The sequence below is a fragment of the Nycticebus coucang genome, chromosome 21, assembly GCF_027406575.1.
Source record: "Nycticebus coucang isolate mNycCou1 chromosome 21, mNycCou1.pri, whole genome shotgun sequence".
Taxonomy (NCBI): Eukaryota; Metazoa; Chordata; class Mammalia; order Primates; family Lorisidae; genus Nycticebus; species Nycticebus coucang.
Window position 1 is genome coordinate 16558153 of NC_069800.1, and position 144179 is coordinate 16702331.

Consider the following 144179-nt stretch of genomic DNA (forward strand, 5'->3'; position numbering starts at 1 on the left):
ATATTCTCTAGAATGGCTTTCATTCCTCTGGGACATTCTTCTTCCCCCTCACGGATGCCTATAACTCATATGTTTGAACACTTCATAGAGTCCCATAATTCTATCAATGAACGTTCTGCTTTGTCTCCTTTTCTGCCTATTTAACTATCTGAGTTATCTGTTATTTTTTGGTGGTTTTGTAAAATAATGTGGCACGGAATTTATAACCACATATCCTAAAAATCTGAGCAAATTTAGATGAAAAATGACATTTCTGGGTCATTTTAGAAAAAATCCGGCATTATTATTGTGTATATATATTTTTTAATTTAGACAGAGTCTCACTCTTTTCCCCTGGGTAGAGTGCTGTTGTGTCACATAACTCATAGCAATCTCAAACTCTGGGGCTTAAGTGATCCTCCTGCCTCAGCCTCCCAAGTAGGTGGGAATTCAGGCTCTGGGCACAATGCTCAGTAAGGATTTCTCTCTTTTATTTTTTTTTCTGGTTTTTAGTAGAAATGGGATCTCACTCTTGCTCAGGCTGGTCTCTGGTCTTGAACTCCTAAGCACAAGCATTCCACCCACCTCAGCCTTCCAGAGTGCTAGGATTACAGGTGTGAGCCACCTTGCCCAGCTGCATAATAATAATAATTATTATTGTTATTATTATTATTATTTTTGAAACAGAGTGTCACTATTTCACCCTGGGTAGAGTGCCATGGTGTCACAGGTCACAGCACTTCAAACTCTTGGGCTTAAATGATTCTCTTGCCTCAGCTTCCCAAGTATCTGAGACTACAGGCACCTGCCACAATGCCCGACTATTTTTTGGTTGTAGTTGTCATTGTTTGGCAGGCCCAGGCTGGATTGGGACCTCCCAGCTCTGGTGTATGTGGCTGGCAGCCTAGCCACTGCGCTATAGGTGCCAAGCCCATAATTATTATTAAAAGCCCCTAAACTTAGTCAATTTGGGTGAAAAATCCTTTTTTCAATTTTAATTTGGAAGGAAAATATGGTAATACATCCAGAAAATCCTATGTATCATGCAGATTTTGGTGAAAAATGCCTTTTTGGACCATTTTAGAAGAAAATTCTGTTATTTGGTTTATGTTAAAAATAAAAATACTCCACTGATTATTTGACCACTGTAGCTCTATAGTAAATTTTAAAATTGGGAAGTGTAAGTTTCCTAACTTTCCTCTTCTAAAACTTAGCAAACTAGACATAATGTTTTCAGACTGCTTCATAATCTTGGAGATTCTCCCATATAAAGTATGTAATACCGTTTCTCATTCTTTGTCATGGTAGCATGTTTTTGTATTTGTGCATGACTTTTATTTAATCAGTCTTTTTACTTTGCTAAAATTTGAAATAACTGCTGCACTGAAGAATTTATACAAATAATTTTGCACATGAATATGTATAGCTATTGAATAAATTCCATTAAGTCAGACTATGGGCTCAAAAGAAATATGAATTTTTAATTTTGGTAGGTATTAGCAAGTCATCCACCACAAGACTTGTGCCAATTTATATTCCCAAGATTAATATATAATGTGCCTGCTTTCAGAATACACAATACTGTTTTCAAATTTTATAGTTTTTGCTAATCTGACAGATGCAAATGATATGTTTGTGGTTTTCATTTGTATCTTTACTGATGTTAAGGATGTTTTCAAATGCAAAAGGCTTTATATATCGTGATCTGTCTGTTCTTATATTTTGAGTATTTTCTGCTGCATGTTGATTTTTAAAACTTTGTTTCTAGAGGTATTATGCAGATAGGAAAGAGAGTGTGTCCCACAACTTCCAACGATTTGGCTAAAGGTATTACAGAATTTATTTTATTTTAAACAAATTTGACATTTTTCATTATGACTTTGAGATTTTCAGCCATAATTAGGAAGTCAGTTATAAGGTTATAAATGCGTTCCAACTATCTATTGTTGCATAATAGGCAATGCTAAACTTCAGGGCTTAAAACATTATTAACATCATCCCTTGCAATTCTACATGTTGACTGAGCTCAGCTGAGTGGCTCTCACTTGAGGTCCTGTATATGGTCACAGAAATCAGGGAGGATTTCAGCATGTGAAGGCCTGGCAAGACATATATGGCGGCTGGCTCATGGGACTGAAGCTGATGTTTACTGTTGGCTAGTTCAGCTGTGGCTGGTGACCAGAGAGTTGCCACGAGGTGTCTCCACATGTGGCTTGGAAGTTTTCACAGTTTGGCAGCAGTGTTTGAAGAGTAGTAGAAGCTGATTCTTAGGAATCAGTTTCAGAAGTACCATGGGTATCATTTCTGTCACCCTCTCTTGATCAAGTCATTAAAGCCAGCCCAGATCCTTGGGGAGGGTAACGAGACCCCATCATGATAGACACAAGGGGCGGGGGGAACTGATGGTTTCCATCTTTGTGATTCTGCACAAAGCCTCTGAACACCAAACTATGGAGCCATCCCACATGAAACAGATATTCTTTTTTTTTTATTAAGTCTTTTGTACATAGATCATAAATACATTTATGCCCATTTCAGTGTGTTTATTATTTGTACAAATTGGAGTGCTTACGTCATACTAATCAGCATAGCTTTCATCTCATTTACCCAATTATAGCATTAGGACATTTGTGTTCTACACATGATAGAACCAACTTGTACTTGCAATGTGCTCCATAGTTGTGGTCCTCCTACTGTCCCCTACTATCCTTCTCACCCCCTCCTCTCCCTTACCCTCTCCTTCCCTCCTTCATCATAGGCTAAAGTTGTGCTTCATTTTTCATATGCAAGTGTGAGTTATTATAAATTGGTTTCACGTGAGTACATTGGATACTTTTTTCCCCATTCCTGAGATACTTTACTAAGAAGAATATTTTCCAGCTCCATCTGTGTAAACATAAAGGAGGTAAAGTCTCCATTTTTTTTTTACTGCTGCATAATATTCCATGGTATACAAATACCACAATTTATTAATCCATTCATGGGTCTATGGGCACTTGGGCTTCTTCCATGACTTGGCAATTATGAATTGAGCTGCAATGAACAATCTGGTGCAAACATCTTTATTGCCAAATGATTTTTGATCCTTTGGATCTACACCTAGAAGAGGAATTTGCAGGATCAAATGGCAGGTCTACATTTAGATCCCCGAGTGTTCTCCAGACTTCCTTCCAAAAGGAACGTACTGGCTTGCATTCCCACCAGCAGTGCAGAAGTGTTCCCTTTTCTCCACATCCATGCCAACATATGTTGTTTTGGGATTTTGTGATGTGTGCTACTCTTTACTGGAGTTAGATGATATCTCAGAGTAGTTTTGGTTTGCATTTCTCTGATGATTAAAGATGATGAGCATTTTTTTCATGTGCCTGTAGGCTATGTGCCTGTCTGTCTTCTTCAGAGAAGCTTCTATTCATGTCTCTTGCTCACAATGAAATTGGATCACTTGTTTGTTGCTTAGTAATAAGTTTGAGTTCTCTGTGGATTCTGGTTATTAGACCTTTGTCGGTAGTATAATTTTCAAAAATCCTCTCCCATTCTGAGGGCTGTCTATTTGCTTTACTTAGTGTGTTCTTGGCAGCGCAGAAGCTTTTTAATTTGATCACATTCCAGTAATGTACTTTTGATGTTGCTTCAATTGCCCGGCGTGTCTTCCTCATGAAGTATTCTCCCAGGCCAATTTTCTCAAACGTTTCCCCTGCACTCTCTCTAAGAATATTTATAGTTTCATGTGTTAAGTTTAAGTCCTTTAACCAGTGAGAGTCAATTTTTTTAGAGGAGAAAAGTGTGGGTCCAGTTTCAGTCTTCTACAAGTTGCCAGCCAATTCATCCAGCACCATTTATTGAATAGGGAATCTTTTCCCCCCCCGAACAACAAAATATATATATATTTATTGTTGGGGATTCATTGAGGGTACAATAAGCCAGGTTACATTGATTGCAATTGTTAGGCAAAGTCCCTCTTGCAATCATGGCTTGCCCCATAGAGTGTGACACACACAAAAGCCCCACCCCCTCCCAATCCCTCTTTCTGCTTTTCCTCTCCCCCCATAACCTTAATTGTCATTAATTGTCCTCATATCAAAATTGAGTACATAGGATTCATGCTTCTCCATTCTTGTGATGCTTTACTAAGAATAATGTCTTCCACTTCCATCCAGGTTAATATGAAGGATGTAAAGTCTCCATTTTTTTTAATAGCTGAAAAGTATTCCATGGTATACATAGACCACAGCTTGTTAAACCATTCCTGGGTTGGTGGGCATTTAGGCTGTTTCCACATTTTGGCGATTGTAAATTGAGCTGCAATAAACAGTCTAGTACAAGTGTCCTTATGATGAAAGGATATTTTTCCTTCTGGGTAGATGCCCAGTAATGGGATTGCAGGATCAAATGGGAGGTCTAGGTTGAGTGCTTTGAGGTTTCTCCATACTTCCTTCCAGAAAGGTTGTACTAGTTTGCAGTCCCACCAGCAGTGTAAAAAAGTTCCCTTCTCTCCAAATCCACGCCAGCATCTGCAGTTTTGAGATTTTGTGATGTGGGCCATTCTCACTGGGGTTAGATGATATCTCAGGGTTGTTTTGATTTGCATTTCTCTAATATATAGAGATGATAAACATTTTTTCATGTGTTTGTTAGCCATTCGTCTGTCATATTTAGAGAAAGTTCTATTCATGTCTCTTGCCCATTGATATATGGGATTGTTGGCTTTTTTCATGTGGATTAATTTGAGTTCTCTATACATCCTGGTTATCAAGCTTTTGTCTGATTGAAAATATGCAAATATACTTTCCCATTGTGTAGGTTGTCTCTTTGCTTTGGTTATTGTCTCCTTAGCTGTACAGAAGCTTTTCAGTTTAATGAAGTCCCATTTGTTTATTTTTGTTGTTGTTGCAATTGCCATGGCAATCTTCTTCATGAAGTCTTTCCCCAGGCCAATATCTTCCAGTGTTTTTCCTATGCTTTGTTTGAGGACTTTTATTGTTTCATGCCTTAAATTTAAGTCCTTTATCCATTTTGAATCAATTTTTGTGAGTGGGGAAAGATGTGGGTCCAGTCTCAGTCTTTTACATGTAGACATCCAGTTCTCCCAACACCATTTATTGAATAGGGAGTCTTTCCCCCAAGGTAAGTTCTTGTTTGGTTTATTGAAGATTAGGTGGTTGTAAGATGTTAGTTTCATTTCCTGGTTTTCAATTTGATTCCAAGTGTCTATGTCTCTGTTTTTGTGCCAGTACCATGCTGTCTTGACCACTGTGGCTTGTAATACAGACTAAAATCTGGTATGCTGATACTCTCAGCTTTATTTTTATTACTAAGAACTGCCTTAGGTATATGGGGTTTTTTCCGGTTCCATACAAAACGCAGAATCATTTTCTCCAGATCTTGAAAGTACGATGTCTTGAAAGTACGGTATTTTGATAGGAATGGCATTGAATAGGCAGATTGCTTTGGGAAGTATAGACATTTTAACAATGTTGATTCTTCCCATCCATGAACATGGTATGTTCTTCCATTTGTTAATATCCTCTGCTATTTCCTTTCTGAGGATTTCATAATTTTCTTTACAGTGGTCCTTCATCTCCTTCGTTAGGTATATTTCTAGGTATTTCATTTTCTTTGAAACTATGGTGAAGGGAGTTGTGTCCTTAATTAGCGTCTCATCTTGACTGTTATTGGTGTATACAAAGGCTACTGAGTTGTGGACATTGATTTTATATCCTGAAACATTACTGTATTTTTTGATGACTTCTAGGAGTCTTGTGGTTGAGTCTTGGGGTTCTCTAAGTATAAGATCATGTCGTCAGCAAAGAGGGAGAGTTTGACCTCCTCTGCTCCCATCGATTCCCTTTACTTTCTTGTCTTACCTAATTGTATTGGCTAGAACTTCCAGCACCATGTTGAATAGTAAAGGTGACAGAGGACAACCTTGTCTGGTTCCAGTTCTAAGAGGAAAAGCTTTCAGTTTTACTCCATTCAGTAAAATATTAGCTGTGGGTTTGTCATAGATAGCTTCAATCAGTTTTAGAAATGTGCCACCTGGGGGAGAAGACAAGATGGCTGACTGAAGCCAGCTTTCCACAGAGGCTCCCGTCCAGAAGGAGAGTTAAAGGACAAAAATTCAGCAAGTAACCTGCTGGATTTGAACTGCACTAAGACAGAAGGTTGTAGAACACATGTCAACCCCGCTGAGGCGAGCTGCGACCACAAGGATACAAACAAAAGGTACAAAATCCATCACCAAGCAGACAGGAGTCCCCTCCCCCATGGGAACGGCTCAGAGTGCCCCACAAACAACCGGTCAGAGTTCAAAGGTCCTCCCACTACACTTTACAGGAGAGACACCCTAAAAACTGGACCTACTTCCCCTACTAGGGTGCCACAGTGTCCTCCAGCCAGATATAAAACTGTATAAACTGTATATAGTCTCTACCTAGAATTCTGAGCTCCCAGCGCTCCCCTTCGCTCACACTGGGGTCTGGAGGCCAGTCCTGGTCGGTCGGCGGAGACGGGACTGCACTGGAGTGGCAGTTCCCTCAGGCACAGTGCGACAGCTGTCTTTTGGTAACAAGACGGCCAGGCATAAAACTGTGTAGAGCACTGTGTGTTCTCTCTTTGGATTGTAGAGCACTGTGTGTTCTCTCCCAGCGCTCCCCGCACTCCCCTCTGCTGTCGTTCCAGGGTCTGGAGGCCTGTCCCCCAGGTGTCCGGACCCTTGGGCAATTGTTCGAGGGGTGTGGACAGTGCTGGGCTGCAGCCTGTCGGTGCAGACTCTGGGGTACGGGAACGGAGAGGGGACGGTTGACCAGAGGGGAGCTACACCAGAGCGCCCATTGCCTGAGCCATGGAGCAGCAGCCCTCTTTTGCTAGCAATACAGCTCACTACCGAATATTCTGAAGCCACACCCCCTGTCTCCCTGGGCAACCAGAGACTCTGAGTTTGCCTGAGCCAACTCCAACTTGCAAACCAGGGAAACTCCCAGGGCGGGCCTGACCCAGAGGTCCGCTTTACTAAACCTAAGATGCACCTGGCCCTCAGGGGATCGTCAGCCTATAGACAATACAGGAGCAAAGACAAGCTGACTTGGAGCTCAATTCAGCTTCTCTTCTGCAGGGGAACTGCAGAGTTGTTCTGTTCTGTTCTGTCAGTAACATTAATCAGGGGCGAGACTGGACCTGAGTGAAAACCCTTCAACCTTCATCAAGCGCCCGAGGTTGTCAGGCCTCACCTCCTCCTGCTGGAGAGAGCAGAGCGCAGTGGCCTGGCAGACTTCCTTGTGATTCAGGCAGGTACAAACTCTTGGAGTACCAATTCACTAGAGGCAAATGGGTCAGCCAACTGCAGGGCTATCAGTGACTGGATGTGAAGTGGTGCAAGGTGGGGAAGGAGGCAGCAACCTTCCCAGACTGATTTATTGGCTGGGTGGCTTCTCCTGACTCCACGCAGCACTGGAGCAAACCACCCCAGAGTAGTCACCAGACTCCTGTGATCCAGTTCCCAGAGACCTCTTAAACTCTCTCACCCGAGACAGGTGCAGACAGATACAAATGATTTGGACCTTTTAGAACTGACCAAATCGCCTGAGGACAAATCAGGTGGTGCCCTGGGTGCATGGTGAAGGTTTGATTTTTCTCTCCAATTGTTTGCCGGTGGGGGGGCGGGGTGACTTAATTGGTGATATTTCTCCACAGCTGAGACTTCAATCCAAAGTATCTGTTTCACTAGGGTGGAACAGAAACCAGCTGAAAACAAGACAGAACCACTTAGCCCCACCACACCAGACAGGGCCCCAGTTTCTCAGGCCATAACACTGTACAGGCCCACGATAAAGCCCCAGGGGAAAAAATCAGAGGGAGTAAAACAACCATGGGGCGAAATCAGCGGAAAAACTCTGGTAACATGAATAACCAGAATAGATCAACCCCCCCAAGGAAAGATATGGCAGATGCAATTGAAGATCCCATTCATAAACAACTGGCTGAGATGTCAGAAATCGAATTCAGAATTTGGATTGCAGACAAGATTAACAAAGTGGAATTAGGAATTCGAGGAGAAATTCAAAAGCTGTCTCAAGAATTTAACGAATTTAAAGACAAAACCACCAAAGACTTAGACACACTGAAGCAAGAATTTGTAGCCCTCAAAGATATGAAAAATACAGTAGAATCCCTCAGCAACAGAATGGAGCAAGCAGAAGAAAGGATTTCTGACATCGAAGGTAAAACCTTTGAACGCTTCCAAACTCTCACAGAGGAAGAGAAAAGGAGAGCAAAAATGGATCATTCTCTCCGAGAGCTCTGGGATAATTTGAAGAAGTTAAATATCCAAATCATAGGGGTTCCAGAAACAGATGAAGTGGCCTCACTGGGCACAGAGGCCCTTCTGCATGAAATTATGAAAGAGAATTTTCTAGACATGCCTAGAGATTCTGAAATTCAGATAGTGGACAGCTTCAGAACCCCAGCATGACTCAACCACAATAAGACATCCCCCAGGCATGTCATAATTAACTTCCCTAAAGTTAATATGAAGGAGAAAATCCTCAAAGCTGCCAGGAGAAAGAAAACCATTACCTTCAAAGGGAAGAATATTAGAATGACTGCAGATCTCTCTGCTGAAACTTTTCAAGCCAGAAGAGGGTGGTCACCAACTTTTAATCTCCTAAAACAAAATAACTTTCAAACCCGGATCTTGTATCCAGCTAAACTGAGTTTCATTTATGATGGAGAAATTAAATACTTTAATGACATTCATATGTTGAAGAAATTTGCCATAACCAAACAAGCTCTTCAGGATGTTCTCAGACCTGTCCTCCATAATGACCAACCCAATCCTATACTACAAAAGTAAACTAACTCAGAAACTTCGGATCAAACTCCAATTTCCACACTGGTGAAAGGATTAAAAATGCCCACTGGACTTTTCAAAAACTCAATACCCAAACCTTCACCACACTTATCAATATTCTCCATTAATGTGAGCGGCTTAAACTGTCCTATAAAGAGGCATAGGTTAGCTGATTGGATACAAAAACTCAGGCCAGATATTTGTTGCATACAAGATTCACATCTTAACTTAAAAGACAAATACAGACTCAGGGTGAAAGGATGGTCATCCATATCTCAGGCAAATGGTAATCAGAAAAAAGCAGGTGTTGCAATTTTATTTGCGGATACAATAGGCTCTAAACCAACAAAAGTAAGGAAGGACAAGAATGGTCACTTCATATTTGTTAAGGGTAATACTCAATATGATGAGATCTCATTATTAATATCTATGCACCCAACAAGAATGCACCTTGATTTATAAGAGAAACTCTAACAGACATGAGCAACTTGATTTCCTCCAGCTCCATAATCGTTGGAGATTTCAACACTCCTCTGGCAGTGATGGATCGATCCTCCAACATGAAGCTGAGCAAAGAAATCTTAGATTTAAACTTAACCATCCAACATTTGGATTTAGCAGACATGTACAGAACATTTCATCCCAACAAAAATGAATACACATACTTCTCATCAGCCCACGGAACTTACTCCAAAATCAATCACATCTTAGGTCACAAGTCTAACCTTAGTATATTTAAAGGAATAGAAATTATTCCATGCATGTTCTTGGACCACCATGGAATAAAACTTGAGCTGAGTAACAACAGGAATCTGCATAGTCATAAAAAACATGGAAGTTAAATAACCTTATGCTGAATGATAGCTGGGTCAGAGATGAGATTAAGAAAGAAATCGCCAATTTTTTGGAACAAAACAACAATGAAGACACGAACTATCAGAACTTCTGGGACACCGCAAAAGCAGTTCTAAGAGGGAAATTTATTTCACTACAAGCCTTCCTCAAGAGAACGGAAAGAGAGGAAGTTAACAACTTAATGGGACATCTCAAGCAACTGGAAAAGGAAGAACATTCCAACACCAAACCCAGTAGAGGAAAAGAAATAAGCAAAATGAGAGCAGAATTAAATGAAATTGAAAACAAAAGAATAATACAACAGATCAAGAAATCAAAAAGCTGGTTTTCGAAAAGGTCAATAAAATAGATAAACCTTTGGCCAACCTAATAAGGAAAAAAAGAGTAAAATCTCTAATCTCATCAATCAGAAACAACAAAGATGAAATAACAACAGACTCCTCAGAAATCAAAAAAATCCTTAATGAATATTACAAGAAACTTTATTCTCAGAAATATGAAAATCTGAAGGAAATTGACCAATACTTGGAAGCACGTCACCTTCCAAGACTTAGCCAGAATCTATTGGAAATGTTGAACAAGCCCATATCAAGTTCGGAAATAGCATCAACCATACAAAACCTCCCTAAAAAAAAGCCCGGGACCAGATGGTTTCACGTCAGAATTCTACCAAACCTTTAAAGAGGAATTAGTACCTATATTACTCAACCTGTTCCAAAAGGTAGAAAAAGAAGGAAGACTACCCAACACGTTCTATGAAGCAAACATCACCCTGATCGCCAAACCAGGAAAAGACCCAACAAGAAAAGAAAATTATAGACCGATATCAATAATGAATATAGATGCAAAAATATTCAACAAGATCCTAACAAACAGAATCCAGCAACACATGAAACAAATTATACATCATGAACAAGTCGGTTTTATCCCAGGATCTCAAGGCTGGTTCAATATCCATAAATCTATAAATGTAATCCAGCACATAAACAAATTAAAAAACAAAGACCATATGATTCTCTCAATCGATGCAGAAAAAGCTTTTGATAATATCCAGCATCCCTTCATGATCAGAACACTTAAGAAAATCGGTATAGAAGGGACATTTCTTAAACTGATAGAGGCCATCTACAGCAAACCCACAGCCAATATCATATTGAATGGAGTTAAATTGGAATCATTTCCACTCAGATGAGGAACCAGAAAAGGCTGCCCATTGTCTCCATTGCTTTTTAATATTGTAATGGAAGTCTTAGCCACTGCAATTAGGGAAGAAAAGGCAATCAAGGGTATCCATATAGGGTCAGAGGAGATCAAACTTTCACTCTTCGCAGATGATATGATAGTATATCTGGAAAACACTAGGGACTCTACTACAAAACTTTTAGAAGTGATCAAGGAATACAGCAGTGTCTCAGGTTACAAAATCAACATTCATATATTGGTAGCCTTTATATATACCAACAATAGTCAAGTTGAAAAAACAGTTAAGGACTCTATCCCATTCACAGTAGTGCCAAAGAAGATGAAATATTTAGGAAATTATCTAACAAAGGACGTGAAAGATCTCTATAAAGAGAACTATGAAACTCTAAGAAAAGAAATAGCTGAAAATATTAACAAATGGAAAAACATACCATGCTCATGGCTGGGAAGAATCAACATTTTTAAAATGTCCATACTACCCAAAGCAATATATAATTTCAGTGCAATCCCTATTAAAGCTCCACTGTCATACTTTAAAGATCCTGAAAAAACAATACTTCGTTTTATATGGAATCAGAAAAAACCTCGAATAGCCAAGACATTACTCAAAGCAGGAGGAATTACGCTACCAGACCTCAGACTATACTACAAATTGATAGTGATCAAAACAGCATGGTATTGGCACAAAAACAGAGAAGTAGATGTCTGGAACAGAATAGAGAACCAAGAGATGAATCCAGCTACTTACCGTTATTTAATCTTTGACAAGCCAATTAAAAACATTCAGTGGGGAAAAGATTCCGTATTTAACAAATGGTGCTGAGTGAACTGGGTGGCAACCTGTAGAAGACTGAAAGTGGACCCACGCCTTTCACCATTAACTAAGATAGACTCTCACTGGATCAAAGATTCGATCAAAGATTAAGACATGAAACTATAAAAATACTAAAAGAGAGTGCAGGGAAAACCCTTGAAGAAATCGGGCTGGGCGAATATTTTATGATGAGGACACCCCGGGCAATAGAAGCAGCTTCAAAAATACACTACTGGGACGTGATCAAACTAAAAAGCTTCTGCACAGCCAAGAACATAGTAAGTAAAGCAAGCAAACAGCCCTCAGAATGGGAGAAGATATTTGCAGGTTATGTCTCTGACAAAGGTTTAATAACCAGAATCCACAGAGAACTGAAACACATTAGGAAGAATAGAACAAGGGATCCCATCGCAGACTGGGCAAGGGATTTGAAGAGAAACTGCTCTGAAGAAGACAGGCATGCAGCCTTCAGACATATGAGAAAATGCTCAACATGTTTATTCATCAGAGAAATGCAAATCAAAACTACTTTTAGATACCATCTAACTCCAGTGAGACTAGCCTATATCACAAAAATCCCAAGACCAGAGATGGCGCAGATGTGGAGAAAAGGGAACACTTTTGCACTGCTGGTGGGAATGCAAATTAATACATTCCTTTTGGAAAGACATTGGAGAACACTTAGAGATCTAAAAATAGACCTGCCATTCAATCCTGTAATCCCTCTACTGGGCATATACCCAGAAGACCAAAAAACACATCATAACAAAGATATTTGTGCCAGAATGTTTTTTGCAGCTCAATTCATAATTGCTAAGTCATGGAAGAAGCCCAAGTGCCCATCGATCCATGAATGGATTAATAAATTGTGGTACATGTACACCATGGAATATTATGCAGCCTTAAAGAAAGATGGAGACTTTACCTCTTTCATGTTTACATGGATGGAGCTGGAACATATTCTTCTTAGTAAAGTATCTCGAGAATGGACGAAAATGTACCCAATGTACTCAGCCCTACTATGAAACTAATTTAGGGTTTTCACATGAAAGCTATAACCCAGTTACAACCTAAGAATAGGGGGAAGGGGGAAAGAGAGGGGAGGGAGAGGGGAGGTGGGTAGAGGGAAGGGGATTGGTGGTATTACACCAGCGGTGCATCTTACAAGGGTATATGTGAAACTTGGGAAACGGTCTTTAAAGCTAGTGAATGATGCCCCATGATGATATCAATGTACACAGCTATGATTTAATAGAAAAAAAAAAAAGAAATGTGCCACCTATGCCTATACTCTTCAGTGTTCTCATTAGAAAAGGATGCTGGATTTTATCAAATGCTTTTTCTGCATCTATTGAGAGTATCATGTGATCTTTATTTTTGTCTCTGTTAATATGGTGGATAACGTTTATGGACTTGCGTATGTTAAACCAGCCTTGCATCCCTGGGATGAAGCCTACTTGATCATGATGAATGAGTTTTTTGATGATAAGCTGTAATCTATTGGCTAGGATTTTGTTGAGAATTTTTGCATCTATATTCATGAGTAAGATTGGCCTGAAATTCTCCGTTTTGTTTGGGTCTTTTCCTGGTTTTGGTATCAGAGTGATATTTGCTTCATAGAATGTGTTGGGGAAGATTCCTTCTTCCTCAATTTTTTGGAATAATTTCTGCAGTACAGGAATAAGCTCTTCCTTGAAGGTTTGATAGAATTCTGGTGTGAAGCCATCTGGACCAGGGCATTTTTTGGTTTGAAGATTTTTTATTGTTTCTTTGATTTCAGTGCTTGAAATTGGTCTGTTCAGGAGCTCTATTTCTTCCTGGCTGAGTCTAGGGACAGGGTGTGATTCCAAATATTGATCCATTTCCTTCACATTGTCAAATTTCTGGGCATAGAGTTTCTGGTAGTATTCAGAAATGATCTCTTGTATCTCTGTGGGATCAATTGTTATTTCCCCTTTATCATTTCTGATTGAGGTTACTAGAGATCTTACTTTTCTATTTCTCATTAGTCTGGCCAATGGTTTATCTATGTTATCTATTTTTTTAAAAAAACCAACTCCTTGTTTCATTAATTTTCTGAATGATTCTTTTGTTTTCAATTTCATTGATCTCTGATTTGGTTTTGGATATTTCTTTTCTTCTACTGAGTTTAGGCTTAGATTGTTCTTCTTTTTCCAAATCCATAAGATGGCTTGTGAGATTGTTGATGTGCTCTCTTTCTGTTTTTCGAATGTAGGCATCTAAAGCGATGAATTTTCCTCTCAAAACTTCTTTTGCAGTATCCCACAGGTTTTGGTAGCTTGTGTCTTCATTGTTGTTATGCTCAAGGAAGTTAATGATTTCCTGTTTTATTTCTTCCTTCACCCATCTGTTAATCAACAGAAGATTGTTTAATTTCCATGCCTGTGTGTGGGGTCTAGCATTTTTGTTAGAGTTGAGTTCCACCTTTAGTGCCTTATGGTCTGAGAAGACACAAGGTAAAATTTCCATTCTTTTGATTCTGTTGATATTTGTTTTGTGTCCCAGGATATGATCAATTTTGGAGAATGTTCCATGGAGTGATGAGAAGAATGTATGTTCTTTATCTTTGGGATGGAGTGTTCTATATGCGTCTATCAAGCACAGTTGTTCTAGGGTCTCATTTACATCTCTTATATCTTTGTTTAATTTAGAGGATCTGTCCAGCTGTGTAAGAGAAGTGTTAAAGTCCCCTGTTATGATGGTATTATCAGATATCATATTGCTGAGACTGAGTAAGGTCTGTTTCAAGAATCTGGGAGCATTTAAATTGCATACATTAATATTTAGAATTGAAATATCTTCTTGTTGTATTTTTCCCTTGACCAATATAAAGTGACCATCTTTGTCTTTTTTGACTTTAGTTGCTTTAAATCCACATGAATCTGAAAATAAGATTGCAGCTCCTCTTGTCTTCTGAATGCCATTTGCCAGAAAAATTTTCTTCCAACCCTTGACTTGGAGCTTTAATTTGTCTTTTGAAGCCAGGTGTGTTTCTTGCAGACAGCAAATGAATGGCTTGTGTTTTTTAATCCAGTCAGCCAATCTATGTCTCTTCAGTGGGGAATTAAAGCCATTAACATTTACTGAGATAATTGATAAGTGTGGTAGTATTCTATTCATCTTATTTTGTGAAAGTCCATTGCTTAGTTTTATCTTTTGCATCAGTGTGGAGGTTAGGTTCTGTTCTTTGATTTCTGAGTTCTTACTTTGCTGCTGATCCATTGTGGTGGTCCGTGTGCAGAACAGGTTGAAGTATTTCCTATAGAGCTGGTCTTGTTGTGGCGAATTTCCTCAATGTTTGTATATCCGTAAATGATTTGATTTCTCCATCAATTTTGAAGCTTAGCTTAGCAGGGTACAGAATTCTAGGCTGGAAATTGTTCTGTTTAAGTAGATTAAAGGTAGATGACCATTGTCTTCTTGCTTGGAAAGTTTCATTAGAGAAGTCTGCGGTCACTCTGATGGATTTCCCCTGTAGGTCAACTGGCTCTTACTCCTGGCAGCTTGCAGAATCTTTTCTTTTGTCTTGACTTTGGACAGGTTCATCACAATGTGTCTTGGAGAAGCTAGGTTAGAGTTGAGGCAACCTGGGGTCCGATATCCCTCTGAAAGCAGTGTGTCAGAATCTTTGGTGATATTTGGGAAATTTTCTTTTATAATATTCTCTAGTATGGCTTCCATTCCTCTGGGGCATCCTTCTTCCCCTTCTGGAATTCCTATAACTCGTATGTTGGAACGCTTCATAAAGTCCCATAATTCTGACAGTGAACGTTCTGCTTTCTCTCTCTTCTTTTCTGCCTCTTTTACTATCTGAGTTATCTCAAGAACTTTGTCTTCTACCTCTGAAATTCTTTCTTCTGCATGGTCTAACCTGTTGCTGATACTTTCCATTGCATCTTTAAGTTCCCTAATTGACTGTTTCAGTTCCTTCAGCTCTGCTATATCCTTTCTATATTCTTCAGATTGTTCATCTCTTATTTGACTCTGTTTTTGGATTTCCTTTTGGTTATTTTCCACTTTATTAGCAGTTTCCTTCATTGTTTCCATCATTTCTTGCATTGTTTTCATCATGTGTATTCTAAATTCCCTTTCTGACATTCCTAAAATTTCTTTACAGGTGGAATCCTCTGCAGTAGCTACCTCATGATTCCTTGGCGGGGTTGTTCTGGACTGGTTCTTCATGTTGCCTGGAGTTTTCTGCTGATTCTTCCTCATGAGTGATTTCTTTTATCTGTTTCCTTGCCCTAATTTTCCTTTCACTTCCTCTTGCTCTGTAAGTTCTTGTGCTGGTTTTCCACTGTTTTAGTCCTCCTCTTGGGTTCCAGAAGACTCTCGCTGACTATTTGTATCCTCACAGGGATGATGATAGGCAGATCCCACCAGCCAGAGATGCCTGGAGTCCTATCTCCCCGGACTCATGGTGCTGAGATGCAAGGAAGCTGTTACTCAACTGCCATCTTGCTCTTGCTCCCCAATTTATATTTTTAATAGGCTTATCGAAAATCAAATGATGATAAGTGTCTGGGTTCACCTCTTGGTCTTCAATTCTGTTCCATACATTTACCTCTCTATTTTTGTGCCAGTACCATGCTGTTTTGATCACGATTTATTTATTTATTTATTTATTTTTTTGTAGAGACAGAGTCTTACTTTGCTGCCCGTAGAGTGTCATGACATAATACAGCTCACAGCAACCTCCAGCTTTTGGGCTTACGCGATTCTCTTGCCTCAGCCTCCCGAGCAACTGGGACTACAGGCGCCTGCCACAATGCCCAGCTATTTTTTGGTTGCAGTTTGGCCGATTCCAGGTTTGAACCTGCTACCCTCGGTATATGGGGCTGGCACCCTACTCACTGAGCCACAGGCGCCACCCTGATCACAATTGATTTATAATATGATCTGAAGTTGGGAAGTGTGATTCCTCCCAATTTGTTTTTATTTCTGAGTAATGTCTTGGCTATTTGAGGTTTTTTTCTGTTTCCATATACAACGAAGTACTAATATTTCCAGGTATTTAAAATATGAGAGAGGTGCTTTTATAGGGATCGCGTTAAATCCATAAATTGCTTTAGGTAGTATAGACATTTTAACAATGTTGATTCTTCCCAGCCATGAGTATATTTTTCCATTTGTTAACATCTTCAGCTATTTCTTTTCTCAGAGTTTCATAGTTCTCTTTATAGAGATCTTTCACATCCTTAGGTAGATGCACTCCCAGATATTTCATCTTCTTCTTCTTTTTTTTTTTGCTTTCTAGTAATTTTATTTTATTAAAACATCCTCCCATTTTTAAGACACCATTTTGTTCTTTCCAAATGGCCCTGCAAAGCTGTAATGCCTACCCAAAGATTTAGACCCTTTGTGAGGCTATTTACATCCATCTCTCCCCCAAAATGTTTCCATCCTAACTAAATTCAGTCTGTGTTTATAGTCTTGGAAAATTTCATGGGGGGTGGCAATGCCAGGCAGAATAATTCCTTGGCCTTTGCTCAAAAGGCACTATCCCAGGGAATCAAAGAAGAGAGGCATTCCTAGATCTAGGGGGGGGTCTTTGTGTAGTCAGTGGGAGCATAGGTTCCAGGGCCTATGAGACTGGAAGTTCCTCAGAGAAGAGAAATTGGGGCTTGTGGAGGAGAGGAGTAGAGCCAAGCTTATTGGTGAGCTCAGGATTCTTCATCCATCACATCTAGAATATTGCCGAAAAGAATTTTGAAAGTGGGATGTTCATCTGCTTTCTCATGCCAACAACTGTACATGATGGTGTACACCCTCTCTGAAGCCAGATGAGACCTGTAAAGTCATAGGCCTTTTGTAATGTGTTCAGCGGTCTCACTGTTAGTAAATCTTTCATATGGCATCTTCCCTAGGGAGTAAATTTCCCACATCAAAACCCCAAAGCCCAAATGTCAGATTTGCTGCTGAACTTGCTATACACACAGACTTCTGGTGGAGACCACCAGACTGGAAACTTGGAGCCTACTGAACTTGTGTATTCATCATCCAGGACATATCTGGACAGGCCAAAGTCAGATACTTTAACAACTCCTTGATCATTTACCAGTTTCGAGCTGCCAGGTCTCGGTGAAGGAACTGCTTTGACTCCAGGTATTCCATGGCTTCGCAGACATCCTTGCACATCTCTAGCATTTGCTGAGTCTGGAAGTGGTGGCGCATCTCGCTCAGGTAGTTCAGGAGGCAGCCATTGGCCATGTACTCAGTGATGATGAAGATGGGGCGCTGTTTGGTGCAGACACCATACAACTGCACCAGCTTCTCATAGGAAAGATTCATCATGACTTTGGCTTCTTCAATGAACTCATCTTCAGACATAGAGCCTTCTCTGATCATCTTGATAGCCACATCATACTGGCCTCTCCATTTCCCATACTTCACTACTCCAAATTGTCCAGTTCCCAGCTCCTTCAAGAAGGTCAGGTCCTTTGGATCAATTTCCCATGATCCATAGCCCAGGCCAGCAGTGGAAGGTGCATTCTTGTTTTGTTGAGACACTGGATATTTGAGCCTGGATATGAGTCCTGCAGAGTTGTGCTGATGGTAGTTAATGAGCTCCAGGATGGTGCTGAAAAGGTGCTTCTTAGCCAGGTAATACTGGCTCTGAGGTGTAGAACACACAACATAATGGTGGATCACCCCTTGAGGGTCCCCTGTAGATTTAGCAAATACAGACACTGTGTATTTCCCGGCTTTGCTGGAGTCTCTGACAATGAAACCTCCTTCTTTCCCCTCTTGCTTTAGCAGTTGCTCAGCTTGCCTCTGAGTCATATGCTTGGAATACCACTCATACATTTCTATGGAGTCTTCTGCTTCAGTGACATAGTTACTAGGGATGTAGCCTTCCTGCCCGTTTTTATCTCAGGCTCGCCATCATGGTAAGTTGCTTTCCTCCAGGATAAAATATTCATCACCCTTCTGCAGCTGTAGGTCATTTGCATTCATTGGCATGTAATCATAAAGGGCTACAACCTTTTTCAGCTCACTTGTGGACACTGGTCCTGCCTCTGGCTCAGGCAGCAGTGGCTTTTTCAAGATCTGGTCCTCCTCAGGGGTTGGGGGAAGAGGCTTTTTTGTCTTCCGGTGAGAACTCCCAGGTTTTAAGCTTCCATTCCTGTTCTCCAAAACTTGGCAGCCCATGGCATTTTTGGCTGTCTGAGAGCAGCAGAGGTACTGCCCATCAATCCAGAAGCAAGGGTGATATTTCTGTACCAGATCACTGTTGTAGCGGATTACATTTTTGAGCTGGTGAATCCAACGTTTCCTCAGTTCTTCAGTTGGAGAGAAGACATAAAGGGGGCCTTCATCATATAAGGGATAAGGAACCTTTCAATGATTGAAATCTGCTCCATTTCACTGGACTCCTTACCCCTTCTCGGAATCTGTCTTTCAGGGGGAGGATTTTTTTCAGGAACCACTGTTTCAATGCAGGTGATCTTCTCCACATCTGTTGAACCCTTCTTATTGCCTTTTCTCCCACGATCAAAGTCATACTCATAGTAGGAAAGTTTGCTCATAGTCAAAAGAAAAAGGCGCTTCTTGAAGTTTAGAGGTGATGTTTTCTTTTTCTGCTGAGATCGTTTCAGAAAGATGCTCTCCAGTATCACCGTAGCCATAGTTTCTTTCAGTAGCTCACTGTGTGCTCAGTCCTGACTTAATACAGGTTGCTTCCCAGATGCATTGAGATGCCAGGACTTGGAAGGTGGGACTCGATCTCAGCAGACACTGGCCCTGGAGACATATTCTTACAGTCCAGAGAGCAGATATTTCATCTTCTTTGACACTATTGTAAAGGGAATAGAATCTTTGATTGTTTTTTTCCCCTTGACTATTGTTGGTGTATATAAAGGCTACAGATTTATGAGTGTTAATTTTGTATCCTGAGACATTACTATATTCCTTGATCACTTCTAGGAGTTTTGTAGTGTTGATTCCTTGGGGTTTTCCTGATATATAATCATATCATCTGTGAAGAGTGACAATTTGATCTCCTCTGGTCCTATTTGGATCCCCTTGATTGCCTTCTCCTGCCTGATTGCAGTGGGTAAGATTTACAATGTTACATTGTACATGTTACATGTTACAATGTAACTTACAATGTTACATTACAATGTTAAAAAGCAATGGAAACAGTGGGCATCCTTGCCTGGTCCCTGATCTGAGTGGAAATGATTTTAATTTTATTCCATTCACTATGATATTGGCTGTGGGTTTGCTGTAGATGGCCTCTATCAGTTTAAGAAATGTTCCTTCTATGCCTATTTTCTTAAGCGTTCTGATCAGGAAAGGATGCTGGATATTGTCAAAAGCTTTTTCTTCATCAGTTGAGAGAATCATATGGTCTTTGTTTTTTAATTTGTTTTTGTGATATATTTATGGATTTACGTATATTGAGCAATCCTTGGGACCCTGGGATGAAACCCACCTGGTCATCGTGTATAATTTGTTTGATGTGTTGTTTTGGATTCTGTTTGCTAGGATCTTATATTTTTCAGCCTGCCTCCCTGCCCATGGGAAATAAGACGCTTTTCTATCATTTCTATTTCTGGTGTTTCTATTACAAATGTCATGGGTTTCCTTTGCCTCTTACTGAAGTTTGTTCCATTAGGAAAAAATCACACCCACAAAGCTGTTCAGGACAAGCCTTTCTCTGATTTGGGTTCAGTGTCAAGGTGCTATGGGATGGTACCATTAAAATTCAGAAACCACTTTGTGTATTGTCCCAGGACCCACACAATTTAATCCTTTTGAAGTCTTAAAATAAAAGGCTCTTACCCTTGAGATGATCTTCACTTCAAGAGCCACTTATTTTGAGCAAAACTACTTTGCCACGGAACACAACATGGGAGGTATGATTGAGAAATGCGATTAGCCCTGCTGGAGAACTACTGAGGGTGTGTGGTGAAGGATCTTTAGCTAGTTACTGGACGGATGACTGGCAAAGGAATAGGTCCTGGGATAGTGCCAAGGAGCATGAATCAAAGTCCTAAACCCTGGAATTGTCAGACTGATTTGGGAGTGTGGTTTCAAAAGTCTTATCCCTATTATTGGAAGGCTGAGAAAGACACATTGTTAAAGATTATCATATAGAATCATGTGTCACTTAATAACAGGAATCTGTTCTAAGAAACTATTAGATGATTTCATTGTTGTGTGAACATCATAGAATGCACTTACCCAAACCTAGATGGTGTAGCCTGTGACTCACCTAGGATATATGGCATAGCCTAGTGCTCCTAGGTTACAAACCTGTATAGCATGTGACTACCCTGACTACTGTAGGCAACTGTAACACAATAATATTTGTGTATCTAAACATTGAACAGGTATAGTAAAATACAATATAAAAGATGAAAAATAATACAACTGTATAGGGTACTTTCCATGCACAGGGCTTTCAGGACTGGAAATTGCCCTGAGTGAGTCGCTGAGTGAACGTGAAGGCCTACGACATTACTGGTAACTACTGTAGATTTTATAAAGAATGCACATCTAGGTTATGTTAAATTTATAATTTTTTCTTCAATAAAAGATTAAACTTAGCTTAATATAACTTTTTTACTTTATATTTTTCACTTTTTGACTCTTTGGTAATAACATTTAGCTTAAGACACATATTTTGTGCAACCGTACAAAAATATTTTCTCATATCCTTATCTTATAAACCCGTTTCTAATTTTAATTTTTTTCAAAATAAATGCAAAATTTAATGAAAAAAATGAGTACAGAGTGAATGGAAAGGAACAAAAACAGTCAATGAATGAAGGAGTAAATGAGTTAACAAGTGAAGCAGTTTTAGAAAAGCATGTTAATAGACTAGTCAGGCATACTTCCTTCAGGCCTTATCCAGTAATATGAGCCCCTCTTAAAAGGTGGTCCACACATAGACATACACAAACACATATGCAGTCAGTCTGCATATTACAAACCATCAAGATCAAGTAACCCATAACTAGGGAGATCATGTATTCCACTCTGCTTTGGACAATTCTGGTTTATGTCTGTTGGCCTGGAGTAATTACTAACAGCATCCCCTTTCTCAAAAGTCCCAGTTTGGACAATAAATTACATAGTGATTCTTCTACCCCAAACCAACATGGTTTATGAAAGACATAATAAATGCCAACATGATCCTATATGATAGCCCTAAGTATGCAAACAGATGATAACAAGAAAAAAAAAAGGGATAAATTAGATCCTGTGACAGGGTCATATTCCATGAGGGGTATCTTGTTAAAATAACGTTAAGTTTTAAGGTCCCTTTGTGCACCGAGGATTAATTTGGTCTCAGCTAAAGATGATGAAATTCCAGACACAAACACCAGAGGGAGAGGAGCAGTGAGGCTTGCTAGAGCTGATGGGACCTGTGGAGGCAACTCAGACTCCCCAAAATCCAAGTCTGTCACGTTTCCCTAGAGATGCAGTAAATCTTGGGCCCACAGGCAAGCAACCAGCCACAATTATGCCCTTCCAGTATGCCCTGGATGGGGTCCATATCCTGTCCACTTCAGAGTCCCTAGGTTGGCCTATGAACCAGAACTTGTCATTTCCTATATAACCAGGGTCACCAGGCCACATCTTTAGAAAAATGTTAGCTGAGAAGCTATCTTAAAGGTCACACTTTGATCCAACCAAATAAACTTTCGGACATAATTACCCTGCAGACAGGCTCCTCGTGGTCAACATTTGTCTTTTTTTTTTTTAAATTTTTATTGTTGGGGATTCATTGAGGGTACAATAAGCCAGGTTACACTGATTGCAATTATTAGGTAAAGTCCCTCTTGCAGGTCAACATTTGTCTTAATGTGCTGATTTACCTTTTGAGATTTACCTTTTTACCCACATCGAAGCACCAGTTTTCAGTTACAGCCAGAGGTGGATTTATTACAAATCTAATGAAGCTTGATCTTCGGGGCCCCTTCCAAAGCCCTGTACCTAATTTTATTTTCATATTCTTTTTATTAAAGAAGTTTTCCTTAATAGGTCAAGCTTCCAGTCCCATAAAATCTGGATCATCTCCTGCTTATGGCGTAACAGTTGGAAAATGTTCTTTTTTTTTTGCAGTTTTTGGCTCGGGCTGAGCTTGAACCCACAACCTCTGGCATATGGGACCAGCGCCCTACTCCTTTGAGCCACAGGCGCCACGCAACAGTTGGAAAATTTTCACTGTGAACATCACTAGAACCCACTCCACTCCTGGCATGTGAAGGCCTTCCCATGTGAAGGCTGCCTCTTTTTGGCTGTGCCTCAGTGGACACAGACAACTCAGCCTTCCACCTCAGCATGAGTGGAACAAGATCTCAGAAGGGCAGCAGGAAGCCAGGGCTTCCTGGAAATCAATAAAGCAGGCCAGGAAGAAAGGGGGAAATGGTGATGGGAGAGAAGATAGCAGGCACAGAGAGCAAATACTGATTCAACAGTAAGTTATCACAACCTCCCAAAGCTTCCAGCCAGGCGGTGCACTAGTCTGGGAGCTGCTTGAGGGGAGTGCTGTGCGTTCTTCCAAGCAGCATGGGTGCCCAGCGCAGTGCGCCATCAACATTAAAGGATGTCCTTCCTTTCGTCTATTCATTTTTATCTTCCATTTTACCAGGCCATATTCTCAAACTTGATACTCTTAGTGGCTTGTAAACTAATAGGTGCATAGGACAATCAGTGTCACTGGTACTTTCTTAAAATATTCCCCTTTGGAGTACAGCTGAAGGGGAAAAGCTCCTTGTCTGCTAGTTTTTTCTTAAATTGTCTATACATATCAGACACCTTCCTTTCTTCACCCTGTGCTTCAGACTCAGGAAAGAAAAAACACCGACCTTGAGGTAACAGCCTTTTTCCCACTGAGCACTCTTTGCATATGGAATATTCAGGATTGGGTTTGGGAGGGGGAACTTAATTGGAGTTAAACACTTAACACACACATGGACTCGGTCCCTGTTTACAGGTAGCTCCTCTGGGACACAGAGACAATGGCTTTGGGCTGCTGTTCCATTTACATTCACAGTAAAAACACTGGACATGGTTTTGTTTATGTCCCACATTCATCCATAAATTCCAAACACTGTCATTACAGGAAGTTTATTACTCACCTCTCCCTATATATTATAGGGGTACTTTTATACAAAAGAAAGGTTTAGAGATATTTTTAGTTTTTAAAAACCAGGGAATCTGTGTTACTTATTAAAATAATGGGAGAAGATATTATTTGTCTTTTATGCTGGTGCCAAAATAAGAATTTAGAGGTGTTTTAAAGTTATTATTAAAATTAGGCTCCAGGTTAGAAAATTAAAATGAAGGGGAATAGTGTGAATTTTGTAGCATGTATACCAGACCACACGGCTGCACCTAGGGCAGCAAGGGAGTTGCCATCTTGACGCTGAACAATTAGGCCTAGCAGAAATGATCTCTGAAAGTAGAGTCTAATTTTAATTTTTTTTTTTGTTTGTTTTGTGATTTTTGGCCGGGGCTGGGTTTGAACCCGCCACCTCCGGCATATGGGACCGGCGCCCTACTCCTTGAGCCACAGGCGCCGCCCTAATTTTTAAAAAACTTATTAGAATTTTTGTAAAAAGCTAAGACACAAGCACATATTTAACCTAGGCCTACACAGGGTCAGGATAATCAATATCACTGTCTGCCTCTTCTACATGTTGTCTCACTGGAAGGTCTATAGCAGGCATCCTCAAACTTTTTAAACAGGGGGCCAATTCACTGTCCCTCAGACTGTTGGAGGGCCGGACTATAGTTAAAAAACAAACAAACTATGAACAAATTCCTATGCACATTGCACATATCTTATTTTGAAGTAAAAAAACAAAACAGGAACAAATACAATCACACAGCCTCATGTGGCCCACGGGCCGCAGTTTGAGGACCCCTGGTCTATAGTCTCATTAAGTGATAGGAATTTTTCAGCCTATTATAATCTTACAGGACCACTGTGGTATATACATGGTCTGTGGTTGACCTGAACATTGTTACGCAGTATGTGATTGTAGTTACTGGTGTAGCTGGGGTGGTTGGGTATTATCCATATCCTTGGTGGTCTGATATGGGCAATAACTGAGACCCAAGCCTCTGTTTGGTCATAGCTGAGCCAAGACTGGGTGCTGAGGATGATATACTGGTAAGAGGGCCCCAAGATGGAGGACGAGGGACTAAAGCCTGAGAAAAACAACACAGTGAGTCGGGGGATGATTCTACAAAGGCAACAATACAGACGTTGAGAGCTTCAAGGAGAGAAGTGGGAAAGAGCTGTCACAGTGCCAAGGGAAGAAGGTAGCTGCAGATGAAACTGGACTAAAGGAAGCTGTTTTCTGGAAGATTCCCTCCCCTCCTGAAATCTCTGTGTATAGTTACTAGATTCTCTCCTCAAAGGACCAGACTTTCCAATAAATATACAAATGATTTGGTTCTTACGTTTTCTAAGGAATGGAGTTCTGGTGGAGCAGTGGACTTAAAAGTTCAAGGTATCTCTATCACTCTTCACTCCCTATCTTTACAGGGGAAGGAATGAGGTACACAGCCAAAGTTACAGGTTTGTAAGGAAACTAAGTTTATTTTAGAACAAAAGGCCACAAAACATGAAGACTTAGCATGAAGAAAGTAAACTAAGTCAAATGTCCTCTGACCACTTATGGAATGCATTTTCTATTCCACTTCATGAAAGCATAAAAATTCTGACTGTTGGTCCTTGCCATCATATTTCCTTTTTTTTTTTTTTTTTCTTTGAGACAGAGTCTCACTTTCTTGCCCCTGGTAGAGTGCTGTGGTGCCATAACTCACAGCAACCTCAAACTGTTGGGCTCAAGCGATTCTCTTGCCTCAGCCTCTCAAGTAGCTGAGACTACAGGCACCCACCACCACGCCTGGCTACTTTCTTTCTTTCTTTTATTTTTTTTAAGAGATGGGGTCTCGCTTTGGCTCAGGCTGGTCTTGAACTCCTGAGCTCAGGCAATCCACCCACCTCAGCCTTCCAGAGAGCTAGCATTATAGACGTGAGCCACTGTGCCTGGCACAGTCACTTTTAAAAAGAGTATAAAGGGTCAGGAGATTGTCCCAAACAGGTGTCAGGGTTGGGCTGAAGTGCCTGTCTGTGGTGGCCAGACTTCATCTTCCTGTGCCTGTTGGGATGAGACTTTTGGTGAACACCTTGCCCACATGTCTTGCACACGCACGACTTCTCCCCCTTGTGTGTCACCTCATGTAAGGTGAGGTGTGACTTCTGGACAAAGCCTTGGCCACACTCCCCCCACACACAAGACTTCTCTTCTGAGTGTACCCGCTTATGTGTGATTAAAGCTGATTTATTGCTGAAGCCCAGGCCACACTGCCTGCACACAAATGGCTTCTCCCTCAAGTGTCTCCTCTTGTGCCTGATGAGGCCTGCCTGGTGGCTAAAGCCTCGCTCACACTCCCGGCACACATACGGCTTTTCCCCTGAGTGTGTCCGCTGGTGTGCGATGAGGTTTGACTTCTGGCTGAAGCCTCGCCCACACTCCTCACACACCATGGGCTTCTCCCCTGAATGTGTCCTCTGGTGTCTGATAAAATTGGACTGCTGGCTGAAGCCTCGCCCACAATCCTTGCACACAATGGGCTTCTTCCCTGAGTGTATGTTCTGGTGTCTGTTGAGGTGTGACTTTAGACTAAAGCTTCGCCCACACACTCCACACACATACGGCTTCTCCCCGGTGTGTGTCCGCCTGTGAGAGATGAGGGTGGAGTTCTGGCTGAAGCGGTGCCCACACACTCCGCACACGTAGGGCTTCTCCTTTGAGTGTGTCCTCTGGTGGTTGACAAGGGTCGTCCTCTGCCTAAAGCATCGTCCACACTCCTTGCAGGCATAGGGCTTCTCCCCTGAGTGTGTCCTCTGGTGGCAGATGAGATTTGACCTGTCGCTGAACCCCAGGCCACAGTCACTGCACACAATGGTCTTTTCCTCCAAGTGTGTCCTCTGGTGTCTAACGACAGCTGACTTCTGGCTAAAGCCTTTGCCACACTCCCGGCACACATAAGGCTTCTCCCCTGAGTGTGTCCGCTGGTGTATGATGAGGTTCGACTTCTGACTGAAGCCTCGCCCGCACTCACTGCACATGTACGGCTTTTCGCCCGAGTGTGTCCGCTCATGTATGATGAGTGTTGATTTCCGGTTAAAACCTCGTCCACACTCCCCGCACACAATAGGTTTCTCCTCTGAGTGTGCCTTCTGGTGCCTGGCCAGGCTTTTCTTGAGACTGAAGCCCTTTGCACATACCCCACACACATACGGCTTCTCCCCTGAGTGTATCCGCTGGTGACTGAGCAGGTTTGTCATCTTGCTAAAGCTCAGTCCACACTCTCCACAGTTGACTGCTCCAAATCCCAAGACTTCTATCCTCTTCAACAGTTGGTCTGTTTCCTCAGGGTTCCCCATCTGGGTTGGGCTGGCCTCTAGCTCCACTCCTCTGATGTCATTCTGAGAGCCGACTGGCTGCTGGTGGGGTGGCCTGGAGAAAGCTCCCGGAGTCCTTTTCTTTGTCCTTCCAAACAAAGGCTTGGCACGTTCTCTCTCCTGACTGTCGGCTTTTTCATTCCAGGAACTTCCATCAGAGGCTCCTTGCTGTTTCTCCTGGTCTCCTGGGCAAGATTCTTCCGGCTGGGCGTGACTTTCTGCACACAAGCATGCAAAGATCCAGGGGGGATGATTACACGGCACATGCTGTGTGGGGTATTTCTGACTGGACAAATCTGGAGGGCAGAGACGACCAAGGTGGAGCTCTGGCTTTGGTTTTGCTGTAGAGAGAAAAGTCTGAGTCAGAACTGAGACCTCAGTGGGGCAACCAGAGCAATTCTGCCTTGTCTGATGGGGATTTCCATCTCCCGTTCTTCAAAACGTCTGCAACTTAAGTGCTACCCAACCAAGACTTCCTTTACATGGCCTGTTTCAGTGATTTTCAACCAGTGCCGTGAGAGGCTCTTTGATGCACCACAAAAAGTTTTAAAGATTATTAATTAAATTATTTTCAAAAGTTCAATGCACACTAAGTGTGTGGGTATATGTGTGTGTGTGTATATATATATTTTTATTTATTCTCTCTCTTTTTTTTTGAGACACAGTCTCACTATGTCGCTCTGGGTAGAGTGCCATGGCGTCATTGCTCACAGCAACCTCAAATTCAAGTGATTCTCCTGCCTCAGCCTCCTGAGCAGCTGGGACTATAAGCGCCCACCACAATGCCCAGCTATTTTTTTTAGAGACGAGGTCTTGTTCACTCAGGCTGGTCTTGAACCTGTGAGCTCAGACAATCCACTCGCCTCAGTCTCCCAAGTGCTGGGATTACAGGCATGAGCCATCTCGCTTGGCTATTCTTTTTTTTGATCAGCATAATTTACGTGTGCAGCAGAAGTTTAACTATAGATTCAAGTGTGCCATGGGATAAAAAAATGTTGGAAAACACTGCTCTATTACAATCTAGAAAACCTACTCCTGAGACTTCCTTTATGCATCAAAGTGTAAAAACACCACAGGTGTTTCAGGTATGAATGGGGCAAACACGGAACTGCTCCTCCTCTGTTATGATCACCTCACTCATCACTGCCCACGCTAATAACAACCATGCCCACAGATATTGCTTTTTCAGTAGCTGAGTGCTATCTAATCACCAGACCTGTGTGGAAATGTCCTTGTGTTTTTCTTACTTCCCTGTAAGCACAAAGGGAAAGGCTGAGAGAGCAGTCGAAGCCCCGTGCAGGAAGCAGCGTGAGGGCAGGCACAGCAAATGTGCGGCACAGCTGCCCAGGAGTCATGAACAAGCTTGTTAGAGGATCACTTTTGCCAGAATTTCTTCAAGACTTTCAGCGGTGGATAACACACATAATCTACACCACTACTGACTTTAGAGATGCTCCTTCCTCATGTCCCTGACCAATCTAAGTCCTGGTAATTTCCATAATTAGTGTAAATAAAAATTTCCTCAGAAATCGGTGTGAAAGAAGAATTTTCTACTTATAGAGGCTCTTGTGTAGGAAACGTCAATGCTGGTTGTAAGGTTTCATCAAAACTGGTTCCAGTCAGCTGAAAGCAATCCACGACCAAGTGATCTGAGAAACCAGGCGTGGGTCTCATGAGAGTTAACTGAACACTCTTTTCTCAGCCAATGAACAATTAGGCTTTTTAAACTTGTGTACGTATCTACATTCCAGTATTATTCCATCCTATCGAGAATGGTACTTTGGGATCCTAATTATATTAATAACTAACATAGCTACCCCTCCCTAACACTTAAAACTCTGACCCTGCCTACTAAGTGAATCCTTCCCTTCTGTGTTTTACTCACTGACCAATTTTCTTTTTCCAGTACTCTGAAAGCCTGTACTTCAGGCTTTGATGACAGTCTAGGGAGCCACAAATCTACCCTGATGCCCACCTCTGCTCAGCCCCAGTGCGATGGGGCTCCTGCTGAGCAAGTGCACTTTCCCGAGACCCTTCCTACTCATAGGACGGGGTGATGAGTTGTCCCTCTAGCCGGGGTGTCCAACCTGTAGCCTGCAGACTGCATGCAGATTGAGGACTGCTTTGCTTATCTGTGGTGTCAGATACCATGAAAACTATGCATGAAACTTTTCTTTTGCTCATTAGCTTTTGTTAGTGTTTGTGTGTCTTACTGTGTGGCTCAAAACAATGCTTTTTCCAATGTGGTGAAGAAAAGCCAAAAGGTTGGATACTCTTGAGTCTAGACCAGTGGTTCTCAACCTTCCTAATGCCATGGTCCTTTAATATAGTTCCTGTGGGTCATGACCCACAGCTTGAGAACCACTGGTCTAGACTGTTCCACAACAGTGACTGAATGCTGACTGCTTTCACTGAGCTCTCACTAAGTTAATTTTGTTTAATCTAGGTCATTTGAGATCCACAACTCAAAACTGGTTTTGTATTTCTGTTTCTGGCCAGCAACTTCCTTGAGATTATGGTAACTCTGGAGTTTGGTGAATTTTTAGATTTGATTTGTTGGCTGTTTTTTACTCTTACATATGATGGAAAAGGGAAGCACTTGGTGATAATGCCTGTTTCCTTTATGCACATTAGGCCACAGAGACTTGGGTAAGTAGGTCTTTTAGCAGAAGGAACTCCTGTGTCTGCTCTGGGTTAAGCATGGTGACTGATTTTTGACACCAGAAATTCTCTCACCCACTCTGGGAACTAAGGCTTCTGATGAGACTTCTTATAGCCTTCACTTCTGTGTGTATATATATAAAGTGTCAGGCTTTTGTTTAGAATAACTATAATTCACTATAGGCTCCTTCAGAGACATTTTAAATTTATGCTTTTATCAGACTCCTCAGTCAAGTTAAATAACAGGGAGAGTTTACTTTTATTATTATTTTTTTTTATTTATTTTATTTATTTTTATTTTTTTTGTAGAGACAGAGTCTCACTTTATGGCCCTCAGTAAAGTGCCGTGGCATCACAGCTCACAGCAACCTCCAACTCCTGGGCTTAAGTGATTCTCTTGCCTCAGCCTCCCGAGTAGCTGGGACTACAGGCACCCGCCACAACGCCCGGCTATTACAGGGAGAGTTTACAATTCTTAAAGATTATGGTAACTCTTGTTACTCTTTAAAGAAACTAAGTAATTAATTTTTAATGATAAATAGAAATTGTATGCCTTTATTATGTACATGTTTTAAAATATGTATGCATTATGATATCAGTAAGATAATTAACATATGTAGTACCTCATATCTATCATTTTTGTGGTGAGAATGCATAAAATCTACTATCTTGGCAATTTTAAAGAACATGGTATGTTGTTTTAACTATAGTCACTAGGTTGTGCAATAGATCTCTTGAACATATTTCTTCTTACTGAAATTTTGTATCCTTTGACCAGCATCTCCCTGATCATCCCAACCCTCAACTGGTAACCACCATTCTACTCTCTGTTTCCTTGAGTTTAACTATCTTAGATTCCACATGTAAGAATGAGCAGTATTTGTTTAGCGGCGAGTAGTTCATCTTACTTCAAAGTAAATATTCTCCAGATTTATCCATATTGTTGCAAAAATCCTGTTTTTTTTTTTTTGTTGTTGAGACAGAGTCTCACTTTATTGCCCTTGGTAGAGTGCTGTAGTATCACAGCTCACTGCAACCTCCAACTCCTGGGCTTAGGTAATTCTCTTGCCTCAGCCTCCTGAGTAGCTGGGATTACAGGTGCCTGCTACAATGCCCAGCTATTTTTTGTTGCAGTTTGGCTGGAACTGGGTTCGAACCCGCCACCCTCGGTATATGGGGCTGGCACCCTACCCACTGAGCCACAGGCGCCGCCTGCAAAAATCCTGCTAACTTTCATTACTGTATTATATAACTGTATTAGTATTTTTACTAATGAAGTAGCCAATACAACTCTATGGCTTTTCTTATAACTGGCCTGTTTTGAGAATTCTGATATTGCCTTTTTAAAATCCAGGTCTCAAATATAGAATAATGTGACTGTTAAGATGTATTTTACACCTAAAAATAATAGTCTTTTCCTCCATTATACCTATATTTTGGGTTTCTAAGATAGCTCCCTGGACAAGCACAAAGATTTACGCCTTAAATTCATATAGCATTCTTCAGGTTTTAAACTGTTTAATATTTTTATGAGAGTTACTATTTTTCCTTAAAACAAGGATTAAAAACAAAACATAAATCATAAAGATAAGTTTAAACTTAAAACAATTACAGGTAGACCACTTGCTATCAATATAAATTTTTCAATAATTACATACTTTTCAAGTTGAGAAAAATATGTATTTGTATAAATGTACAAAGCCCTGTGTATGTGGCATTTCCCAGACTCCTCCTGCCAATTTAGAATGAACATTCAGATCAGACTATGACCTTGTATCATCTCCCTCTCTAGCCAATATTTCTTCCATATTCTTGGCTAGATAGATCTGCTGTCCCCTAAGAGGAGGATTTTTGTGTCTCCTTCAAGGAGACAAGCAGCTTTTTCCTCTCGTATGTCAAGCACGTAAAGTTGGGCAGCTGTCCTCATTTTGTAATGTGCCTTCTACGCCGTTACCGATTATGCTTCTTTAGGGTCATTCACAGGCCTCTTGATTTCACACCCTGCCTTGAAGACCAGATAGTGTGGCAAGCATCCTCTTCACTCCAGGACCTGTCCACACTCTTGGGGTTTTCCACAGGGATGAGCCACTGGGTGACAGTCTCACTTTGTCACCCTTAGTAGAGTGCCCTGGCGTCACAGCTCACAGCAACCTCAAACTCTTGGGCTCAAGTGATTCTCTTGCCTCATCCTTTTGAGCAGCTGGGACTACAGGCGTCCGGCACAATGTCCTGCTACTTTTTAGAGACAGGGTCTCGCTTTGGCTCAGGCTGGTCACGAACTATTGAGCTCAGGCAATCCACCCTCCTCAACCTCTCAGAGTGCTAGGATTACAAGGCATGAGCCACTGCGCCTGGCCTCCAAGGACTTTTCTCCTTATAAAACAGTTCCTCATATCTTTACTTCTTTCTTCATATAATTGAGATCCAATGGACTTATATGCCAAATGATATTTTATTGAACTGTGTATTCAGTTGAGAGTCTATGGAACTACTATGATGTCCTCACAAGGACACTGTTATGGACTGAACTATGTGCCTCCTAATTCTTATGTTGAAGCTATAACCCCCAATGTGACTATATTTAGAGATGGAGTTTTTAAAGAGTTAAAGGTAAGCAAGGTCATAAGAGTGGGTTCTAATACAATGGGACTGGTGCCCTTTTAAGAAAAGGCAGAGACAGGCTGGGCATGGGAGTTCACACTTGTAATCCTAGCACTCAGGGAGGCCAAGGTGGGTGGATTGCCTGAGCTCACGGGTTTGATACCAGCCTGAGCCAGAGCGAGACCCCATCTCTAAAAAAGAGCCAGGCACTGTGGCCGGCACCTGTAGTCCCAGCTACTTGGGAGGCTGAGGCAAGAGAATTGCTTAAGTCTAAGAGTTTGAGGTTGCTGCGAGTTGTGACACCATGGCACTCTACCGAGGGTGACAAAGTAAGACTCTGTCTCAAAAAAAAAAAAAAGAAAAGAAAAGGAAGAGATGACAGGTGTGTGCTGTGAGCATAGAGAAAAGGCCATGTGAAGACACAGCAAGAAGTGTGTGTGTGTGTGTGTGTGTGTGTGTGGTCATTGTGGTAATCCCAGGAGAGATATCTCAGTGCAACCAAACCTGCTAACGCTTTGATCTTGGACTTCTAGACTCTAGCACTATAAGGAAAAAAGGCCAGGCAAGATGCCTGTAATCTCAGCACTTTGGAAGGCCAAGGTGCAAGGACTGCTTGAGGCCAGGAGTTCAAGACCAGCCTGAGTAATAGTGAGGGCAAGGTTCTACAAAGAAAAACATGAATAGCCAAAGCCTCTCTTGGTCTGGCATAAAATGGTATACCAGCTACATGCTACTGCTTAAAAAGCAAAACACCCAAATCACGTTATTTTTATTTTAAAATAAAAAGATGAACAAATAGCATACCAAAAATATAGATAAGAAAGTGGACTAAGATGATAACAATAAAGAGGAAGTTAAAGGAAAGAATATCACATGGAACAAAGGGAATTTCAACGTTAAAAACTTCATTAATGAATAAGATAAAATTGTTATGAACCTTTATGTACCTAATAACACATTACAGTGAAACATAAGGCAAAAACTTAGAAATAAATGGAAAATTTGACATAAAATACAATGACTCAGGACAGCTTTATGATTCTTTCTAGCAGATGAACAGTAAGAACATAAACAACTTGAAAAATAGGAAAAATTTATTATATGGACTATATTCCTCAATTTTAAAGCAGAATTAATTGTAAGGCTCTGTCTTCAATTTAATAAGACTGAGAGGAAATGTCTTACCCAGAAAAAGAAAATATATATTTCTCCCTTGGGCATGAAACATTTATAAAATTGTCAAAAGATTTTAATAATAAAACATACATACATATAATTCCTTAAAATTACTTATACCTCTATTATTTAAAAATAATGCAAAGTAGAACAAAAAATTCTCAGCAGTCCATTGCCCCCTGCTCCCTGCCCTTTAATTCTATCCCCATAGAGGTAATCATGAGGAATAGTAAGTAACAGCAATAGATTTCTATGTTTACGTAAACATACGACATACATTCTTTCATGTGCTTTTTTCAAATAAAAACTGAACTACGTAATACACGCTGTTCTTCAACTTTTTCATTTTACATATCCATTTAAGTATCTGAATTTTCTTGTTAAAGTAGGTAAAGAAAAAATTGCCTGTAATTAATGAACATATAGGAAATCTCATCACAAAACCAGGAAACTATAGGAGGCGGAGCAAGATGGCAGCCGAGTAACAGCTTCCTTGCATCTGGGCACCATGAGTCGGGGGAGATAGGACTCCAGGCATCTCTGGCTGGTGGGAACTGCCTATCATCACTCCTATGAGGCTACAGGGAGTCAGCGAGAGACTTCTGGACCCCAAGAGGAGGACTAAAACAGTGGAAAACCGGCAAGTGGTCGCGTGTGTTCAATCCGTCTAAACCCGCCCACAACTGTAAGTTCAGTAGCAGCGAGACTGCAAACCAGAAAGGCCTTACCTGTGAACTGTTTTGATGTCCTTGGACTTGGCACTGAGTTGAACTGCCTTGGGGAAGGCCTGAGCGGGAGTGCGGAGAACTTTGGCCGTTGTCTAGGGCCCCAGTCTGAGCCGCTGAGCCAGACGGAGCTAATAGTGTTTGGCGGTGGGTCACACAGATCCATTGTCAGTGATCTGCCCCGGCAAGCTCCGCCCTCAGGGTCGCAGAGCTAGAAACGGGTGGGAGCTGGTAACCCAGCAACCAAGTAGCCTAAGGGTGGGGTCTGAGCCGCCTTGCAGCCCTAACCCTCAGGGGCAGAGTGAGACCGGTTTTGGCACCCTGGGTAAGTGGATAGCCACTTCAGCAGTGATTCCAGCAAGAAAGCTGGGAAAGCTTCTGCTCAGCAAGTTTACAAGTTCAAAGTGCCTTTTAAGTGGGCTGAAGAGAGATTTAGGGTGTCTACCTGCTGGGGTTTGAGAAATCAGCTGCCTCCAGTCGTATCAGAACTGTGACTAACATCTCATACCCCATAAGACCACGTGTTGCCCAGACAATATTCAATAACATATACAAACTGCTTTGTTTTTGGTTGTGTATTTTTTTCTTTTTTTTTTTTTTGCTTGTTTATTTTGACGTTGTTGATGTTCTTTTGTTTTTTAATTTCAATCTTTTCCATACAGATCCCTTTTTCTTTCTCAATTTTTCTAGTTTAATTATAATTTCCCATTGCTGCCTTTTTTAATAACTACAACTTCATTTTTGCTAGTGTTTCTACCGCTATCATTTGGTTTTTCACCCCATTGTATCCCCGTAAAGTTTTCTGTTTGCTTGTTTTGGTTTGATTTATAGCATTTTTGTCTTTCCTCTCTACTTGGTGGAGGTGGGGTACTGTGTCTGATCAGGTTAGCAAAGAGCTGCTGACCTCAAGGGAACCACCCAACTGGGGCACCCCCAGAAGGTGGGGTTTTTTAAGGTTGTGTCATAGTACCCTACTGTACACCTATATTGCCCCGTCTCCCTCTTTCTGTGCCTCTCTTCTTTTTGTCAATATTCCTTATCCCCACCCCCTCTCCTTTCTCTTTCTTTTTTTTTTTTTTTTTTTTTCTTATCACTCGGTCCTCCTTTCTTTCATCCCTTTTTTGCTCTTCAATCTTCTCACCCTTCTGGTCCTGTAACCCTTAGTCCACAGGCACAAGATCTTAAAGAGCAAGAGGAAGTGAAAGGAAAATTAGGGCAAGGAAACAGATAAAAGAAATCACTCATGAGGAAGAATCAGCAGAAAACTCCAGGCAACATGAAGAACCAGTCCAGAACGACCCCGCCAAGGGACCATGAGGTAGCTACTGCAGAGGATTCCACCTATACAGAAATGTTAGGAATGACAGAAAGGGAATTTAGAATACACATGTTGAAAACAATGAAAGAAATGATGGAAACAATGAAGGAAACTGCTAATAAAGTGGAAAATAACCAAAAGGAAATCCAAAAACAGAATCAAATCAGAGATGAACGATATGAAGAATATAAAAAGGATATAGCAGAGCTGAAGGAACTGAAACAGTCAATCAGGGAACTTAAAGATGCAATGGAAAGTATCAGCAACAGGTTAGACCATGCAGAAGAAAGAATTTCAGAGGTAGAAGACAAAGTTTTTGAGATAACTCAGATAGTAAAAGAGGCAGAAAAGAAGAGAGAGAAAGCAGAACGTTCACTGTCAGAATTATGGGACTTTATGAAGCATTCCAACATACGAGTTATAGGAATTCCAGAAGGGGAAGAAGAATGCCCCAGAGGAATGGAAGCCATACTAGAGAATATTATAAAAGAAAATTTCCCAAACATCACCAAAGATTCTGACACACTGCTTTCAGAGGGATATCGGACCCCAGGTCGCCTCAACTCTAACCGAGCTTCTCCAAGACACATTGTGATGAACCTGTCCAAAGTCAAGACAAAAGAAAAGATTCTGCAAGCTGCCAGGAGTAAGTGCCAGTTGACCTACAGGGGCAAATCCATCAGAGTGACCGCAGACTTCTCTAATGAAACTTTCCAAGCAAGAAGACAATGGTCATCTACCTTTAATCTACTTAAACAGAACAATTTTCAGCCCAGAATTCTGTACCCTGCTAAGCTAAGCTTCAAAATTGATGGAGAAATCAAATCATTTATGGATATACAAACATTGAGGAAATTCGCCACAACAAGACCAGCTCTACAGGAAATACTTCAACCTGTTCTGCACACTGACCACCACAATGGATCAGCAGCAAAGTAAGAACTCAGAAATCAAAGGACAGAGCCTAACCTCCACACTGATGCAAAAGATAAAACTAAGCAATGGACTCTCACCAAATAAGACGAATAGAATACTACCACACTTATCAATTATCTCCATAAATGTTAATGGCTTGAATTCCCCACTGAAGAGACATAGATTGGCTGACTGGATTAAAAAACACAAGCCATCCATCTGCTGTCTGCAAGAAACACACCTGGCTTCAAAAGACAAATTAAAGCTCCGAGTCAAGGGATGGAAGACAATTTTTCAGGCAAATGGAATTCAGAAGAAAAGAGGAGTTGCAATCTTATTTTCAGATACATCTGGATTTAAAGCAACTAAAGTCAAAAAAGACAAAGATGGTCACTTTATATTGGTCAAGGGAAAACTACAACAAGAAGACATTTCAATTCTAAATATTTATGCACCCAATTTAAATGCTCCCAGATTCTTGAAGCAGACCTTACTCAGTCTGAGCAATATGATATCTGATAATACCATCATAACAGGGGACTTTAACACACCTCTTACAGAGTTGGACAGATCCTCTAAACAGAAATTAAACAAAGATATAAGAGATTTAAATGAGACCCTAGAACAACTATGCTTGATAGACGCATATAGAACACTCCATCCCAAAGATAAAGAATATACATTCTTCTCATCACCCCATGGAACATTCTCCAAAATTGATCATATCCTGGGACACAAAACAAATATCAACAGAATCAAAAGAATTGAAATTTTACCTTGTATCTTTTCAGACCATAAGGCACTAAAGGTGGAACTCAACTCTAAAAAAAATGCTCAACCCCACCCAAAGGCATGGAAATTAAACAATCTTCTGTTGAATAACAGATGGGTGCAGGAAGAAATAAAACAGGAAATCATTAACTTCCTTGAGCATAACAACAATGAAGACACAAGCTACCAAAACCTGTGGGATACTGCAAAAGCAGTTTTGAGAGGAAAATTCATCGCTTTAGATGCCTACATTCGAAAAACAGAAAGAGAGCACATCAACAGTCTCACAAGAGATCTTATGGAATTGGAAAAAGAAGAACAATCTAAGCCTAAACTCAGTAGAAGAAAAGAAATATCCAAAATCAAATCAGAGATCAATGAAATTGAAAACAAAAGAATCATTCAGAAAATTAATGAAACAAGGAGTTGGTTTTTTGAAAAAATAAATAAAATAGATAAACCATTGGCCAGACTTACTAGAAATAGAAAAGTAAAATCTCTAGTAACCTCAATCAGAAACGATAAAGGGGAAATAACAACTGATCCCACAGAGATACAAGAGATCATCTCTGAATACTACCAGAAACTCTATGCCCAGAAATTTGACAATGTGAAGGAAATGGATCAATATTTGGAATCACACCCTCTCCCTAGACTTAGCCAGGAAGAAATAGACCTCCTGAACAGACCAATTTCAAGCACTGAGATCAAAGAAACAATAAAAAAGCTTCCAACTAAAAAATGCCCTGGTCCAGATGGCTTCACTCCAGAATTCTATCAAACCTTCAAGGAAGAGCTTATTCCTGTACTGCAGAAATTATTCCAAAAAATTGAGGAAGAAGGAATCTTCCCCAACACATTCTATGAAGCAAACATCACCCTGATACCAAAACCAGGAAAAGACCCAAACAAAAAGGAGAATTTCAGACCAATCTCACTCATGAATATAGATGGAAAAATTCTCAACAAAATCCTAGCCAATAGATTACAGCTTATCATCAAAAAAGTCATTCATCATGATCAAGTAGGCTTCATCCCAGGGATGCAAGGCTGGTTTAACATACGCAAGTCCATAAACGTTATCCACCATATTAACAGAGGCAAAAATAAAGATCACATGATCCTCTCAATAGATGCAGAAAAAGCATTTGATAAAATCCAGCATCCTTTTCTAATTAGAACACTGAAGAGTATAGGCATAGGTGGCACATTTCTAAAACTGATTGAAGCTATCTATGACAAACCCACAGCCAATATTTTACTGAATGGAGTAAAACTGAAAGCTTTTCCTCTTAGAACTGGAACCAGACAAGGTTGTCCTCTGTCACCTTTACTAATCAACATAGTGCTGGAAGTTCTAGCCAATACAATTAGGCAAGACAAGGAAATAAAGGGAATCCAAATGGGAGCAGAGGAGGTCAAACTCTCCCTCTTTGCTGACGACATGATCTTATACTTAGAGAACCCCAAAGACTCAACCACAAGACTCCTAGAAGTCATCAAAAAATACAGTAATGTTTCAGGATATAAAATCAATGTCCACAAGTCAGTAGCCTTTGTATACACCAATAACAGTCAAGATGAGAAGCTAATTAAGGACACAACTCCCTTCACCATAGTTTCAAAGAAAATGAAATACCTAGGAATATACCTAACGAAGGAGGTGAAGGACCTCTATAAAGAAAACTATGAAATCCTCAGAAAGGAAATAGCAGAGGATATTAACAAATGGAAGAACATACCATGCTCATGGATGGGGAAAATCAACATTGTTAAAATGTCTATACTTCCCAAAGCAATCTACCTATTCAATGCCATTCCTATCAAAGTACCTACATCGTACTTTCAAGATTTGGAAAAAATGATTCTGCGTTTTGTATGGAACCAGAAAAAACCCCGTATAGCTAAGGCAGTTCTTAGTAACAAAAATAAAGCTGGGGGCATCAGCATACCAGATTTTAGTCTGTACTACAAAGCCATAGTGCTCAAGACAACATGGTACTGGCACAAAAACAGAGACATAGACACTTGGAATCGAATTGAACACCAAGGAATGAAACTAACATCTTACAACCACCTAATCTTCGATAAACCAAACAAGAACTTACCTTGGGGGAAAAACTCCCTATTCAATAAATGGTGTTGGGAGAACTGGATGTCTACATGTAAAAGACTGAAACTGGACCCACACCTTTCCCCACTCACAAAAATTGATTCAAGATGGATAAAGGACTTAAATTTAAGGCATGAAACAATAAAAATCCTCAAAGAAAGCATAGGCAAAACACTGGAAGATATTGGCCTGGGGGAAGACTTCATGAAGAGGACTGCCATGGCAATTGCAACAACAACAAAAATAAACAAATGGGACTTCATTAAACTGAAAAGCTTCTGTACAGCTAAGGAGACAATAACCAAAGCAAAGAGACAACCCACACAATGGGAAAGGATATTTGCATATTTTCAATCAGACAAAAGCTTGATAACCAGGATCTATAGAGAACTCAAATTAATCCACATGAAAAAAGCCAACAATCCCTTATATCAATGGGCAAGAGACATGAATAGAACTTTCTCTAAAGACGACAGACGAATGGCTAACAAACACATGAAAAAATGTTCATCATCTCTATATATTAGAGAAATGCAAATCAAAACAACCCTGAGATATCATCTAACCCCGGTGAGAATGGCCCACATCACAAAATCTCAAAACTGCAGATGCTGGCGTGGATGTGGAGAGAAGGGAACACTTTTACATTGCTGGTGGGACTGCAAACTAGTACAACCTTTCTGGAAGGAAGTATGGAGAAACCTCAAAGCACTCAACCTAGACCTCCCATTTGATCCTGCAATCCCATTACTGGGCATCTACCCAGAAGGAAAGAAATCCTTTTATCATAAGGACACCTGTACTAGACTGTTTATTGCAGCTCAATTTACAATCGCCAAAATGTGGAAACAGCCTAAATGCCCACCAACCCAGGAATGGATTAACAAGCTGTGGTATATGTATACCATGGAATACTATTCAGCCATTAAAAAAAATGGAGACTTTACATCCTTCGTATTAACCTGGATGGAAGTGGAAGACATTATTCTTAGTAAAGCATCACAAGAATGGAGAAGCATGAATCCTATGTACTCAATCTTGATATGAGGACAATTAATGACAATTAAGGTCATGGGGGGAAGCAGAAAGAGGGATGGAGGGAGGGGGGTGGGGCCTTAGTGTGTGTCACACTTTATGGGGGCAAGACATGATTGCAAGAGGGACTTTACCTAACAATTGTAATCAGTGTAACTGGCTTATTGTACCCTCAATGAATCCCCAACAATAAAAAAAAAAAAACCAGGAAACTATAATATAACTAAATGGAAATTACAGAACTGAAAAATATAGTATCTGATATAAAAAATTCACTGGCCAGGGCTTAACAGCATATTGGAGAGGACAGATGAAACAGTAAACTTGAAGACAGATCAAAAGAAATCATCCAATCTGAAGAACAAAGAGAAAACAAGATTTAAAAATATGAAGGCTCAATAACCTGTGGGGCTATATAAAGAGACTAATATACATATAAGTGTAGGCCCAAAAGGGGAGAGAGGAAGGGCCACATCAAAACATATGGAGGAATGTCTTTAAGGTAGTCAGAATCATGGCAAATCTGCTGAATACCATAAGCATGGAGAAAACTTTGAAAGTAGCCAGCTACTTTTAAATAAGTTGAAAGCTAAGTTATATTAAGGGTAACAAGGATGCAAATGACAGCTGCCTTTTCCACCAGAGGCAATGGTGGGCATTACCAGTGGTATAATATCTTTAAAGTACTGAAAAAATAAAACAACCAGTCTAGAATTCTATGTTCAATGAAAATATCAAGAATAAAGAAGGCGAATAAAGACACTTTCAGGAAAATACAAGAGAATGCATGCACAAGAAATGCTAAGTGAAGTCCTTAAAGCTGAAGAAAAATGATAGAAACTCAGATCTTTAGGAAAAAAATTAAGGGAAATAACATGGTAAGATTATCTGGATGAGTATAAAAGGACTATTTTTTTCTCTTAATTAAAAAACTACATACAAGTGTTTAAAACAAATACTTTAACATTGTATTAAGGAGTGTGTAATATACAAATAACACTTCACATAAATGATGTTGGGAGAAGGGACAAACTGAAACTGTGCAACTGTAATGTACTTAGTTAATGTTCTACATAAAGGGATACCCAAATTAAGTAGAATATACAAAGTTAAGGCTACATATTGTGCACCATTAGAGCAGGGGTCAGCAAACATTTTCTTGAAGATATTAATAGTAAACAGTTTAGGGGAGGCTAAGAGGCAAAATTAAGGATGTTATACAAATACTTATGTGCACATATAACCACTAAAAAACATAAAAGCTATGTTAGCTCATATTTTAGAATTCCATTTCAATTTCTTGAATAGCTTTTTAACCTTTCCTTTCCCTGTACTGGGCTTGACTTTTCTCTCTAGTTCGCTCAGTTTTTCCCCATATTCTTGCTACTCTAAGCAGCCTTGGAAGCAGGAGAACAGCTTCCCTCCCTAGCACCTCAGCAATGATCCCTCCCTCCCAAGTCTCTGAGCTGCCGATAGCCCTGAGCCCCATCTGCCCAGGGTTCTCCCACTCACCTGGACAAGTGGCTGGTAGACATTTTCTCTCCTCTCTCCAGGTCTCTTTCCCTTGCTCCAGCTGGGTAATGAGTTTTGGTTTAGAAAATGGAATTCCTGCTCACAGGAAAAGAAATCAAGGTGATTGTGAGTTACATGTCCAGGGGCCATTCAAGAATTCAGAGTGAGGAACTTCAAAGGGTGGCACAGAGACCTGAGATAGAGGGCTCTCAGCAATGGAAGGGAGGAGGGGAAAGGTAAATTCAGACAAGAGCACGCTGATTCACTCCACATTGAGTGGATGAACAGCTCTCTCATTTAAAAGGAGTTAATTAAAGAAGAGAGCCCAGGCGTGGGAGCAAAGGCCTACAAATGCAGAGTATGAGACACATACAAATTTATCCATTTTCAACTCTATGAAATCAGACCTTCACTAAGAAAAAGGGAACATGTGCCTTTGAGCGTAACACAAAAGCAAAGCCAAGACACAAAGCAAGATGGCTGCTTCAAGCATAGCCTAGAATTCTCAGCAGAAAGAAAGTCCCACACTTACCCAGTGACAGCAGGTTGCTGTAGTTCTCCAGCATCACCTCCCTGTACAGAGTTCTCTGAGCGGGGCTCAGCAGTCTCCACTCCTCCTGGCTGAAATCCACAGCAACATCCCTGAATGCCATGTGTGCCTGTAACACAAAATCCAGTCCTGCTTACCCAGAAGCCAACCTCACCCACAACTTGGAGTGAGGGACATGGAGAAGGCTGCCCTGAAGGAGGTAGGTGAGATATGTAGACCCTGCCTTTGACTGTGACCTTGGTGCCCTATGTTCCAAGATTTTTATAGCCCTGTCTCCGTCCAGCCAGCAGCATTTGTGAACCTATGCATTCAAGGTTTTGGGTGGGCTGTTTGGTATATATATGCAAAAAATAGTCCCTAAGTTTTAGGAAATTTAAATCTAGGCAGAAAAGCAAACAGCTATAAAATTTGAACAACAGTAGAGCATAAGAGACTTTCTAAATTTTAAGAATTTGAAAGATCAAATGAACTGGACCTGGTGGCACATGCCTGTATTTCCAGCTACTCAGGAGGCTGAGGTTGGAGGATCACTTGAGCTCTGGAGTTTGAGGCCAGCCTGCGCAATGTTACGATACTTCATCTTTTATTAACAAAAAAAAAAAAAAAAAAAGACCATTATTTAGTCTAAACAATCATATACATATTAGTGTCCAAGCACGTAAGTGACTGAAGTTCATATAATTCAATAATGGCCAAGACTAAACTACAGTTCAGTCCTTCTCCTAAATCCCATGGTGCCTTGACCTTCTCAGGCCCTGATGGCATGAGTGGAGAGCAGGAAAGAGTACTGGAACCACGGTGCCAGGGTGTGTGGTACCTCTGTGCCAACTACTGTCCTAGTTTTTCTCACCTGTGAAACGTGGATAGCATTTCATTAATTTTCCCGTCAAACACTGTGGGTGCTCACAGGGGAACCTCTTGGCCACTCAGTCCAAAGACTCATCTCCAGACCCTGTTCTACCCCCTCACCCAGTTTTACTCTTTTATTCTCCTCAGCACTGTTTCAAAATGGAGAACACACTGGGATAGAGATATCAGGAAACGTTTCCTAAGACAGGCCTGGCAACTTGGTCTTGAAGAATGGGAAGGAATCAAGGGAAGAAGAAAGTGCTGGGTAACTTAGAAGGAGCACGTGGGGAGCAGGGACAAGGGTGTCATGAGCAAAGGAAGAGAGAAGCCCAACAGGTAAGCAGGGAAGGCCACCTGGGAGGAAGAAAATGCACCTACTGGTAAAACACAGAATTGGTTGAGTGAAGAGGCCTATAGGTTTTAATTTATACTGGGATAAAATATACATAACAAAAAATTTACTATTTTTACCATTTGTAAGTATACATTTCAGTGACATTAAGTGCATTCACACTGCTGTGAAACCATCATCACTATGTCTTTCCAGGATTTTTTCATCATCCCACATGGAACTCTGTAACCATTAAGCAATAACTTCCCGTTCTCTTCTTCCACTACATCTTGGTAATGAACATTTTACTTTACATAGCTATATATGTAGCTATTCTATGTAGCTAAAAAAGGTCAGATCATATCATCCTTTTATGTCTGACCTCATTTATCATAATGTCTTCAAGATTCATCCACATAAAATTACACACTGTTTCCTTCCTTTTCAAGGCTAAATAATCCTTTGTGTATATATACTACATTTATTTTTTCATCTGTTGATGTATATCTGGTTTGTTTCTTGCTTCTGACTAATGTGATTAATTCTTCCATGCATGTGGGTGTATAAGTACTTGTTCCAGTCCCTACTTTTAATTCTTTTGGGTATATACCCAGAAGTAGAATTACCATATCAAATAATAATCCAATGTTCACTTTTACACTCCCACTAACATAATGGTTCTAAATTTCTCCATCTCCTCACCAACATTTATTACTTTCTGGGATTCTTTTGATAATAGCCATACTAATGGCTGTAAAGTGGCAATGCATTGTGGTCCTCATTTACATTTCCCTAATAATTAGTGATGATAAGCATCTTTTCATGTACTTGTTGGCCATTTGTATATCTTCTTTGCAAACATGATTATTCAAATTCTTAGTCCAAGTTTTAATTGGGGTGTTCTTTTTTTTTTTTTTAATATTTTTTTTTTCCTTTTTTTATTGTTGGGGATTCATTGAGGGTACAATAAGCCAGTTACACTGATTGCAATTGTTAGGTAAAGTCCCTCTTGCAATCATGTCTTGCCCCCATAAAGTGTGACACACACTAAGTCCCCACCCCCCTCCCTCCATCCCTCTTTCTACTTCCCCCCCCATAACCTTAATTGTCATTAATTGTCCTCAAATCAAGATTGAGTACATAGGATTCATGCTTCTCCATTCTTGTGATGCTTTACTAAGAATAATGTCTTCCACTTCCATCCAGGTTAATACGAAGGATGTAAAGTCTCCATTTTTTTTAATGGCTGAATAGTATTCCATGGTATACATATACCACAGCTTGTTAATCCATTCCTGGGTTGGTGGGCATTTAGGCTGTTTCCACATTTTGGCGATTGTAAATTGAGCTGCAATAAACAGTCTAGTACAAGTGTCCTTATGATAAAAGGATTTTTTTTCCTTCTGGGTAGATGCCCAGTAATGGGATTGCAGGATTAAATGGGAGGTCTAGATTGAGTGCTTTGAGGTTTCTCCATACTTCCTTCCAGAAAGGTTGTACTAGTTTGCAGTTCCAACAGCAGTGTAAAAGTGTTCCCTTCTCTCCACATCCACGCCAGCATCTGCAGTTTTGAGATTTTGTGATGTGGGCCATTCTCACTGGGGTTAGATGATATCTCAGGGTTGTTTTGATTTGCATTTCTCTAATATATAGAGATGATGAACATTTTTTCATGTGTTTGTTAGCCATTCGTCTGTCATCTTTAGAGAAAGTTCTATTCATGTCTCTTGCCCATTGATATATGGGATTGTTGGCTTTTTTTATGTGGATTAATTTGAGTTCTCTATAGATCCTAGTGATCAAGCTTTTGTCTGATTGAAAATATGCAAATATCCTTTCCCATTGTGTAGGTTGTCTCTTTGCTTTGGTTATTGTCTCCTTAGCTGTACAGAAGCTTTTCAGTTTAATGAAGTCCCATTTGTTTATTTTTGTTGTTGTTGCAATTGCCATGGCAGTCCTCTTCATGAAGTCTTTCCCCAGGCCAATATCTTCCAGTGTTTTTCCTATGCTTTCTTTGAGGATTTTTATTGTTTCATGCCTTAAGTTTAAGTTCTTTATCCATCTTGAATCAATTTTTGTGAGTGGGGAAAGGTGTGGGTCCAGTTTCAGTCTTCTATATGTAGACATCCAGTTCTCCCAACACCATTTATTGAATAGGGAGTCTTTCCCCCAAGGTATGTGCTTGTTTGGTTTATCAAAGATTAGGTGGTTGTAAGATGTTAGTTTCATTTCTTGGTGTTCAATTCGATTCCAAGTGTCTATGTCTCTGTTTTTGTGCCAGTACCATGCTGTCTTGAGCACTATGGCTTTGTAGTACAGACTAAAATCTGGTATGCTAATGCCCCCAGCTTTATTTTTGTTACTAAGAACTGCTTTAGCTATACGGGTTTTTTTCCGGTTCCATACAAAATGCAGAATAATTTTTTCCAAATCTTGAAAGTACGATGTAGGTACTTTAATAGTGGCATTGAATAGGTAGATTGCTTTGGGAAGTACAGACATTTTAACAATGTTGATTCTTCCCATCCATGAGCATAGTATGTTCTTCCATTTGTTAATATCCTCTGCTAATTCCTTTCTGAGGATTTCATAGTTTTCTTTATAGAGGTCCTTCACCTCCTTAGTTAGGTACATTCCTAGGTATTTCATTTTCTTTGAGACTATGGTGAAGGGAGTTGTGTCCTTAATTAGCTTCTCATCTTGACTGTTATTGGTGTATACAAAGGCTACTGACTTGTGGACATTGATTTTATATCCTGAAACATTACTGTATTTTTTGATGACTTCTAGGAGTCTTGTGGTTGAGTCTTTGGGGTTCTCTAAGTATAAGATCATGTCGTCAGCAAAGAGGGAGAGTTTGACCTCCTCTGCTCCCATTTGGATTCCCTTTATTTCCTTGTCTTGCCTAATTGTATTGGCTAGAACTTCCAGCACTATGTTGAATAGGAAGGGTGACAGAGGACAACCTTGTCTGGTTCCAGTTCTAAGAGGAAAAGTTTTCAGTTTCACTCCATTCAGTAAAATATTGGCTGTGGGTTTGTCATAGATAGCTTCAATCAGTTTTAGAAATGTGCCACCTATGCCTATTCTCTTCAGTGTTCTCCTTAGAAAAGGATGCTGGATTTTATCAAATGCTTTTTCTGCATCTATTGAGAGCATCATGTGATCTTTATTTTTGCCTCTGTTAATATGGTGGATAACGTTTATGGACTTGTGTATGTTAAACCAGCCTTGCATCCCTGTGATGAAGCCTACTTGATCATGATGAATGACTTTTTTGATGATAAGCTGTAATCGATTGGCTAGGATTTTGTTGAGAATTTTTGCATCTATATTCATGAGTGAGATTGGTCTGAAATTCTCCTTTTTGTTTGGGTCTTTTCCTGGTTTGGTATCAGGGTGATGTTTGCTTCATAGAATGTGTTGGGGAAGATTCCTTCTTCCTCAGTTTTTTGGAATAATTTCTGCAGTACAGGAATAAGCTCTTCCTTGAAGGTTTGATAGAATTCTGGAGTGAAGCCATCTGGACCAGGGCATTTTTTAGTTGGAAGCTTTTTTATTGTTTCTTTGATCTCAGTGCTTGAAATTGGTCTGTTCAGGAGGTCTATTTCTTCCTGGCTAAGTCTAGGGAGAGGGTGTGATTCCAAATACTGATCCATTTTCTTCACATTGTCAAATTTCTGGGCATAGAGTTTCTGGTAGTATTCAGAGATGATCTCTTGTATCTCTGTGGGATCAGTTGTTATTTCCCCTTTATCGTTTCTGATTGAGGTTACTAGAGATTTTACTTTTCTATTTCTAGTTAGTCTGGCCAATGGTTTACCTATTTTATTTATTTTTTCAAAAAACCAACTCCTTGTTTCATTAATTTTCTGAATGATTCTTTTGTTTTCAATTTCATTGATCTCTGATTTGATTTTGGATATTTCTTTTCTTCTACTGAGTTTAGGCTTAGATTGTTCTTCTTTTTCCAATTCCATATGATCTCTTGTGAGATTGTTGATGTGCTCTCTTTCTGTTTTTCGAATGTAGTCATCTAAAGCGATGAATTTTCCTCTCAAAACTGCTTTTGCAGTATCCCACAGGTTTTGGTAGCTTGTGTCTTCATTGTTGTTATGCTCAAGGAAGTTAATGATTTCCTGTTTTATTTCTTCCTGCACCCATGTGTTATTCAACAGAAGATTGTTTAATTTCCATGCCTTTGGGTGGGGTTGAGCATTTTTTTTAGAGTTGAGTTCCACCTTTAGTGCCTTATGGTCTGAAAAGATACAAGGTAAAATTTCAATTCTTTTGATTCTGTTGATATTTGTTTTGTGTCCCAGGATATGATCAATTTTGGAGAATGTTCCATGGGGTGATGAGAAGAATGTATATTCTTTATCTTTGGGGTGGAGTGTTCTATATGCGTCTATCAAGCATAGTTGTTCTAGGGTCTCATTTAAATCTCTTATATCTTTGTTTAATTTCTGTTTAGAGGATCTGTCCAGCTCTGTAAGAGGTGTGTTAAAGTCCCCTGTTATGATGGTATTATCAGATATCATATTGCTCAGACTGAGTAAGGTCTGCTTCAAGAATCTGGGAGCATTTAAATTGGGTGCATAAATATTTAGAATTGAAATGTCTTCTTGTTGTAGTTTTCCCTTGACCAATATAAAGTGACCATCTTTGTCTTTTTTGACTTTAGTTGCTTTAAATCCACATGTATCTGAAAATAAGATCGCAACTCCTGTTTTCTTCTGAATTCCATTTGCCTGAAAAATTGTCTTCCAACCCTTGACACGGAGCTTTAATTTGTCTTTTGAAGCCAGGTGTGTTTCTTGCAGACAGCAAATGGATGGCTTGTGTTTTTTAATCCAGTCAGCCAATCTATGTCTCTTCAGTGGGGAATTCAAGCCATTAACAGTTATTGAGATAATTGATAAGTGTGGTAGTATTCTATTCATCTTATTTGATGAGAGTCCATTGCTTAGTTTTATCTTTTGCATCAGTTGGAGGTTAGGTTCTGTCCTTTGATTTCTGAGTTCTTACTTTGCTGCTGATCCATTGTGGTGATCAGTGTGCAGAACAGGTTGAAGTATTTCCTGTAGAGCTGGTCTTGTTGTGGCGAATTTCCTCAATGTTTGCATATCCGTAAATGATTTCATTTCTCCGTCAATTTTGAAGCTTAGCTTAGCAGGGTACAGAATTCTGCGCTGAAAATTGTTCTGTTTAAGTAGATTAAAGGTAGATGACCATTGTCTTCTTGCTTGGAAAGTTTCATTAGAGAAGTCTGCGGTCACTCTGATGGATTTGCCCCTGTAGGTCAACTGACGCTTACTCCTGGCAGCTTGCAGAATCTTTTCTTTTGTCTTGACTTTGGACAGGTTCATCACAATGTGTCTTGGAGAAGCTCGGTTAGAGTTGAGGCGACCTGGGGTCCGATATCCCTCTGAAAGCAGTGTGTCAGAATTTTTGGTGATGTTTGGGAAATTTTCTTTTATAATATTCTCTAGTATGGCTTCCATTCCTCTGGGGCATTCTTCTTCCCCTACTGGAATTCCTATAACTTGTATGTTGGAATGCTTCATAAAGTCCCATAGTTCTGACAGTGAACGTTCTGCTTTCTCTCTCTTCTTTTCTGCCTCTTTTACTATCTGAGTTATCTCAAGAACTTTGTCTTCTACCTCTGAAATTCTTTCTTCTGCATTGTCTAACCTGTTGATGATACTTTCCATTGCATCTTTAAGTTCCCTAATTGACTGTTTCAGTTCCTTCAGGTCTGCTATATCCTTTTTATATTCTTCATATCGTTCATCTCTTATTTGATTCTTTTTTTGGTTTTCCTTTTGGTTATTTTCCACTTTATTAGCAATTTCCTTCATTGTTTCCATAATTTCTTTCATTGTTTTCAACATGTGTATTCTAAATTCCCTTTCTGTCATTCCTAACATTTCTTTACAGGTGGAATCATCTGCAGTAGCTACCTCATGGTCCCTTGGCGGGGTTGTTCTAGACTGGTTCTTCATGTTGCCTGGAGTTTTCTGCTGATTCTTCCTCATGAGTGATTTCTTTTATCTGTTTCCTTGCCCTAGTTTTCCTTTCACTTCCTCTTGCTCTTTAAGTTCTTGTGCCTGTGGACTAAGGGTTACAGGACCAGAAGGGTGAGAAGGTTGAAGAACAAAAAAGGGATGAAAGAAAGGAGGACCGAGTGATAAGAAAAAAAAGAAAAATAGAGAAAGGAGAGGTGGTGGGTATAAGGAATATTGACAAAAAGAAGAGAGGCACAGAAAGAGGGAGACAGGGCAATATAGGTGTACAGTAGGGTACTTTGACACAACCTTAAAACAACCCCACCTTCTGGGGGTGCCCAGTTGTGTGGTTCCCTTGAGGTCAGCAGCTCTTTGCTAACGTGATCAGACACAGTACCCCACCTCCACCAAGTAGAGAGGAAAGACAAAAATGCTATAGATCAAACCAAAACAAGCAAACAGAAAACTTTACGGGGATAAAATTGGGTGAAAAACCAAATAATAGTGGTAGAAGCAGTAGCAAAAATGAAGTTCTAGTTATTAAAAAAGGCAGGAATGGGAAATTATAATTGAACTAGAAAAATTGAGAAAGAAAAAGGGATCTGTATGGAAAAGATTGAAATTAAAAAACAAAAGAACATCAACAATGTCAAAACAAACAAACAAACAAAAAAACAACCAAACAAAAAAAAAGAAAAAAATACACAACCAAAAACAAAGCAGTTTGTATATGTTATTGAATATTGTCTGGGCAACACGTGGTCTTCTGGGGTATGAGATATTAATGACAGTTCTGATACGACTGGAGGCTGCTGATTTCTCAAACCCCAGGAGGTAGACACCCTAAATCTCTCTTCAGCCCACTTAAAAGGCACTTTGAACTTGTAAACTTGCTGAGCAGAAGCTTTCCCAGCTTTGTCGCTGGAATCACTGCTGAAGTGGCTATCCACTTACCCAGTGTGCCAAAACCGGTCTCACTTTGCCCCTGAGGTTTAGGGCTGCAAGGCGGCTCAGACCCCACCCTTAGGCTACTTGGTTGCTGGGTTACCAGCTCCCACCCGTTTCTAGCTCTGCGACCCTGAGGGCAGAGCTTGCCGGGGCAGATCACTGACAATGGTTCCGTGTGACCCACCGCCAAACACTATTAGCTCCGTCTGGCTCAGCGGCTCAGACTGGGGCCCTAGACAACGGCCAAAGTTCTCTGCACTCCCGCTCAGGCTCTCCGCAAGGCAGTTCAGCTGAGCGCCAAGTCCAAAGACACCAAAACAGTTCACAGGTAAGGCCTTTCTGGTTTGCAGTCTCGCTGCTACTGAACTTACAGTTGTGGGCGGGTTTAGACGGATTGAACACACGCGACCACTTGCCAGTTTTCCACTGTTTTAATCCTCCTCTTGGGGTCCAGAAGTCTCTCGCTGACTCCCTGTATCCTCGTAGGAGTGATGATAGGCAGTTCCCACCAGCCAGAGATGCCTGGAGTCCTATCTCCCCAGACTCACGGTGCCCAGATGCAAGGAAGCTGTTACTCAGCCGCCATCTTGCTCAATTGGGGTGTTCTTTTACTGTTGTGGAGTTTTTATACATTTGAATATTAATCCCTTATTAGATATATAGTTTGCAAACATATTCTCTCCCTTTGATGGAAAAAATTCAAAATATATATTTATTTAGTATCCTACAATTTAATGCCTTTCTTTTTTTTTGAGATAGCATCTCACTATGTTGCCCAGGCTAGTCTCAAATTCCTGGGCTCAAGCATTCCTCCTGCCTCAGCCTCCTGAGTAGATGGGACAAGTTATACATTTTGATGAAGTCCAATGTCTCCACTTTTAATTTTTTTTGGCCTGTGTTTTGGTGTCATTTCCAAGAAATCACCGCTAAATCTAGTGTCATGGAGATGTTGTATGTTTTCTTCCAAGTGTTTTAGAGTAGCCAAACTTAATGTTTAGGTCTTTGATACATTTTCAGTTAATTTTTGTATATAGTGCTATGTAAGGGATTAACTTCACCCTTTTACATGTAGATATACAGTTTTCCCAATAATGTTTGTTGAATATACTGGCTTTCCACATTGAATGGTGCTGATACTCTTGTCAAAAATTCACTTGACCACATATGCAAGGGTTTATTTCTGTTCTCTATTCTATTCCATTGGTCTTTATCTTTATGCCATTCACAGTTTGGATTATTGTTGCTTTGTAGTCTTTTTTTTTTTTTTGAGACAGAGTCTCACTATATTGCCTTGGGAAGAGTGCTGTGCCATCACAGCTCATAGCAACCTCCAACTCTTGGGCTTAAGCAATTCTCTTGCCTCAGCCTCCCAAGTACCTGGGACTTATAGGCACCTGCCACAACACTCGGCTATTTTTTGTTGCAGTTGTCATTGTCATATTTAGCTGGCCCGGGCTGGGTTTGAACCTGCCAGCCTCGGTGCATGTGGCTGGTGCCATAAACACTGTGTTATGGGCATCAAACCTGTAGTAAATTTTGAAATGAGGAAGTGTAAGTCCTCCAGCTTTGTTATTTTTCATGATAGTGCAGGTATTTGGAGTCCCTTAAGATTCCATTACAACTTTAAGATGAATTTTTCTATTTTTGTAATTTAAATTTCCTTCTCACTTCATTTTCTATGTATTTTATAGCCATTGTCTTTGTGGTTACCAAGGGGATTATACTTACCATCCATTAAAAAACTTCAATTTGAATTTATCAGCTTACCTTCAATATATACAAAACCTTTGTTCCTATACAGCATCATTCCATCTCCAGTTATTGCTGTCATAAAATTATATCTTTATATATTATATGGTCAAATAAAAAAAAAATTTAATAGTGTCCTAAGTCATGTAGAAAACAAAAAGTGAAGTTATAAACCAAAGTTATAATAATACTAGGTTATATTGCTACCTGTGTATTTACCTTTAATACAGACCTTCAGTTTTTCATATGACTTCTAATAACTGTCTATTGTCCTTTCATTGCATTTGAGAATATTATTTGTATCTCTTGCAGGGCAGGTGAGTGGTGATGATCTCCATCAACTTTTGATCATCTGAGAATGTCCTAATTTCTCCATCAGTACTGAAGGACAGTTTTTTCAGATATAAGATTCTTGGCTGGCAATTTTTATCACTTTGAATATATGAATGAATATACTGCCTTCCGGACTTCAAGATTTCTGGTGAAAAATCTTCTGATAATCGTTTTGAGGATCCCTTAAAGGTAATGAATTGTTTTTCTCTTGCTACTTAAAAAATTCTCCTATCTCTGGCTTTTGATGCTTAGATTATATTGTATCTCAGTGTGGGTCTCTTAAGTTTTTCCTACTTGTAGTTCGTTGAGGTTCTTGGATGTTTATAATAAAGTCTTTCATCAAATTTGAGAAATTGTTGGCCATTATTTCTTCAAATAATTTCTCGGTTCTCTTATTCTTGTCTTCTGGGAATCCCACCGCAATGCACAGTTAATCCCCTTGCTAGTATCCCGCAGGTCCCTTAGGCTCTGTTCACTTCTCTTCAGTCTTTTTCTCTGTGCTCCTCAGACTTGATCATTTCAATTGTCGTATCTTCAGGTTTGCTGACACTTCTGTCTGTTTAAATCTGCTTCTGAATGTTTCTAATGAATTTTTCATTTTAGTTATTCTACTTTTCAGGTGCAGTTTTTTTTTGTTTATTTTTAGGTTTTCTATCTCCTTATTGATATTTCTATTCTGTTCTTACACAGCAAGAGGAGGCATGTGTTCATCCTGGGACAGCCAGTGTGGATTCAGGGAACATGCACCATGCCCCTGGCTCTGCAGGACCCTAGGGCCTTTTCTACTGCTCTCCCTAAAGAAGGATGATATCTCAGAAGGTAGAAGTGGGTAAGGAGAACAGAAACGAGAGGGTGTCAGTTGGAGATCCTCCCGCTATGAGTGAGGCAGGGTCTGGTCTTTAACTCCACAAGTGGTAGAGCAGTAGCACGATGGGGAGTATAAGAAGTAAGGAAAAGACATCTCTTGAAAACAGCAAGGGAAAAGGAAAAACAAGCAAAAGTAGGAAATTCAGGGTCTTGCCAGCAAGGAAATATTACAAATAAAAATCAAGATATATACAACTTCTCGTTCCCCAGCAATCCTGTAAAGAAACAGTACCTTGCTACAGTGACAGAAGCATTTTCTGAACTAGAAAAATCTCAGTAGTCAGTCCTCCTGGCTCCCAGAGACTGAGGAGGCTGAGGCAGGAGGATCCTGTGATGCCAGGAGGTTCAAGAACACAGTCAGCTATGATTCTGCCACTGTACTTAAGCCTGGGAGACCTCATCTCCTAAAAACAAAAATAAAAATCTCAAAGACATTAGAATCAGACAGTTCTGTTTACAGAAATGCAAACATTATTCTACCAAAAAAAAAAAAAGAGACTCTAAACAATTTAGCTAAATTCCTTTAAAAAAAAGGAAGACAGAAAACAAAAGCATAACAAAACCATAACTCCAATCTAAAACATCTTCAAACAAACATTCAGAAATGTGAGATATCATCTTGAATCAGAAATTCAAAAACTTAGAAGTGGACACTAAATGAACTGAAAGAAATAAAAGAAAAAGACATATGAGAAATGAAGACTGAATTATAGGATGATGGGAAGATGGCGGACTGACGCCAGCTTTCCACAGAGGCTCCCATCCTGAAGGAGAGTTAGGGGACGAAAATTTAGCAAGTAACCTGATGGATTCGAGCAACACCAAGCGAGAAAGTTGAAGAACGCACATCAACCCGGCTGAGGAGAGCTGCGACCACAAGGAAGCAAACAAAAGGTACAAAACCCATCACCAAGCGGATGGGAGTCCCCCCTCCCCCACCTGATTGGCTTAAGGGCCCCACAAACAAAAGGGCAGAAATCAAAGGCCATCCCACTTCACGGGAGAGACCTACTACAAACTGGACCTACCTCCCTTACTCGGATGCCTAGGCGTTCTCCTGCCAGGCATAAAACTGTATAAATCTGTAAATATCGTTTGCCGGCAACTCTGAGCACCCAGCACTTCCCTCCACTCTCTCTGAGGTCTGAAAGCCTGTCCCCCAGGAGTTCGGATTCTTGGGTGACTCCTAAAGGGGAGAGGACAGTCCCCGAGCTGCGGCTGGTCAGCGCTGATTCTGGGGCATGGGAGAGAGGTGAGGACAGTCAGTGGAGGGAGACCCTCACCAGGGCGGTGCTTCCCTGAGGCGAGGTGCAGCAGCCCTCCTTGGGCAACAATACAACCAGGCATATAAATGAGTTGAACTTGCTACCAGCTACTCTGAGCTCCCTGCTGCTCTGAGCTCCTGGAGCTCCCCCCCGCCCTTGCTCTGTGGTCCAGAGACCTGAGCGCCTGCCGTGTGACCAGGCAGGGAGCTGGGTGGAGCCGAGTCTGTTTTTCGCTGCCCAGGGGTTCTGGGCTCCAGCCGCTCCCTCCACCCCACCCTCACTCTGAAGCCTGAAGGTTTGTGCTGTGACGGTACAACCGGGCGAGAGACTGGGAGGAACTGAATTCGCTCGCTGTCGACCGGGCTCCCCATGGCTCGGAGCCCCTGCTGGCTATGGGCTCCAGGCGCTCCCCCGCCCTCACTCTGTGCTCTAGAGACCTGAGCACCTGTCGTGTGGCTGGGCAGGGAACTGGGGGGAGCCGAGTCTGTTCGCTGGCTGGTGGTTTTGGGCTCCAGCCGCTCCCCCCACCCCGCCCCAACTCTGAAGCCTTAAGGCTTGAGCTGCGGGGGTACAAACCGGGCAAGAGACCGGAAGAAACTGAATTTGCTTGCTACCGACTGGGCTCCCTGCAGCTCTGAGCCCTTGCTGGCTCTGGGCTCCCAGGACTCCCCCCGCCCTCACTCTGTGGTCCGGAGACCTGAGTGCATGCCGTGTGGCCGGGCAGGGAACTGGGTGGAGCGGAGTCTGCTCGTTGCCCGGTGGTTCTGGGCTCCAGCCGCTAACCCCACCTCACCCCCACTCTGAAGCCTGAAGGCTTGAGCTGTGGCGGTACACCCGGGTGAGAGACTGGGAGGAACTCAATTTGCTCACTGTTGACCCGGCTCCCTGCGGCTCGGAGCCCCTGCTGGCTCTGAGCTCCCAGCACTCCCCCCGTGCCCTCGCTCTGTGGTCTGGAGACCTGAGCGCATGCCCTGTGGCTGGGCAAGGAACTGGGTGGAGCTGAGTCTGTTTGCTGCCCGGTGGTTCTGGGCTCCAGCCGCTCCCCCAACCCCGCCCTCACTCTGAAGCCTGGAGGCTTGGGCTGCGGCAGTGTGGTGGAGCCAAAGATTGGGAGGAATTGAGTGAGCTTGCTGCCGGCGGCTCTGAGCTCCCAGCACCCCACCTCACCCTCACTCTGGGATCTGGAGGCCTGTCCTCTGGGAGTCCAGATTCTTGAGGGATTTGTCGGGGCGTGGACAGTGCCCGAACTGCAGCTGGTCGGTCCTGACTCTGGAACACAGGAGTGAGGCTGGAGGAGACCCACATCAGAGTGGCAGTTCCCTGAGGCAGCTGAAGCCATACCCCCTGCCTCCCTGGGCAACCAGAGGAGGCCACCCCTGAGTATAGGATTTGCCTGAGGTGACTCACAGACTCCGGAAACATCCAGGGTAGGGCCGACTCAGAGAACTGAGACTTCAACCCAGAGTAAGTACTTCACTGAGGTCAAACAGAAGCCAGCTGACAATAAGTCAGAACCACTCAGCCCCACCACACCAGACAGGGCCCCAGTCTCTCAGGCTACAACACTGAACGGACCCTCAACAAAACCCTAGGGGAAAAATCAAAGGGAGTAAAACAACCATGGGGCAGAATCAGCGGAAACTCTCCGGTAACATGAATAACCAGAATAGATCAACCTCCCCAAGGAAAGAAATGGCGGATGTAATTGAAGATCCCATTCATAAACAACTGGCAGACATGTCAGAAATCGAATTCAGAATTTGGATTGCATACAAGATTGATAAAATGGAATTAGGAATCCGAGGAGAAATTCAAAAGATGTCTCAAGAATTTAATGAATTTAAAGACAAAATCACCAAAGACTTAGACACACTGAAGCAAGAATTTGCAGCCCTTAAAGATATGAAAAATACAGTAGAATCCCTCAGCAACAGAATGGACCAAGCAGAAGAAAGGATTTCTGACATCAAAGATAAAGCCTTCGAACGCTCCCAAACTCTCAAAGAGGAAGACAAATGGAGAGCAAAAATGGATCATTCTCTTAGAGAGCTCTGGGATAATTTGAAGAAGGCAAATATACGAATAATAGGAGTTCCAGAAAATGATGAAGTGGCATCGATGGGCACAGAGGCCCTTCTGCATGAAATTATGAAAGAGAATTTTCGAGACATGCCTAGAGATTCTGAAATTCAGATAGCAGATAGTTTCAGACCTCCAGCACGATTCAACCCCAATAAGTCATCCCCCAGACATATCATAATTAGCTTTACTAAAGTCAACATGAAGGAGAAAATTCTCAAGGTTATCAGGCGAAAGAAAGCCATTACCTACAAAGGTAAGAACATTAGGATGACTGCAGATCCCTCTGCTGACACTTTTCAAGCCAGAAGAGGTGGTCATCGACTTTTATCTCCTAAAGCAAAATGACTTTCTTTTTTTTTTTGTTAGCAAAATAACTTTCAACCCCGGATCTTGTACCCAGCAAAACTGAGTTTCATCTATGATGGAGAAATTAAATACTTTAACGACATTCATATGTTGAATAAATTTGCCACAACGAAACCAACTCTTCAGGATATTCTCAGACCTATCCTCCATAATGACCAACCCAATCCTCTACTACACACATGTAAAATCACTCAGAAACACCTGATCAAACTCCAACTTCTACAATGGCGAAAAGATTAAAATTGTCCACTGCACTTTTGAAAAACTCGATACCCCAAATTTCACCAAACTTATCTCCACTAATATGAATGGCTTAAACTGTCCTCTAAAGAGACATAGGTTAGCTGACTGGATACAAAAACTCAGACCAGATATCTGTTGCTTACAAGAGTCACATCTTAACTTAAAAGACAAATACAGACTCAGGGTGAAAGGATGGTCATCCATATTTCAGGCAAATGGTAACCAGAAAAAAGCAGGTGTTGCAATTTTATTTGCAGACCCAGTATGCTTTAAACCAACAAAAGTAAGGAAGGACAAAAACGGTCACTTCATATTTGTTAAGGGTAATACTCAATATGATGAGATTTCAATTATTAATATCTATGCACCCAATCAGAATGCACCTCAATTCATAAGAGAAACTCTAACAGACATGAGCAACTTGATTTCCTCCAGCTCCATAATAGTCGGAGATTTTAACACTCCTTTGGCAGTGAGGGATAGATCCTCCAACAAAAAGCTGAATAAAGAAATTTTAGATTTAAATCTAACCATCCAGCATTTAGATCTAGCAGACATCTACAGAGCATTTCACCCTAACAAAACTGAATACACATACTTCTCATCAGCCCATGGAACTTACTCCAAAATCGATCACATCTTAGGTCACAAATCTAACGTCAGTAAATTTAAAGGAATAGAAGTTATTCCATGGATCTTCTTGGACCATTATGGAATAAAACTTGAGCTGAGTAACAACAGGAATCTACATACTCATACAAAAACATGGAAGTTAAATAACCTCATGCTGAACGATAGCTGGGTCAGAGATGAGATCAAGAAGGAAATTGCCAAATTTTTGGAACAAAACAACAATGAAGACACGAACTATCAGAAACTCTGGGACACTGCAAAGGCAGTTCTAAGAGGGAAATTTATAGTGCTGCAAGCCTTCCTCAGGAGAACAGAAAGAAGGAAGTTAGCAACTTAATGGGACATCTCAAGCAACTGGAAAAGGAAGAACACTCCAACCCCAAACCCAGTAGAAGAAAAGAAATAACCAAAATCAGAGCAGAACTAAATGAAATTGAAAACAAAAGAACAATACAACAGATCAATAAATCAAAAGGCTGTTTTTTTGAAAAAGTCAACAAAATAGATAAACCGTTGGCCAACCTAATCAGGAAAAAAAGAGTAAAATCTCTAATCTCATCAATCAGAAATGATAAAGATGAAATAACAACAGACTCCTGAGAAATCCAAAAAATCCTTAATGAATATTACAAGAAACGTTACTCTCAGAAATATGAAAATCTGAAGGAAATGGACCGATCCTTGGAAGCTCGTCACCTTCCAAGACTTAACCAGAATCAAGTGGAAATGTTGAACAGGCCCATTTCAAGTTCGGAAATAACATCAACCATACAAAACCTCCCCCAAAAGAAAAATCCGGGACCAGATGGTTTCACATCAGAATTCTACCAAACCTTTAAAGAGGAATTAGTGCCTATATTACTCAAACTCTTCCAAAATGTAGAAAAAGAAGGAAGACTCCCCAACACGTTCTATGAAGCAAACATCACCCTGATCCCCAAACCAGGAAAAGACCCAACAAAAAAAGAAAATTATAGACCAATATCACTAATGAATATTGACGCAAAAATATTCAACAAGATCCTAACAAACAGAATCCAGCAACATATCAAACAAATCATACATCATGATCAAGTTCGCTTTATCCCAGGGTCTCAAGGCTGGATCAATATACGTAAATTTATAAATGTAATTCACATAACAAAGTAAAAAACAAAGATCAGATGATCCTCTCAATCGATGCAGAAAAAGCTTTTGATAACATCCAACATCCCTTCATGATCAGAACACTTAAGAAAATTGGTATAGAAGGGACATTTCTTAAACTGATAGAGGCCATCTACAGCAAACTGACAGCCATATCATATTGAGCAGAGTTAAATTGGAATCATTTCCACTCAGATCAGGAACCAGACAAGGCTGCCCATTGTCTCCATTGCTTTTTAACATTGTAATGGAATTTTAGCCACCGCAAGTAGGGAAGAAAACGCGATCAAGGGCATCCACATAGGGTCAGAAGAGATCAAACTTTCGCTCTTCACAGATGATATGATTGTATATCTGGAAAACACTAGGGACTCTACTACAAAACTCTTAGAAGTGATCAAGGAATACAGCAACGTCTCAGGTTACAAAATCAACATTCATAAATCAGTAGCCTTTATATATACCAACAATAGTCAAGCTGAAAAAACAATTAAGGACTCTATCCCATTCACAGTGGTGCCAAAGAAGATGAAATATTTGGGAGTTTATCTAATAAAGGATGTGAAAGATCTATATAAAGAGAACTATGAAACTCTAAGAAAAGAAATAGCCGAGAATGTTAACAAATGGAAAAATATACCATGCTCATGGCTGGGAAGAATCAACATTGTTAAAATGTCCATACTACCCAAAGCAATATATACCTGCAAGGCAATCCCTATTAAAGTTCCACTGTCATACTTTAAAGATATTGAAAAAATAACACTTCATTTTATATGGAATCAGAAAAAACTTCAAATAGCCAAGACATTACTCAAAAATATAAACAAAGCAGGAGGAATTACGTTACCAGACCTCAGACTATACTACAAATCAATAGTGATCAAAACAGCCTGGTATTGGCACAAAAACAGAGAAGTAGATGTCTGGAACAGAATAGAGAACCAAGAGATGAACCCAGCTACTTACCGTTATTTAATCTTTGACAAGCCAATTAAAAACATCCAGTGGGGAAAAGATTCCCTATTTAAGAAATGGTGCTGGGTGAACTTGCTGGCAACCTGTAGAAGACTGAAACTGGATCCACACCTTTCACCACTAATCAAGATAGACTCTTACTGGATTAAAGACCTAAACTTAAGAGATGAAACTGTAAAAATACTAGAAGAGAGTGCAGGGAAAACCCTTGAAGAAATTGGGTTACATGAGTTTTTTATGAGAAGGACCCCCTGGGCGATTGAAGCAGCTTCAAAAATACTCTTTTGGGACTTGATCAAACTAAAAAGCTTCTGCACAGCCAAGAACACAGTAAGTAAAGCAAGCAAACAGCCCACAGAATGGGAGAAGATATTTGCTGGTTGTATCTCTGACAAAGTTTTAATAACCAGAATCCACAGAGAACTCAAATGCATTAGCAAGAAAAGAACAAGGGATACCATCACAGGCTGGGCAAGAGAATTGAAAAGAAACTTCTCCGAAGAAGACAGGCGAGCGGCCTTCAGACATATGAAAAAAATGCTCATCATCTTTAATCATCAGAGAAATGCAAATCAAAACTACTTTGAGATATCATCTAACTCCAGTGAGACTGGCCTATATCACAAAATCTCAAGACCAGAGATGTTGGCGTGGATGTGGAGAAAAGGGAACACTTTTGCACTGCTGGTGTGAATGCAAACTAATACATTCCTTTTGGAAAGATATATGGAGAACACTTAGAGATCTAAAAATAGATCTGCCATTCAATCCTGTAATTCCTCTGCTGGGCATATACCCAGAAGACCAAAAACCACATCATAACTAAGATATTTGTACCAGAATCTTTATTGCAGCCCTATTCATAATTGCTAAGTCATGGAAAAAACCCAAGTGCCCATTGATCCACGAATGGATTAATAAATTGTGGTATATGTACACCATGGAATACTATGCAGCCTTGAAGAAAGATGGAGACTTTACCTCTTTCATGTTTACATGGATGGAGCTGGAACATATTCTTCTCAGTAAAGTGTCTGAAGAATGGAAAAATATCCAATGTATTCACCCCTACTATGAAACTAACTTAGGACCTTCACATGAAAGCTATAACCAAGTTACAACCTAAGAACAGGGGGAAGGGGGAAAGCATGGGGAGGGAGGGGGGTGGTGGGGAGGGGGAGGGAGATTGAAAGGATCACACCTGTGGTGCATCTTACAAGGTTACATGTGAGCCTTGGCAAATGTGAAATGTAAATGTCTTGGCAAAGTAACTAAGAAAATGCCAGGAGGGCTATGTCAACTAATGAGATGAAAATGTGTCAAATATTCTATGAAACAAGTGTATGGTGCCCCATGATCATATTGATGTACACAGCTATGATTTAATTAAAAAAAAAAAGAAAAACAATATGAAAAAAAAAAGACTGAATTATAACAAAGACACCTCAGAAAGAAAAATTTAAATGAAAACATGATGGGCATGTTTCCATTAATAACTGGAAAACAACTTAAGAAAATAAAAATGAAAGAAAAAAGTAGAAAGGATCAGAGAGAAAGAAAGGAAGGGAAAACTGACAAAGAAGAAATAACATTCATATAGTTAAAGTTCCTACAGGAAAAAACAAACAAACAAAAAAAACCAACTCACAACAATGGAAGAGCACTAATTTAAAAAACAGATGACCTGGAATGGCATATGACAAAAAAGTTGATTCATAACCACCAACTCCAAAACATCCTCTAGAAACACTATTAGACAACAAAAACAAAACCTCATGCGACTCTAAGCAGAAAATACCCAACAGCCATTAGATTCGTCAAAATCATCATTCAACCATTGCACAATGCTGGTGGGAATGCAAAACAGTGCAGCCACTGTTGAGTTTTGTGCAAAAAATTTAAAGTAGAATTATCATGTGATACACCAATTCCACTTCTGGCTAGACACACAAAAGTACTGAAATGAAGAAGTGAAATAACATTTGTATTAGAGTGAAATAAACAAAATATAAAAGGACAAATATCATATGATTCTGTTTATATGAGGTGCCTAGAATAGTTACATTCATAGAAAATAGAATGGTGATTGGGAGCGGTAGGGTGAAGGGAAAATGGGGAATTATTGGTTAGTGGCTATGGAATTTCAGTTTGGGAAGATGAAAAGATTGGATTTCCTAAAACTCCACCAATCTTGCATTCCTAGGTAAATTTCACTTTTCACAGTGAAATATTTTGTTATTATGGTGTTGAAGTTAGTATGCTAATATTTTATTTAGAATTCTGTACTAATTAATATTTGTAAGTGATAATTAGTCTATAATTTTCCTTTTTGAACTATCATCAAATTTAGACCCCAATGTTATACTTGCTTTATAAAAAGAATGAGGACTTTTTCCTTCATTTTTCAATGTTCTGGGGACAGTATCTGGAGCATTGGACTCTCTGTTCTGAACGTTTAATAGAATTTCATTATGATCATCTTAGGTCGATTTCTGTAAATTATATTTCTTTGGAACTTATTCCCTTCATCTAGGTCTACAGACTTACTTGTATAGAGTTCTAGAAACTGATCTTACATTACTTTTTAAAAATTGGTTTTTGGTGATTCAATAGTTATTTCCCCTTTGCTATTTCTTATTTTGAATATTTATGCTTTCTATCTTTCTTAAGTTATCTTGTATTTAGATTGTTGAGTTTTTTTTTGAGAAACTTGGATTTGATTTGTTAGATCTACCTTTTTCTTCTTCTTTCTTTTTTTTTTTTTAGAGACAGAGTCTCACTTTGTCACCCCTCAGTAGAATGCCTTGGCATCACAGCTCACAGCAACCTCCAACTCCTGGGTTTAGGTAATTCCCTTGCCTCAGCCTCCTGAGTAGCTGGGACTACAGGCGCCCGCCACAACACCCGGCTATTTTTTGTTGCAGTTTGGCTGGGGCTGGGTTTGAACCCGCCACCCTCAGTATATCAGGCCAACACCCTACCCACTGAGCCACAGGGACTGCCCAGATCTACCTTTTTCTGTTCATTAATTTTTGCTTTCATTTTTATCATTTCCTTCTTTGTGCTTTCCTTTGGATTACTTTCTATTACTAGCTCTTTGAGTTGGAAATTTAACTTATACTGATTCTTTTAAGTAAATACTTTTTAAATAAATGCTGTTTCAAATAAATTCCATACACATGTAGTGTTTTCATTATCATTATTTATTAGAAATTTATAATTTCATTTTGTGTATGACCTTTAATTCCCACCTACTGCGTATGCAACATTCAGCAAACTTTTCCCACTTTCCTTTATCCCTTTCTCTTCTTAGTGGCATTTTGACCTTATCAGGACACACAGGACTGTTTTAACTTTAAGAAATCTACTACTGTAATAGATCATATTAACACATCTAAGGATAAAAAATAAAAAACCAAAGAAAATTCAAGAATATAGGATTGATGCATTTTAAAACCTTTTTATTTTGAACTAATTTTAGACTTACAAAAGTATCAGTTCCCATATACCCTTCACCCAGTTTTCTCTAATGTTAACATCTTAGAAAACCACAGTACAATTATCAAAACCAGGAAATTAGCATTGACACAATACTATTAACTAAGCTATGAGTATAAACCTTAATTAAATTTCACCAGTTTTTCCTCTAATGTACTTTTTCTGGTCCAAGATTCAACTGAGATTTCTTTCTTTCTTTTTTTTTTTAATTATTAAATCATAGCTGTGTACATTAATGCGATCATGGGGCATCATATACTGGTTTTATACACAGTTTGACACATTTTCATCACACTGGTTGATATAGCCTTCCTGGCATTTTCTTAGTTATTGTGTTAAGACAATTATATTCTACATTTACTAAATTTCACATGTACCCTTGTAAGATGCACTGCATGTGTAATCCCACCAATCACCCTCCCTCTGAGCATCCTCCCCCCTCCCTCCCCTCCCTCTCCTCCTTCCCCATATTCTTAGGTTATAACTGGGTGATAGCTTTCATATGAAAGCCATAAATCAATTTCATAGCAGGGCTGAGTACATCGGATACTTTTTCTTCCATTCTTGAGATACTTTACTAAGAAGAATATGTTCCAGCTCCATCCATGTAAACATGAAAGAGGTAAAGTCTCCATCTTTCTTTAAGGCTGCATAATATTCCATGGTGTACATATACCACAATTTATTAATCCATTCATGGATCGATGGGCACTTGGGCTTTTTCCATGACTTAGCAATTATGAATTGGGCTGCAATAAACATTCTGGTACAAATATCTTTGTTATGATGTGATTTTTGGTCTTCTGGGTATATACCTAGTAGAGGAATTATAGGATTGAATGGCAGGTCTATTTTTAGATCTCTAAGTGTTCTCCAAACATCTTTCCAAAAGGAATGTATTAATTTGCATTCCCACCAGCAGTGCAGAAGTGTTTCCTTTCTTCACATCCATGCCAACATGTCTGGTCTTGGGATTTTGTGATATGGGCTAATCTTACTGGAGTTAGATGGTATCTGAAGGTAGTTTTGATTTGCATTTCTCTGATGATTAAAGATGATGAGCATTTTTTCATATGTCTGTAGTCCACAACTGAGGTTTATATGCTGCATTTAGTTGTCATGTAGCTTTGGTCTCCTCCAATCTGTGACAGATCCTCTGTCTATTCTTGTTTTTCATGAACTTGGTGCTTTTGATGAGTATCCTTCAATTTTGGTTTGTCTGGTATTTTTTCATGATTAGAGTGAGGTTATTTCATTTTTTGTTAGAATACCTCAAATGTTGTGACGCTGTGTCCTTTTCAGGGCAAATATCAATGAGTCATGATACTGATGTGTCTTGTTACTGGTGATGCATGTTAACCTTGATTTTGGCCACGTGGTTAAAGGTCCTGTCTGCTGGTTTTCTCCACTGTAAAGTCACTATATTTCCCTTTATAACTTATAAGTATCTTGGGAGAAATACTTTGAAATTATACAAATATCCTATTTCTCTTCACATTTCCATACACTAATTTTAGCACACATCTGTGGAGCCTGTCTGCAACAGGCATTACTGCAGTGTTTACCAAATGACAATGTTGTATTTCCCTCTTTCATTTTAAATTCATTACTTAGAATTTAAATTCTAAGCAAAAACCATTCAGTCTCCCTGCTTACTTGTATTCAGTTATGTATATCAGTATGGATTCATATCTTATCAGTTATACTATCATTGTTTATTTTGCTGTTAAAATTGTTCAAGCTTTAAATTTTGGGAGCTTCTTCACGTTGGCTTTGTTCCTGCTTTAACCACTAAATGTGACAGAGGTGACATTGTGCCAGTTATAGGCCTCAGTCTTTTTTTTTTTTTTTTTGAGACAGAGTCTCAAGCTGTCACCCTTGGTAGAGTGCTATGGAGTCATAGCTCACAGCAACCTCCAACTCTTGGCTCAAGTGATCCTCTTGCCTCAGTTTTTCTATTTTTAGTAGAGACAGGGTCTTGCTTTTTGCTCAGGCTGGTCTCGAACCCAGCAATCACCCACCTCAGATTCCCAGAGTGCTAGGTTTACAGGTGTGAGCCACCGCGCCCGGCCAAGAGACTAAGTCTTAAGAAGTCTAGACAGCTTTCACTCTTAGGATCCTCACGTTACCATGTAAGAAGTTCAACTACCCTGCTGGAGAGACCATACAAAGAGGCAGAGGCAGAGGCCCTGACATTGTATGGACACAATGAGGCCTTTCAATAGGGTGACTCCAGCCTTCCAGTCAACCCACTAAAGTGCTAAACAGGTGAGGGAACCACCTTCCACAGTCCAATCCAAATGAGTCCCCAAATGACTGCAGCAACAGTAAAATCTACAAATCACCCAGAGCAAGGACTGCCCAGCTGATGCAGGGAAACCCAAAGAACTGTTAGAGATTATAATGTGGCTGTTCTTGTAAGCCACTAAGTTTTATGGCAGGGTTTGTTGTACAGCAGTCAATAACCAGAACCCTTCCAGAGACACTGTGCCTTCTCTCGTTAGCTTTCCTGTTGACAAAACATCTTTTGTATAATCAATGTACTTATTCAGTCCAGTGACCACTTTTCTCTGTTCCATAGCAAACAAATTATCAAGGCTGACTGATTCCATCTTTTTCGATTCCTCCCTACCCTTACACCAGCTGGGGTACTAGGGTAATGGCAAGAGCCTCATAACAGTCTCTGCAGACCATTTCCCAACATTACACTCTGCCTCAGATTTACTCCCCAAAGTAGTTCTATATAAACAAATCTAGTGATTCCTTCGTTCAGCAAATATTTATCAAGTTCCTACTGCATGATAGGTACTACTGTAAACCTCAGAGATACAAAAGTGAACAAAGACAAAAACACCTCACAGGCATGGAAGTCTAGAGGAAGAAGATGGACATATGAAACCAATAAATAAGACACACAGGATATCATAAAGTGACAAGTGATGTGAAGAGAAAAAAAGAAGGGAAGGAGAAAAGTAGGCTTTGGAATTTCAATAGGGTGGTTTGAGAAGGCTTCTCTGAGGTGACTGAGTGACAGTCGGAAGGACATGGGGCAGTGAGCCAAGTGGACACCTTTGAAAAGAACATCTCTGGCAAGATGACAGCCAGGGCAAAGGCCTTGAGGTAAGTTGGGCCTGGTGCACTCAGGGAACAGACAGTTCACTGGGACTGACTGGTGTGACACGACTGAGATAGAGTGGTGCAGAGGAAATCCAAGAATGAATGTAGGGAGATCAGATCGAGTTTTGTGGGACACTGGTTTTGACTTTGGTTATGATGAGAAGCCACTAGGTTCTGAAAAAACATAGGACATGGGGCGGTGCCTGTGGCTCAGTGAGTAGGGCGCCGGCCCCATATGCCAAGGGTGGCGGGTTCAAACCCAGCCCCGGCCAAACTGCAACAAAAAAATAGCCGGGCGTTGTGGCGGGCGCCTGTAGTCCCAGCTGCTCTGGAGTCTGAGGCAAGAGAATTGCGTAAGCCCAAGAGTTAGAGGTTGCTGTGAGCCCTGTGACTCCGCGGCACTCTACCCGAGGGCGGTACAGTGAGACTCTGACTCTACAAAAAAAAAAAAAAAATAGGACATGATGTGATTTACATTTTAAAAAATCCCACCAGTTGCTGTACTGGTTATAACACCTGTGGGGGACATGGGAAGAAGCAAAGAGACCGGCCGAAGGCTATGACCAACCACATGAGATAGTGGCCTAGATCATGGTGAAAACAGCAGGGGTTGGAGAATTTTAGAGTACAGATTTGCTGTACAGATGGGATGTAAGAGCAAGAATGGAATCAAGAATGACTCCAAGGTTTGGAGCCTGAGCAATCTGAAGGAAGGAAATGCCATGTCTCTGCTCCCTTTTATTTTTATTTATTTATTTATTTATTAATATTAAATCATAGCTGTGTACATTAATGCGATCATGGGGCGCCATACACTGGTTTTATAAATAGTTTGACACATTTTCATCACACTGGTTAACATTCTGCTCCCTTTTAGAGCTAAACTCCTTAAAACAATTATCTATAATACATTGAGGCAGATCGCGTTCCCAAGTGATCAGAGTTCAATGTTGGACACATTAAGTTTGGGACAGACAAGTAGAAATGTGAAGGAGACAGTAGGAGACTCAGATGTGGAGTTGAAGGCAGAGATCTAGGCTAAGCCTCAGACAGATGGTATTTAAAGACTGGGGAGTAGACAGGGCCATGAAGGAGATAGTATAACTGAAGAAGAGTGGTCTAACAACTGAACTGGGACCTTCTGCAGTGGAAGTTTGGGAGAAATGAAGGAGTCAGCAAAGGAAAGAGAGGAGAAGCAGCCTATAAGGCAGGGGGAAAACCAGGAAGACCTGGAAACCAAAAAGCAATTATGAGAAAGGAAATGTTAAGGAGGAATAAGGAACTATGTAAAATGTTGCTGAGAATTAACTATGGGCTTTAATCACAGGGAGAACACTGTGACTTTAACAAGAATATTTTTTTGGTGAATAGATCTGAAAAGGCTTACTGAAATGATAAAAAGATGATGCAAAGATGGCAATGGATATAGCAAGTACAGATAATTCTTTCAAGGAATTAAGCTCTAAATGGGAGGAAAAAAGGCAAGGAGAAGATACAGGAAGCTGGGGCAGTGCAGGAATGGAGACAGAGGGAAGGACAAGGAACCGAGGAATAGGCACAGGTGTAACTGAGAAGACACAACAGCCAATTAAATGGGAGGTATATTCGGAAACAACCAGGATGCAAGGAAAATATAGAGGCCCAGTGTGCATCAAGTTAAACAACTGCTGATGCAGAGTGGCAATGTCAGAAGAAATAATAAGAGTGAGTGGCAGAGACAGAGAAAACCATCATGTTGTTTCCAGATATTTCTCCTTATCCTTCCTCTGATCAGGGCTGTTCCAAGTGAGGATAAAAGGTATTTTTTTTAAGCAATTGGGGAGAAGCTAGGCATGGTGGCTCACATCTGAAATCCTATTACTTTGGGAGGCCAAGGCGAGAGGATAGCTTAAGTCCAGGAGTTGGAGGCTGCAGTGAGCTATGATAATGTCACTGTACTCTAGCTCAAGCAACAGAGTGAGACCAATTATTGGAGGCAATTATTGCCCAGGCAGATTAGCACATAAAAAAGATAAAGGCTTTTCACTGTTGTATAATCAAACATTCTAGAAAACAGTGCAAAACTCTGTTCCCCACAAGTCATTGAATCTTACCAAATTTTAAAGAGGTTATGAATTTCATCACAAAAATAAAACCCCATGGGTAATTATGAGTTAATGAGCTGGGGGATGAGGAGAAAGAGAAGATAACAGTCTCTAAGTGTTTGGGGATAAAATATTTCAGTTCTGAAAATATAAAAACAATGTCTGGTATGACTAGAACAGCCTTGCTCTCACAACACTTCTGTGAAAATTCAGCCTAAAGTAAAGTAGAGATTTTTTTGGAGTTACTTAAAAAACATAAGATTTAGAAAGCAAGTTTGCAAATTAAACAATATTAATGCCTCACACTTTTGCAATTAGTGAGAACTTATGAGATTATAAATTATAGATTCAGTTACTTATTAGAATAGTCAAATGGATCCCTTCTGAATTTCCTGTTCACCCTAAGCCATGTCTTACAGAATAATTATTCCAAACTTCAGTGAAATCAAATTCCCGTATATGTAATGTTATAACAAACATTGAAGTAGATTGCAACGAATCATTATGAGCATCGGTTCTAAATATTTACTAAGTGTATTTTTTTCAATACATAAATAAATCTAATTATAATAACATTAAAAAAAGAACTAACTAAATAAAAATAAACGATTAGGGAAAATTGAATATTGGCTGGGATTTAAATGAGGCTTGTTATTCATTTTGTTGGGTATGAAAGTGAAACTGTGATTACATTAAAGCAAAGAGTCCTTATGTGTTAGGGATGACTACTGAAGTATTCTCAGATGAAATACGAAAACTACTTAGGTAGGGAAAACAGAAAGGAAGAACAGAAGATGCAAGAACAGAATGTTGACAACTTCACAGTACCTGCCAAGCCCTGGGAAGGAGCAGTCTGAACAAACACTGAGAGTAAAAAGTAGGGGCAGGGATTCTGAACAAACACTGAGAGAAGAAAAGTAGGGTGATTCTCTTGCTTGAGCCTCACTATATATATATATATATATATATATATGTAAAATATATATATATATATATATATATATGTAAAATATGGGAGCACTGGGCCTGAAAAATATTCCCTGTGAAAACTGTCACCCTTAGAACAGGCTTGTTTTCTGAACCAGCTGGGGCTCTGGTCCCCGATGGGACATTGTAGGACACAGATGTCCAAGTTGAGCAAAGGAAATCCACTCATGGCTGGGAACACAAAAGGTAAGAGGCACTCACCTGAAGCCAGGCTGTCAGGAGCCCAGGATACTCTCTTTCCCCAGCAGGCAGGCCTCTCTGGGCAGGCAGGGGCCACAGGAGGCAGAACAAGAACAAAAAAAATGTTCAGGACAGTCAATGGAAATACTCAAGCTCCAGTAGGTAGTGCTTCTTCTTCCTCAATGGCATCAGGAATGGACGTGTCACAGAAGAAAAGTAGAATAGAATAGTGGGCAGCTTCCTGAGAAGCCAGCCTGTCCTGACATGCTGTTGACACTCAGCATGAGTTGATTCTCTGTGTCTGTTATTAATAATAATGAAAGGTAATAATTACTGAGCATGTAGTACATTCTAGAGCCTATTCCAGCCACTGCATGGGTTTTACAATCCAATGAAATACCTGCTATTACCCTCATTTTACAGACCAGAAGATTGAGGCACAGTGAGGTCAGCCACTAGCTCAAGGTGATACAGCTATACAGTGAGAGAGCCTAGAGGAAATTTTGCTGTAGAAATCATGTTTTCCTTCTTTCTTTTTTTCTTTTGAGATAGAGTCTTACTATGTTGCCCTCAGTAGAGTGCTGTGACGTCACAGCTCACAGCAACCTCAAACTCTTGGACTTAAGCGATTCTCTTGCCTGAGCCTCACAAGTAGCTGGCCCGCCACAACGCCCAGCTATTTTTTGTTGCAGTTGTCATTGTTGTTTAGCTGGCCTAGGCCAGGTTAGAACCTAGCGCCGTAACCACTGTGCAACGGACGCCTAGCCAGAAACCATGCTCTTAAACAGCAAAACTGATGAATCTCTAGGGGTTCTAAGGATTTTCCTCCTGCCCACTTTGAGATGAATCAAGATTGGTCAAGAGGCGATAAGTGTTCAATCTGAGTGATGGAGATTCGGTCTATGGAGTTCTATTTCTGTCTGTTTAAAATTTCTCTGCAATAAAAAGTTTAAATGGCATTTAAAATCCCAAAGCTTGGCCACACCAGAGGCATGGGAATCTGTGATTCTTGCCATCAATGACAGTTTTGGTACCTCTGAAAAATTTGCCCAGTGGGCCCCAGTCCGATCTCCACCTCCAAGGTCTGAACTCAGGGCAACCACCCCCACTGAGACCCTAAGATCACCTAAAATGATCACCCCACACCCATTTCAACCCCTGCTTGTTTGACCAGGTCAGCCGGTCCTTCACTCCCAAAAAGCAGAGGTGTAGTTAGGCCCGAAGACAACCAGCTCCAAACCGACCAAACCCTGGGGACACAAGATCTCTGGGGCAGCCCCCACCACACCACCAAGGAAATAAATATCCGACTGCCAAAAGTACCCCACTCCCCCAAATCCGGGTACGTGTAGCATGAGCAATTCCCTCTCCCGGTACTGCGATTTCAACCAAAACCAAATCTGCCCCAAGAACCTTAGGGCAGGAAGCCCGAGCCCTAGCTTCACAACTGAGCTTCACTCAACTCTCCGGGAGACGCAAGCCCACACCCCCAAAATAAGACATCTGGGAGAACACGGCCTGAGCCATGCCAGCGCGTCCCCCCAACCCTGTCCCCGCCCTATCCCCAGTGCCCCTAGGCTCAGCCTACAGACCAGCCAGTCTTCCAGCGCAGAAAAGAGTATGACTGCAACAAGGATCTTCTGGGAGGTTCACGCACCAGCGCCACCAAAGAACAAGGGGTCACTCCAGCCACCAGCTGAGGACCTTCTCCAGGGGAGCGGCGAGACTACACTACCCCGACTTCTCCGCGCGGCGCCAGGACCACACCTCCCAGGATAAAGGGCGCCCTGACAGCCCGCAGCTCTCTGGCCTCTGACAGATTCATATCTGGGTATCAGTGCCGTGTCACCTGGAGAACGACCACTGTGGCACTTGGAGTTCCCCCTTTTTTCTTAAAACCACATGCATACAGCGCGTAGAGGCTCCGGGGAAGCTCATTGCTCTCTGACTTTCGGAACGCCTTTGCCTCCGAGACCGCAAAGACTACACTTCCCAGTAACCCCTGCGCTCACTTCCGCATCCGGTGCCGGGCCGCCCATCGGCGCGTGGAAATGATGTGCGCCGGGCGTTTTTTTCCAGGCCTCTGAGGACGGCAGGCTTCAGTGGCCTGAGGACCAAACTTCTCTACCGACTGGTCAGTGTCGGCGGCCACGGGGCTCCCCGGCTGTAGGTTTTGGGTGGAAATTTGTGTCCTGTGTTGTGTGGGCGCCGGCAGGCGTAACATCGTCCAGGACATATGGTCTTTAAACTCCAGGGCCATGGGCAAGCCCTTAGTTTACCCAAGGACTCGCATCGTGTACGAAGTAGCGCCGGATTCTGATCCTACGCGCAGCCCAAACACCCGCAGGTGCCCTGAAATCCTTTTTCGTTTAATTGAAGTCCACGAAGTAAAGGAAAAATTATCACTCATGCTCTGGGGAACGGAAGCCTCATTCCTAGATCACAGCTTAGGGCCCAGCCCGCTATCGGCCTTAATCTTTGGGTCTTTGTTCCGGGTCGTGGTTGAAAGGCTGTTCTGGTGCCATCTGGGATGCCCCAACTAGGGAGCTTGAGAGGAAGCCCCACTTCACTGTGAGAGGGCTTTTTCATCCTTTCATTTCTTATTACCTTCCTCGGATAAGCTTTAAGAATCTTCATCTTGCTCTGGAAGACCACGTGGCTGGGAGAGCTAGGGAAATTTGAGAATTTCCTAAAATTCCTTCTTAGCTCCAGGAGGACCAATCCGACCCACTTCTTGCCTGTAGGTTGCATTATTTTGTCTTGAATTCAGTTCAGCCTTGACCCAGGAGAACTGTCCAGTCTTACTTTAATTTATCCCTTCATATCCTTCTCTGCCCCACTCTTGGTAACACTGTCACTAAGAAATAGCTGTTAATACACGTGGAAGTTAAAAGGAGCAAGGCATAGTTGTCCATGTTTAAATGTCCATTGATGCTGACTCTATGGTAAGGGCATGAATGGTTGAGATCTCATGGGCCTGGTGATAAGAAACCAGGAAGACTTTGAGGATGGGGGGGGGTCACCTGAGCTGACCTTAGGAAGAAGTGCAGATAAGGGAGTTGGAGAAGTACTTGTCAGCGCTAAGAGAACAGGAAGTGAGGTCAGAATCTCACAGTCTGAGCCATTGGGTAGACTGTCATGACTACAGCCAGAGAGGAAATAGCAAATGGTTTTACAGTAGGCTGATTTTCCACTTAACATAGGCAAGGATGCAGAGTAAATTGCCCCCATGTGGCATACAAGTGTTTAGTATGGCATGCCTCTTGTTTAATATGTGAAAGACTACCCAGCATTTAATAATTAGGAGTTTCCATCCAGAAATATGGGTTGCCTGTTTTCTGCAAATGTTCATTGCTGCTTTCTCCATCTCCTCTTTCCCTCTTGGAACTTCCCATCCACTCCAGCCCACCCCATCTCATACCTCATCTGGAATATGTTGACTGTTTTCCTTCCCTTAGCTCTTAAATCCTGCCTGTCCTTGAAGACCAAATACCCAGCCAGCTCTTTTTCATGAAGCCGCCTTTGATCACTATCATATGATGACTTGTGATTCCTCTGACCCCAGCTGTAGCTGGGAGCTTTTGAAAATACAATGCCTGGATACTACCCCAAGAAACTGTGAGTTCGGAGTGGAGCCCGCATCCATTCATAACAAAGCTGCTTTCACAGTAGGAAGGGAAAGTGTCATGTAATAATACAGAGGACAGATACACATACTATTTCGAAAAATCAGAAGTTTAGTTGTTGGTTTCTTGTTATTATTACTGAACCACACATGTGGGTCAGTCATTTAACCCAGTGCTTTTCAAACGTGCATATGCCTGTGTATCACCTGGGATTTTGTAAACATGGAGATTCTGAATCATGAATGCAAATTCTGAATTAGCACGTTTGCATGGAGCCCAGGTATCAGCATTCTAATGAACATTGCGACAACGCTGATGCTGCTCGTCATCAGACTACACTGCATAGCAAGAATTAAACCCAACCAGGGGCTCAGATCCTTAATTCTATCATAAACAGCTAGACTAAGACTTCTCCAAGTTTATAAAACTCAGACTACAATTCTATATATTTTATTTTTATGTGTCATTTAATTTAAAGCACTTCAAGGTTTGAAACTTTTTTCTTCTAAACCCATAGTAGCCAGACTAAAATCTAGAGAGTAGACAAGTTATGCTGGTTGAATATGGACCAGGCACAGGGTTACAGTCAAAAACAAGGTCTAGATATTTTACCTATCATCCCCAAGACAGCATTCTTGCTCCCTCACTTTTATCATGGCAAAAAAATGGTTCACTTTGTGCCATGGGGAGGCAACAGAGTGACAGGACTGTGTTCAGTATTATGGATTCCTGTCGTATTCAGGCTGTGGATTTCATCTAAATTTGGAGGCTGTGGAATCTTTCTCAGAGGACCTGTCCAGGAAGGCAATGCTGGAGAACTACAGCAATCTGATCTCGCTGGATGATGATGGCTTCTCTGACAACCTAAAATCTGACCCACAGGGCAGGCCCGGGCTAGATTTGAATCTACCAGCTCTGGTGTATGTGGCTAGCGCGTTAGCCACTTGAGCTACAGGCACCAAGCCACTCAGAGGTCTCTTACGCCACACCACTCTTCGCTACCTGGTTTACCGTTGAGTTCTGAAATAGTATCTAGAGCCTGTAACCTACAGTCACCTTCATGTCTTTCCCTATGAGCAGAAATACCACTTTCCAGACCAAAACTCCTCACCCAACTGGAGATGTCCAGGAGGAGTCACGCCATCTGCAGGTCCTGTGCCCGTGAGGGGCACTCAGTGCAGAGGACACAGCACTCAGCAGCTCCAGAAGGGGGAGACAGTGAGGTGTGAGGAGGAAGCTGCTCTCCTGGCTTCTAGGCTGCTGTTTAGAGTGTTTGGCCCTGTGTCTTCATCTGCTCTGGCTGCCATAAGAAAGTACTATAGAATTTTAAACAATAGAAACTTTTTTCCTCCCATTTCTTGAGGCTGGAAGTTTGAAATCAGGGTACCAGCCTGGTTGGTTCTGATGAGGGTCCTCTTCCAGATGGCTGCCTTCTTGCTGTGTCCTCACATGGTGGAGAGAGAGGTGCCAAGCTTCTGAGGTGCCTCTTATAAGGACACTATTCCAAGCCATGATGAGGGGCCTATCCTTATAATCTCATCTAAACTGAATTACCTCCACAAAGCCCCATCTTCATTTACCATCACATTAGGGGTTAGGCTTCTGTATATGAAAGTTAGGGTACTGCAATTCAGTTCATAATACCTTTCCTCCCTTCCAGAATTTCATCTTTACCCAAGAGAGTGTGGGTATACCTTGTCTCCTTCACCAAGAGACTGCCCTGTTTTTCACTGGGCTTACCTTCTCTGTCTTACATAGTCTTTCTCTGTTCATGTGCTTCTTTCTGTCTGCTTGATTTCAAAGGAGCACTAACCCTATGTGCCCAAAGCTGCTCAAGAAACTGTGTGTTGAATGTTAGAGAGATCTGATCAGTACCTTTTTTCTGTCCCACCTGTGTTCTCGCATTCTGATGGAACAGGTTTGATGTAGTAAATTGACTGTGATCCTGGGCAAGTTACTTGCCTTCTCATAGTTGTTCAAGATCATGGTTTTTCCCATGTCTGAAATATAAAGAGCAAAACTTCACTAATGTGACCTGTGAGGAGATAAGACATCCCACATTCTAGATGTCGTCATGGCTTTAACCCCAGCTTAGGTTTAAAGAGTCTGTTGTATTTTTAGGGAATTAAGAGAAGAAAAAGAGAAATATTTTGTCTTTACTATTTCTAGTACTCTTTATTCCTTTCTGTAGGAATTTCCTTTCAGTATTAATTTCCTCTTGCTTTCCGAACAACTTCTTGTATTTTTTATAGTGCAAGTTTGATGACAATGAATTCTGTCTTGGTTTGTCTGGAAATGTGTTCATTTTGCCTTCATTTCTGAAGATTATTTTTATTGGGTATTGAGTTCAGTTGACAGATTTTCCTTAAGCACATTAAAAGATGCTTTCCAATTTATTTTGGCCTCTATTATTATTATTTCTTCTTTTTTTCCTTTTGTTCAAGTTGGGGTCTTCTCTGTCACTCAGGCTGGAGTGCAGTGGTGTGAGTACAATCATAGCTTACTTTTTAGTCTTGAACTCCTGAGCTCAAGTGATCCTCCTGCCCTTAGCCTATCAAGGCAGGAAGGGTCCCCTATATCTGGTTAGTTTTTTTCATTTTTATAGAGATAGGGTCTTGTTATGTTGCTCAGGCTAGCCTCCACTGTCTCTGATGGGAAGTCAGCTTCAATTTATACCACTGCTCCATGTATATAACTCTTCTTTGTCCTCTGGGTGTTCTTGGGGTTTTGCTTTGTTTTTGGTTTTCAGCAGCTTGACATTGATGTGTCTGAATAGTTTTTGTTTAGTATTTATCCAACTTGATGTTTGTTGAAATTCTATAATCTGTAAACCAATTTTTAATTTTTTTAAATTTTTATTAAATCATAGCTGTGTACATTAATGCAATCATGGGCACCAAACACTGGTTTTATAGGCCATTTGACATATTTTCATCACACTGGTTACCATAGTCTTCCTGACTTTTTCTTAATTATTGTGTTAAGACATTTATATTCTGCATTTACTAAGTTTCAATGTACCCTTGTAAGATGCACCATAGGTGTAATCTCACCAATCACCCTCCCTCTGCCAATCTTCCTCCCTCCCTCCCCTCCCTCTCCCCCTTCCCTATATTCTTAGGTTGTAACTGGGTTACAGCTTTCATATGAAAGCCATAATTAGTTTCATAGTAGGGCTGAGTACATTGGGTACTTTTTCTTCCATTCTTGAGATACTTCACTAAGAAGAATATGTTCCAGCTCCATCCAAGTAAACGTGAAAGAGGTAAAGTCTCCATTTTTCTTTAAGGCTGCATAATATTCCATAGTGTACGTATACCACAATTTATTAATCCATTCATGGATCGATGGGCACTTGGGCTTTTTCCATGACTTAGCAATTATGAAGTGGGCTGCAATAAACATTCTGGTACAAATATCTTTCTTATAATGTGATTTTTGGTCTTCTGGGTATATACCTAGTAGAGGAATTATAGGATTGAATGGCTGATCTATTTTTAGATCTCTAAGTGTTCTCCAAACATCTTTCCAAAAGGAATGTATTAATGTGCATTCCCACCAGCAGTGTTTCCTTTTCTCCACATCCACGCCAACATCTCTGGTCTTGGGATTTTGTGATGTGGGCTAATCTTACTGGAGTTACATGATATCTCAAAGTAGTTTTGATTTGCATTTCTCTGATGATTACAGATTATGATCATTTTTTCATGTCTGTAGGCCGTGTGCCTGTCTTCTTCAGAGAATTTTCTCTTCAAGTCCCTTCTCCAGCCTGCGATGGGATCACTTGTTCTTTTCTTGCTTATATATTTGAGTTCTCTGTGGATTCTGGTTATGAAACCTTTGTTGGAGACATAACCTGCAAATATCTTCTCCCATTCTCAGGGCTGTTTGCTTGCTTTACTTACTGGGTTCTTGGCTGTGCAGAAGCTTTCTTGTTTGGTCAGGTCCCAGTAGTATATTTTTGAAGCTGCTTCCATTGCCCGGGGGGTCCTCCTCATAAAATACTCGCCCGGGCCAATTTCTTCAAGGGTTTTCCCTATAGTCTCTTCTAGTATTTTTGTAGTTTCATGTCTTAAGTTTAAATCTTTAATCCAGTGAGAGTCTATCTTAGTTAATGGTGAAAGGTGTGAGTCCAGTTTCAGTCTCCTGCAGGTTGCCAGCCAGTTCACCCAGCACCATTTTTCTTATTATTTTTTATTTATTTATTTATTAAATAAATAAATAGCTGTGTACATTAGTATGATCATGGGGCACCATACACTTGGTTCATAGACCGTTTGACACATTTTCATCACACTAGTTAATGTAGATTTCCTGGCATTTTCTTAGTTATTTTGATAAGACCTTTATATTCCACATTTACTAAGATTCACATATACCCTTCTAAGAAGCACTGCAGGTGTAATCCCTTTAATCCCCCTCCCTCCCTCTCCCTCCCCCCTCCCTCCCCTCCCTTTCCCCCTTCTCCCTATTCTTAGGTTATAACTGGGTTATAGCTTTCATGTGAAGGTCCTACATTAGTTTCATAATAAGGGTGAGTACATTGGGTACTTTTTCTTCCATTCTTGAGACACTTTACTAAGAAGAATATGTTCCCGCTCCTTCCATGTAAACATGAAAGAGGTATAGTCTCCATCTTTCTTTAAGGCTGCATAATATTCCATGGTGTACATATACCACAATTTATTAATCCATTTGTGGATCGATGGGCACTTGGGCTTTTTCCATGACTTAGCAATTATGAATAGGGCTGCAATAAATATTCTGATACAAATATCTTTGTTATGGTGTGATTTTTGGTCTTCTGGGTATATGCCCAGTAGAGGGATTACAGGATTGAATGGCAGGTCTATTTTTAGATCTCTAAGTGTTCTCCATATCTCTTTCTAAAAGGAATGTATTAATTTGCATTCCCACTGGCAGTGCAAAAGTGTTCCCTTTTCTCTATGTCTGTGCCAACATCTCTGGTCTTGGGATTTTGTGATGTAGGCTAGTCTCACTGGAGTTAGATGACATCTCAAAGAAGTTTTGATTTGCATTTCTCTGATGATTAAAGATGATGAGCATTTTTTCATATGTCTGAAGGCTGTGCGCCTGTCTTCTTCAGAGAAGTTTCTCTTCAAGTCCCTTGCCCAGCCTGCGATGGGATCCCTTGTTCTTTCCTTGCTAATGCGTTTGAGTTCTCTGTGGATTCTGGTTATTAAACCTTTGTTGGAGACATAAACTGCAAGTATCTTTTCCCATTCTGAGGGCTGTTTGCTTGCTTTACTTACTGTGTTCTTGGCTGTGCAGAAGCTTTTTAGTTTGATCAAGTCCCAGTAGTGTATTTTTGAAGCAGCTTCAATTGCCCGGGGGTCCTTCTCATAAAAAACTTGCCCAACCCAATTTCTTCAAGGGTTTTCCCTGCACTCTCTTCTAGTATTTTTATAGTTTCATGTCTTAGGTTTAAATCTTTAATCCAGTGAGAGTCTATCTTGGTTAATGGTGAGAGGTGTGGATCCAGTTTCAGTCTTCTACAGATTGCCAGCCAGTTCACCCAGCACCATTTGTTAAATAGGGAATCTTTTCCCCATTGAATGTTTTTAATTGGCTTATCAAAGATTAACTAACGGTAATTAGCTGGATTCATCTCTTGGTTCTCTATTCTGTTCCAGACATCTACTTGTCTGTTTTTGTGCCAGTACCATGCTGTTTTGATCACTATCGATTTGTAGTATAGCCTGAGGTCTGGTAGCGTGATTCCTCCTGCTTTGTTTTTATTTTTGAGTAATGTCTTGGCTATTCGGAGTTTTTTCTGATTCCATATAAAACAAAGTATTGTTTCTTCAAGAACTTTAAAGTATGACAGTGGAGCTTTAATGGGGATTGCTTTGAAATTATATATTGCTTTGGGTAGTATGGACTTTTTTTTTTTTTTTTTGTTTTTTTGGCCGGGGCTGGGTTTGAACCCGCGACCTCCAGCATATGGGACCGGCGCCCTACTCCTTGAGCCACAGGTGCCGCCCGGTAGTATGGACATTTTAACAATGTTGATTCTTCCCAACCATGAGCATGGTATATTTTTCCATTTGTTAACATTCTCAGCTATCTCTTTTAGAGTTTCATAGTTCTCTTTATATAGATCTTTCACGTCCTTTGTTAGATAAACTCCAAAGTATTTCATCTTCTTTGGCACTACTGTGAATGGGATAGAGTCCTTGATTGTTTTTTCAACTTGACTATTGTTGGTATATATAAAGGCTACCAATTTATGAATGTTGATTTTGTAACCTGAGACGCTGCTGTATTCCTTGAACACTTCTAAGAGTTTTGTAGTAGAGTCCCTAGTGTTTTCCAGATATACAATCATATCATCTGTGAAGAGCGAAAGTTTGATCTCTTCTGACCCTATGTGGATGCCCTTGATCGCCTTTTCTTCCCTAATTGCGGTGGCTAAAACTTCCATTACAATGTTAAAGAGCAAAGGAGACAATGGGCAGCCTTGTCTGGTTCCTGATCTGAGTGGAAATCATTCCAATTTAACTCCATTCAATATGATATTGTACTCCATTCAATATGATATTGGCTGTGGGTTTGCTGTAGATGGCCTCTATGAGTTTAAGAAATGTCCCTTCTATACAATTTTCTTAAGTGTTCTGATCATGAAGGGATGTTGGATGTTATCAAAAGCTTTTCCTGCATCGATTGAGAGAGTCATATGATCTTTGTTTTTTACTTTGTTTATGTGCTGAATTACATTTATAGATGTATGTATATTGAACCAGCCTTGAGACCCTGGGATAAAACCAACTTGTTATGATGTATGATTTGTTTGATATGTTGCTGGATTCTGTTTGTTAGAATCTTGTTGAATATTTTTGCATCTATATTCATTAGTAATATTGGTCTATAATTTTCTTTTCTTGTTGGGTCTTTTCCTGGTTTGGGGATCAGGGTGATGTTTGCTTCATAGAACGTGTTGGGTAGTCTTCCTTCTTTTTCTACCTTTTGGAACAGGTTGAGTAATATAGGTACTAATTCCTCTTTAAAGGTTTGGTAGAATTCTGACATAAAACCATCTTGTCCCGGGCTTTTCTTTTTGGGGAGATTTTGTATGGTTGATGTTATTTCTGAACTTGATATGGGCCTGTTCAACATTTCCACTTGATTTTGGTTAAGTCTTGGAAGGTGACGTGCTTCCATGTAATGGTCAATTTCCTTCAGATGTTCATATTTCTGAGAGTAAAGTTTCTTGTAATATTCATTAAGGATTTTTTGGATTTCTGAAGAGTCTGTTGTTATTTTGTCTTTGTTATTTCTGATTGATGAGATTAGAGATTTTACTCTTTTTTTTCCTGATTAGGTTGGCCAAAGGTTTATCTATTTTGTTGACCTTTTCAAAAAACCAGCTTTTTGATTTATTGATCTGTTGTATTATTCTTTTGTTTTCAATTTCATTTAGTTCTGCTCTGATTTTGGCTATTTCTTTTCTTCTACTGTTTTTGGGGTTGGAGTGTTGTTCCATTTCCAGTCTCTTGAGATGTCCCATTAAGTTGCTTACTTCCTCTCTTTCCGTTCTCCTGAGGAAGGCTTGCAGTGCTATAAATTTCCGTCTTACAACTGCCTTTGTGTTGTCCCATAGGTTCTGATAGTTCATGTCTTCATTGTCGTTTTGTTCCAAAAATTTGGCAATTTCCTTCTTGATCTCATCTCTGACCCAGCTATCATTCAGCGTAAGGTTATTTAACTTCCATGTTTTTGTATGAGTATGCAGATTCCTGTTGTTACTCATCTCCAGTTTTATTCCATGATGGTCTGAGAAGATGCATGGAATAATTTCTTTTCCTTTAAATTTAGTGAGGTTAGTCTTGTGACCTAAGATGTGATCAATTTTGGAGTAAGTTCCATGGGCTGATGAGAAGTATGTGTATTCAGTTTTGTTGGGATGAAATGTTCTGTAGATGTCTGCTAAATGTAAATGCTGGATGGTTAAATTTGAATCTAGAATTTCTTTACTCAGCTTTTTGTTGGAGGATCGATCCATCACTGCCAAAGGAGTGTTAAAATCTCCGACTGTTATAGAGTTGGAGGAAATCAAGTTGCTCATGTCTGTTAGAGTTTCTCTTATAAATTGAGGTGCATTCTGGTTGGGTGCATAGATATTAATAATTGAAATCTCATCATATTGAGTCTTACCCTTAACAAATATGAAGTGACCGTTTTTGTTTTTCCTTAATTTTGTTGGTTTAAAACCTATTGTATCTGCAAATAAAATCGCAACACCTGCTTTTTACTTGTTACCATTTGCCTGAAATATGGATGACCATCCTTTCACTCTGAGTCTGTATTTGTCTTTTAAGTTAAGATGTGACTCTTGTATGCAACAAATATCTGGCCTGAGTTTTTTTATCCAGTCAGCTAACCTATGTCTTTTTAGAGGGCAGTTTCAGCCATTCACATTAATGGAGAGTATTTAGAAGTGTGGTGAAATTTTGGGTATTGAGTTTTTCGAAAGTCCAGTGGGCATTTTTAATCCTTTTGCCATTGTGGAAGTTGGAGTTTGATCAGAAGTTTCTGAGTGAGTTTACTTTTGTAGTAGAGGATTTGGTTGGTTATTATGGAGGATAGGTCTGAGAGTATCCTGAAGAGGTAGGTTGGTTATGGCAAATTTCTTTAGCATATGAATGTCATTAAAGTATTTAATTTCTCCATCATAAATGAAACTCAGTTTAGCTGGGTACAAGATCCGGGGTAGAAAGTTATTTTGCTTGAGGAGATTAAACGTTGATGACCAACCTCTTCTGTCTTGAAAAGTTTCAGCAGAGAGATCTGCAGTCATTCTAATGTTCTTACCTTTGAAGGTAATAGTTTTCTTTCGCCTGGCCGCTTTGAGAATTTTCTCCTTCATATTTACTTTAGTGAGGTTAATTATCATATGCCTGGGGATGTCTTATTGGGGTGAGTCGTGCAGGGGTTTTGGAGCTATTTGCTATCTGAATTTCAGGTTCTCTAGGCATGTCTGGAAAACTCTCTGTCATAATTTCATGCAGAAGTGCCTCTGTGCCCAGTGAGGCCACTTCATCTGTTTCAGGAATTCCAATGAGTCGGATATTTTACTTCTTCGAGTTATCCCAGAGTTCTCTGAGAGAATGATCCATTTTTGTTCTCCATTTCTCTACCTCTTTGAGAGTTTGGGAGCATTCAAAGGCTTTATCTTCAGTGTCGGAGATCCTTTCTTCTGCTTGGTCCATTCTGTTGCTAAGGGATTCTACTGTATTTTTCATATCTTTGACGGCTACAAATTCTTGCTTCAGTGTGTCTAAGTCTTTGGTGGTTTTGTCTTTAAATTCGTTAAATTCTTGAGACAGCTTTTGAATTTCTCCACGAATTCCTAGTTCCATTTTGTTAATCTTGCTTGCCATCCAAATTCTGAATTTGATTTCTGACATCTCAGCCAGTTGTTTGTGAATGGGATCTTCAATTACATCTGCCATATATTTCCTTGGGGGTTTGATCTATTTTGGTTATTCATGTTACGAGAGTTTTTCCGCTCATTGTGCCACATGATTGTTTTACTCCCTTTGATTTCTCCCCTGGTGTTTTGTCGAGGATCTGTACTGTGCTGTGGCCTGAGAAACTGGGGCCCTGTTTGGTGTAGAGGGGCTAAGTGGTTCTGTCTTGTTTTCAGCTTGTTTCTATTTCACCCTAGTGAAACAGTTACTCTGGGTTGAAGTCTCAGGTGTGGAGAAATACCAGCAATTAAGTCACTCCACCCACCACAGGCAACAAATGGAAAAGGAAAATCAAACCTTCCTACAAGCACACACCCAGCGCACCACCTGGATAGTCCCCAAGTGAGTGGCTCAGTTCAAAAGGTCCAAATCAGTTGTCTCAGTCAGCAGCTGCTTCGGGTGGGAGAGTTCAAGATGTCTCTGGGAACTGTATCACAGGGGTCTTGTGACTGCTGTAATATGGCTTGCTCCAGTGCTGCGTGGAGTCAGGAGGCACCACCCAGTAAATAGATCAGTCTGGGAAGATTGATGCCTCCTTCCCCACCTTGCAGCTCTGTCACACCCTGTCGCTGCTAGCCCCACAGGGCTGTGACCCAGTTGTCTGCAGTAAGCAGATACTCCAGGGGTTTGCACCTGCCTAAGTCACAGGGTAGTCTGTGTCTGCTTGTCTAGGCCGCTACTCTCTGTCTTCATCCAGCAGGGCGTGGTGTGGCCTGTCAACCTCGGGTACTTGATGGAGGCTGGAGGTGTTCACTCAGTTCCAGCCCCACCCTTAGTTTATGTTACTGGGTGAACGGAACAACCCTGTGGGAGTTTGTTTCTGACCCTGCTAGATTCCTCTGCAGAGGAGAGGCTGATTTGAGTTCCCAGAACCTGTGCCTGAGGCCCTGTCTTTAGTCCTGCGGGTTTGTATTTGCAGCACGATCAGTTGTTGGCTGTAGCCTTTTGGCCTTTTTTGTGTATAGGCTGGTGATCCCCTGAGGGCCAGGTGTGTGTTAGGCTCAGTGAAGTGGTCCTCTGGATCATCCACACCCTTGGAGTTTCCTGGCTTTGCGGGTGTGTTTTCTGGTCCCCGTGTTCCACCCAGGTCAGTGCCACCTCAGGCAAACCCTTTACTCACGGGGCCTGTGTTTCAGTCCCAGCTCTGTTTCATGGTGGTTGCCATCTGAGAAGATACTCGGCCTCATCTGGTTGCCCAGGAAGACAGGAGGAGAGGCTATGGGATATCTGGGGGTGGGCCTTGTTATTGCTGAAGATGGCTGTTGCTTTGCCCCTTGGGTCACCACCGCTCCAGTGTAATTCCCTCTTACCCGACCGTCGTCTTCTCACTCCTTTGTTAGAGAGTCAGCACTGGCCAGCTGCAGTCCAGGTCCTGTCTACACCTCTCGATGATTCACCCAAGAATCTGGACTCCTGCGAGGGCAGGTCTCCAGATCATGGAGTGAGAGTGGAGGGGAGTGTTAGGAGCTCAGAGTTGCAGGTCGTAACACCAAGCTCATTGAGACCAAATTAACAAATAAACAGATAGAAAGGTTACCAGGCACACAGGCCCATAGATACAGAGACAGACGGAAACATATAGACATACAGGTAACAGCCACGACAACAGCAATATAAGAAGAACTGCAATAAAAATAGTGATAATCGTAAAATAATTGAAAGAAAGGGGAAAAAAAAGAGAAAAAACTGCTGTTAGTAGGAATATTAAAAGAGAAGAAAGAAGAGATTAAAATTAGAAGACAGACATAAAAAATATATTTATATAAAAATTAGTAATAAAAAATTACCGAAATCTCCTCTAAGAAAATGGTGAGGAAAAAGCAGACAATAACAAAACAAACAAACAAAAAACAAGAAAACCAAAAAAAGAAAACAAAGCAAAAGAAAACAAAAAGGCACCAACTACAATTATATTCTTGCATGTAGAAATATACTATAAATATCTATATGTCTGCTGTAGGGATCAACTTTCGTAGGAATATATTCATACTGCAATATACTTTCTGGACACCAGGTGGCGCTGTGAGTGGTTCTGAGGCTTATACCTGATTTACAGTTTATACTGTTACCATGGTAACCACCTTTCATGGCCTAAGGCCATTTTGAAATTTCTGTAAAAGTTTGTCGCCTAAGAATTGTGTAACTTCGGGTGTTCTTTTCCAGACAGCACTAGCGACCGACCTTCCCATTCAGTGCAGATGTCCATGCTTCTTAAGTCTTTCCACTCTGTTCCCAGGTTCTCCTGGAAACTGGCGACTGCAATCGGCTGTAGGGGGAGTGGTGCTGAGTTCGCATGGTTGTTGGCGGGTTTGTGGTTTTATCTGCTGTAGCTGGCTCCTGGGGCTGAAGGCAAGTTTGCCGCTTTAGCAGCTAAAGCCGGGTCCGCGGCTTCAGTAGCTATAGCCGGTTCTCGTTGTTGGAGCGTTTGGGGACTTATTCTGAATTTTATGGTTCAGAGTTTCCCTTTTGGATGGGTGCCTGCCAGTTCGCTGCGCAGCCTGAACCACCAGCCCCCTCCAACACCTGGGGGAAAGGTGCCTGCCCTTTTGGGTAGTTCAAAATGTCTGTTTCCTGGGCAGGATCCCTTCCCTTCAATTGTCCAACAGTTCGTCCAGCTCCCGTGGTTTTGAGTGGCTCTCCTTTCGGATGCCTCCCTCAGTTCAGGAATAATTGTTTGTCAATTGGGTTTTGTCAGCATTTACAAGCTGCTGACCTCCGTAGGGGAGGGGCCTGCTGGCCCGCACGGCCAAGCAGGGAAGAATCTCTACAAAAGAGTCTGTGGTTTTAAATTACCCCTCATATATAGCAATCCGCCAGTTCACTGGGCGTCTCCAGCTGTCAGTCCACTTCAATAATCCACACACAGGGAAGGTCCAGACTGCCTTTCCTCTCACCTGATGGCTTGAGAGAGGTGGGCTACACGTCAGTCGTGTCCGCCATCATGCTCTGCCCGTCAGCACCATTTGTTAAATAGGGAATCTTTTCCCCACTGAATGTTTTTAATTGGCTTGTCAAAGATCAGATAATGGTAAGTAGCTGTGTTCATCTCTTGGTTCTCTATTCTGTTCCATACATCTGCCTCTCTGTTTTTATGCCAGTATCATGCTGTTTTGATCACTATTGATTTATAGTATAGTTTGAGGTCCGGTAGCATGATTCCTCCTGCTTTGTTTTTATTTCTGAGTAAGTCTTGGCTATTCGAGGTTTTTTTCCTGTTTCCATATAAAACAAAGTATTATTTTTTCAAGATCTTTAAAGTATGACAGTGGAGCTTTAATAGGGATTGCATTGGCTTGGTGCCTATGGCTCAAGCGGGTAAGGTGAAAGCCACATACACCTGATCTGGTGGGTTCGAATCCAGCCTGGGCCTGCCAAACAACAATGATGGCTCCGATAGGGATTGCATTAAAATTGCTTTGGGTAGTATGGACATTTTAACAATGTTGATTCTTCCCAGCCATGAGCATGGTATATTTTTCCATTTGTTAAGATTTTCAGCTATTTCTTTTCTTAGAGTTTCATAGTTCTCTTTATAGAGATCTTTCACATCCTTTGTTAGATAAACTCCCAAATATTTCATCTTCTTTGGCACTACTGTGAATGGAATAGAGTCCTTAACTGTTTTTTTCAGCTTGACCATTGTTTCTATATATAAAGGCTACTGATTTATGAATGTTGATTTTGTAACCTGAGATGCTGCTGTATTCCTTGATCACTTCTAAGAGTTTTTTAGTAGAATCCCTGATGTTTTCCAGATATACAATCATCTGCAAAAAGCGAAAGTTCGATCTTTTCTGACCCTATATGGATATCTTTGATTCCTTTTCTCCCCTAATTGCGATGGCTAAAACTTCTATTACAATGTTAAAGAGTAATGGAGACAATGGGTAACCTTGTCTGGTTCCTGATCTGAGTGGAAGTGATTTCGATTTAACTCCATTGAAGATGATATTGGCTGTGGGTTTGCTGTAGATGGCCTCTATCAGTTTAAGGAATGTGCCTTCTATACCAATTTTCTTACGTGTTCTGACCATGAAGGGATGCTGGATATTATCAAAAGCGTTTTTGTGCATCAATTGAGAGAATCATATGGTCTTTGTTTTTTAATTTGTTTATGTGCTAATTATACTTCTAGATTTATGTATATTGAACCTGCCTTGAGACCCTGGGATAAAACCAACTTGGTCATGATGTATAATTTGTTTGATGTGTTGCTCGATTCTGTTTGTTAGGATCATGTGGAATATTTTTGCATCTATATTCATTAGTGATATTGGTCTATAATTTTCTTTTCTTGTTGGGTCTTTTCCTGGTTTGGGGATCAGGGTGATGTTTGCTTCATAAAATGTGTTGGGTATTCTTCCTTGTTTTTCTATATTTTGGAACAGGTTGAGTAATATAGGTACTAGTTCCTCTTTAAAGGTTTGGTAGTATTCTGGCATGAAGCCATCTGGTCCCGGGCTTTTCTTGTTAGGGAGATTGTATGGTTGATACTATTTCAGAACTTGATATTGGCCTGTTCAACATTTCCACTTGATTCTGGCTAAGTTTTGGAAGGTGACGTGCTTCCAAGTATTGGTCAATATCCTTCAGATTTTCACATTTCTGAGAAAAAAGTTTCTTGTAGTATTTATTAAGGATTTTTTGAATTTCTGGGGAGTCTGTTGTCATTTCATCTTTATCATTTCTGATTGATGAAATTGAAGATTTTACTGTTTTTTTTTCCTGGTTAGGTTGGCCAAGGTTTTATGTATTTTACTGACTTTTTCAAAAAACCCAACTTTTTGATTTATTGATCTGCTGTATAATTCTGTTGTTTTCAATTTCATTTAATTCTGCTGTAATTTTCTCTATTTCTTTTCTTCTACTGCGTTTGGGGTTGGAATGTTCTTCCTTTTCCAGTTGCTTGAGATGTCCCATTAAGTTGTTAACTTCCTCTCTTTCCATTCTCTTGAAGAAGGCTTGCAGTACTATAAATTTCCGTCTGAATACTGCCTTTGTGGTATCCCGGAGGTTCTGATAACTCATGTCTTAATTATCGTTTTGTTCCATAAATTTGGCAGTTTCCTTCTTAATCTTATCTCTGACCCAGCTATCATTCAGCATAAGGTTATTTAACGTCCATGTTTTTGTATGGGTATGCAGGTTCCTGTTGTTATTGAGTTCAACTTTTATTCCATGGTGGTCCGAGAAGATGCAAGGAGTAATTTCTATTCCTTTAAATTTACTGTGGTTAGACCTGTGACCTAAAATGTGATCGATTTTGGAGTATGTTCTATGGTCTGATGAGAAGTATGTGTATTCAGTTTTGTTTGGATGAAATGTTCTGTAGATGTCTGGTAAATCCAAGTGCTGGATGGTTATGTTTAAATCTAAAATTTCTTTTCTCAGTTTGTTCTTGGAGGATCTATCCAACACTGCCAGAGGAGTGTTAAAATCTCCGACTATTATGGAGCTGGAGGAAATCAAGTTGCTCATGTCTGTTAGAGTTTCTCTTATAAATTGAGGTGCATTCTGCTTGGGTACATAAATATTAATAATTGAAATCTCATCATATGGAGTATTGCCCTTAACAAATATGAAGTGACAATTCTTATCCTTCCTTACTTTTTTTGGTTTAAAGCCTATTGTATCTGCAGATAGAATTGCAACACCTGCTTTTTTCTGTTTACCATTTGCTGAAATATGGACGACCATCTTTTCTCCCTGAGTCTATATTTATCTTTTAAGGCAAGTGTGATTCTTGTATGGAGCAAATATCTGCCCTGAGTTTTTGTATCCTGTCAGCCAACCTGTGCCTCTTTACAGGACAGTTTAAGCTGTTCACATTAATAGAAAGTATTTATAATTCTGGTAAAATTTTGGGTATCGAGTTTTTTTTTTTTTTTATTGGTGGGGATTCATTGAGGATACAATAAACCAGGTTACACTGATTGCAATTGTTAGGTAAAGTCCCTCTTGCAATCATGTCTTGCCCCCATAAAGTGTGACACACACCAAGACCCCACCCACCTCCCTCCTTCCCTCTTTCTGTCCCCCCCATAACCATAATTGTCATTAATTGTCCTCATATCAAAATTGAGTACATAGGATTCATGCTTCTCCATTCTTGTGATGCTTTACTAAGAATAATGTCTTCCACGTCCATCCAGGTTAATACGAAGGATGTAAAGTCTCCATTTTTTTTAATGGCTGAATAGTATTCCATGGTATACATATGCCACAGCTTGTTAATCCATTCCTGGGTTGGTGGGCATTTAGGCTGTTTCCACATTTTGGCGATTGTAAATTGAGCTGCAATAAACAGTCTAGTACAAGTGTCCTTATGATAAAAGGATATTTTTCCTACTGGGTAGATGCCCAGTAATGGGATTGCAGGATCAAATGGGAGGTCTAGCTTGAGTGCTTTGAGGTTTCTCCATACTTCCTTCCAGAAAGGTTGTACTAGTTTGCAGTCCCACCAGCAGTGTGAAAGTGTTCCCTTCTCTCCACATCCACGCCAGCATCTGCAGTTTTGAGATTTTGTGATGTGGGCCATTCTCACTGGGGTTAGATGATATCTCAGGGTTGTTTTGATTTGCATTTCTCTAATGTATAGAGATGATGAACATTTTTTCATGTGTTTGTTAGCCATTCGTCTGTCGTCTTTAGAGAAAGTTCTATTCATGTCTCTTGCCCATTGATATATGGGATTGTTGGCTTTTTTCATGTGGATTAATTTGAGTTCTCTATAGATCCTAGTGATCAAGCTTTTGTCTGATTGAAAATATGCAAAGATCCTTTCCCATTGTGTAGGTTGTCTCTTTGCTTTGGTTATTGTCTCCTTAGCTGTACAGAAGCTTTTCAGTTTAATGAAGTCTCATTTGTTTATTTTTGTTGTTGTTGCAATTGCCATGGCAGTCTTCTTCATGAAGTCTTTCCCCAGGCCAATATCTTCCAGTGTTTTTCCTACGCTTTCTTGCCAGGATTTTTATTGTTTCATGCCTTAAGTTTAAGTCCTTTATCCATCTTGAATCAATTTTTGTGAGTGGGGAAAGGTGTGGGTCCAGTTTCAGTCTTTTACATGTAGACATCCAGTTCTCCCAACACCATTTATTGAATAGGGAGTCTTTCCCCCAAGGTATGTTCTTCTTTGGTTTATCAAAGATTAGGTGGTTGTAAAATGTTAGTTTCATTTCTTGGTTTTCAATTTGATTCCAAGTGTCTATGTCTCTGTTTTTGTGCCAGTACCATGCTGTCTTGAGCACTATGGCTTTGTAGTACAGACTAAAATCTGCTATGCTGATGCCCCCAGCTTTATTTTTGTTACTAAGAACTGCCTTAGCTATACGGGTTTTTTTCCGGTTCCATACAAAATGCAGAATCATTTTTTCCAAATCTTGAAAGTATGATGTTGGTATTTTGATAGGAATGGCATTGAATAGGTAGATAGCTTTGGGAAGTATAGACATTTTAACAATGTTGATTCTTCCCATCCATGAGCATGGTATGTTCTTCCATTTGTTAATATCCTCTGCTATTTCCTTTCTGAGGATTTCATAGTTTTCTTTATAGAGGTCCTTCACCTCCTTCGTTAGGTATATTCCTAGATATTTCATTTTCTTTGAGACTATGGTGAAGGGAGTTGTGTCCTTAATTAGCTTCTCATCTTGACTGTTATTGGTGTACACCAAGGCTACTGACTTGTGGACATTGATTTTATATCCTGAAACATTACTGTATTTTTTGATGACTTGTAGGAGTCTTGTGGTTGAGTCTTTGGGGTTCTCTAAGTATAAGATCATGTCGTCAGCAAAGAGGGAGAGTTTGACCTCCTCTGCTCCCATTTGGATTCCCTTTATTTCCTTGTCTTGCCTAATTGTATTGGCTAGAACTTCCAGCACTATGTTGAATAGTAAAGGTGACAGAGGACAACCTTGTCTGGTTCCAGTTCTAAGAGGAAAAGCTTTGAGTTTTACTCCATTCAGTAAAATATTGGCTGTGGGTTTGTCATAGATAGCTTCAATCAGTTTTAGAAATGTGCCACCTATGCCTATACTCTTCAGTGTTCTAATTAGAAAAGGATGCTGGATTTTATCAAATGCTTTTTCTACATCTATTGAGAGGATCATGTGATCCTTATTTTTGCCTCTCTTAATATGGTGAATAACGTTTATAGACTTGCGTATGTTAAACCAGCCTTGCATCCCTGGGATGAAGCCTACTTGGTCATGATGAATGACTTTTTTGATGATAAGCTGTAATCTATTGGCTAGGATTTTGTTGAGAATTTTCGCGTCTATGTTCATGAGTGAGATTGGTCTGAAATTCTCCTTTTTGTTTGGGTCTTTTCCTGGTTTTGGTATCAGGGTGATGTTTGCTTCATAGAATGTGTTGGGGAAGATTCCTTCTTCCTCAATTGTTTGGACTAATTTCTGCAGTACAGGAATAAGCTCTTCCTTGAAGGTTTGATAGAATTCTGGAGTGAAGCCATCTGGACCAGGGCATTTTTTGGTTGGAAGCTTTTTTTTTTGTTTCTTTGATCTCAGTGCTTGAAATTGGTCTGTTCAGGAGCTCTATTTCTTCCTGGCTAAGTCTAGGGAGAGGGTGTGATTCCAAATATTGATTCATTTCTTTCACATTGTCAAATTTCTGGGCATAGCGTTTCTGGTAGCATTCAGAGATGATCTCTTGTATCTCTGTGGGATCAGTTGTTATTTCCCCTTTATCATTTCTGATTGAGGTTACTAGAGATTTTACTTTTCTATTCCTCGTTAGTCTGGCCAATGGTTTATCTATTTTATTTATTTTTTGAAAAAACCAACTCCTTGTTTCATTAATTTTCTGAATGATTCTTTTGTTTTCAATTTCATTGATCTCTGATTTGATTTTGGATATTTCTTTTCTTCTACTGAGTTTAGGCTTAGATTGTTCTTCTTTTTCCAATTCCATAAGATCTCTTGTGAGATTGTTGGTGTGCTCTCTATCTGTTTTTCGAATGTAGGCGTCTAAAGCAATGAATTTTCCTCTCAAAACTTCTTTTGCAGTATCCCACAGGTTTTGGTAGCTTGTGTCTTCATTGTTGTTGTGCTCAAGGAAGTTAATGATTTCCTGTTTTATTTCTTCCCTCACCCATCTATTATTCGACAGAAGATTGTTTAGTTTCCATGCCTTTGGGTGGAGTCGAGCATTTTTGTTAGAGTTCAGTTCCACCTTTAGTGCCTTATGGTCTGAGAAGATACAAGGTAAAATTTCAATTCTTTTGATTCTGTTGATAATTGTTTTGTGTCCCAGTATATGATCAATTTTGGAGAATGTTCCTTGGGGTGATGAGAAGAATGTATATTCTTTATCTTTGGGATGGAGTGTTCTATATGCGTCTATCAAGCACAATTGTTCTAGGGTCTCATTTAAGTCTCACATCCTTGTTTAATTTCTGTTTAGAGGATCTGTCCATCTCTGTAAGAGGAGTGTTAAGGTCCCCTGTTATTATGGTATTATCAGATATCATATTGCTCAGACTGAGTAAGGTCTGTTTCAAGAATCTGGGAGTATTTAAATTGGGTGCATAGATATTTAGAATTGAAATATCTTCTTGTTGTAGTTTTCCCTTGACCAATATAAAGTGACCATCTTTGTCTTTTTTGACTTTAGTTGCTTTCAATCCACACGTATCTGAAAATAAGATTGCAACTCCTGTTTTCTTCTGAATTCCATTTGCCTGAAAAATTGTCTTCCAACCCTTGACTCGGAGCTTTAATTTGTCTTTTGAAGCCAGGTGTGTTTCTTGCAGACAGCAAATGGGTGGCTTGTGTTTTTTAATCAAGTCAACCAATCTATGTCTCTTCAGTGGGGAATTCAAGCCATTAACATTTATTGAGATAATTGATAAGTGTGGTAGTATTCTATTCGTCTTGTTTGGTGAGAGTCCATTGGTTAGTTTTATCTTTTGCATCAGTGTGGAGGTTTGGTTCTGTCCTTTAATTTCTGAGTTCTTACTTTGCTGCTGATCCATTGTGGTTGTCAGTGTGCAGAACAGGTTGAAGTATTTCCTGTAGAGCTGGTCTTGTTGTGGCGAATTTCCTCAATGTTTGTATATCCGTAAATGATTTGATTTCTCCGTCAATTTTGAAGCTTAGCTTAGCAGGGTACAGAATTCTGGGCTGGAAATTGTTCTGTTTAAGTAGATTAAAGGTAGATGACCATTGTCTTCTTGCTTGGAAAGTTTCATTGGTGAAGTCTGCGGTCACTCTGATGGATTTGCCCCTGTAGGTCAACTGGCGCTTACTCCTGGCAGATTGCAGAATCTTTTCTTTTGTCTTGACTTTGGACAGGTTCATCACAATGTGTCTTGGAGAAGCTGGGTTAGAGTTGAGGCGACCTGGGGTCTGATAGCCCTCTGAAAGCAGTGTGTCAGAATCTTTGGTGATATTTGGGAAATTTTCTTTTATAATATTCTCTAGTATGGCTTCCATTCCTCTGGGGCATTCCTCTTCCCCTTCTGGAATTCCTATAACTCGTATGTTGGAACGCTTCATAAAGTCCCATAATTCTGACAGTGAACGTTCTGCTTTCTCTCTCTTCTTTTCTGCCTCTTTTACTATCTGAGTTATCTCAAAAACTTTGTCTTCTATCTCTGAAATTCTTTCTTCTGCATGGTCTAACCTGTTGCTGATACTTTCCATTGCATCTTTAAGTTCCCTAATTGACTGTTTCATTTCCTTCAGCTCTGCTATATCCTTTTTATATTCTTCATATCATTCATGTCTGATTTGATTCTGTTTTTGGATTTCCTTTTGGTTATTTTCCACTTTATTAGCAGTTTCCTTCATTGTTTCCATCATTTCTTTCATTGTTTTCAACATGTGTATTCTAAATTCCCTTTCTGTCATTCCTAACATTTCTGTATAGGTGGAATCCTCTGCAGTAGCTACCTCATGGTCCTGTGGCGAGGTTGTTCTGGACTGATTCTTCATGTTGCCTGGAGTTTTCTGCTGATTCTTCCTCATGGGGGATTTCTTTTATCTGTTTCCTTGCCCTAATTTTCCTTTCACTTCCTCTTGCTCTTTAAGTTCTCGTGCCTGTGGATTCGCACTTTTGGGTGGAGTTAATGCGATGAAGCTGGTATGATGGAAAAAGCTCTGATCCAGGCGAGGGAACCTCACCTTCAAGTATATTTTTAATTTATTTGAAAAGTTCTCGACCTTCCAGAGTGCTGGGATACAGGCAGGAGCCACCAAGCCCCATGTCACATTCTGTTCTCGGGTATCGAGTTTTTTGTAAGTGCAGTGGACATTTTTAATCCTTTTGCCACTGTGGAAGTTTGACTTTGTTCAGTAGTTTCTGAGTAAGTTTACTTTTGTGATAGAGGATTTAGCTGGTCATTATGGATGATATGTCTGAGAATATCCTGAAGAGCTGGTTTGGTTATCACAAATTTCATCAACATGTGGCTGTCGGTAAATTGTTTAATTTCTCCATTATTAATGAAACTCAGTTTAGCTGCATACAGGATACGGGGTTGAAAGTTATTTTGTTTTAGGAGATTTAAAGTCGATGACCACCTTCTTCTGGCTTGAAAAATTTCAGCAGAGAGATCTGTAGTCATTCTAATATTCTTCCTTTTATGGGTAATGGTTTTCTTTTATCTGGCTGCTTTCAGAATTTTATCCTTTATATTAACTTTAGTGAAGTTATTTATGATGTGCCTCGGGGATGTCTTACTCTGGTTGAGTCATGCTGGGGTTCTGAAACTGTGTGCTATCTGAATTTCAGAATCTCTTGGCATGTCTGCAAAATTCTCTTTCATAATTTCATGGAGAAGGGCCTCTGTGCCTTGCTAAGTACCTCATCACTTTCAGGGATTCCAATGAGATGGATATTCTTTGAATTATCCCAGAGCTCTCTGAGAGAATGATCCATTTTTGCTCTCTATTTCTCTTCCTCTTTGAGGGTTTGGGAGCGTTCAAAAGCTTTGTCTTCAATATCATAAATCCTTTCTTCTGCTTGCTTTACTCTGTTACTGAGGGATTCTACTGTATTTTTCAGATCTTTGAGGGCTGCAAATTCTTGCTTCAATGTGTCAAAATCTTTGGTAGTTTTGTCTTTAAATTCTTTGAATTCTTGAGACAACTTTTGGATTTCTCTTTGAATTTCTAATTCCAACTTTTGAATTGTTCCTCAAATTTCTAATTCGAAATTTTCCTCCATTCTATTAATCTAGTTTGCAATCCAAATTCTGAATTCAATTTCTGACAACTCGGCCATCTGTTTATGAATGGAATATTCAGTTACATCTGCCATATATTTCCTTGAGGGGGGGGGTTGATCTACTATTCATGTTACCAGAGTTTTTCCGCTGATTATGCCCCATGATTATTTTACACCATTTGACTTTTCCCCTGGAGCTTTGCCGAGGACCTGTACAGTGCTATGGCCTGGGGACCTGTTTGGTGTGGTGGGGCTAAGTGGCTCTTTCTTGTTTTCAGCTGGTTTCTGTGCGACCCTAGTGAAACAGTTACTCTGGGTTGAAGTCTTAGCTGTGGAGAAATATCAGCACTTATGTCACCCCGTCCCCCACAGGCAACAATTGAAAAGGAAACTCAATCCTTCCTTCAACCACACACACAGGGCACCACTTGTATAGTGTTTGCGCGATTGGCTCTGTTCAAAAGGTCTAAATCATTTGTCTCAGTCAGCACCTGTCTCAGGTGGAAGAGTTTAAAAGGTCTGGCAACTAGATCACAGGTGTCTGCTGACAACTCAGATACGACTTGCTTTGGTGTTCTGTGGGGTCAGGAGGACCCACTCAGCAAATAGATTAGTCTGGAAAGGGTGATGCACCCCTGTCACACCCCACCTTGCATCTCTGTCACACCCAGTCACTGATAACCCTGCAGGGCTGTTACCCAGTTTCCTTCAATGAGCAGATACTCCAGGGGTTTGCACCTGCCTGAATCACAAGTAAATCTCTGTCTCCTCAGCCAGGCCGGTACTCTCTGCCTCTATCTGGCAGACGGAGGTGGGGCCTGACAACCTCGGGGGCTTGATGGAGGCTGGGGGGTGGGTTGTTCATTCAGTTCCAGCCCCGCCCCTGATTGATGTTACTGACCAAACAAAACAATTTTGCGGAATTTGTTTCTGTCCCGGCTAAATTCCCGGGGTTTACGTTTCAGTCCCAGATCTGCTCCGTCAGTGGTTGCCACCTGAGAAGATGCCCGGCCTCCTCTGGTTGCCCAGAGAGACGGGGTGTGGCTTCAGAATATCCAGGGGTGAGCCCTATTGTTGCCATAAATGGCTGCTGTTTTTCGCCTTGGGGTAGTGCTGCTCCGGCCTGGTTCCCTCTCAGCCAACCATCCTCTCCTCACTCCTGTGCCACAGAATCAGCACTGGCCAGTTGCTGTCCAGGCCCTGTCCACACCCCCTTGAGAAATCACCCAAGAATCCAGACCCCTGGGGGATAGGCCACCAGACCTCAGAGTGAGAGTGGAGGGGAGTGCTGGGAGCTCAGAATTGCAGGTAGAGAATATATAAGTTTTGCACAGTTTTATGCCTGGCAGGAGAGTGCCATGGCACCCTAATAGGGGAAGTCGTTTTTAGAGGGTCTCTTCCGTGGAGTATAATGGTAGGACTTTTGAACTCTGCTTGTTTGTTTATGGGGTACTCTGAGCCATTCTCATGGGGGAGGGGACTCCTGTCTGCTTGGTGATGAATTTTGTACCTTTTGTTTGTATCCTTGGGGTCGCAGCTCACCTCAGCAGGATTGATGTGTATTCTTCAACCTTCTCTGTTGGTGTACCTCTAATTGGCCAGGTTACTTGCTAAATTTCTGTCTTTTAACTCTCCTTCTGGATAGGCGCCTCTGTGGAAAGCTGGCTTCAGTCAGCCATCTTGTCTCCTACTAAACCAATTTTTTAAATTAAATTTGGGAACTATGGCCATCCTATGTTTAAATAATTTCTTAGCCTTTTTCTCAATTTATTCTCTTTTGGAGGGTCTCTAGTTACACATGTGTTAGATCACTTGATAGTGTCTTATTGTTCACTGAGGCTCTGTCCAGTTTTCTTCAGCATGTTATTCCAGTTGCCAGATTGGTTAATTGTTGTTGACCTGTGTTCAAGTTCACTGAACCTTCCATTTGCTGTATTCAATCTTTTAAGCCCTTTTAGTGAATTTTAAAATTTTATTACTTTTTTTGTTCTATTATTTTCACTTGGTATTTATTTAAAATAATAACAATTATTAAAAAATAATTTCCACTTTTTAGCTGAGATGTCCACCTCCATCTATTCTTTCATTTTGCATATATTGTCCTTTAATTGATTTAGGATAGCTTCAGAATTGATTGCTGTGACTGCCTTTTTTCCTGACAATGGGTCACACATCCTATTTCTCTGCATGCCTAGTTAATTTAATGGTAGACATCATTGTGACATAAGAATCTAAATTCTCTTATGTTCCTCTGAAAAGTGTTTTTTGTAACTGTAGGCAGTTTAATTATTGAATTATTATTTAATTATTTTGAACTTGTTTAGGCTTCATGTTATGTTTTGTTACGGTAGATCTTTGGTAGTTGAAGGTATTTATCAGGATCCTGTAACTTGGCAAGACTCGAACCCCAAGTTCTTTGACCTATGCAGAAATTATGAGGTCTGTGTTGTGATTTTTATTAGAGCATTGCTAAGAAGAGCTTACTATATGATGTGGTCCTTATTCCTATAGCATAGCTTCTCCGGCTTCTCAGACAAATGGTTGAGATGTTAATGAGGTCTGTTTACCCTGGTTGGGCCAGAATTTTTATACCTGCTAGCCCTGCCCAATTTCATCTCATGGGCCAATGTCTAAAAATAGTTGCTTCATACTTCCTTCAGTGTTATCATTATTTATGATGAAAACAATAGTCTGTGACCAGTTACTCCATCAAGACAAGGAATTAAAGTTCATTTGGTAACTACTTTCAATCACAAAGTTCATTTTTCTGACCAATGTAGTTCTTGGAATCATCTTTACATAGACAACTAATTCATTAGAAGCAATAATCCCCTAGGTGCATATATGGAACTTTAGTTGAGTATTGGGATTGTTACCCTTTCTCTGAAACGTCAGTCTAATTAGGGTATCCAAAATATTAGCTGCAATTGTGATAAGGTTCATCCATTAAAAAAAGTTTATTTATGTTTCTGTTTGACTGACAAAAATATACTTCACTGGTTATTGATATTCAATAATCAGTTTTGAGGTAAAATAATATTAGTTCAGGGGTGAAAATTTTAAAAGGTATGTTATTGGCATTACTATTTTTAGAAATACAGCCTGAAATTTTAACTGCAAAGTATTTCTGTAGATTCTTGTGCTGATAATATAGGACATAATTCCACTCTCTACATTTAACTAGTTAATCAGCATCCTTGTGCTGTTTGAATTAATTATACTTTTAAATTGTGACTGCAGGAATATTTTGTTACATCAGCTCCTTGACATTTGAGAAATACACTTATAGAAGGTACCAAATTTACTCTGGTTTTACCCCTCCTGGCTTGATGTATTCATGTAGAAGTATGGTTGCCACACAATGTCAGCCTTGGCGAGAAGGACTCTCCCCGTGAGAACAGCTTCGTGTGGTTGTTTGGTTTAATATACCTAAACTCCTTGGCAAGATCGGAAATGGCTTAATACTCTCTCATCAATGTGTCTGAAGTGCAGATTCTCTTTTGCACCCCTCTGTCCTTCTCTCTCTCCCTCTTTTTCTCCCCATCTCTCACCCCCTTTCTCTCTGCATACATAAAAATGTATTATGGACTTTTTCCCTGAACTGTTTGAGAGCAGGTTGCATTCATCATAGACCTTCATATATGGGTGTTTCCTGAGAATAAGGACATTTTCTTACATGACCATAATACACTTACCAGGTTCAGTAAACTTAATATTGATGTAATACTTTTACATATCCTACCATTCATATTCCAGTTTGACAGTTGACCTCATAATGTGTTTTATAACCCTTTTTCCCTTCTAGCTCAGTATCCAGCCTAGAATTGGGTTTAGTTGTCATGACTTTAGTCTCCTTTAACTGGGAATATTTTTGTCAGATTTTTTTTTCTTTTGATATGAGAGTCCTTTTTAGTGGCTGAACATATCTTATTTTGTGTTTTTTTATAAAATTTCCACATGGTTGGATTCAAGGTTATGCAATCCTACTTCTACTTACGTAAATGGAGCGGCCACCTTCTCTGTGTAACATGTTTTGGTAGTGCCCCGTTTCTGCCTTGTATAGTTTTTTTTCTTTCTATCTAAGACTATGCATTCATTAATGACTTTTGCCTAAATGTGTTTTTACCCTGATGGTTACAAAGCTATGTTTTCCAACTCTAGCACTCCCTCTGTATTTTCTAGTCAGCACTAGGCATTCAGGTAGGATGCTATTTTCTTTCTTTTTTTCCCCCCATATATATATATATTTTTATTATTAAATCATAGCTGTGCACATTAATGTGATCGTGGGGCACCATACACTGGTTTTATAGACCGTTTGACACATTTTCATCACACTGGTTAACATAGCCTTCCTGGCATTTTCTTAGTTATTGTATTAAGACATTTATATTCTACATTTACTAAGTCTCACATGTACCCTTGTAAGATGAACCACAGGTATAATCCCACCAATCACCCTCCCTCTGCCCATCCTTCCCCTTCCCTCCCCTCCCTCTCCCCCTTCCCCATATTCTTAGGTTATAACTGGGTGATAGCTTTCATATGAAAGCCATAAATTAGTTTCATAGTAGGGCTGAGTACATTGGATACTTTTTCTTCCATTCTTGAGATACTTTACTAAGAAGAATATGTTCCAGCTCCATCCATGTAAACATGAAAGAGGTAAAATTTCCATCTTTCTTTAAGGCTGCATAATATTCCATAGTGTACATATACCACAATTTATTAATCCATCTGTGGATTGATGGGCACTTGGGCGTTTTCCATGACTTAGCAATTACGAATTGGGCTGCAATAAACATTCTGGTACAAATATCTTTGTTATGATGTGATTTTTGTACTTCTGGGTATATACCTAGTATAAGATGCTATTTTCAAAGAGATAGTACAGTGTTCCAGTAGCAGTGAGGGAGGGGTGTGCAAATCACAGCTGCCAGTGTTACTGGGGCTAATTGGAGGTGCAGATAGCCGTGAGAGCTTGATGGATGGGGCATGGGGCCCCCTATGGCCAGACTCGGAAGGTAGGTTGGGGCTACATGAGCTTCCTCACATGCCTGGCCGAGGTGTCTTGACTTGATCCTGCATATGCTAAGCTTATGAAATCATAATGCAAAAGTTGCCAGCTGAGAAGAGGAACCTTAAAAATTTAAATACAGTCGTTCCTTATCTGTGGAAGATACATTCCAAGACTCCCAGTGGATGCCAGAAACCTTTCATAGTACCAAACTCTATATATTGTATGCTGTGTTTTTTGCTATACCTTTAAACTTATGATGAAGCTTAATTTATAAATTAGGCCCAGTAAGAGAGTCCCCCAAATAACTAAAAATAAAATAGAAAAATGATTAATGCACCATAAAAAAAAGTTGTGTGAGGGCGGCAAAAAAGTTGTCTTTTCCGCTGGCAATTTCTGTTCAAGTGACAGGTAGGGTGTGGATAAAGTGAACCAAACAAGAAGCAGTTGAATGAGGTCTGTCTTAGAAATGGGTTGACATATACTTTGGTCTTGATCAATGAACAGCCATCATCTAGTGATTCCATTGGAATTTTGTTCCCCAGTAGTTCTGGGAGGGTTCAAGGATCCATGTCTGACGCAATCAATCTCAGGTACAGGCTACTATTTTTTAAGCTCATTTTAGAAGCCAGATAATTTGTTTTACTCACATCATATCACTGAACCCTCTGGACACCCAAATGGAGACTATTTCCTTTTTATGGATAAGATATGCATGCAGTTTAAAGTCGATGAAGAATTTTCCCAAGGTCATACAGCCAGTAAATTGCAGAACCCAAAGATGAGTGCTTTTGGATACCAAACCCTATTCTTACCACATGTAAAGTACTGACTGCATAGAGCCCACAAAAAGGAATGACTTGCATTCCCAGCCTTCGAGCAGCACACAGTCCGAGGAGGAGAAGGATGTGGCCATAAGTACTGTACAGCCATGTTAATAGACCAAAGTGCCACCTAGCTATTAGCTTTCCACTCTGCACACTTCTTGGTTAGAACTGTAGTTAAGGGCCCTTTTACAAAGCGGAACTTTAAAAGTGAAATAAGCTGGAGTAACATATTTAAAGGTAGTAAATGATTATGTCTACCTTAATTCTTTGCATACAAACTTTCTATTATGAAATTTTTCTAACAAAAGTTGGAGACTTGTACTGTTAATACCCAGATGCTCATCATAGTTAATATTTTACTTTTTTCATACTGTCGTTCCTTGTGTCCATCTACCAGTCCATCTCATCTTTTTTTTTTTTATTAAATCTTAACTGTGTACATTGATATGATCATGGGGCATCATATACTAGCTTCATAGACTGTTTGACACATTTTCATCACACTGGTTAACATAGCCTTCCTGGCATTTTCTTAGTTATTGTGCTAAGACATTTACCTTCCACTTTTACTAAGTTTCACATGTACCTTTGTAAGATGCACCGCAGGTGTAATCCCACCAATTCCCCTCCCTCTACCCACCTCCCCAATCTCATCTTTAGATGTATTTCAGAGTTGCAGATGTCAGTTCTTCCTTAAATGCTTCAGCACGTATACCATTAACTAGAGTTCAATATTTGTTCACAGTTCTTTTAATAATTTTAATTCTTTTTCTTTATTAAATTATAACTCTGTACTTTGATGCATTTATGGGGTACAGTGTGCCGGTTTGATATACAATGTGAAATGCTTACATAGAACTGATTAACACATTCATTACCTTGCTTACTTATTGTTGTGGTAAGACAATTATACTCTTTTCTTAATAGTTTTGAAATGTACCATTGCATTATGTACATTAAATGAGGTACCCCTCCCAAACCCTCTCTCCTCACAGTCTCCCCTCTTCCCTCTCCCTCTTCTTCCCTCCTACTTTCTGGACTATAGTTATGTTTTACTACTTGTATGAATGTGTACATGATTATATATTGATGTCATAATAGTATTGAGTACATTGGATACTTTTTGTGCCATCTGGAGATACTTTACTAAGAAGAGTATGTTCTAATTCCATCCAGGTAAACTTAAAGATGGGGTCTTGCTTGGGCTCAGGCTGGTCTTGAACTTGTGTGCTCAGGCAGTCCACCCACATTGACCTCCCAGAGTGCTAGGATTACACACATGAGCCATCATGCCTGATCTCTTGTAACACTTTTCTAAGAATGTGTTCCACCTCCATCCAGGCTGATACAAAAGATGTAAGTGTCCAAATTGTTTTATGGCTGAATAGTACTCCATGGTATACATATACCATAGTTATTAATTCATTCATGGATTGATGGGCGCTTGGGTTGTTTCCACATCTTGGTGATTGTAAATTGGGCTGTGATAAGTAATCTAGTGTGAGTATCCTTGTGATAAAATGATTTTTTTTCTTCTGGGTAGAAACCTAGTAGTCGGAATGGAGGGTCAAATGGAAGCTCTATTTTGAGTTCTTTGAGGATTCTCCATACTTCTTTTTATTGAGGTTGTATTAGTTCGCAATCCTTCCAATAGTGTAAAAGTGTTTCCTTCTCTCCATATCCTCGCCAGCATCTGCATCTTTGACATTTTGTGATTTGGGCTATTCTCATTGGGGTTAGGTGATATCTTGGGGTAGTTTTGATTTGCATTTCTCTGATGATTAGGAATGATGAACATTTTTTTCATTTGTTTGTTGGCCATTAATTTGCCTTCAGAAAAGTTTCTGTTCTTGTCTCTTGCCTAGTGATATAAGGGATTGTTGGCTCTTTTTATTTTACTTAATTTGAGTTCTCTATAGAGTCCAGTTAGCAACTGTTTGTCAGATTTGTAACATGCAAGTATCTTTTCCCATTCTGAAGATTGTCTATTTGTTTTTTTTTTTTTTTTTTTTTTAATTTGGCCGGGGCTGGGTTTGAACCCGCCACCTCTGGCATATGGGACCGGCGCCCTACCCGCTGAGCCACAGGCGCTGCCCGATTGTCTATTTGTTTTAATTGTTGTGTCCTTAGCTGTGAAGAAGACTTCAGCTTAATTAAGTCCCATTTGTTTACTTTTGTCATTGTCATGATTACTAAAGTCTTGTACATAAATCTTTCTCATTGACAAATGAGATTCATTGAATGTTGATTCATCAAGCATTTTCCCATACTTTCTTTTAGGATTTTTATCATTTCATGTCTTATACTTAAATCTTTCATCCCTCTTGAGTTCCTTTTTGTAAGTGGTAAAAGGTGCAGGTTCATTTTCAGTCTTTTACATGTGGTAATTTAGTTACCCCAGGAACATTTATCGAATGGGGATTATTTTCCCCAGTGTATGCTTTTGTTTGCTTTATTGAACATCAGATGATAATAAGTGACTGGTTTCATCTCTATTTTTTCTATTCTGTCCCATATGTCTATGTCTCTATTTTTGTGCCAATACCATGCTGTTTTGATCTCTGTGGAAGGGTAATATAACCTGAAATCTGGTAGAGTGATGCCTCCAGCTTTCTTTTTATTGCTAAGAATTGCCTTGGCTATGCTTTTTTTTTTTTTTTAAGTTTTAAACAAAATGAAGAACTATTCTTTTCCAGTTCTTCAAGTATGATATTAACATTTTAATGGGGATCGCATTAAATCTGTAGATTGCTTTGGGTAATGCAGACATTTTAATCATGTTGATTCTTCCCAGCCATGAGCATGGTATTTTCTTTCATTTGTTAATGTCTTCTGCTATTTCTTTTCTTAGGATTTCCTAATTCTCTTCGTAAAGATCCTTCAATATTGTAGGATTGTTAGGTATATTCCTAGGTATTTCATTTTCTTTGAAGCTACTGTAAAGGGAATTGTGCCCTTGATTTGCTTCTCAACTTGACTGTTGAGTGTATACAACGGCTATAGATTTGTGAAAATTTATTTTATACCCTGAAACATTACTGCATTTCTTTATCACTTTCAGGAGTCTTGTGGTTGAGTGTCTGGGGTTTTCTAAGTATAAGGTGATACCCTCAGCAAAGACTGAGAGTTTGACCTCCTCTGCCCCCATTTGGATGTCCCTGATATCCTTCTCTTGCCTGATTGCATTGGCTAGAACTTTGGTAACTATGTTGAATAGTTGCAGTGATAGTTGACATCCTTATCTGGTTCAAGTTCTAAGTTGAAAAGCTTTCAGTTTGTACTCTATTTAGTACAATATTGGCTGTGGGTTTGACATAGATGGCTTTAATCAGTTTAAGAAATATGCCATCTATGCCTATTTTCTTACGTGTTCTTCTTGTGAAAGGATGCTTACTTTTGTCAATGCTTCTTCTGCATCTATTGGGAGGATCATATGATCTTTGTTTTTGTTTCTATGTGCATGGATTCCAAAAGCTCGTAGATGTATGAAACTAACTTGGGGAGTTTGCTACAAAGCAGCGTATACAGAAATTCTCAAGACTGGCTCAGTATGGGAAAACCTCTAGATGATATTGGCCTGGGGAAAAAATTTATTAAAAACACTCCACTGACAGTTACAACAATAAGAACAACAAATAAATGGGACTTGAAATCAAGTTAAAAAGCTTCTGCACAGCTAAGGATGCAAGAATTAAGCAAATAGAAAACCTTCAGAATGGGAAAAGATATTTTTATGTTACAAATCTGACAAATGGTTGATAACTAGAATTTATAGAGAACTCACATTAATTAACAAAAGAAACTCAAAAAATCCTATACTGGGCAAGAAACATGAACAGAACAGTCTCTGAAAAAGACAGGTGAATGGTAAACAAACGCATGAAAAAATGCTTATCATCCCTAATCATCAGTGAAATCTAAATCAAAGAGATTTAGATTGAGATACTGTCTATCTTTAGTGAGAATAGCCCGCATCATAAAGTCCCAAAGTTGAAGATGCTATCCCCTTTGTAGAGGAAAGGAAACACTTACACACTGTTGGTGGGATTGGAAATGAACATAGCCTCTTTCATAAGAAGTATGGAAAATTCTCAAAGAATTCAAAATAGACCTTCCATTTGATCCCCAACCCCATGACTCTGTATTTACCCAGAAGAAAAAACCCATTTTATCATAAGGATATCTGCACTAGATTATTTATTGCAGCTCAATTTGCAATCACCAAGATGTGTTATCAACCCAAGTGCCCATCAGCCTCTGAGTGGATTAATAAACTGTGGTATATGTTTACCATGGAATACTATTCAGCCACAAAAGATGGAAACTTATACATTGTTTATATTAATTTGGATAGAACTGGAGAGCATTCTCTTTAGTAGAGTATCACAAGAATAGAAAAGAAAGTATCCACTGTATTCAATAATATTATGAAGCCAGTAAACGATCTAATACACACCTACACAAGAGAAGAACAAAACTTAATTCACTTGAGGGGAGGCAGGCGGGGAATTGGTGTTCCCACCTAATGAACACAATGTCACGGCATACAGCACACCTCCTGGGTGAGGGGCACAACTACAACAGGAACACTACCTAACGATGCAATCATTATAATCTGATCATGTGTACCCTTATATTAATCTGAAATAAAAGACAAGAAAATTGGCCCTGTACCTACTAAACCCACTAATCACCTAGGATGGGTTGATGCAAAGGAATCACTCAAGTATGAGGGCAGGAAGAATACTCTAGTCATTCTGTTCTACCTGTGAGACAGTACCAAGGTGAGCAAAAGTTTTGACTGTCTTAGGCGGGAGAAACATGGTGATGGGTGGGTTGAGAGGATGGGGCAAGGCCAGAATGAGAGCAAGAAAGGAGTGAAGGATTTAAAGGGTTATGAGAATAAAACCATCAACCTAGAATTCTATACCCTAGAAACTAACTTTCAAAGTGAAAGAATATGTTCTTACACACATAATGAGGTATTTCCTTGGGCATATACCTTGCCATAAATTTCAAAAGCAGCTTTTTTAGAAGGAAGAAAAATAACACAAGTCACAATATCACATCTACGTAAAGAAAGGAAGAAACAAAACAGCAAGAAGGAGTGAGTGAAAGGAAATTAAATATATATACATATATTAGATATTAATTGATCTAATGGAATAAGAATTTCAGATAATAATGGAAACACTGTTATGTATATGCTAAAATACAAATATCTTCTACATGTATTATATCCTTTTGTATGAATGAAATGAATGTAATGAATGAAGAAATTAAAGAAACTAGGATTATTTTTAAAAAATTTTAAAAATTTTTTTCTTTTGTAAAATTAGGACTGTTTTGTTATTGTAAATTACCCTCACTACCCATGAAGCACTATAAAGTTAATTAAATTTGGATGTGGAAATAGTTATTAATGTATTTATAAAACTATGGAGCCAATATACTATAAATATAAATAATAATATAAGAGGTGGAAAAATAAGTATAATATGCTATGAAAAAAGAGAATTTAATCATATGAAATGTTTAATTAAAACAACAAAATCCAAGGAGTAGGATTGTGGGGTCAAATGGGAGATCTAATTTGAGTTCTTTGAGGATTCTGCATACTTCTTTCTAAAGAGGTTGTGTTAGTTTGCCGTTCCACCAACAGTATAAAAGTGTTCCCCTCTCCACATTCATGCCAGCATCTGCAACTTTGGAATTTTGAGATGTGGGCGATCTTATTGCGGTTAGGTGATACCTCAGGGTGGTTTTGATTTGCATTTCTCCAATGAATAGGAATGATTAGCATTTTTTGATATGCTTGTCAGCCATTCGTCTGTCTTCCTCAGAGAAGGTTCTTTTCATGTCTCTTGCCCAGTGATAGATGGGATTGTTAGCACTTCCCTTGTTGATTAATTTGAGTTCTCTGTAAATCTTTGTTATCAAGCCTTTGTCAGATTTGTGATATGCAAATATCTTCCCATTCTGAAGGTTGTCTATTTGCATTTGATTGCTGTTTCCTTAGTTGTGCAGAAACTTTTCAGTTTAATTAAATCCCATTTGTTAATTTTTGTTGTTTCAATTTCTCCCCAACCTCCACCACTAGGCATGTATCTAGAAGAAAAAACTCATTTTATCATAAGGATGTATGCACTAGATTCTTTATCACAGCTCAATTTACAATTGCCAAAAGGTGGAAACAGCCTAAGTGCTCATCAATTCAGGAATGGACTAACAAACTCATGGAATACTCTTCATGTATACTCATCATAAAAAATATGATGACTTCACATTGTTTGTATTAACCTAGATGTAGTTAAAACACATTCTTCTTAGTAAAGTATGCCAAGAATGGAAAAGCAAATATTCAATGTACTCAATACTAATGTGAAGCCAGTAGATGGTCTAATTCACACCCACATAGGAGAAAAACTTATTTTAATTTAAGTTGGGGGAGGGAAAAGGAGGGAGAGGGGGAAGGGGAAGAGGAGTTAGGATACTCCCACTGAATGGACACAATGTAGGGGTGTATGGCACACCTTTTATGTGCATGACATAGCTATAAGAGGGGCTCTACCTAACACATTCAAATATTACCATTTGGTTGTTTGTACCCTCACATTACGCTAAAAGATAAATACATAAAATAAAATCCACAAAAGGACTAAAAGACAAATATAGGCAAAAAATTCCAACCAATAAAAACAGTAAAAAAGATGGTAGATATTAAGCTAACTATATCAATAATCACTCTGATGTCAATGACCAGAATGTTAACAATTAAGAAAATGAGATTGTCAGAGTAAATAAAAAACAAGACTAAATTATATGTTGTGTACAGGAAACTGGCTTTAAATAGACAAACACATATAGACTGAAAGTAAATAGGTAGAGAAATATTTACCATGTCTACACTAACAAAAAGAAAGTGAGAGAAGCTATGTTGATTGTAGACAAAGCAGACTTCAGAGAAATTAACAGGGATTAAGTGGGACATTACACTGTTGCAGGAAAATGGCGAATTAAAACTGACAGACACACCAACAATATAGAGAAAGAAACTAATTGCTGGCAAGAACTCAGGTACTTCAATGTGTAAATGCCGAGTTCCCGCGAAACAGTTTTTTTCCAAACTTTTATACATTTTTTTTTTCAGCTCAGTGTCAGCTGCAAAGTTATAGTTACAACAAAGAGTTAATGGTTATATTTCTCAAGAAACCAGGGTGCTATTATCTTTAAAGTTTGTTCTTATCTTTGGAGGAGGAGGTCTTTTACAGCTGCCTGCTGCATTCTCAGGGTCATTAATAAGTATTTAATAATAAAAAAAAGATTTATGTCTCCTTCCCCAACATCATGATAAAGGGGACAATTCTCCATGAAGATGCAACAATCCTTAATATGTAATTCTGACAAAGGCCTGATAACAAGAATCCACAGAGAGCTCAAACTAATCAAAAAGAAAAGAACAAATAACACCATTTCTATGTGGGCAAGAGACTTGAACAGAAACTTCTCTGAGGAAGAAAGGCACATGGCTTACACACACATGAAAAAATGCTTAACATCTTTAATCATCAGAGAAATGCAATCAAACCACTTTGAGATATCATCTAACTCCAGTAAGATTAGCCCACATAAGAAAATCCAAACTACAGATGTTTGCATAGATACAGAGAGAAGGGAACACTTGTACACTGCTGGTGGGAATGCAAGCTAATACGACCTTTTTGGAAATAAGTTTGGAGAATATTCAAGGAAATAAAAGTGGACCTACTGTTTGATCCTGCAATCCCCGTATTATTTACCCAGATGATCAAAAATCATTTTACAACAAAGAATTTGCACCAGAATGTTTATTGCAGCACAATTCACAATTGCTAAGACATGGAAGCAGCCCAAGTGCCCATTGACCCATAAATGGATTAACAAATTGTGGTGTATGTACACCATGGAATACTATGCAGCCACAAAAATGGAGACTTGACATCTTTTCTGTTTACCTAGGTGGAGCTGGAACATATTCTTAGTGAAGTGTCTCAAGAATGGAAGAAAAAGTATCCAATAGTACTGTGAAATCAGTGTAGAATCACCTACATTTTCATAGCACTGGTAAAACATAAGTATAGTCCAGAAAGAAAGAGGGAAGAGGAAGGAGAGGGGAGTAAAGGGTAGGGCTGGGAGAAGGGAGGGTATTTGGAAGGACCTCAACTAATGTGTATAATGCAATAATACATTTCTAAACTATTAAGAATAAAGTACGAATGTTTTTACCACAACAAATGAGTAAACAAAGAGATGGTTATGTTAATCAGTTGCTGTAAGCTTTCCACATTAATCAAATCAGCACATTGTACCTCATAAATGTGTTAATGTACACAGTTATGATTTCATAAAGAATTAAAAACAAAAACCCCAAATTCATCACACAAATACTATCATAGTGCAATTGCTGTGTAGGTGGGGACAGATTCCTGGCTCTTCTTTTTCTGCCAATATCCCAGTGACCCATCCCTGTGGCAGCTGCAGTCTGTCCTCCTGAGCACTTGTTATTTCCACTCTCAAGTCCAAGGGCCTCTGTCTGCGGTCTCCTCCCCAACACATGAATTTCCACTGAGCTGCATTTCCCATCCAGATGCACTCCTCTGCCACCCTCCCTGTTCCAGTGAAGGACACCACCCCTCGTGCAGGTGCTCCTGTAGGACTCTTGTCCTCATTCTGACTGCCCTCTTCTCTACACCCACAAGTATCAGTGAGTCTCTTGGTCTCTGCCTGCAGCAGAGATCCTGGACCTGACCCCACTTTCCATCTTCACCCTCATTACTCCCTAGTTCTAGCTGTCACCATCTTCAGCATCGCATCACCATTACACTCTCCTATGTGGTCTCTTTCTTTACATTTTAAAAAATATAACAGCCCATTTTTTAAAAAATTGAAAATAAACTCCTTACCATGCTTGACAGTCTGCTTCACCCTCTGATACCTGGTGGCCTTTCCTCCCTCAGTCTGGTCATCATTCTCCGTGCTCCATCCACTCTGGCATCAGCCTCCTCCTTACAACCAACACACCACTGCCCAGTTCAGAACTGTTGTCAGTTCTGTCCCCTCACCCTATCATGCTTTTTCCCAGGTGCCCTCCCTGGTCAAGTGTCCTGTCCTCAGCAAGGCCCTTCCTGACTCCTTAGTGAGCAAGTCTGTTCCATATCCATCACTCTCTCCCCTTCCCTGCTCATGTTTCCCTATGATACATCAGCTCCTGATGTGCTATGTCCTCTGTTTAATTTTAATGTTTAGTGTCTGTTGTTTCTCATTTATAATTTTATAATAGGGACAGTTATTCTGTTTTCCTTGCTCTTTCTACAACACAGGCACAAATTTCCTTATCAATATTGAGGAGAAGCCACTGACCTGTGATGGTCAGTCATGGCATCAGCCATGTCATTATCTCATGTGACTACCCTAGTTTGTCTTAAGTATCACTTCCTGCTAATTTCTAATAACATAATACCCAGATTGTGCTCATTATCTATTGGGGGCATCATTTATACTAATTATACTAAATTTCGGGGGCCTCAGGTTTATTATGAGGGAGAGAAACCCCTTGAGACATCTCTGAGCTCTCCCCTGGGGGTATTAGTGGATGATTGAGAAAGGGATGAGGGGCTGTGGTGTGGAAGTTTCCCCACATTTCCAGGGGCGGTTGTATCTGGGTCAGGAAATTCTCAATGCAGTGCTCTTGCAGTGAAAGAAAACAGTCTTGAGGCAATTTACCAATTTGGGGTTTTAAAGTAAATATTTAGTAATTCTCATATTGTAATATAAACACATTTTCTAATCATACCATTTAAAGTCATCCTAAAAGGGATCTGTTGTCTTCCAAGGGATCTGTTGTCTTCTTTTTTTAAATGAACACATACTGAATCATAAATGTTTCATTAACTTATTGTTAATGCAAGACTACTGAATAAACAACTCTAGGAAAGGAATAGTGCCACTGACCACTACAAGTATTTAAGTTAAAGTGCATATATTTTTGAATTTTAATAAAATATTAATACTAAAAATTATAAATCATACACTTAAAAGATTAATATAAATATACCTGCAAAAATTCTCTTGAAATAAAGTTTTAATATGAACAAAAAATTGATCTCTTAGGTATAGCATTTTCGTGGGCTAGTGAGAGAATCAGAGCATTCTATGAAGAGCAAGAAAGTCCCACATTCCCTGGCATGTCTGAGGAAGTCCCATGTTCTTTATATTTGGAGGAATGACCCCTGGCAAAGGTGGCTGTTAGGTCCTGGTGGGAAGGTGGAGGAACTGCAGCCAGGCAGGGTTCTCTCTGGATCCGCCAGCTTCAAGCACCCTCAGATGGAGTCCAGGTAGGCGACTGCAGCCTGGAAGCTCTGAAGGCCTGAGAGGTGAAGAGGCAACAGTTCTTTGTAACATCCAGGCCCACTCCTGGGCCAGACACTAGCAGGGCTTGGCTCCTGCTTCCCAGCAGGGGTGGGAAAGCCCCTCCTGATGTTTCTCATGAGCTCTTGGAGGGACTGCAGCATGTGTTGCATCTCCTTCATTTCCTCTTCTTGTTTACAGCGTGTGCATTTCTCCTTTTGTGTTTCTTGAACTAGATACATTAGTTCCTCCTTCAGCTTTGAGTTGGTGCTCTTCACCTTTCTGTAAGTGTCTGTGAGGCTGGGTATGTTTAAAGACGCAGTCTCTAGCCTGACCTTCTCTGAAGATGCTTCAGTCTCAGTACACTCCTTCCCAGCACTGTAGACCTTGTCAATGAGTAGGCATTTGTCCTTGAGTTGTGCAGCTAGTGCTTCTGCAAGCTGCTTTTCATGCCTTGCATAAAGTTGACTTCTAATAGATTGAGCAAGTCTGAGTAAAATGATGAGACCCACCAAGAAGATGATAAGAGATGGATCCAGCAGTGTCTCCCACTGGAGACTACAGAAAGTGAGTCGCAGACTCAGGTCCAGGGGCAGGAGCTCCATCACCACTGAGTCCAGCTTCCCATGGGTCAGCCCAGAGGCCAGCTCCACAGATCTACAGCCACCACAGGGCTCTGGCCAGTAGCCATGGATTCCACGGCCACAACAAACCCAGAGAACCCCTCAATATTCTACCAGGAACCCAACCAGTAACAGACAGCCAAGAGTGGTCAGTACCAGAGTTGTGGGATGAGGAGAAAAGTAAATAAAATATACTTTTTTCCACTACTTTATAGTTATTTTTCTTTACTTCTTTCTTAGTTTGTTTGTATCAATATAAAAGAAAAATGCAGTCAAATTTGCTGATCTCAACTGTGTGCATGAGAAAAGGCTTTTTGTAAGTGTCTAGAAGGCTGAGTGTATTTAAAGACTCATTCTCAGGCGGCGCCTGTGGCTCAAAGGAGTAGGGCGCAGGCCCCATATGCTGGAGGTGGTGGGTTCAAACTCAGCCCCGTCCAAAAACAGCAAAATAAATAAATAAATAAAGACTCATTCTCCAGCCTGACCTCCCATATCCTACCACCCTGTTAACATATATCTATCTTCTCCATTTATATAAGAATAACCAGATAACAGTTTAATCATCGTCCACTCACTTTGGACCCCCTGCTGTGGGTGCTACAAACATAACATTAGTTATGCCTGAGAATCCTAGATGTGAAATAAATCACAATGTGTCCCTTGATCTCTGCCTCCTTTGGTCAAAATATGTAAATTTACCTCTGTTTTGTGCAGATCCTGTGTGTACTTTGTTAATTTCTGACAAATGTGACATTGTATGAATACAACAGAAAATATTTCACTGACATTTTGATGATGTTAAGTGTGAGTCATTGTGAATCAATATATTGTGGGTATTCAAGCACGTGGTGTTCCTATGAGCAAGAGTTTTATTTCGCATGGGATTGGAAATTCTGGGCTTATGTATACTAACTATTTTAAAACAGCTTTATTGCATTATAATTTGCGTGTCCTAAGTTTCACCCATTAAATGCACCATTCATTGATTTGTAAAAAATAAGTACAGAGTTTCACATTTTAAAGATCCCTGTGACTGTATTGGCTGTTTTGACATAGCCCACTCCTCTACCCTTGAAGTACTCCCACTGTTCAGCTTCTAGCTCACCACCTTCTATGGGCTGTTTTCTTTTTGCCCTCACTTGGTGATGTTTTCTGTTTCTCCATTCCTAGTTTCTGTTTTGCTCTCAAATCTATTACTATTAGTTTTGACCTAGGAGTTAGTTCTTGGACCACTTTGCTTCATGAGAAACTCATCCCCTTGTGACCTCTGCTAGTCCCTCAGTGTTAAATTCCACCTGCACCAGCATGACCTCTGGACTTTTCCATGCCAGCCCTTTCCAGTTGCTGCATCTTCACCCCACAGCTGCCTCCACAGCACCTACGTGATTACCTCTAACACGTCCAAACCAAAATCTAGTCCCGACATGAGAACACTTTCTCCTTTATTTGTTCATTATCATAAAAGCAAATCAAACATGAGAGGGGCTCAAGCTCCAGCTCTGGGGTCTTTCTTGATTCTCCCACATTACATTCTCCATTCCACACCATCTGTAAAGCCTCCATCCCCAGCTTTTCTTTTATTATTAAATCATAACTGTGTACATTAGTACAGTCAAGGGGTACAATGTACTGGTTTTATATACAATCTGAAATATTTTCATCAAACTTTAACATGGCCTTCATAACATTTTCTTAGTTATTGTATGAAGACATTTGAATTCTGCATTTAGTAAGTTTAGTCTATTCCCATTCTAAGATGCACCGTAGGTGTGGTCCTACCAATTACCCTTCCTCAACCCCAACCTCCCCTCTCCCCTCCCTTGGCCCTTTCCCCATATTCTTATGCTATAGTTGGGTTATAGCCTTCATATGAAAGTTATAAATTAGCTTCATAGTAGGGCTGAGTACATTGGATACTTTTTCTTCCATTCTTGAGATACTTTGCTAAGAAGAATATGTTCCAGCTTCATCCATGTAAACAAGAAAGAGGTAAAGTCTCCACCTTTCTTTAAGGCTGCATAATATTCCATTGTATTCATGTACCACAATTTTTAATTCATTCGTGGGTCGATGGGCACTTGGGTTTCTTTCATGACTTTGCAATTAAGAATTGGGCTGCAGTAAACAACCTCGTACAGATGTCTTTGTTATATTGTGATTTTCGGTCTTCTCGGTATAAACCTAGTAAAGGAATTATAGGATCGAATGGCAGGTCTATTTTTCGATCTCTGAGTATTCTCCAAACATCCTTCTAAAAGGAACACATTCGTGTGTATTCCCACCAGCAGTGTAGAATTGTTCCCTTTTCTCGTCATCCACGCCAACATCTCTGGTCTTGAGATTTTGTTATGTGGGCTAATCTTACTGGAGTTAGGTGATATGTCAAAGTAGTTTTGCTTTGTATTTCTCTGATGATTAAAGATGATGAGCATTTTTTGATGTGTCTGAAGACCATGCACCTGTCTTCGTTAGAGAAGTTTCTCTTCAAGTCCTTTGCTCACCCTGAGATGGGATCACTTGTTCTTTTCTTGCTAATACATTTGAGTTCTCTGTGGATTCTGGTTATTAAACCTTTGTCGGAGGTATAGACTGCAAATATTTTCTTCCATCCTGAGGTCTGTCTGCTTGCTATACTTATGTTCTTGGCTGTGCAGAAGGTTTTTAGTTTGATCAGGTCCCAATAGTGTATTTTTGATACTGCTTTAATTGTCTGGGGAGTCCTCGTCATAAAATATTCACTCAGGCCGATTCCTTCAAGAGTTTTTCCTGCACTTCTTGTATTTTTATAGTTTCATGTCTTAAATTTAAATCTTTTTTTTTTTTTTTTTTGTACAGACAGAGTCTCACTTTATGGCCCTCGGTGGAGTGCCGTGGCCTCACACAGCTCACAGCAACCTCCAACTCCTGGGCTTAAGCGATTCTCTTGCCTCAGCCTCCCGAGTTGCTGGGACTACAGGCGCCTGCCACAACGCCCAGCTATTTTTTGGTTGCAGTTTGGCCGGGGCTGGGTTTGAACCCGCCACCCTCGGTATATGGGGCCGGTGCCTTACCGACTGAGCCACAGGCGCCGCCCAAGTTTCAATCTTTTATCCAGTGAGAGTCTATCTTAGTTATTGGTGAAAGTTGTGGTCCAGGTTCAGTCTTCTACAGGTTGCCAGCCAGTTCACCCAGCACCATTTGTTAAATAGGGAGTATGTTCCCCACTGAATGTTTTTAATTGGTTTGTCAAAGATCAAATAACCGTAAGTAGCTGGATTCATCTCTTGGTTCTCTGTTCTGTTCCAGACATCTACTTCTCTGTTTTTGTGCCAATACCATGCTGTTTGATCACTATCAATTTAGTGTACAGACTCAGATCAGGTAGCGTGTTTCCTTGTGTTTTGTTTTTATTTCTGAGTAATGTCTTGTCTGTTTGAGGTTTTTTATGATTCCATAAAACAAAGTATTATTTTTTTGATATCTTTAAAATATGACAATGGAGCTTTAATAGGAATTGCATTACAATTATATATTGCTTTTGGTAGTATAGACATTTTAACAATGTTGATTCTTCCCAGCCATGAGCATGGTATGTTTTTCCATTTGTTATTATCTTCAGCTATTTCTTTTCTTAACAGTTTCATAGTTCTCTTTATAGAGATCTTTCACATCCTTTGTTAGATAAACTCCCAAATATTTCATCTTCTTTGGGATTACTGAAAGGAATAGATTTTTTGACTGTTTTTTCGGCTTGGCTGTTGTTGGTATATATAAAAGTTACAGATTTATGGGTGTTGATTTTGTAGCCTGAGATATTGCTGTATTCCTTGATCACTTCTAAGAGTTTTGTAGTAGAATCCCTGGTGTTTTCCAGATATACAATCATATCATCTGCAAAGAGTGAAAGTTTGATCTCTTCTGACCCTATTTGAATACCCTTGATCACTTTTGCTTCCCTAATTACAATGGCTAAAACTTCTATTACAATGTTAAATAGCAATGGATGCAATGGGCAACCTTGCCTGTTTCCAGATTAAAGTGGAAATAATTTTAATTTAACTCTGTTTAATACGATATTGGCTGTGGGTTTGCTGTAGATGGCCTCTACGAGTATAAGAAATATCCCTTCTATACCAATTTTCTTAAGTGTTCTGATCAGGAAGGGATGCTGGATATTATTCAAATCTTTTTCAGCTCAGTTGAGAGAATCATACAGTCTTTTTTTTTTTTTTAGTTTGTTTATGTGCTCAATTACATTTATAGAAGTATGTATGTTGAACCAGCATTGAGACCCTGGGATAAATCCCACTTGGTCATGGTGTATAATTTTTTTTATATGTTGTTGGATTCTGTTTTTTAGGATATTATTGAATATTTTTGCATCAATATTCATTAGTGATATCGGTCTATAATTTTCCTTTCTTGTTGGGTCTTTCCCTGGTTTAGGGATCAGGTGATGTTTGCCTCATAGAATGTGTTGGGTAGTCTTTTTTTTTTTCCTCTGTTTTGGAAGAGGTTTGGTAATACAGGCACTAGTTCCTCTTTAATGGATCAATAAATTGTGGTATATGTACACCATGGAATATTATGCAGCCTTAAAGAAAGGTTTGGTAGAATTCTGACGTGAAGCCATCTGGTCCTGGGCTTTTCTTTTTAGGGAGATTTTGTACAGTTGATGCTATTTCAGAACTTGATACAGGCCTGTTCAATATTTCCACTTTGTTCTGGTTAAGTCTTGGAAGGTGGCATGCTTCCAAGTTTTGGTCAATTTCCTTCAGATATTTATGTTTCTGAGAGTAAAGTTTCTTGTAATATTCATTAAGGATTTTTTAAATTTCTGAGGGGTCTGTTGTTATTTCATCTTTACCATTTCTGATTGATGAAATTGTTTTTAAGGTTTTTATTCCTGGTTAGGGTAGCCAAAAATTTATCTATTTTATTGACTTTTTCAAAAAAACCAACTTTTTGAGTTGTTGATCTGTTGTATAATTCTTTTGTTTTCAATTTCATTTAATTCAGCTCTAATTTTATTCTGCAGGGTTTGATGTTGGAATGTTCTTCCTTCTGTAGTTGCTTGAGATGTCTCATTAAGTTGTTAACTTCCTCTCTTTCCATTTTCTTGAGGCCTGCAGTGCTGCAAATTTCCCTTTTAGGACTGCCTTTTCAGTATCCCATAGGTTCTGATAATTTGTGTCTTCATTTTTATTTTGTTCCAAAATTTTGGTAATTTCCTTCTTAATCTTGTCTGTGACCCATCTATCCTTCAGCATAAGGGTATTTAGCTTTTATGTTTTTGCATGAGTATGCAGATTCCTGTTGTTATTGAGTTCACCTTTTATTCCATGATGATCTGAGAAGATGCAAGGGATAATTTCTATCTTTGAAAATTTGCTGAGGTTAGACTTATGATCTAGGATGTGATCAATTTTAGAGTATGATCTGTGGGCTGATGAGAAGAATGTGTATTCTGATTTGTTGTTCTGTAGATGTCTGTTAAATCCAGATGTTGAATGGTTAAGTTTAAATCTAAAATTTCTTTGCTTAGCTTCTTAATGGAGGATCTATTCAACACTGCTAAAGGGGTGTAAAAATCTCCGAGTACTATGGAACTGGAGGAAATCAAGTTGCTCTTGTCTGTTAGAGTTTCTCTTATAAATTGAGGCACATTCTGGTTGGGTGCATAAATATTCATAATTGAAATCTCATCATATTGAGTATAACCTTAACAAATATGAAGTGTCCATCCTTATCCTTCCTTATTTTGCTTGGTTTAAAGCCTATTGTATATGCGAAAAGGATTGCAACACCTGCTTTTTTCTGCTTTCCATTTTCGTGGAATAAAGATGACCATCCTTTCACCTTGGGCCTAAAATTATCTTTTAAGGTAAGATGTGATTCTTGTATGCAGCAGATATCTGGCCTGAGTTTTTGTATCCAGTCAACCAACCTGTGCCTCTTTAGAGGACAATTTAAACCATTCACATTAATTGAGAATATTGATAAGCCTTTCAAAAGTACGGTGGACATCTTTAATCCTTTTGTGACTGTGGAAGTGGGAATTTGATCAAAAGTTTCTGGGTGAGTTTACTTTTGTGGTGGAGGATTATGCTTGTCATTATGGAAGATAGGTCTGAGAATATTCTGGAGCACTGGTTTAGTTATGGCAAATTTCTTCAGCATGTGGATGTCATTAAAGTATTTAATTTCTCCATCATAAATGAAACTCAGTTTAGGAGGATTCAGGATCCTGGGTTGAAAGTTATTTTTTTTCTTTTCTTTTCTTTTATTTATTTATTTATTATTTTTTTTTGTAGAGACAGAGTTTCACTGTACCGCCCTCGGTAGAGTGCCGTGGCATCACATGGCTCACAGCAACCTCTAACTCTTGGGCTTACGTGATTCTCTTGCCTCAGCCTCCCGAGTAGCTGGGACTACAGCCGCCCGCCACAGTGCCCGGCTATTTTTTTGTTGTAGTTTGGCCAGGGCTGGGTTTGAACCCGCCACCCTCGGCATATGGGGCCGGCGCCCTACTCACTGAGCCACAGGCGCCGCCCGAAAGTTATTTTTTTAGAAGTTTAAAAGATGATGACCATCCTCTTCTTGCTTGAAAGGTTTCAGAAGGGAGATCTTCAGTTATTCTAATATTCTTTCCCTTGTAGGGTATGATTTTCTTACGTCTGTGTACTTTCAGAATTTTCTCCTTCATATTAATTTCAGTGAAATTGATTATGATGAGCCTGGGGGATGTCTTATTCGGGTGAGTCATGTTAGAGTTCTGAAACTGTCTCCTATCTGAATTTCAAAATCTCTTGGCATGTGTGTAAAGTTCCCTTTCATAATCTCATGAAGAAGAGACTTTGTGCCTTGTGAAGGCACTTCGTCACTTTCAGGGATCCCTATAAGGTGAATACTGGTTTTCTTTGAACTAGCTCAGAGTTCTCTGGGAGAGTGATCACTTTTTGCCCTCCATTTCTCTTCCTCTTTGAAAGTTTGGAAGTGTCCAAACAATGCCAGAAATCTTTTCTTCTGCTTGCTCCATTCTGTTACTGAGAGATTCTACTGTATTTTTTAGATTTTTGAGGGCTGCAACTTAATGTGTCAAAATCTGTGGTCTTCTTGTCTTTGAATTCATTAAATTCTTGAGAAATCTTTTGGATTGGTGCTTGAAATTCTAATTCGATCTTATTTGCTATCCGGATTCTGAATTCGATTTCTTTCTTTCTTTTTTTTTTTTTTTATTAAATCATAGCTGTGTACATTGTTATGATCATGGGGCATCATACACTAGCTTCATATACCGTTTGACACATTTTCATCACACTGGTCAACACAGCCTTCCTGGCATTCTTCCAGTTATTGTGCCAAGACATCTACATACCTCATCTACTAAGTTTCACATATACCCTTGTAAGATGAACCGCAGTTGTATTCCCACCAATCCCATCCCTCCACCCACCACCTGCTTCCTCCCCTCCTTTTCTCCCTTCCCCTTATTCTTAGGTTGTAACTGGGTGATAGCTTTCATGTGAAAGCCCTAAATTAGTTTCATAGTAGGGCTGAGTACATTGGTTACTTTTTCTTTCATTCTTGAGATACTTTACTAAGAAGAATATGTTCCAGCTTCATCCATGTAAACATGAAAGAGGTAAAGTCTCCTTCTTTCTTTAAGGCTGCATAATATTCCATGGTGTACATATACCACAATTTATTAATCCATTCATGGATCGATGGGCACTTGGGCTTTTTCCATGACTTAGCAATTGTGAATAGGGCTGCAATGAACATTCTGGTACAAATGTCTTTGTTATGATGTGATTTTTGGTCTTCTGGGTAGATGCACAGTAGAGGAATTACAGGATTGAATGGCAGATCTATTTTTAGATCTCTGAGTGTTCTCCATATATCTTTCCAAAAGGAATGTATTAATTTGCATTCCCACCAGCAGTGCAGAAGTGTTCCCTTTTCTCCGCATCCACGCCAACATCTCTGGTCTTGGGATTTTGTGATATAAGCCAGTCTCACCAGAGTTAGATGGTATGTCAAAGAAATTTTGATTTGCATTTCTCTGATGATTAAAGATGTTGAGCATTTTTTCATATATCTGAAGGCCACGCACCTGTCTTCTTTAGAGAAATTTCTCTTCAAATCCCTTGCCCAATCTGCAATGGAATCCTTTGTTCTTTTCTTGCTAATGTGTTTGAATTCTCTATGGATTCTGGTTATTAAACCCTTTTCAGACACATAACTTGCAAATATCTTCTCCCATTCTGAGGGCTGTTTGCTTGCTTTACTTACTGTGTTCTTGGCTGTGCAGAAGACTTTTAGTTTGATTAAGTCCCAGTAGTGTATTTTTGAAGCTGCTTCAATTGCCCGGGGGGTCTTCGTCATAAAATACTCACCCAGACAGATTTTTTTCAAGGGTTTTTCTTGCACTGTCCTCTAGTATTTTTATAGTTGCATGTCTTAAGTTTAAATCTTTGATTCAGGGAGAGTCTATCTTCATTAATGGTAAAATGTGTGGGTCTAGTTTCAGTCTTCTACACGTTGCCAGCCAGTTCACCCAGCACCATTTGTTAAATAGGGAATCTTTTCCCATTGAATGTTTTTATTTGGCTTGTCAAAGATTAAATAACGGTAAGTTGCTGGATTCATGTCTTGGTTCTCTATTATGTTCCAGACATCTACTTCTGTGTTTTTTTTGCCAATACCATGCTGTTTTGATCACTATCAATTTGTAGTATAGTCTGAGGTCTGGTATCGTGATTCCTCCTGCTTTGTTTTTATTTCTGAGCTTTGTCTTGCCTATTCGAGATTTTTTCTGATTCCATATAAAATGAAGTATTGTTTTTTCCAGTTCTTTAAAGTATGACAGTGGACATTCCAGCTCAAACCCAGTAGAAGAGAAGAAATAACCAAAATTAGAGTAGAATTAAATGAAATTGAAAACAAAAGAATAATACAACTGATCAATAAATCCAAAAGGTGGTTTTTCGAAAATGTCAATAAAATAGATATACTTGTGCTCAAAATAATCAGGAAAAAAAAGAGTAAAATCTCTAATTTCATAAATCAGAAACAACAAAGATGAAATAACAACAGACTCCTCAGAAATCCAAAAAATCCTTAATGAATATTACAAGAGACTATATTCTCAGAAATATGAAAATCTGAAGGAAATTGACCGATACTTGGAAGCACGTCACCTTCCAAGACTTAGCCAGAATCAAGTGGAAATGTTGAACAGGCCCATATCAGGTTCGGAAATAGCATCAACCATACAAAACCTCCCTAAAAAGAAAAGCCCAGGACCAGATGGTTTTACATCAGAATTCTACCAAACTTTTAACGAGAAATTAGTACCTATATTACCCAACCTGTTCCAAAAGGTAGAAAAAGAAGGAAGACTAACTAACACAATCTATGAAGCATCATCCTGATCTCCAAACTAGGAAAAGACCCACCAAGAAAAGAAAATTATAGACTGATACCACTCATGAATATAGATGCAAAAATATTCAACAAGATTCTAACAAACAGAATGCAGCAATACATCAAACAAATTATACATCATGACCAAGTTGGTTTTATCCCAGGGTCTCAAGGCTGGTTCAATATACATAAATCTATAAATGTAATCCAGCACATAAACAAATTAAACAACAAAGACCATATGATTCTCTCAATTGATGCAGAAAAAGCTTTTGATAATATCCAGCATCCCTTCATGATCAGAACACTTAAGAAAATCGGTATAGAAGGGACATTTCTTAAACTGATAGAGACCATCTATAGCAAACCCACAGCCAATATCATATTGAGTGAAGTTCAATTGGAATCATTTCCACTCAGATCGGGAACGAGACAAGGCTGCCCATTGTCTCCATTGCTTTTTAACATTGTTATGGAAGTTTTAGCCACCGCAATTAGGAAAAAAAAGGCTATCAAGGGTATCCATATAGGGTCAGAAGATACCATACTTTCGCTCCTTGCAGATGATATGATTGTACATCTGGAAAACACTTGGGACTCTACTACAAAACTCTTAGAAGTGATCAAGGAATACAGCAGCATCTCAGGTTACAAAATCAACATTCATAAATCGGTAGCCTTTATATATACCAACAAAAGTGAAGTTGAAAAATAGTTAAGGAGTCTATCCCATTCACAGTAGTGTCAAAGAAGATGAAATATTTGGGAATTTATCTAACAAAGGATATGAAAGAACTTTATAAAGAGAACTATGAAACTCTAAGAAAAGAAATAGCTGAAATATTAACAAATGGAAAAACATACCATGCTCATGGCAGGAAAGAATCAACATTGTTAAAATGTCCATACTACCCAAAGCAACATATAATTTCAATGCAATCCCTATTAAAGCTCCTGTGTCATACTTAAGATCTTGAAAAAACAATACTTTGCTTTATATGCAATCAGAAAAAACCTCAGATAGCCAAGATATTACTCAGAAATAAAAACAAAGCAGGAAAAATTACACTACCAGACCTCAGACTATACTACAAATTGATAGTGATCAAAACAGCACGGTATTGACATAAAAACAGAGAAGTAGATGTCTGGAACAGAATAGAGAACTAAGACATAAATCCAGCTCCTTACCATTATTTAATCTTTGACAAGCCAATTAAAAACATTCAGTGGGAAAAAGATTCCCTATTTAACAAATGGTTCTGGGTGAACTGGCTGGCAACCTGTAGAAGACTGAAACTGGACCCACACCTTTCACCATTAACTAAGATAGACTCTCACTGGATCAAAGACTTAAACTTAAGACATAAAACTATAAAAATACTAGAGGAGAGTGCATGAAAAACCCTTGAAGAAATCGGTCTGGGCACGTATTTTATGAGGAGGACCCCCTGGGCAATTGAAGCAGCTTCAAAAATACTTGAGCAAAGTAAAAAGCTTCTGCACACCCAAGGACACAGTAAATAAAGGAAGCAAACACACCTGAGAATGGGAGAAGATATTTGCAGCTTATGTCTCCAACAAAGGTTTAATATCCAGAATCCACAGAGAACTCGAACGCATTTGGAGGAATAGAACAAGGGATCCCATTGCAGACTGGGCAAGGGATTTGAAGAGAAACTTCCCTGAAGAAGACAGGCACACGGCCTTCAGACATATGAAAAAATGCTCATCATCTTTAATCATCAGAGAAATGCAAATCAAAACTACTTTGAGATACCATCTAACTCCAGTGAGATAGCCTATATCACAAAATCCCAAGACCAGAGATGTTGGCGAGGATGTGGAGAAAAGGGAACACTTTTGCACTGCTGTGGGAATGCAAATTAATACATTCCTTTTGGAAGGAGATATGGAGAACACTTAGAGATCTAAAAATAGATCTTCAGTTACAACCTAAGAATAGGGAGAAAGGGGAAGGGGAGGGGAGGGAGGAGGGAGGGAGGGGGAAGGAGGGGGGCTCATGGGATTACACCTGCGGTGCATCTTACAAGGGTATATGTGAATCCCAGTAAATGTGGAATGTAAAGGTCTTAGCAAAATAACTAAGAAAATGCTACAAAAGCTATGTTAACTAATGTGATGAAAATGTGTCAAACGATCTATGAACCAAGTGTATGGTGCCCCACGATCATACTAATGTATTCAGCTATGGTTTAATGAAAAAAAAAATAGATCTGCCATTCAATCCTGTAATCCCTCTACTGGGCATATACCCTTGTACCAGAATGCTTATTGCAGCCCAATTCATAATTGCTAAGTCATGGAAAAAGCCTAAGTGCCCATCCATCCACGAATGGATTAATAAATTTTGGTATATGTACACCCTGGAATATTATGCAGCCTTAAAGAAAGATGGAGACTTTACCTTTTTCATGTTTACATGGATGAAGCTGGAACATATTCTTCTTAGTAAAGTATCTCAAGAATGGAATAAAAAGTACCCAATGTACTCAGACCTACTATGAAACTAATTTAGGGTTTGCACATGAAAGCTATAACCCAGTTACAACCTAAGAATAGGGGGAAGGGGGAAAGGGAGGGGAGGGAGGGGGGAGGTGGGTAGAGGGAAGGGGATTGGTGGGATTACACCAGCGGTGCATCTTACAAGGGTATATGTGAAACTTGGTAAACGGTCTGTAAAGCTAGTGAATGATGCCCCATGATCATATCAATGTACGCAGCTATGATTTAATAATAATAATAAAAAAGAATGGAAGAAAAAGTACCCAATGTACTCAGCCCTACTATGAAACTAATTTAGGGTTTTCACATGAAAGGTATAACACAGTTACAACCTAGAAATAGGGGAAAGGGGGAAAGGGAGGGGAGGGAGGTGGGAGGTGGGTAGAGGAAAAGGGATTGATGGGATTACACCAGAGGGGCATCTTACAAGGGTATATATGAAACTTGGTAAATGGTCTGTGAAGCTAGTGAATGATGCCCCATGATTATATCAATGTACACAGCTATGATTTAATAATAAAAAATGAAAAAAATAAATTATGACAGTGGAGCTTTATTAGGGATTGTGTTAAAATTATATATTCCCTTGGGTAGTATGGACTTTTTTTTTTATTGTTGGGGATTCATTGAGGGTACAATAAGCCAGGTTACACTGATTGCAATTGTTAGGTAAAGTCCCTCTTGCAATCATGTCTTGCCCCCATAAAGTGTGACACACACCAAGGCCCCAACCCCCTCCCTCCGTCCCTCTTTCCGCTTCCCCCCACATAACCTTAATTGTCATTAATTGTCCTCATATCAAAATTGAGTACATAGGATTCATACTTCTCCATTCTTGTGATGCTTTACTAAGAATAATGTCTTCCACGTCCATCCAGGTTAATACGAAGGTTGTAAAGTCTCCATTTTTTTAAATAACTGAGTAGTATTCCATGGTATACATATACCACAGCTTGTTAATCCATTCCTGCGTTGGTGGGCATTTAGGCTGTTTCCACATTTTGGCAATTGTAAATTGAGCTGCAATAAACAGTCTAGTACAAGTGTCCTTATGATAAAAGGATTTTTGTCCTTCTGGGTAGATGCCCAGTAATGGGATTGCAGGATTAAATGGGAGGTCTAGCTTGAGTCCTTTGAGGTTTCTCCATACTTCCTTCCAGAACGATTGTACTAGTTTGCAGTCCCACCAGCAGTGTAAAAGTGTTCCCTTCTCTCCACATCCACGCCAGCATCTGCAGTTTTGAGATTTTGTGATGTGGGCCATTCTCACTGGGGTTAGATGATATCTCAGGGATGTTTTGATTTGCATTTCTCTAATATATAGAGATGATGAACATTTTTTCATGTGTTTGTTAGCCATTCGTCTGTCATCTTTAGAGAAGGTTCTATTCATGTCTCTTGCCTATTGATATATGGGATTGTTGGCTTTTTTTCATGTGGATGAATTTGAGCTCTCTATAGATCCTAGTTATCAAGCTTTTGTCTGATTGAAAATATGCAAATATCCTTTACCATTGTGTAGGTTGTCTCTTTGCTTTGGTTATTGTCTCCTTAGCTGTACAGAAGCTTTTCAGTTTAATGAAGTCCCATTTGTTTATTTTTGTTGTTGTTGCAATTGCCATGGCAGTCTTCTTCATGAAGTCTTTCCCCTGGCCAATATCTTCCAGTGTTTTTCCTATGCTTTCTTTGAGGATTTTTATTGTTTCATGCCTTAAATTTAGTCCTTTATCTATCTTGAATCAATTTTTGTGAGTGGGGAAAGGTGTGGATCCAGTTTCAGTCTTCTACATGTAGACATCCAGTTCTCCCAACACCATTTATTGAATAGGGAGTATTTCCCCCAGGGTATGTTCTTGTTTGGTTTTTTGAAGATTAGGTGGTTGTAAAATGTTAGTTTCATTTCTTGGTGTTCAATTCGATTCCAAGTGTCTATGTCTCTGTTTTTGTGCCAGTACCATGCTGTCTTGAGCACTATGGTTTTGTAGTACAGACTAAAATCTGGTATGCTGATGCCCCCAGCTTTATTTTTATTACTAACAACTGCCTTAGCTATACCGGGTTTTTTCCGGTTCCATGCAAAATGCAGAATCATTTTTTCCAAATCTTGAAAGTACGATGTAAGTACTTTAATAGTGGCATTGAATAGGTAGATTGCTTTGGGAAGTATAGACATTTTAACAATGTTGATTCTTCCCGTCCATGAGCATGGTATGTTCTTCCGTTTGTTAATATCCTCTGCCATTTCCTTTTTGAGGATTTCATAGTTTTCTTTATAGAGGTCCTTCACCTCCTTCGTTAGGTATATTCCTAGGTATTCTTTGAAACAATGGTGAGGGGAGTTGTGTCCTTAATTAGCTTCTCATCTTGACTGTTATTGGTGTATACAAAGGCTACTGACTTGTGGACATTGATTTTATATCCTGAAACATTACTGTATTTTTTGATGACTTCTAGGAGTCTTGTGGTTGAGTCTTTGGGGTTCTCTAAGTATAAGATCATGTCATCAGCAAAGAGGGAGAGTTTGACCTCCTCTGCTCCCATTTGGATTCTCTTTAGTTCCTTGTCTTGCCTAATTGTTTGGCTGGAACTTCCAGCACTATGTTGAATAGTAAAGGTGACAGAGTACAACCTTGTCTGGTTCCAGATCTAAGAGGAAAAGCTTTCAGTTGTACTCCATTCAGTAAAATACTGGCTGTGGGTTTGTCATAGATAGCTTCAATCAGTTTTAGAAATGTGCCAGCTATGCCTATACTCTTCAGTGTTCTAATTAGAAAAGGATGCTGGATTTTATCAAATGCTTTTGCCGCATCTATTCAGAGGATCATTTGATCTTTATTTTTGCCTCTGTTAACATGGTGAATAACGTATTTTAAACCAGCCTTGCATCCCTAGGATGAAGCCTACTTGATGTCGATGAATGACTTTTTTGATGATAAGCTGTAATCTATTGGCTAGGATTTTGTTGAGAATTTTTGCATGTATATTCATGAGTTAGATTGGTCTGAAATTCTCCTTTTTGTTTGGGTCTTTTCCTGGTTTTGGTATGAGGTTGATGTTTGCTTCATAGAATATGTTGGGGAGGAGTCCTTCTTCCTTAAGTTTTTGAGTAATTTCTGCAGTACAGGAATAAGCTCTTCCTTGAAGGTTTCATAGAATTCTGGAGTGAAGCCATCTGGACCAGGGCATTTTTTGGTTGGAAGATTTTTTATTATTTCCTTGATCTCAGTGCTTGACATTGGTCTGTTCAGGAGCTCTATTTCTTCCTGGCTGAGTCTAAGGAGTGGCTGTGAGTCCTAATATTGATCCATTTTCTTTTTTTTTTTTTTTAGTGGTTAACATAGTCTTTCCGGCGTTATCTCAGTTACTGTGCCAAAACATTTACATTCTACATTCACCAAGTTTCGCAAATACCCCTGTAAGATGCACCGCAGGTGTGATCCCACTGATCCCCCTCCCTCTACCCACCCCCTCCCCCTTTCCCACTTCCCCCTATTGTTAAGTTGTAGCTGGGTTATAGCTTTCATGTGAGAGTCCCAAATTAGTTTCATAGTAGGGCTGTGTACATTGGGTACTTTTTCTTCCATTCTTGGGATACTTTACTAAGAAGAATATGTTCCAGCTTCATCCATGCAAACATGAAAGAGGTAAAGTCTCCATCTTTCTTTAAGGCTGCATAGTATTCCATGGTATACATATACCACAATTTATTAATCCATTCGTGGATCGATGGGCACTTGGGCTTTTTCCATGACTTAGCTATTATGAATTGGGCTGCAATCAACATTCTGGTACAAATATCTTTGTTATGTTGTGATTTTTGGTCTTCTGGGTATATGCCCAGCAGAGGAATTACAGGATTGAATGGCAGATCTATTTTTAGATCTCTGAGTTTTCTCCATATATCTTTCCAAAAGGAATGTATTAATTTGCATTCCCACCAGAAGTGCAGAAGTGTTCCCTTTTCTCCGCATCCATGCCAACATCTCTGGTCCTGAGATTTTGTAATATAGGCTGGTCTCATTGGAGTTAGATGATATCTCAAAGTAGTTTTCATTTGCATTTCTCTGATGATTAAAGATGATGAGCATTTTTTTATATGTGTGAAGGCCTTGCGCCTGTCTTCTTCAGAGAAGCTTCTGTTCAAATCCCTTGCCCAGCCTGCTATGGGATCCCTTGTTTTTTTCTTGCTGATGCATTTGAGTTCTCTGTGGATTCTGGTTATTAAACCTTTGTCAGAGATATACCCTGCAAATATCTTCTCCCATTCTGAGGGCTGTCTGCTTGCTCTGCTTACTGTGTTCTTAGCTGTGCAGAAGGTTTTTAGTTTGATCAAGTCCCAGTAGTGTATTTTTGAAGCTGCTTCAGTTGCCCGGGGGGTTCTCCTCATGAAATACTCACCCAGACCAATTTTTTCAAGGGTTTTCCCTGCATTCTCCTCTAGTATTTTTATAGTTTCATGTTTTAAGTTTAAATCTTTAATCCAATAAGAGTCTATCTTAGTTAATGGTGAAAGGTGTGGGTCCAATTCCAGTCTTCCGCAGGTTGCCAGCCAGTTCACCCAGCACCATTTGTTAAATAGGGAATCTTTTCCCCACTGAATGTTTTTAATTGGCTTGTCAAAAATCAAATAGCGGTAAGTAGCTGGATTCATCTCTTGGTTCTCTATTCTGTTCCAGATATCTACTTCTCTGTTTTTGTGCCAATACCATGCTGTTTTGATCACTATCGATTTGTAGTAAAGTCTGAGGTCTGGTAGTGTGATTCCTCCTGTTTTGTTTTTATTTCTGAGTAATGTCTTGGCTATTCGAGGTTTTTTCTGATTCCATATAAAACGAAGTAATGTTTTTTCAAGATCTTTAAAATATGACAGTGGAGCTTTAATAGGGAGTGCGTTGAAATTATATATTACTTTTGTTAGTATGGACATTTTGATAATGTTGATTCTTCCCAGCCATGAGCATGGAATGTTTTTCCATTTGTTAACATTTTCAGTTATTTCTTTTCTTAGAGTTTCATAGTTCTCTTTATAGAGATCTTTCACGTCTTTTGTTAGGTAAATTCCCAAGTATTTCATCTTCTTTGGCACTACTGTGAATGGGATAGAGTCCTTAACTGCTTTTTCAATTTGACTGTTGTTGGTGTATATAAAGGCTACCGATTTATGAATGTTGATTTTGTAACCTGAGACGTTGCTGTATTCCTTGATCACTTCTAGGAGTTTTGTAGTAGAGTCCCTAGTGTTTTCGAGATACACAATCATATCATCTGCGAAGAGCGAGAGTTTGATCTCTTCTGACCCTATATGGATACCCTTGATCGCCTTTTCTTCCCTAATTGCGGTGGCTAAAACTTCCATTACAATGTTGAAAAGCAATGTAGACAATGGGCAGCCTTGTCTGGTTCCTGATCTGAGTGGAAATGATTCCAATTTAACTCCATTCAATATGATATTGGCTGTGGGTTTGCTGTAGATAGCCTCTATCAGTTTAAGAAAAGTCCCTTCTAGACCAATTTTCTTGAGTGTTCTGATCATGAAGGGATGCTGGATATTATCAAAAGCTTTTTCTGCATCAATTGAGAGAATCATATGGTCTTTGTTTTTTAATTTGTTTATGTGCTGAATTACATTTATAGATTTACGTATATTGAACCAGCCTTGAGACCCTGGGATAAAACCAACTTGGTCAAGATGTATAATTTGTTTGATGTGTTGCTGGATTCTGTTTGTTAGGATCTTGTTGAATATTTTTGCATCTATATTCATTAGTGATATTGGTCTATAATTTTCTTTTCTTGTTGGGTCTTTTCCTGGTTTGGGGATCAGGGTGATGTTTGCTTTATAGAACGTGTTGGGTAGTCTTCCTTCTTTTTCTACATTTTGGAACATGTTGAGTAATATAGGTACTAATTCCTCTTTAAAGGTTTGGTAGAATTCTGACGTGAAACCATCTGGTCCCGGGCTTTTCTTTTTAGGGAGGTTTTGTATAGTTGATGCTATTTCTGAACTTGATATGGGTCTGTTCAACATTTCCACTTGATTTTGGTTAAGTCTTGGAAGGTGGCGTGCTTCCAAGTATAGGTCTATTTCCTTCAGATTTTCATATTTCTGAGAATAAAGTTTCTTGTAATATTCATTAAGGATTTTTTGGATTTCTGATGAGTCTGTGGTTATTACGTCTTTGTTGTTTCTGATTGATGATATTAGAGATTTTACTCTTTTTTTTCCTGATTAGGTTGGCCAGAGGTTTATCTATTTTATTGACCTTTTCAAAAACCAGCTTTTTGATTTATTGATCTGTTGTATTATTCTTTTGTTTTCAATTTCATTTAATTCTGCTCTAATTTTGATTATTTCATTTCTTCTACTGTGTTTGGGGTTGGAATGTTCTTCCTTTTCCCTTTGCATGAGATGTCCCATTAAGTTGTTAACTTTCTCTCTTTCCGTTCTCTTGAGGAAGGCGTGCAGTGCTATAAATTTCCCTCTTAGAACTGCCTTTGCGGTGTCCCAGAGGTTCTGATAGTTTTCGTCTTCATTGTCGTTTTGTTCCAAAAAATTGGCGATTTCTTTCTTAATCTCATCTCTGACCCAGCTATCATTCAGCATAAGGTTATTTAACATCCATGTTTTTGTATGGGTATGCAGATTCCTGTTGTTACTCAATTCAAGTTTTATTCCATGATGGTCCGAGAAGATGCATGGAATAATTTCTATTCCTTTAAATTTACTGAGGTTAGACTTGTGACTTAAAATGTGGTCAATTTGGGAGTAAGTTCCGTGGGCTGATGAGAAGTATGTGTATTCAGTTTTGTTGGGATGAAATGTCTGTAGATGTCTGCTAAATCTAAATATTGGATAGTTCGGTTTAAATCTAAGATTTCTTTGCTCAGCTTCTTTCTGGAGGATCGATCCAACACTGCCAAGGGAGTGTTGAAATCTCCAACGATTATGGAGCTGGAGGAAATCAAGTTACTCATGTCTGTTAGAGTTTCTCTTATAAATTGAGGTGCATTCTGATTTGGTGCATAGTTATTAATAATTGAGATCTCATCATATTGAGTATTACCGTTAAGAAATATGAAGTGACCATTCTTGTCCTTCCTCACTTTTGATGGTTTAAAGCCTACTGTATCTGCAAATAAAATTGCAACACCTGCTTTTTTCTGAGTACCATTTGCCTGAAATATGGATGACCATCCTTTCACCCTGAGTCTGTATTTGTCTTTTAAGTTGAGATGTGACTCTTGTATGCAACAAATATCTGGCTTGAGTTTTTGTATCCAGTCAGCTAACCTATGCCTCTTTAGAGGATAGTTTAAGCCATTCACATTGATGGATAGTATTGATAAGTCTGGTGGAATTTTGGGTATCGAGTTTTTCAAAGGTCCAATGGACATTTTTAATCCTTTCGCCAGTGTGGAAGTTGGAGTTTGATCTGAGGTTTCTGAGTGAGTTTACTTTTGTGGTATAGGATTGGGTTGGTCATTGTGGAGGATAGGTCTGAGAACATCCTGAAGAGCTGGTTTACTTATGGCAAATTTTTTCAACATATGAATGTCATTGAAGTATTTAATTTCTCCATCATAGATGAAACTCCGTTTAGCTGTATACAAGATCCTGGTTTACAAGATCCTAAAGTTTTTTTGCTTTAGGAGATTAAAAGTTGATGACCAGCCTCTTCTGGCTTGAAAAGTTTCAGCAGAGAGATCTGCAGTTATTCTAATATTCTTACCTTTGTACGTTATAGTTTTCTTTCGCCGGGCTGCTTTGAGAATCTTCTCTTTCATGTTAACTTTAGTGAAGCTAATTATGATATGTCTGGGGGATGACTTATTGGGGTTGAATCGTACTGGGGTTCTGAAGTTGTCTGCTATCTGAATTTCAGATTCTCTAGGCATGTCTGGAAAATTTTCTTTCATAATTTCATGCAGAAGGGCCTCTGTGTCCTCGGAGGTGACTTCATCATTCTCAGAAATTCCTATAATCCTTATGTTGCTTTTTTTCGAATTATCTGAGAGTTCTCTTTCGGCGGGCTGCTTTGAGAATCTTCTCTTTCATGTTAACTTTAGTGAAGCTAATTATGATATGTCTGGGGGATGACTTATTGGGGTTGAATCGTACTGGGGTTCTGAAGTTGTCTGCTATCTGAATTTCAGATTCTCTAGGCATGTCTGGAAAATTTTCTTTCATAATTTCATGCAGAAGGGCCTCTGTGTCCTCGGAGGTGACTTCATCATTCTCAGAAATTCCTATAATCCTTATGTTGCTTTTTTTCGAATTATCTGAGAGTTCTCTGAGTGAGTGATCCGTTTTTGCTCTCCATTTCTCTTCCTCTTTGAGAGATTGGGAGCGTTAGAAGACTTTATCTTCAATGTCAGAAATCCTTTCTTCTGCTTGCTCCATTCTGTTACTGAGGGATTCTACTGTATTTTTCATATCTTTGAGGGCTGTAAGTTCTTGCTGCAGTGTGTCTAAGTCTTTGGTGGTTTTGTCTTTAAATTCGTTAAATTCTTGAGACAATTTTTGAATTTCTCCTCGAATTCCTAATTCCATTTTATTAATCTTGTCTGAAATCCAAATTCTGAATTCGATTTCTGACATCTCAGCCAGTTGTTTATGAATGGGATCTTCAATCACATCTGCCGTATCTTTTCGTGGGAGGGTTGATCTATTCTGGTTATTGATGTTACCAGAGTTTTCCCACTGATTCCGCCCCATGGTTATTTTACTCCCTTTGGTTTTTCTCCTGGGGTTTTATCGAGGGCCCGTACAGTGTTGTGTCCTGAGAAACTGAGGCCCTTTCTGGTGTGGTGGAGCAAAGTTGTTCTGTCTTGCTTTCAGCTGGTTTCTGTTCGATCCTATTGCAACTTCTACTCTGGCTTGAAGTCTCAGCTGTGTGGAAAAATCAGCATTTAAGTCACCCCGCCCGCCCACCTCTGGCCCCAGTTGGAAAAGGAGAGTCAAACCTTCCTACAATCGCACATCCAGGGCATCGCCTGAAAAGTCCTCAGTCTATTAGCCTAGTTCAAAAGGTCCAAATCAAGTGTCTCAATCGGCACTTGTCTCGAGTGGGAGAGTTCAAGAGGTCTCTGGGAACTGGATCACAGGGGCCTGTTGACTCCTCTGACACGGCTCACCCCAGTGCAGCGTGGAGTCAGGAGGAGCCACCCAGCAAACAGAGCAGTCTAGCAAGGTTGACGTCTCCTTCCCCACTTTGCCCCTCCATCGGACCCAGTCACTGGTATCTCTGCAGATGTCTAACCCAGTTGCCTGCAGTGAACAGACACTCCAGGGGTTTGCACCTGCCTGAATCGCAAGGAAGTCTGCCAGGCCCCCGCAGACTGCCGCTGTCTAGCAGGAGGAGATGGGGCCTGACATCTTTGAGTGTTTGATGCAGGTGATGGGAAGGAGGTGTTCACTCAGGCTTAGCCCCGTCCCTGATGGATCCTGCTAACAGAACAGAACAGACAACTTTGCGGGGTTCTTTCTCTGTTCCTGTCGAAATCGCCTACAGAAGACCAGCTGTTTTGAGTTCAAACGTCTTTGCTGCTGGAGATTTACACCTCTCTGGGTCGGCCCCGCCCTGGAAGCTTCCCGGGTTTGTGAGCCATGTCAGGAAATCCCCCGCTCACCGGTGGCCTCCTCTGGTTGCCCAGGGAGACAGGGGGTGTGGCCTCAGAATATCCAGAAGTGAGCATTCTGTCGTTAAAGAAAAAACGGCTGTTGATCTACCTCCAGGGAACTGCTGCTCTGGTGTGGGCACTCAGGCGACCCTTTTCTCCTCTGTCCTGCACCCCAGAGTCAGCACTGAGTCGCCGCAGTTTGTGCTGGGTCCACACTCCTCAAGAGATCCCCCAAGAATCAGAACTCTTGGGGTATGGGCCCCCAGACCCCGATTGGGAGTGGGGGGGGGGAAGCTAGAGTTTCATTCAGTTTTACGCAACACTACGGCCCGGGGAGGGCTCCTGCACTGCACCGCAGGGAAGTGCCGCCAAGGCTTGATTTCCCCTCAGCAGAGTGCCCTCTACTCGCTCACATGTCCCAGATTCAGCACTGACCTGACGCAGCTCAGGCACTATGCACTCCCCTGGAGAAATCACCCAAGGATCCGAACTCCTGGGGGATAGGCCCTCAGACCCTGAGTGAGAGTAGGGGCTCTCAGCTCTCAGCGGGGAAGCTAGAGTCTTATTCAGTCTTGTGCCCCGTAATGTTGCCTGGGGAGGGTTGCTGACTGCACCGCAGGGAAGTGCCACGAGGCGTGACTCCCCCTCAGCCCGGTGCCCTCTCCTCACTCGTGCGCCTCAGAGTCAATGCTGACTAGTCACAACTCGGGGACTGTCCACTCCCCTTGAGAAATCACCCAAGGATCCGAACCCCTGGGGGACAGGCCTCCAGGCTTCAGTGGGCAGGAGAGGAGCGCCGGGGATTCAGGGTTGCCGGCAAAGGATTCCCAAAGTTTTATTCAGTTTTATGCCTGGTGGGAGAACGCCACGGCACCCCTGTAGGGGAGGTAGGACCAGTTTTTAGAAGGTCTCTCCCTGGAGTGTAGTGGGAGGGCCTTTAATTTCTGCCCACTTGTTCAATTGTGGGGCTCTTGAGCCGGTCTCATGGGGGAGGGGGACTCCCGTCTGATTGGTGGTGGATTTTGTACCTTTTGTTTGCGTTCGTGTGATCACAGCTTGCCTCAGCGGTGTTGATGTGCGTTCTTCAACCTTCTCTCTTGGTGAGGCTCAAGTCCACCAGGATACTTACTAAATTCCTGTCCCTTAACTCTCCTTCTGGATGGGAGCCTCTGTTGAAAGCTGGCTTCAGTCCGCCATCTTGTCTCCCCTCCGTTTTCTTTACATTGTCAAATTTCTGGGCATAGAGTTTCTGGTAGTATTCAGAGATGATCTCTTGTATCTCTGTGGGATCAGTTGTTCTTTCCCCTTTATGATTTCTGATTGAGGTTAGTAGAGATTTTACTTTTCCATTCCTCATTAGTCTGGCGAATGGTTTATCTATTTTATTTATTTTTTCAAAAAACCAAAAACCAACTCCTTGTTTCATTAGTTTTCTGAATGATTCTTTTGTTTTCAATTTCATTGATCTCTGATTTGATTTTGGATATTTCTTTTCTTCTACTGAGTGTAGGGTTAGATTGTTCTTCTTTTTCCAATTCCATAAGATGGCTTGTGAGATTGTTGATGTGCTCTCTTTCTGTTTTTCGAATGTAGGCATCTAAAGCAATGAATTTTCCTCTCAAAACTGCTTTTGCAGTATCCCACAGGTTTTGGTTGCTTGTGTCTTCATTGTTGTTATGCTCAAGGAAGTTAATGATTTCCTGTTTTATTTCTTCCTGCACGCATCTGTTATTCAACAGAAGATTGTTTAATTTCCATGCCTTTGGGTGGGGTCGCCCATTTTTGTTAGAGTTGAGTTCCACCTTTAGTGCCTTATGGTCTGAGAAGATACAAGGTAAAATTTCAATTCTTTTGATTCTGTTGATATTTGTTTTGTGTCTCAGGATATGGTCAATTTTGGACAACATTCTATTGGGTGATGAGAAAAATGTATATTCTTTATCTTTGGGATGGAGTGTTCTATATGCGTCTATCAAGCACAGTTGTTCTAGGGTCTCATTTCAATCTCTTATATGTTTGTTTAATTTCTGTTTAGAGGATCTGTCCAGCTGTGTAAGAGGAGCGTTAAAGTCCCCTTTTATTATGTTATTATGAGATATCATATTGCTCAGACTGAGTAATGTCTGTTTCAAGAATCTGGGAGCATTTAAATTGGGTGCATAAATATTTAGAATTGAAACGTCTTCTTGTTTTATTTTTCCCTTGACCAATATAAAGTGACCGTCTTTGTCTTTTTTTGACTTTAGTTGCTTTAAATCCGCATGGATCTGAAAAGAAGATCGCAACTTCTCTTTTCTTCTGAGTTCCATTTGACTGAAAAATTGTCTTCCAACCCTTGACTCGGAGCTTTAATTTGTCTTTTGAAGCTAGGTGTGTTTCTTGCAGACAGCAAATGGATGGCTGATGTTTTTTAATCCAGTCAGCCAATCTATGTCTCTTCAGTGGGGAATTAAAGCCATTAACATTTATTGAGATAATTGATAAGTGTGGTAGTATTCTATTCGTCCTATTTTGTGAGAGTCCATTGCTTAGTTTTATCTTTTGCATCCGTGTGGAGGTTATGTTCTGTCCTTTAATTTCTGAGTTCTTACTTTGCTGTTGATCCATTGTGGTGGTCAGTGTGCAGAACAGGTTGAAGTATTTCCTATAGAGCTGGTCTTGTTGTGGCGAATTTTCTCAATGTTTGTATATCCGTAAATGAATTGATTTCTCCGTCAATTTTGAACCCGCCACCTCCGGCATATGGGACCGGCGCCCTACCCGCTGAGCCACAGGCGCCGCCCTTCTCCGTCAATTTTGAAACTTAGCTTAGCAGGGTAGAGAATTCTTGGCTGGAAATTGTTCTGTTTAAGTAGATTAAAGGTAGATGACCATTGTCTTCTTGCTTGGAAAGTTTCAATAGAGAAGTCTGTGGTCACTGTGATGGATTTACCCCTGTAGGTCAACTGGTGCTTACTCCTGGCAGCTTGCAGAATCTTTTGTTTTGTCTTGACTTTGGACAGGTTCATCACAATGTGTCTTGGAGAAGCTCCGTTAGAGTTGAGGTGACCTGGGGTCCGATAGCCCTCTGAAAGCAGTGTGTGAGAATCTTTGGTGATATTTGGGAAATTTTCTTTTATAATATTCTCTAGTATGGCTTCCATTCCTCTGGGGCATTCTTCTTCCCCTTCTGGAATTCCTATAACTCGTATGTTGGAATGCTTCATAAAGTCCCATAATTCTGACAGTGAACGTTCTGCTTTCTCTCTCTTCTTTTCTGCCTCTTTTACTATCTGAGTTATCTCAAGAACTTTGTCTTCTACCTCTGTAATTCTTTCTTCTGCATGGTCTAACCTGTTGCTGATACTTTCCATTGTATTTTTAAGTTCCCTAATTGACTGTTTCAGTTTTTTCAGCTCTGCTATATCCTTTTTATATTCTTCATATCGTTCATCTCTGATTTGATTCTGCTTTTTTATTTCCTTTTGGTTATTTTCCACTTTATTAGCAGTTTCCTTCATTGTTTCCATCATTTCTTTCATTGTTTTCAACATGTGTATTTCAAATTCCCTTTCTGTCATTCCTAGCATTTCTTTACAGGTGGAATCCTCTGCAGTAGCTACCTCATGGTCCCTTGGCGGGGTTGTTCTGGACTGGTTCTTCATGTTGCCTGGAGTTTTCTGCTGATTCTTCCTCTTGCGTGATTTCTTTTATCTGTTTCCTTGCCCTAATTTTCCTTTCACTTCCTCTTGCTCTTTAAGTTCTCGTGCCTGTGGACAAGGGTTTGATGAGTTCTTTTGGTACAGGACCAGAAGGGTGAGAAGGTTGAAGAGCAAGAAAGGGATGAAAGAAAGGAGGACCGAGTGATAAGGAAAAGAAAAAAAAATAGAGAAAGTAGAGGGGGTGTGTAAAAGGAATATTGACAGAAAGAAGAGAGGCACAGAAAGAGGGAGAGAGAGCAATAGAGGTGTACAGTAGGGTACTTTGACACAACCTTAAAAATAACTCCACCTTCTGTGGGTGCTCAGTTGGGTGGTTTCCTTAAGGTCAGCAGCTCTTTGCTAACCTGATCAGACACAGTACCCCACCTCCACCAAGTAGAGAGGAAAGACAAAAATGCTATCAATCAAACCAAAACAAGCAAACAGAAAACTTTACGAGATTAAATTGGGTGAAAAACCAAATAATAGAGGTAGAAACACTAGCAAAAATGAAGTTCTAGTTATTGAAAAAGGCAGCAATGGGAAATTATAATTAAACCAGAAAAATTGAGAAAGAAAAAGGATCTGTATGTAAAAGGTTGAAATTAAAAAACAAAACAACATCAACCAAATCAAAACAAAAAAACAACCAAACCAAAAAAAAGGAAAAAAAAAAAAACACAACCAAAAACAAAGCAGTATGTCTATGTTGTTGAATATTGTCTGGGCAACACGTCGCTTTCTGGGGTATGAGATGTTAATCACAGTTCTGATACGACTGGAGGCTGCTGATTTGTCAAACCCCAGTAGGTAGACACCCTAAATCTCTCTTCAGCCCACTTGAAAGGCACTTTGAACTTGTAAGCTTGCTGAGCAGAAGCTTTCCCAGGAAAGTGCTTGTCAGTGTAATCAGTGTTGAAGTGGCTATCCACTTACCCAGTGTGCCAAAACCGGTCTCACTCTACCCCTGATGTTTAGGGCTACAAGGTGGCTCAGACCGCACCCTTAGGCTACTTGGTCGCTGGGTTACCAGCTCCCACCCAATTCTAGCTCTGTGACCCTGAGGGCGGAGCTTGCTGGGGTAGATCGCTCTCAATGGCTCCCTGTGACCCAGAGCGAAACACTATTAGCTCCATCTGTCTCAGCTGCTCAGACTGGGGCCGTAGACAACGGCCAAAGTTCTCCGCACTCCCGCTCAGGCTCTCCCCAAGGCAGTTCAACTGAGTGCCAAGTCCAAAGACACCAAAACAGTTCACAGGTAAGGCCTTTCCGTTTTGCAGTCTCTCTCCTACTGAACTTCAAGTTGCGGGTGGGTTTAGACGAATTGAACACATGCAACCACTTGCCATTTTTCCACTGTTTTAGTCTTCCTCTTGGGGTCCAAAAGTCTCTCGCTGACTCCCTGTATCCTCTCAGGGGTGATGATAGGCAGATCTCATGAGCCAGAGATGCCTGGAGTTCTATCTCCCCAGACTCACGCTCCTCAGATGCAAGGAAGCTGTTACTCGGCCGCCATCTTGCTCTCCCCCCTCCTAGTATGGACATTTTAACAATGTTGATTCTTCCCAGCCATGAGCATGGTATGTTTTTCCATTTGTTAACATTTTCAGCTATTTCTTTTCTTAGAGTTTCATAGTTCTCTTTACAGAGATCTTTCAAGTCCTTTGTTAGATAAATTCCCAAAGATTTCATCTTCTTTGGCACTACTGTAAATGGGATAGAGTCCTTAACTGTTTTTTCAACTTGTCTATTGTTGGTGTGTATAAAGGCTCCCAATTTATGAATGTTGATTTTGTAACCTGAGACGCTGCTGTATTCCTTGATCACTTCTAAGAGTTTTGTAGTAGAGTCCCTAGTGTTTTCCAGATATCTGAATTCAATTTTTCATGTCTCCTCCATTTGTTTATGGGATCTTGTGCTATTTCTGCTTTGTTGTTCCTTGGGGGAGTTGATCTACTCTGATTATTCATATTACCAGAGTTTTTCCATTGATTCTGTCCCATTATTGTTTTTGACTGTTGCCTCTGGCCATCCTAAGTGTTGGGGAGGTGTCTCTCCAAGATTAGACCCCAGCAGGATTATTCTTTAGTTGCTGGATCTTTGTAGGGCGTGACCCTGTGTAGCTCCTCTGGGATTGCCCTAGCCAGGGAGTTCTGGTTGTCGGAGTATTTCCGGAGTGTGGCACTCCTGGATATAGCAAGAGGATGGGGAATCATGCACACGGTTCTGGGAGTACCTGGCCCCCTGTGACTCTGACACAACAAGCTTGGGGCTCTAGCAGTCTCTGGCCAGGAGGAGGGCTCTGCACAGAGGCAGGGAGGGCTCCAGAGGGAGGGGCAGGTGATGCAACTGCCAGAGTCCCTGGCCAGACAGGTGGGGCTAGTGCAGAAGATAGGAGGGTATAGGGGGGAGGACAGGGGTTGTGTTGTGCCTGTAGTCCCTGGCTGGTGGGGGTGTGTGGAGGCCTGGTGGGCATGGGGCTGCGTTGTTGCCATCAGAGTTCCTGGCTTGGGTGGGTGGAGGCTCGGTGTGGCCCACGGAGTCTCTTGAGGGGGGACGCTTGGTGTTGCAGACAGGGAGAGGGGGCACTTCTGTAGGACCTCTTCCCTCATTCTCAGCAGGGGTTAGGCTTCTGTTTTGTCAGGAAAGGTGGGAAGGGTGTACTGGGAGTTCAGAATGGCATGGAAGACTTTAGTTCAATTTTTCTGCCTTGCAGGAGAGTGTTCAGAGTCACAGCAGGTCCCTCTGAGGAAGTAGTCCCCACTTCACACAGCACTCACCCTTAGGGTGAGACAAGAGATCCACAGTTCACCGCTCGTCTGTAGAAAACCTGCAGGAGCAAACAAAGAGAAAAAAAAAGAAAGGAGACAGAAGAACAAAAAAACCAGCCTTCTTGGGGGAGGGGATGGACACTTTTCCTTTCAGATGAATTTTGAATCTGAAGGTTGGTTTCTTGGAGTTGCAGCGTGTCTCCGCAGAGGTGACCTGCAGTTATCATTTGTCTCTCAGCTGGGCTCCTAGTCTTCAGCATAATTGGGATGTTTCTGGACGTTATGTTTCCTTTTGAATAGGAATCTCTTTTGGAAGCTGTTTCCAGTTGGCCGTCTCGCCCATTGCTAGAACTTCCATTTGACTCTCAACCCCATGACTAGGTATTTACCCAGAAGAAGAAAAACATTTTTTTTTCTTTTGTAGAGTTTAACAGGGGCTGGATTTGAACCTGCCACCTCCGGCATATGGGGCCAGCGCCCTACTCCTTTAAGCCTCAGATGCCACCAAAGAAAAAAACCATTTTATCATAAGGACATATGCAGTCAATTGTTTATTGAGCTTAGTTGGCAATCATCAAGATGTGGTATCAACCCAACTGCCCATCAACCTATGAGTGGATTAATAAACTGTGGTATATGTATACTGTGGAATGCTATCCAGCCACAAAAGATGGAAACTTATACATTGTTTATATTAACTTGGATGGAACTTGGAGAGCATTCTCTTTAGCAGAGTATCACAAGAATGGAAAAGGAAGTATCCACTGTATTCAATACTAATATGAAGCCAGTAGATGATGTAATACACACCTAAACAAGAGAAAAACAAAACTTAATTCACTTGAGTATTAGGGGAGAGGGAGGAGGGAGGGGAATTGGTGTCTCACAGGTAATGAGCACAATGTCAGGGCATACAGCACACCTCTTGGGTGAGGGGCACAACTACAATAGGAACATTACCTAACGAATGCAAATATTATAACCTGATCATGTGTAGCCTTATATTAACTTGAAATAAAAGGCAAAAAAACTGGCCTGTACCTACTAAACCCACTAATCACCTAGGGTGTGTTGTTGCAAAGGAATCACTGAAGTATGAGGGCAGGAAGAATATCCTAATCATTCTGTTCTACCTGTGAGACAGTACCAAGGTAAGCAAGAGTTTTGACTGTCTCAGGCAGGAGGAACACGGTGATGGATGGGTTGAGAGGATGGGGCAAGGCCAGAATGAAAGCAAGAAAGTAGTGAAAGATTTAAAGGGTTATGAGAATAAAACCATCAACCTAGAATTTTATACCCTAGAAACTAACCTTCAAAGTAAAAGAGCAATAATATGTCTTACACACTTACAAAATGAGGTATTTTCTTGTGAATATACCTAACTTGCAATAAATTGTGAAAGCAGCATTTTTAAAAGGAAGAAAAGTAACACAAGTCACAATATCAGATCTACACAAAGAAAGTAAAACAGCAAGAAGGAGTCAGTGAAAGGAAATTAAATATATATACATATATTAGATATTAATTGATCTAATGGAATAAGAATTTCAGATAATGGAAACACTGTTACATATATGCTTAAATACAAATATCTTCTACATGTATTATATCCTTTTGTATGAATGAAATGAATGTAATGAATGAAAGAAGAAATAAAAGAAATTAGGATTATTTTTTAAATTTAAAGAATTTTTTCTTTCGTAAAATTAGGATTATTTTTTCATTGTCAATTACCCTCACTACCCATGAAGCAATATAAAGTTAATTAAATTTGGACATGGAAATATTTATTAATGTATTTATAAAACTATGGTGCCAATATAATGTAATATAAATAATAATATAAAAGGTGGAAATAATAAATATAATATGCTATGATAAAAGATAATTTAATCATAAGGAATGTTTATTTAAAACAACAAAATCCAAGTAGTGGGATTGCGGGGTCAAATGGGAGATCTAATTTGAGTTGTTTGAGGATTCTGCATGCTTCTTTCCAAAGAGAGTTTGGAGTCGCACATACAGTATAAAAGTTTTCCCCTGTCCACATTCATGCCAGCATCTGAAACTTTGGAATTTTGAGATGTGGGCGATCTTATTGTGGTTAGGTGATACCTCAGGGTGGTTTTGATTTGCATTTCTCTGATGATTAGGGATAATGAGCATTTTGTGTTCATGTCTCCTGCCTAGTGATAGATGGGATTGTTAGCACTTTTTTTGTTGATTAATTTGAATTCTCTATAAATCTTAGTTATCAAGCCTTTGTCAGATTTGTAATATGCAAATATGTTTTCCCATTCTGAATGTTGTCTATTTGCATTGGTTGCTGTTTTCTTAGTTGTGCAGAAACTTTTCAGTTTAATTAAATACCATTTGTTAATTTTTGTTGTTGCAATTTCTCCCCACCCACCTCCACTAGGCATCTATCTAGAAGAAAAGAACTCATTTTATTCTAAGGACATTTGCACTAAATTCTCAACAGCTCAATTAATGAATACTATTCATAAAAAATACGGTGACTTCACATTGTTTGTATTAACCTAAATGTAGTTGAAACACATTCTTCTTAGTAAACTATCACAAGAATGGAAAAGCAAATATTCAATGTAGTCAAGGCTAATATGAAGGCAGTAGATGGTCTAATTCACACCCACATAGGAGAAAAACTCATTTCAATTTAAGTTGGGGGAGGTAAAAGGATGAAGAGGGAGAAGGGGGGCAGAGTTGGGGTTTTCCCACTGAATGGGCACAATGTAGGGGTGTATGGCACACCTGTGCACAACATAGCTACAAGAGGGACTGTACCTAATTCATTCAAATATTGTGATTTGGTTGTTTGTACCCTCATATTACGCTAAATAATAAATAAATGCATAAAACAAAATCCACAAAAGGAGTAAAAGACAAATATAGGGAAAAAAACCCAACCAATGAAAACAATAAAAAAGATGGTAGGTATTAAGCAAAATATATCAATAATCACTGATGTCAATGACCAGAATGCAACAATTGAGAAAGTGAGATCGTCAGAATAAATAAGAAACAAGACTAAATTATATGTTGTATACAGAAAACTGTCTTTAAATAGACAAATACATAGAGACTGAAAGTAAATAGAGAAATATTTACCATGTCTGCACTAACAGAAAGTGAGAGAAGCTATGTTAATTGTAGACAAAGCAGACTTCAGAGCAATTAATAGGGATTAAGTGGGACATTGCGTTGTTGCAGGAAAATGGCAAATTAAAACTGACAGACACACCACAATATAGAGGAAGAAACCTTTAATTGCTGCCAAGAATTCATGTGCCTCAATGTGTAAATGCTGACTTCCCTGGAACAATTTTTTCCCAAACTCTTTCATACATTTTTTTTTTCATCTCAGTATCAGTTCCATAGCTATAGCTACAACAAAGAGTTAACGATTATATTTCTCAAGAAACTAGGGTGCTGTTATCTGTAAAGTTCATTCTTTTTTTTTTTTTAATTAAATCATAGCTGTGTACATTGAAATCATCATGGGGCATCATATGCTAGCTTCGTAGACAATTTGACACATTTTCATCACAATGGTTAGCATAGCCTTCCTGGTATTATCTCAGTTACTGTGCCAAGACATTTACATTCCACATTTACCAAGTTTCGCATATAACCCTGTAAGATGCACCGCAGGTGTAATCCCACAAATCCCCCCTCATCTACCCACCACCCACCTCCCTCCCATCCCTTTCCCCCTTCCCCCTGTTCTTTGGATGTAACTGGGTTATAGCTTTCATGTGAAAGCCCCAAATCAGTTTCACAGTAGGGCAGAGTACAT

The 144179-nt window shown here is 40.0% G+C and overlaps 1 protein-coding gene and 1 pseudogene across 4 annotated transcripts; both read right to left on the reverse strand.

Annotated features, from left to right (window-relative positions):
- Positions 1–17010: 17010 nt before the first annotated feature.
- On the reverse strand, positions 17011–19458 carry LOC128573746 (tyrosine-protein kinase BTK-like; annotated as a pseudogene). The gene has a single exon (XR_008376537.1). The product of XR_008376537.1 is annotated as a tyrosine-protein kinase BTK-like (transcript).
- A 5810-nt stretch (positions 19459–25268) lies between these two features.
- On the reverse strand, positions 25269–72131 carry ZNF133 (zinc finger protein 133). 3 transcript variants are annotated; one of them, XM_053574570.1, is made up of 5 exons: positions 71855–72131; positions 70219–70498; positions 42516–42642; positions 41984–42079; positions 25269–27497 (listed from the first exon to the last, which is right to left on the reverse strand). In XM_053574570.1, exons 3-5 carry the CDS (start codon positions 42634–42636, stop codon positions 25750–25752), a joined length of 1965 nt encoding a protein of 654 aa, XP_053430545.1. In that variant the 5' UTR covers positions 42637–42642; positions 70219–70498; positions 71855–72131; the 3' UTR covers positions 25269–25749. The 3 variants fall into 3 exon arrangements, with proteins under 3 accessions (XP_053430545.1, XP_053430544.1, XP_053430546.1); XM_053574569.1 differs by having other exon boundaries at positions 71790–72131; XM_053574571.1 differs by lacking the exon at positions 70219–70498 and having other exon boundaries at positions 71790–72131.
- Between the last annotated feature and the right edge of the window lie 72048 nt (positions 72132–144179).

What these genes read in the sequence shown, in the direction of transcription:
- ZNF133 (XM_053574570.1), bottom strand. Translation starts at nt 42,636, where the DNA reads ATGGCATTCAGGGATGTTGCTGTGGATTTCAGCCAGGAGGAGTGGAGA. An exon ending in CAGCAACCTGCTGTCACTGG is followed by an intron (nt 42,080 to 42,515) that starts GTAAGTGTGGGA and finishes TCCTGTGAGCAG; the next exon opens with GAATTCCATTTTCTAAACCA. An exon ending in TCTACCAGCCACTTGTCCAG is followed by an intron (nt 27,498 to 41,983) that starts GTGAGTGGGAGA and finishes TTCTCTCTACAG; the next exon opens with CAAAACCAAAGCCAGAGCTC.